The sequence below is a fragment of the Antechinus flavipes genome, chromosome 2 (genome assembly GCF_016432865.1).
Source record: "Antechinus flavipes isolate AdamAnt ecotype Samford, QLD, Australia chromosome 2, AdamAnt_v2, whole genome shotgun sequence".
Classification (NCBI taxonomy): domain Eukaryota; kingdom Metazoa; phylum Chordata; class Mammalia; order Dasyuromorphia; family Dasyuridae; genus Antechinus; species Antechinus flavipes.
This window is the reverse complement of record NC_067399.1, coordinates 207602207-207708805: the sequence shown is the minus strand read 5'-3', so window position 1 is coordinate 207708805 and position 106599 is coordinate 207602207. Positions and strand designations below refer to the sequence as shown.

Here is a 106599-nt window from a genome sequence, read left to right as displayed (position 1 = left end):
CCTTGAGAAGACAGGGAGGTCATAATCACATGTTCTAAATCAAAAGAAAGGGGGAAATGTTAGAATTCTTACAAGGTGCTAAGTCAGTGGAATTGATAGAGACAATAATTATCTAATTTAGCATGGTACTTAACAGTTCTCCAGTTCACTAATGTACTTAGTACTTATTAGAGTTCATACCTTTCACACCTTTAAGAGAGCATGTATAAGCTAGGAGCCTCAACCAGGATTGGGTCCAGGAGATTCACAAGTCAGAGAGACAAGCCCACTCTCAGAGGCAGAGATAGATTCATTCCATTTTCCATCTTTGTGCTGGCTGGAGGTTGAAGCTGGCAGACAAAGAACTAGCGGCAGGAGCTCTTAGAACCAAGGAGAGAGATAGGCCTCTAAGAAAGCTAATCCGGCCCCAGGAAGGAGACAATAAAGGATTTGGACTTTAACTCCTGGCTGCATTTGAGGTGATTATAACTTTGAACTGAAACTAAGGCTGCCTCCAGAAGCCCCCCAAGAAACCTGCTCCCAGAGAACATTATAATTTAGAGAAGAACATTACAGGAATTGCCTGAATCACTTCAGTGTTGAAAAGAGCCAAGTCCATCAGAGTTGATCATCATGTAGTCTTTGTTGTTGTGTACTCATTTCACTCTACTTACTTCACTTAGTATCAGTTCATCTAAGTCTCTCTAGACCTTTCTAAAATTATCTTGTTCACAATTTTTTAGAGAACAATAATATTCTATTACATTCATATACCATAACTTATTCAGCTGTTCTCCAAATGGTGGGGGACTAGTTTACAATTCCTTGCCATCACAAAAAGGGTTACATTTTTGCACATGTGGATCCTTTTAGGATTCAAAATATGTAACTATATATTTCTACTTCAAGAAAGTATATGTAATAATACAAGAAATTATAATCATGAGTGTCTATCTTTGCTTCCTTGTAGGTTATTCTTTTGTTCTCTGAATGTACTTTTTAATCTTTTTTCCTCCCTCCCAAGAAGGTTACAGTTAAGCATACACACACACACACACACACACACACACACACATATACATATTTGCAACTCTCTACAGGCCTACACACATATACATATATTTATATACACACATATTCGCATACACTATATGTAAACATATATCTAAAACAATAATGATATGGCTGACGTATAATGTAGATTTCTTTCTTGATTGAATCTTTGACTTTGTACAAGATCAATAATTACTAGTCCTAATATTTTCTAATAAATTCTACTCCTAATTTTTGTTGTAATCTTTTTGTACATCTCTTATTTTCTATCCTTATTAACTCTTCTACTTTAATTCTGTTCCTTAACTTGCCTTGCTATTATTTAATCACCCCTCATCCATGGATCCCTTCCTTATACTCCACCCCTAACCCTTTCTCTCTTTCTTTATCCCAGTCCCATTAATCTATACACCTTTTACCACTACCATATATCTGTATATTCTTCTTGCCTCACCTTATCCAATTCCCTTCCCCTTTATTTCTCTATGGTATATGTGTAGTGTTGTTATTTAACCTGATGTGAGTCGGTTTTCAGAACTACTAACCCTCCTCTTCCCTCTAACGTTTTTCTATCAGTTCTTCCTCTGCATCTCATTTGTATAACATAATTGCTATTTATTTTAGCAATCTATGTTTTGTTAGACAGTTTTGTTTTATAAACTCAGATCATACTCAACTCTGCCCCAATTTTTCTTTTGAGCTAAACAATTACTGATATGAATTTTAAATATAGATCTTATTTATGTTCTTTAAATACAAGTTCTTTAGTATTCCATGCAAGTACTTTTTTATTCAAGAGGTAAGCTCAGTAGATTTGAGAACAATGCAAGGTATCTCAAGGCATTTGTGAAAATGGAAAGAAAGTAGAGTGGGTAGGACTGAGATGTTCCAGAGATGAGTGAAAAAAAATTCTTTTTTTATATGAATGCTTTTATTTTTTAGGAATGATTTTTTTTTCCCCCTTGAGGCAATTGGGATTAAATGATTTGCCCAGAGTCACACAGCTAGAAAGTGTTAAGTGTCTGAGTCCAGATTTGAACTCAGGTCCTCCTGTCTTCAGTACTGGTGCTCTATTCATTGGGCCACCTAACTGCCCCTGAATCCTTTTATTTCTTAACCTAGAACCATTATATTACTGCTTACTCTTTATCATCTTCCCTCATCTTTGCTTTGAAGTTTCCAAGTATCAAAATGCATGTTGAATTGGGTAGGGAGTTGTGAAGTTGACCATAGTCATTACTTCCTTTTCCTCAGCAATCAAGTTTTATTCATGAGTTGTCATCATTGTGGTCTGTTCATTATGGGCACTGCAAGGAAAAGTGCTTCATAAAATTCTAGGATTTTTTTGCTTTTGTTTTTGTTTTTCTGAGAGGCAGGAAAATGAACAGAGCACTGAGCCTGGAGTCAAGAAGACCATCAAGATTCATTTTAGTTTAAAGTTCAGAGGTGCAGCCAAGATGGTGAAGGGAAACCAATAAGTTGCTTGCACTCTCTTCAGCTTCCCTCAGAAACAACACAAAAGCAAATCTCTGAACAGATTCTGGAACTACAAAACCTATAAATAGATGGAATGAAACAATTTTCCAGCTCAAGATGAAAGGACTTCAGGAAAGCTCAGTCTCACTTGGATAAAAGGTGAGTACAGTCCAGGGCATACAGTATTTCTGAGCAAGAGGGTCTCAGCCACAACACAGATCAGCAACAGAAACCCCTCAGCCCTGACTCAGCAAGACAGCAGTAAAATAAAGTAATAGGGCAGCTTTCATTCCCAATTTAGAAGGCAAATTGCCAGACTACGAAACTAGACAACAAGTGAGACTGGGTTGGACTACCCCCCAGTGGTATGAGCAAGTCATCAAACACAAGAGAAAGTTTCTGAGCTCAAAGTCAAAACTCAAAGTATATTGAAAACTGCACAAGAAGCTTGGGACAGTGCCCCATGATTTTAAAAACCATGAAATAGAAAGAGAGAAAGACAGAGAGACAGAGACAAAGACAGAAACAGAGAAAGAAAGGAAAGAAGTAAGAGAAAGAAAGAAAAAAAGAAAATGAGCAAGAAACAAAAAAAGAATCTTAGCCACAGAGAGCTACTATGGAAATATCAAAACACCAACTCAGAAGAGGACAAAATGCCTACATGGAAAATTTCAAAGGAGGAAATGAATTGTTCTCAAATCCAATGAACCTTCTTGGAAGAGTTCATAAAGGATTTTAAAAGTCAAATAAGAAAGGCAGAAAAAATTGGGAAAAGAAATGAATAGTATGCAAGAGAGAGTCAATAGTCTGGAAAAAGGAAAGACAAAAATTGATTGAAGAAAACAATATATTTAAAATAGAATTAGCCAAATGGAAAAGAAAGTTCAAAAGCTATCTGGAAAAAAATTGTACATTAAAAACTAGAATTGGACAAATGGAAATTAATGACTCTGTGAGACTTCAAGATTCAGTCAAACAAATGAAAAAGAATGAAAAATAAAACAGAAGAAAATGTAAAATACCTCATTGGGAAAACAACTGACCTATAAAATAGATATAAGAGAGAAAATTTAGGAATTATTGAACTACCTGAAAGCTATGATTGAAAAAAAAAATGGATGTAATGTTTGGGCTAGCTTTCTGAATGTCCTCCAGAAGGGCCTTGGTCTCAGCATTTTAGACATCATGAGAATAGACAAGAATAAAGTCCAAAGTCTTTATTGTATCTTACACAGTCTATGTCTGTCATAGTCTGATCCAATTTTAGTCTAACCCAGTTTCATCCAGCAGTCTGACAGTCTGACAATCTCAACCAGTTGCCCCCCCCCCAGTCTGACTTTGTCTCCAGTTTAAATATCCTATTATAATTACATCATTACAGTATACTGAATATGTGTGAACTAGAGAACCATTATCTCATCAATTCCACTGAGTTAACACCTTGTTTCAAGTATACTTCTCCAGCAATCTGGAATTATGCCCAAAAAATTATCAAATTGTGCATACCCTTTGATCCAGCAGTGTTTCTATTGGGCTTATATCCCAAAGAAATACTAAAGAAGGGAAAGGGACCTGTATGTGCCAAAATGTTTGTAGCAGCCCTATTTGTAGTGGCTAGAAACTGGAAAATGAATGGATGCCCATCAATTGGAGAATGGCTGGGTAAATTGTGGTATATGAATGTTATGGAATATTATTGTTCTGTAAGAAATGACCAGCAGGATGAATACAGAGAGGACTGGCGAGACTTACATGAACTGATGCTAAGTGAAATGAGCAGAACCAGGAGATCATTATACACTTCGACAACGATATTGTATGAGGACATATTTTGATGGAAGTGGATTTCTTTGACAAAGAGACCTAACTGAGTTTCAATTGATAAATGACGGACAAAAGCAGCTACACCCAAAGAACGAACACTGGGAAACGAATGTGAACTATCTGCATTTTTGTTTTTCTTCCCGGGTTATTTATACCTTCTGAATCCAATTCTCCCTATGCAACAAGAGAACTGTTCGGTTCTGCAAACATATATTGTATCTAAGATATACTGCAACATATCCAACATATAAAGGACTGCTTGCCATCTAGGGGAGGGGGTGGAGGGAGGGAGGGGAAAAAAAATCGGAAAAGAAACGAGTGCAAGGGATAATGTTGTCAATATAAAGTAATCATTAAATAAAAAAAAAAAATCACACAAAAAAAAAAAAACAAAAAACAAACAAACAAACAAACAAAAAAATCAAGTATACTTCTCCAGAATTCTGGCTCTCTACAACCTGGACAGTATCTTTCGAAACAAAAAATCATCAAAGAAAACTGCCTCAATATTCCTGAACCAGAGGGCAACATAGTCATTGAAAGAATCCATTGAAAGAAATACTCAAGGAAAACTACAAGAAATATTGTAGCTAAATTTTCAAATTATAAGGAGAAAATCAACGATCAGACCTGTTGTCTTTCAAAAAAGACAGTTGCCAGAAAGAAACTATCAGAATTACTTAGGATTTAGCAGCTTCTGCAGCAAAGGACTAGAGATCCTAGAAAATCATATTCCAGAGGACAAAGAGCTTGGATTACAACCAAGAATCAACTATCCAGCAAGATTGAGCAAATCTTACAGGGGAAGAGATGGATCATCAATGAAGTAAAAGATTTTCAATCATTTTTGATGAAACAAACAAAACAGAACAAAACAGAAAATTTGACCTTCAAATACAAGGCTCAAGAGAAGCATGAAAAAGTAAACAGAAAAGGGAAAAAATATTTAAAGTTTAAAGGGATGTAAATTATTGACATCTCTACAAGGGAAAGTGATATTTATAACTCTTGAGAACTAAATTAGGGCAGATAAAAGGGGAATGCATAGCCAGAAGGTGTGAGTATAAGTTGATTTGAAAGTGATGATTTTTTTTTAAAAGGCATTCAGGGGTAGGAAAAGGATTGTACCAGAAGAAAAGAAAAGGGTAGGTAAAATAGGGCAAATCAGATCATATGAAGAGGCTCAAAAGACCTATTACAATTGAAGGAAAGAAGGGAGATGAATAAGTATTGTCTGAAGCTTAATCTCATTAGATCTGGCTCAAAGAGAGAATAACATGCACCCTCAGTTGGTTACAGAAATTTATTCTCTACAGAGAGTGTAGAGAAACAGGAGGAGAAAGAGGAAAGAAAAGAGAGAGGCTGGATAGAATAGGAGAAAGAGGTAAGAGATGGGAGAAGAGGTGGAAGAAAGGATGGTAGATTGAGGGAAGAAATGATCAGAACCAAAACACTGGTTAGGAAGTACAGAGTATAAAGACAGAAAAAAAGTAGAAATGAGAGAAAATAGGATGGAGGGAAATATACAGTTGTGAATGCAAATAAACCAAATCCTCCCATAAAACAGCAGAAAGCAGAATGGATTAAAAATCAGGATTCTATATTATATTGTTTACAAGAAACACATTCGAAATAGAGAAATACATACAAAATAAAGGTAAAAGATTGGAGCAAAATTTATTATGCTTTAGCTGAAGTTAAAAAAAAAAAAGCAGGGATAGCAATACTAATCTTACACAAACAAAAGCCAAAATATACCTAGTTAAAATAGATAAAGAAGGAAATTACATCTTGCTAAAAAAAAAAAAACATACTATAGACAATGAAATAATATCCATATTAAACATATATGCACCAAATAGCATAGCATCCAAATTCTTAAAAAAGTTAACTCAGTTGCAAGAAGACAGTAAAATTATACTAGTGGGGGATCTAAACCTCCCCCTCTCAGAATTAGATAAATTTAACCATAAAATAAACAAGAAAGAAATTAAGGAGGTGAAAAGAATCTTAGAAATAGGGTAGAATAATAGATCTCTGGGGGAAAAAACGAACAAAGATAGAAAAGAATATACCTTTTTCTCAGCACCGACAAAAAAAAAATTGACTATGTATGAGGGCATAATAACCTCACAATCAATGTAGAAAGGCAGAAATAGTAAATACAGCCTTTTTAGATCACGATGTAATAAGAATACATTCAATAAAGGACCATGGAAAGATAGACTAAAAATGCATTGGAAATTAGAAAATCTAATCCTAAAGAATAATGGATCAATTTAAAAAAAATCATAGAAAAAATAATTTTATCCAAGAGAATGATAATAATAAAATAACATACCAAAACTTATGAGATGCAGTCAAGGCAGTTCTTATGGGAAATTTTGTATCTCTAAATTCTTACATGAATAAAATAGAGAAAGAGGAGATTGGTGAATTGGACATGCAACTAAAACTAACCCTAACAATTAATTCCAGAACTATATGAACTACTTGGGAAAATAGGGGAAAAGGAGTCCTATCAAATTCTTTTAATGACATAAATATGGTGGTGATACCTAAACTAGGTAGGGCCAAAACAGAGAAAGAAAATTACAGACTAATATCCCAAATAAATATTGATCTAAAAATCTTAAATAAAATATTAGCAAAGAATCACAACAATTTATCACCAGGATAAAATACTATGACTAAGTGAGATTTATACCAGGAATGCCAGACTGGTTCAATATCAGGAAAACTATCAGCATAATTTACCATATCAATAATAAAACAAACAGAAGTCATATGATTATCTCAATAGATAGAGAAAAAGTTTCTGACAAAATACAGCACCTATTTCCTATTAAAACACTAGAAAACAAAGCAATAAATGGAGTTTGTCTTAAAATGAAAAGCAACATCTATCTAAAATCACCAGCAAGTATTATATGTAATGGGGATAAGCTACAGGTTTTCCCAATAATATGCCCATTATCACCACTATTATTCAATATTGTATTAGAAATGTCATCTTTAGTGATGAAAAAGAAATTAAAGGAATTAGAGTAGGCAATGAGGAAATAAAACTATCACCCTTTGAAAATGATATTATGAAGGGCAGCTAAGTGGCACAGTGAATAACTGCCTTAAGTGAGGCAGCCCTGAAGTCAGGAGGACCTGAGTTCAAATCTGGTCTCACATATTTAACACTTCCTAGCTGTGTGACTGGGCAAGTCACTTAACCCCAATTGACTCAACAACAAAAAAGAAAGAAAGAAAGAAAATGATATGATGATACACTTAGGGAATCCTAGAGACTCAACTGAAAAATTACTTGAACCAACAATAGGATATAAAATAAACTCACATAGATCATCAGCACTTCTATATGTTATCAATAAAACCCTGCAGCAAGAGATAGAAAGAAAATTTCTCTTAAAATATCTATAAACAATATAAAATAATTGGAAGTGTGTCTGCCAAGAAAAAAACCAGGGAACTATATGAAAATAACAAAAAGCATTTTTCACAGAAATAAAGTCAGATCTAAATAATTGGAAAAATACCAATTCTTTATTGACAGGCTGAGCTAACATAATAAAAATGGCAGCTCTACCTAAATTACCCTACTTATTCAGTGCCAAACCAATCAAAATGCCAAAAATAAATTTTATGAAGCTAAAAAAAATTCATCTTCAAAAGCAAAAGGTCAAGAATATTAAGGGAATTAATGGGAAAATGCAAATAATGGTAGCCTAGTCATATCATATTTAAAACTATGTTATGAAGTTTCAAGTCATCAAAAGCATTTGGCACTAGCTAAGAAATAGAGGGGTGGATTGGTGGAATAGGTTAGGTATACAAGACACAATAGTCAATGATTACAGTAATCTACTATTTGACAAACCAGAAGACTCCAGCTTCTGGGATAAAAACTCACTATTCAACAAAATTGCTGGGCAAACTGGAAAATAATATGGTAGAAAGTAGGCATAGATCAACATCTCACACTCTATATGAAGGTAAGTGTGAAATAGGTATGTGATTTAGACATAATGGATGAAACAAATTAGTAGAGCAAGACATAGTTTACCTATCAGATTTTTGGAGAAGAGAGGAATTTATGACCAAAAAAGAAATAAAAAACATTATATAATGCAAAATGAACAATTTTAATTACACTAAATTAAAATGGTTTTGCAAAAACAAAACCAATGCAACCAAAATTACAAGGGAAGCAAAAAGTTGGGAAACAATTTTTACAGCCAGTGTTTCTGATAAAGGGCTCAAATATATAGAGAACCAAGTGAAACTGTGTATATCCTTTGATCCAGCAGTGTCTCTACTGGATTTATATCCCAAAGAGATCATAAAAGAGGGAAAAGGACATACATGTCTGCAGCATGGGGCAGCTAGATGATACAGTGGATAGAATACCTGCCCTGTATTTAGGAGGACCTGAGTTTAAAGCTGACACTCAACACTTCCTAACTCTGTAATATGGGCAAGTCACTTAACCCCAATTGCCTCAAAACAAAACAAAAATATTTGTAACAGCTTTTTGTAATGTCAAAAGAAATTGAGGAAGACCTCAAACATGTGTGGATCCCTGTGGCAAAATAAGAGGTCATGAACAAGAATTTTTCCCAGCAACTTTCTGGACAGAATCCGGCACAGATTGGGGTAGTTGGTGCTAGAATCTCACTTCTAGGTGCCAAGTCTCAGGGAATGCCGACTATGGCCCTGATTCCCACTCCATCCCCACTTCCCAAGCTGGGTTGGAGAGGTGCTAGGGCAAGGTATGTGGGTCCCCACTGCTGTTGCTGCTTTCTGTTTTTCTACAGCTGGGGCAGAATTTTAGTTTCCCTACAGTTCTTGAGCATTCTATTTTCTTAATCTGATCTGAGATGAGAAACTCTAACCGAGGAACATGGCCTATAATGATCCTATTAGCAATCCCCACAACTGAGATACACTCAGAACTCCGGAGAGGAGGGAGCATGCTGAGTGATCAGCATTGTGGAGAGGGTCTCAATATCTTCTGGGGTGCTTTATCTTTTCAGCATCTACCTTAGCCTTTATGTGAACCATATTTTCTTTTCCCAATGGAGCAAAAGGGAACTCCAGACAAGATAGGAATCAGAGAAGTTGCTATTTGCCTCCCCCTTACCCCACTCTTTTAATTTCTGAGTATTCTCCCAACTTTTCTTCACTCCTAATGAAAAAATTAATCTTGTCACTTGCTTCTAAAACCTATTTAAACTTTTTATAAGATTTAATTTTTATTTTTTCCTGAAAATAAATTGCACAGGATATTTTCTTCAAACTTACTAAGATGTTTCAGAATACAGTAAATTCCTGGAATTATCTCCAATGTTTCAGGAATTTTTCCTGCAATCTTAAAATGATCAATTGTCAGACTCCTTAATTATTATTCATAAAACCCTGAGAATCTTCTAAGATGTTATTTTGTGGTCCTATAATTTTAATTAGCTAATTTTACTTCTGTAGCGCCCAGTTTGGTCAGAACTGGAGTGCACAGGAAAAAAATTAGATTTTTTTCTGTTTTTTAAGTGGATCAAGGATGTTAAGAAATCTTTCCCAGTGTTTTAACAACAGCATAGAAGTTTTTTTCTTGCTGGCCGCATTTTAAATCTTTCCAGGTAACAGAATCTAGCTCACAGAATAAACATGATACAGACATTCTGCACAGAGATGCAGACACACTCAAAAATGACATGGAAGAGGACTGTCCCATTCTCTGTCACAAGTGATAAAATTTCTACTCCTATAACACCTCACCTCCTGCAGTGTCCAAGGAAGGATGAAAAGATGGCAAAGTTTTCTTAGACAGAAGGGAACTATGCCAAGAATTGCAATAATTCCCAAGATTAGGTTTCCCCAGTCAAGGAAAGTTTGTTGAGCATAGAGCTTCTGACAATTTGACAAGCCTTTCTAGGTGCTTAGGGTGTCCCAGCTGTAGGATAGAGGGAGAAAAGAATGGGGGACTTATCTTGACAAGGAGGGGTTAAAGCCAGGTGAGATCAGACTCTCCCCATAGAGACTACCAAATGTTGGAATTAAGGGGGATCTCAAAAAGATTGGGGTTCCAGAACAGCATCACAAAGTATCTCAAAAGATTTGTAGGCTCAGATCCATTTCTAAGTCAAGGGGCAAATTTATTATAATTATAATGCCAATTAAAGCTGGCTGAGTTCCAAAAAAGTTAGCAAAGAACCAAGGCAAGAAGATAAATTTATAGGGAAAAATTAGAAAGAACAGATACATCATGTCACTGACATGCTAATTTCATGGCTTAAAGGTGGAATTGAGGAGTGGTCTGGTTCTGACTTTGTGCACAAGTACAATACCACAATTCTCTGGGCAGAGCTCACTGGGAGTGAGGAAGGAGGGAACCTTCCAGAGATGTGTGTTGGGTCACTAGGTCAAAAGGCAGACATCCAATTTTTGTTTTGCACCTGTGTCAACTTTAAGTTCCTCATTATTTTTGTTCATTAATCTCAGAAACTCTTATCACTGATCAATAGTTGTTATCTGACAACTAGGAATATTTATAGCCATAGCATCCTAATCATAGAAAGTAAACTGGGCCAGGATAGCCTAGGGAAAGAAATATATTTCCAACTACATCACTCCTAAAGCCAGGTAGCCTTAGAATTATTGCTACATCTTCCCTAGAAGCTGCACTACATCAAGCTCCACCTCTTCCTCCTGAAGAGCTATTCCATATGATTATGTGTTTTTGTGTGTATATATACACATATATATTTATATTATACATACATTTATCACATACATCATTTTTTACAATGCAATAATATTCCTTTACATTAATGTGCCACAATTTTTTTCAGCCATTCCCCAATTGATGGGCATCTACTTTGTTTTCAATTCTTAGGTATCATAAAAAAGTTTTTCTGTAAGTATTTTGGAGTATATAGGAACTTTTTTCTAATCAACGGCTTCTTTGGATATAAGCCTACTAATGACACCTCTGCTTCAAAGGATATGGATATGTTAGCCACGTTATTTGCATCCTATTTGTTTTTCAAAAGGGTTGTACCATTTCACACCAATAATGTATTGCTGCATCTATCTTCCTACAACCCTTCCAATTGACTGTTGTCATTTTTGATCATTTTTGCCAATTCACAGGATGTGAGGTAAAACTTCAGGGTTGTTTTGATATGTATCCTTGTTATCAGTGACTTGGAGCTTTTTCCATGTGGTGGTAAATACTTTGCAGTTCTTTTGAGAACTATTTGTTCATATCCTTTGACTATCTATTGGGGAATGACTATTAGTTATACATACATACATACATATATATGTATATTCATATATATATATAAATTATTCATATAGCTAGAATACTGACTCCTTATCAGAGAAATTTCACAGGAAGTGTTTGTTTGTTTTATTTGACCACTTCCTTTCTTAAACTATATGCATAAATGTTATTTGTCTAGGAGCTTTTCAGTTTCAAATAATTAAAATTTTCTATTTTATCTTTTATAACTGCAACAAGCTCTTATTTGATTAATAACACATCTCAGACAAAGCTATGAGAAGTATGTAAGGTGTTTCTCTTCTAATTTTTTTATGGTATGATCTTTAATATTAAGATCCTATATCTATTTAGAATGTATTGTGGAATGTGATATAAGGTGTTGTAATAGGCCTAACTTCTACCATACTGCTCTCCAATTTTCCCAGCAGTTTTTATTAAATAGGGAGCTTTTTTCTTCTAATTTATGTTTTCCACTTTATCAAACATTGTGTTACTGAACTATATTTTATGAATCTCCCCTAATTAGTGTGTTCCATTGATCTATCTCTATTTTTTAAACCAATTACTGCTGCTTATATGATATAGGATGAGTGCTAGAAGTCATGTTCTCTCTTTGTCTTATTTCTTTTCATTGTCTTTGATATTCTAGATCTTTTATTTTTGTTATTATTTTATCAAGCTCAGTAAAGTATCCTCTTAAATAATTTGATTGTTACAATATTAAAAGTACAAATTAATTTTGGTAATATTGTCATTTTTATCATATTGACATAGTTTAGCCATCAACGTTGAATATTCCTCCAGCTGTTTCAGTTGTTCTTTAATTCTTTAAGGAGCTCTTTGGAATCAAATATATAGAAGTCTTTTGGGGAGGTTGATCCCCAGATATTTTGTGCATTTTGCAGTTATTTGATGTTTTCCCAAGTAAACCATCATATCATCAGCAAATAGAGATAGTTTTATCTCCTCTTTATATATCTTTATTCCTTTAATTCCTTTTTTTTTTTTTACTATTGCTAGCATTTTCAGAATTATATCAAATAAAATTGGAGAGGATGGAACATCCTAGCTTCTAATTTTAGTAATTAGTAGTCCAAAAGAAAGATTAGAGTATAGCTGAGTATGATATGACTCTAAAAAGCAAAAACATTTAGGAAAAGGTAAAAAATAGTAATTAAACTGTACAAATGAGGTGCAATAGCAAGAACTAACACAGAAAAACTACATGGGGGAAGAGGACTGGTAGTTCTGGAAACATACTCATATCAGGAATGGGTTGTAGAGGGAATAATACATACACATACACACACACACACACACACACACACACACACACACACACACACAAAGAAGGAAATAGTACCCTCTATAAATCTATAAAAAAATAAGGGGGGAGGGAATAAGATAAGGTGGAGTGTAGAAGAGTGTTGTAGATCAGCTGGAATGGAAGAAGGTATATAGATTAGGGGGAAAGGGATAAATCGGGAAGGAAAGAGTGGGAGAAGATAAGTGAGGAATCCATAGGAGGGGTGTGTTCAGGGTTAAATAATAGCTAAGCAATTTAACAGGTAGAAGTAAAGTAAAAGAGTTAGCAGGGATAAGAAATAATACGCTTTGTAAGCCAAAAGTTTAATGTCAAGGGGCTTGTAGTTTGAACTATCCTGTCAGAAAGGGAAACCTAATCTTAGAATATTATATTACTCAACTTATACCCAATTTCTAGTTCTAGAAAAAAAAAAAAGGAACTTATCTATTAAGACTGGAAAGAGGAACTAAATCTTTTGTCAGTCTTCCACCTCTTTTCTCCAGCTGCCAAAAAGGAGAACTTAGCCTTTAAAAAGAGTCATATAATCTCATAATTATTTTATTCCTACAAAGATATATATCTTCTCTAAATTATTTGCTCTGCACAATTATGTGATGATCAGCTATGATAGAATTAGCTCTTCTCAGAATACATTGATCTAAGACAATTCCAACAGATTTGGGGATGGAAAATGCCATTTGCAATCAGAGAGAGAACTGTGGAAACTGGATGTGGATAGAAGCATACTATTTTCACCATTTTTTGATTCACTTTTTCTTTGTCTTGTTTTTTCCTTTTTATTCCGTTTTTCTTTTACAACATAACTACTATGGAAATATATTTAAAATGATTGTATGTATATAACTTAATGATTGTACATGTATAATCTGTATCAGACTGCTTGCTGTCTTAGAAGTGAGATAAAGCAGGGAGGAGAAAAGAATTTGGAGCTCAAAATCTTACAAAAATGAAAAATGAGAGCTATCTTTGCATGTAATTTGGAAAAATGAGATACTATCAAATAGAAAAGAGTATTAATTTAAAAGCAAACAAATAAATTATTAGCTATGAAATGATAGTCTTGTCCATCTAGCCACTAAATTTATAGGTAACCTAGGCTTAAGAGAATATCTATGTTAGTTTGTCATAGTTATTAATTTAATGATGTAATTCTTAATTTTGTGGTCAAAACTAGTCTTTAATACCAGGTAATAGGAAATAACTTGATTTTATTTACTAGAAAGTGGCCAATCTGCTTATGTTTAAGAAAGGTACCATTACTAGAGAAGAGAATAGCACTGGATGAGAGCTGGAAAAGAAAAATTGAGAAATCGGGTCTTTTAGATAAAATAGAGATGCTGAATGGGTAGAGGGCAAGAGTTCACCAAGTTGGGCTTCAGTTTGAGAGAATACAGATAACTGGGGAAAGTTTGATGATCTACCTAACCATGCTTTTTGATAACCTGATCATCTAATTTAATGTCAGAAAATCTAATTTTATTAAAAATTAGAAAATCTAAGTTATCACTTTTGTTTTCTGAATGAAGTTACTTGAGATCCTTTTTGAAAAATTTAAATTTCTAGGTCTACTCTTCAATGGTTGACATTCAGCTATTTGTGGTATCATTGGCAAGGATTATGCCTGACTATCTAGAAACCAAAGTTTGCATTGCACTACTTGAACATGCCTGGGTCATAATTGCTACATGGGTGGGAAAGGGTTTGTTTGTTAGGAATTTGTGACCCCATTTTAATGGTTTCTATAGATTGTCCAAAAAAAAAAAGAAAAGAAAAGAAAAGAAATTTTAGTCAAAGAAGGGTCTGTGCTAGAAAAATTTTAATGACTATGAATAGTACTTTAAGTAGTCTTCAAATATAAGAAAAAGACAAGTAGTTTCCTGAGGCATTTTGTGACAATCCATTTGTGATCCTCAACAAATGTAAAAAGCACAACTGCAAATCAGTAGAATGGGATTTCCATCCTGTTTGCATTTTGAGCATGCATTATTTGTTTTCGTTGCCTGTAAGGCCTGGTTCTTTGATCTGATATTGTGAAATTGTACTGGTTCATATCCATAGAAGGAATTTCATCTTCTCTTCCACTGCAGGAGATAGCAGAATATTTCCTTCCTAAAGAAGGAAAGTTTAATCCCACAGTTGACTAAAAATAAATCAAAGTACTCAGTATTAACTGATTTAAAAGGTATCCTTTTCAAAAACAACAGATAAAACATGACTTGTTCTATCTAATTTGTGACTACACTAATTTCCCAAATTGGAATTTGTCATTAAAGAATCATTTATGGGGCAGCTAGATAGCACAGTAGATAGAGCATTGGCCCTGAAGTCAGGAAGACCTGAGTTCAAATCTGACCTCAGACACTTAATACTTCCTAGCTGTGTGACTCTGGGCAAATCACTTAACCCCAATTGCCTCAGCAAAAAAAGAATCAGTTACTCAGAAAGTACTTATGAAGTACCTCCTGTTTGTCATGCATTGTGTTAGAGAAAAGCTTAACAGTTCTTGCTATTAAGAGCTTATATCCTGATAGCAGAGTTAACAAAAATACATTAATATAACAAAAATAAATACAAGGAAACCTAATAGAAGAAGGCACTAGCAATTCAGGCAATCAGATAAGAAAATTAGTCAATTACTAAGTGCCTATTATGTACAAAAAGAGGCAAAAGACAATCCTAGCCCTTTAGGAACTCACAAACTTATAGGAGAGACAATAAATAGGCAAATATATTCAAAAGATACATATGAAAAACAGGAATTAATTTAAAGAGGGAAGACACAAAGTTAAGGAAGGCTTCCTATAGAAGATGGGATTTTAGTTAGGATTTGAAGGAAGCCAAGGAAACCAGGAGGTAGAGATGAAAGACAGACAGAAAAAATACCCTGGGCCCCCAAAAATCAGAGTGTTTTGAGAAACAGCAAGGAGGTCAATTTAATTGGATGGAAGAGTACTTGTAGAGGAATAAGGTATAAGAAGACTGGAGAGAGAGGAAGGAGGAGGCTAGGTTATAAAAGATTCTGAATACCAGAGTATTTTTGCTTTTGATCCTGGAGGTAACAGAGGGCCACTGAAGTGAATTGAATAAGGGATGACATGATTGGACCTGGATTTTATGAAAATCATTTTGGTGACTGAATGGATGATAGATTAAAGTGGGAAGAGCATTGAAGAAGACAGATCCTTGTAGCAGGTTATTGTAACAGTTCAATAGTGAGGTGATGAAGGCCTGTGCCTGAAGGCAGCAATATAAAAGGAGAGAAGGAAGTATATGAGAGATGTTGCTAAAGAGAAATTAGTGCATTTGTGATGAAAAGACCAAAACTACATAGAAAATTTGATTTTCAAATCCAGGATTCAGGGGAAGTATAAGGATGTAATCAGGAAAGGGTAATCATAGGGGACTTAAAAAGGTTTATCTGTTTATATTCCTACATGAGAAGATGAGACTTGTAACTCATAAGAATTTTCTCATTATTATGGCTGTTAGAAGATAGATAGATAAATGACAGATAGATATAGATCTATAACAAAGGGCACAGTATGAGTTGGATATGAAGCGATAATACCTAAGAAAATAAAATTAAGGCATGAGAGAGGAATACTGTTAAAAAGGGAAAGGGAGAGATAGGATGTTGTAAATTATTTGCCCTAAAAGAGGCAAGAAAAAGTTTATATAATAAATGAAAAGATGGGGAAGAGAGGAGGAGTAAGTAAACCTTACTCTTATCAGAATTGGCTCAAAGAGGAAATAACACATACATCCAATATGGGAAATGCATCTTACCCTACAGGAAAGTAGAAGGGGAAGGGTATACAAGAAAGTGCGGAAAGTGATAGAACAGAGGTGATTGGGAGAGGGGTGGACAGAAGCAAACATTTTTGAGGAGGAACAGGGTTAAAGGAAAGAAAGAATAGAATAAATCGGAGATAGGAGGAAATATAGTTAGCAATAGTAATAATGACAAGAATTTTGAGCAGGATGCTCTCAGAAAAACCTGGAAAGTCATTCATGAATTCAAGCAAAGTGAAATGTACTAGGTACAAAGTAATTGTAATGTTGTGGGATGATCACCTGTGAATGAGAAAGAAGTGATAGCGTTTGAATACAAATTGCAGCATGCTCTTTTTTAATTTTATTTTTCTTGAGGGTTTTTTTTTTGGAGGGATGTCTATGTTTTCTTTCTCAACATGACTTTCACAGAAATGTTTTACATAATTTCATATGTCTTCTTAATAGGGGGTAGGGTGGGGAGAAAGGAAGAGAATCTGTAACTCAAAGTTTTAAGAACAAATGTAAAAATTATTTTACATGTAACTGGGGAAAAATATCAAATGACTAAACAGGAACTGGCAGGTCTTGGGAATAAACTGGATATAGGGGGTAAGAAGAGTCAAAGATGACATGTAGGTTATGAGCCTGAGCAACTGGGATGATGGTATTACCCTTAACAGTAATAGGGAAGTTAGGAGTAGAGAAAGATTTAGGGGATAAATAATGAATTCAGTTTTAGATACGTTAAATTTAAGTTGCCTCCTTAATATCCAGTTTGAGATGACAGAAAGGCATTTGGATAAGTCCTCTGTTTTTATGGACTGCAATAGGGGATGGAGAGTGCTTTTGTCTGACTCTCCTTCTTGCTCCTGCATTTATTGGAGCAATTGGCTTTTACAAAAGAACAGTATAGATATTGTGAGCAGCATCTGAGCTGGAGTTGGAAAAGAAAAAGCTTGATTTCTGGGACAGAAAGGAGAGAAAAGGAAGAGTAAGTTAACAAGAGAAAGAGAGAGAGACCTCATTTAAATCTGATTCCTTTTTGTTATGGTTTATTATTGTTTAGTCATTTTGACTCTTCATTACCCCATCTTGGGTTTTCTTGGCAAATTTAATAGAATGGTTTGGCCTTTCCTTCTCATTTTACAAATGAGAAAATCAGTGTAAACAGGATTCAGTGACTTGCTCAAGATCACACAGCTAGTAAGTGCTTGAGACCAGATTTGAATTCAGAAAGATGAGTCTCTCTGATTCCAGGCCCAGAACTCTCTCTATTGCTCTACCTAGCTGGTCTCGATTCCCCTAATTCTTGACAAATAATATTCTCTAAAGCTTTACCTTCATTGAGGACTATTGATTTTGAGGTTAACCAGTGACTAATGAAAATGTTTTATACTATAGTCCTTCAGAAACTTTGAGGACTTTTAATGGACCCTCCATAATATAAAGAAAGATGAAGCAAGAGATGTATTATATTAAATGCTATCTGGAACAGTAGTACATTCCAGCAGCCCTAAGAGATGAGATAAATTTCAATGACTTTTAATAGATGATAGAACCAAACAAGCTCTCAGAACTTGAATATAGCAGTAGAGTGCTACATGTAGACAATTTTCTAGGTTTTTACTAGAAAGAACTAAATCAAATTCACAGAGAAATTTACTGCCTATGGGAAGGCAGTATAGTGTAGTATAATAGACAAAATGATCGAATTGTAATCAATAGAGATCAGGGTTTGAATCCTATCCATATCATTTACTAGCTGGGTGGCTACAGCCAAGCCACTTAATCTCTCTTTCCCTCAGTTTCCTCATTTATAAAATGATGATAATGATAGCTGTAGTATTTACCTAGCAGAGTTGTAGGGAAGATCAAAAGAAGTAATGTGGATAAAGTATTTACAAGTCTTATAGGTATTATAAAATTCCAACTATTATTATGAATATGAATCTCTGATAAAATTCAACTATATCATGTTGCATGCATATCAATAACAATAACATTTATATAACAATTTAAGGATTGCAAAAAACATCATCCATATTATTTCATTTGATTCTCCCAACATTTCTGTGAAACAGGTGTCATTATAATCATCAGTTGATGCATAGAAAGGTTAAATTATTTGTTTATGGTCAAATAGCCAGGATTCATACTCTATTCTACCTGACTCCAAGTCCAGCATTCTATTCATTATGTTACAGTGCCTCCTATGTATGTCTGGTATAAATACTGTGGTCATATTGGCCCATTTTCATAGAGGATCTGATATCAATCATTATTATGATGACCTTTTTTATTCTTTTGCTTTCCTTAGCCCTGATCAGACATTAATATCTTCTCTAATAGCAAGCATTTATATAACTCTTTAATGTATGTCAAATGGCTTATAGATATTAATTCATTTTATTCTCATAACAATTAGGTGCTATTATTCTGCTAATGTCATTATTACTCCCATACTGTAGATGAGGAAACTGAGGTCAAACAGAGATTAAGTGTCTTGCCTAGAAGGTCACAAAATTAGTGAGAGTCTCAGGTTGGATTTGAACTCAGAACTTCCTGATTTCAGGTGCAACACTCTATTCACCGAGTCAATAAATGCCCTATTCTCTAAGTCTCCCTATCTGATTACTATCTGATCACTATCTAATTACATAGTATCACAAAATTAGATTCAGAAAAAAAAATTCTAAATATCATCCAATTGAATCCCTTGTTTTATGGATAAAGAAAATGAAGCTGAGAAAGATTAAGTGCTTTGCTCAAGTTATTGTGGCAGAGGCAGACACAAAACAGATCTGATTTCCAGGCGAATGTTCTTTGTGCTGTACCATGGATGAACAGATGGACTCATGGGATAGGTCTCTCTGTTTTCATTGCCAGTTTTTAAATTAAATTATTCTTCCATCTCTTATATTTTTTCAAGGTTACTATCCTTGACCAAAACTCTCTCACCCATTGTATTTTGATGGCCTTTTAACCGACCTCTTCCCTTCCTTTGTCCCCCTCAAATTTATCTCTCACACAGTTGCCAGATTAATCTTTCTAATACATAACTTGGATCATGCTACTTCCCTACTCAGAAATCTTTGATGGTTCTTTTCTCTCTGCTAGATACAATCTAAATTTGGGTCTAGACAGATTTGTAGCTGAAACCTCAGGAATTCACTCAGGAATTTACTGAAACCCCAGGAATGGCCCTCCCAAAGCATACTCCAACAGGGCCTAGCTTTATCTAGAAACTTTGGCAGCATTGTTTGGTGAAAAGTTCTGGGGGGTGGGGGGGAGGGTGTAGAGGGCCACAGACAGAGCTGGGGGAGCTCTGGGTGAGGTATAAGCCCAGAGGGAATCTGCTGACAATGTCTGGTTCGGCTCCCCATCTTCCCTAAGGGCTCTAGGCCTTCCTGAGAAGTCAGGAGGTAGTGACAATGTGTTGTGATTAAAGCAGAGTGATAGCAGGTGGAAGAATGATACCAGGCCACAAACTTCGTATAATAGCAAATTGTTCATGTGGTCCCATATGTGCAGTATATACTTAGCGCATGCCCAGTGTTGTTTTGATTATATAAGGGTATGAGGGTACATAAGGGGGAAAGAACTGGGAATAAACAGACTCCATATTTTTACCATCCTCAGGAGTCTCACCTTATCACTCTTCCACTATGACAGTATATTTTAACCAGCCTGGTGTGGGGGCTCTAGAAAGCAGGCTACAACAGGGGAGCTTAGTTTTCTCTTCTATAAAAAGTTAATAAAATTCTCTCATGGGGCTATTTTTTTGAAAAAACACTTTTAAAATCTTAAATGCTATATACATTTAAGCTCCTGGCACATCCTTCCCTCATGAACCAACCTTGGGTTCCAGTTAACTTGAAAATTAAGTCTTCCCAAAGTAAATCCTGTCTTTCTCACTCTCTGTCTTTGCTTACACCAGACATTTCAAAATCAATGCTTGCCAGGGCAAGCAGCCAGCAAACTCTGGAGTGGGGCCCAAAACAGATTAAAATGCAATTGGGAAGTGTTTAACAAAATGAATAAAAATGGAGTACAGTATAATGTTAATTTGAGGTTTTCTAAGTCACTATGTTACAGAGAATTGTTTTTGTTTGAATTTTATACTATTGTGCGAGACACAAAAGACCCCTACCCAAAAATGACTACTCAGAGTTCACTCAAAGTAGAAAGCAGAAAAGGTTTATTTTAACACTCATGAGTGTGAGCAATCCTGCCTAGAGAACAAAGGGAAAGTGAAAATTCTCCCAGCAGGAGGGCTAAAGAGTTAGTACAGACATACCATTTTATAGGTTTTGTTGCTATACATTGCATGATAAATTAGAAAGCATTAAGAAGCGTGTGGTCTCCTAATGGAATATCGCTTTCAAAAAAATGGGAATGGAATATTTCAGTTTCCCTGAAATTACCTGCCTTGTTGGAAACCTTAAATCAACAGATAACTGAGCTTACAGTGTTTAAACTAATAGGTTAAACAATGTCAGACATTGATGAATACCACCAATTTAGCTTAAGTAAATGTGTCTGCAACTGGCCCCAAATTTAAGTAAATAGAGGATTACACATAGGTCATAAAGAAATACAGAAATAATGAAAATAAAAATAAAGAAAAAGCAATTACACATCCCTGTAAGTTCTTCATCTCATCTTTCCATTCCACACACACTATGTAAGTCAATAGTGCTACATACATTCTCTCTAACATAATGCCTGATCTCATATTATCACCTTACATATAAACCCAATTCAGAAGTCAACTATATAATCCATAAATCTTCTCCGATTCCAGCCTTCTTTCTACCAGTTAGTAATGTTCTCTCCTTCCTTTGATGTCTCAAAGTAGTTTGTTTATAGCTCTAAAGGTTCTTATCATACTCTACTTATATTCATATATATGAATGTCATCTTCCCTACTAGACCTACTAACCCAAAAATTAATTATTGAATTGGTGTTGCCTCCGATAAACTGAGACCTGGAAAAGACCTTAGCTTTAAAAAGCCATGGTCTCCCATTGAATCTGGAGACAATAGCCCACCGTACTGATTTATGTCTTGCCATTTGACTCTACTAACTCTGAAAGAGAAAATGAGGCTGATGATTTTGTATAGCTTTGCTTCACTTAAATCCAATTCACTTACAAGTTAAGATATTATCCTCCTGTTGGCCTCTTCAAGAACAAACGATGAACAATAATCTGTGAGAAGTACCTGCTTCCCTCCCCAACCCCATCTGCCAGTTCCAGTTGACAGTGCTATTTCTTCTTCCTCCTCCTCCTCTTCTCCCTCTGTCCACATGGGGAGTCATCCTTACATGTAACTGCTCAGTCCAAAGAAATATAAATTACACTTTGCAAGGTTATCTTAGAATTTGGAATATAGATTTTTTCTCTTCCCCACTTATTTATTCTACTTATTTTCCCCCCAAAACTGGGACAATTAACTTTTGTCTCATGTAGTTTTCATTTTTAATTTCTTGAAAATTTTCTCTGAATAGCCAGGTTTTGATAAAGCTCACTGGGATTCAAATGGAGCTACTTGACCATGCCTTTAAACCTAAATTACTTTGGCTTTTGCTGATTGGATAATAATAAGTCAACTCTTCATGTCCTCCTATGCCTACTTTCCAATAACCTATCAAACATTGATATCTTTGCATATTTGAAGGAGTGAAGTAAAACATAGATATAGATATAGATCAGTTAATTTTTCTGTATTATAGATATCAAACTTATCACAGAAATTTAATACAAAGTATTTTTTCTCATTCAGCTACTTCCTCTCATCTTATATGCATTAATTTTTGTTTAAACAAAAATTTTTCAGTTTCATGTAATCAAAATTGTCTATTCAACCTTTGCAATGTTCTCTATCTTTGCTTAAGAATACAACTCTTATCTTTAGTTGTGAGAAGTTTATGATCTGCTTTGCTCCAAATATTTAATTTAAATTTAATTAATTAGATAGATAAATATTGAATTCAAACATCCATGTAGAATACAGTGTAAAACATGGCATAAGATGTTGATCTAAGTCTAGTTTCTGTGTAGCTATTTATGGTTTGTGTTACACAAAGGTTTGTCTTTTAAAAGTGTATGTTAAATTTAGCAACGAACTAATAAAATTGTCATTTGTTTTTAAGTCCTGTGCTGTTTGGCTTTCTTCTACATATTTTTTTCTTTACTCATGCTCTTTTTCTTCTGTCTTTTTTTTTTTTTTTTGGCATCACTATTACTTCCCATTAACTCATCCGACACACACCCCACCCCGAGAGGAGTTCTCTCTTTTGATAAATAAATATAGCTAACAAAAATAACTGAATATATTGGCCAAGTATCAGAATTAGTTTCTAATAAGTGTTTACATCATTATTCTATCACTATTCTAATGCTTTTGTGCAAATTTTATAATCTGATTATTATGAAAATATTGTCTATAACATCCTTCTGGCTAGATCAGGGGTATTTTCACTTCAATGTTATATTTCTCTGTCCTTTAGTCCTCACATAGATGATTACAGCATTTCTACCTGTAAGTTTGCATATTTCTATCCAAAGAATGTCTCCTTGATATAAAATCCTACTTCCTTATCTTTCCTATTTAAAAAAAAATTTCAATGAACAAAAAGCTATTTTCTCTCCCTTTCACGTTTCTTACTCATTTGTTGTTGTTGTTCTTTGCTAGTATATGGGATTCTGTCTAGAAGGAGTATCAAGGCCACCTCGACCCTTGATGCACAATGTTTTCTGCTACATTGCACTAACACCCTGCACTCCCAATGCAAGGAGCATTGATCATTGTGGGAATGAGTGTGAGCCAAGAGTCACAATCAGTTGTTCAAGAGCAGGGTTGCCTGGACAGGGCCTCTCGCCTGTGAGCGAGCTGCTGAATTGTTGGATCAGCTCTCCTCCCATTGATAGATAACATGCATACACCATACCCACAAACTGCTTCTCTGAATGGTGATTGGGGATTATCTACTGTTCTTGCAAAAATGTATATCAACAAGGCTGTACAGCATAATAAACTGGAGCTCTTTTCACATGCTGAGTCTCCTGCCTCATTTATCTGGCCTCTGAGATCAAAGGGCTCATAAAAGATGGCCTGTAACTACTGGCCCCTGTGAACGGAGACAGAGGAGAATCTGGAAGGGTGCCAGAGCGACCACTTCATGGTCAAGCAAAGCTATGTGGTTAAGACAATCTATACGAGCACTCCAGAGGGAGAGCCCTCCAAACTGTGCTGTTTCCGGACCAGGCAGAGTGTGGTGGAGAGCAGTTAAGTAACCTAATGTGGCAGAAAATAGGAAAAGAACAAAGTCTGAAATCAGAACCAGAAAAGGAGGTCAGGAAATTTACAGTTGGAGCATAGACAGGTCCATCTCTTAGCAATAGATGTCCTTCTTCTGAGCCTGAGCAGGATGATAATGCATGGCCTGCCCTCCACCACCTTCAGCCCCACCTTATTTTGGTGTCTATCCAGACTTACAGCCTTTCAAAGGCTCTCCTAATGTAAAAAAGGAAACAAGAACTGAGGAAAAGCAGAATCAGAAATATAAAACAAAGACTGCAGTGACACTTCACATGCAAGAAGCAAAAGTTAATCAGTTATATTCTTTATCTTTACTTCAAAAAGTTTGCAGCTGGCTAGAGATCAAGGAAAAGACAAAGAGGGGTAGGAAGAATTATATCCTGTTATAGAGGAGGATGACCCTTTTAACCCAGAGAAGAGAAGATGCAGAAATGAACCACTTCCCTTTAAAGTTCTAACTCAGCTTAAGGACTCAGTTCTTTAATATGGGCCCATAGCACCTTTTGACTTGAAACAAGGTCATGGGAAATTTTGTCCCCCAATAATTGAAAAGCATTCTCATAGGCAGTGTTGACTCCAGGCCAGGCAGTGTTCTGGATGACAGAATTTTTAGAACAGACTTGGTTGATTGCCACCCAGGTTGCTCCAGGAACAAACATGAAATTATATTTTGAGCAACTTGGTAGCACTAGGGCCCTGAAACTATCCTGGGAAATGAAGCTCAAGTAGGGACAGAAATAAATCAGGAATAGAACTTTAGATGCCAAGGAACAATCATAGTAATAAAACTCAAGAGCAATGATTATTACCACCTATCCCCTCATGCTGTTTGTGAAGTGCCCATTCAACAGTATCAAAGAGGAAAACAATTAAAAATCCAATTCTCAAAGACCTGTAGGGTTGGGGACTAACCCCAGAGGTGATAGGCCAAATGATATATGGCAAATGCATGCTACACATATGGGAAAAACATGCATTCATATTACAGTTGACACTTATTCCAGCTTTGTATCTGCATCCTGTAAATGAGGAGAAGCTGCTTCATATGAAATCACTTATTTCACTGTCTTGCCTCTATGGGTATCCCACACACCAGTAAAACTGATAGTGGACTCTCATATACCTTAAACATATTAAAACAATTCTTACAGGAATTCTCCCTACATCATATTTCTGGGATTTCTTACAACCCAGAGGATAGGCCATTATAGAAAGGACTAATCAAACTTTCAAAAGATTTATCAAAAAATAAAAACAGGGAGATGGAGATAGGGTCACTCAGAAAGATCTAGATAAAGCAGTGTACACAATAAATTACTTAAAATTTGATTCAAATGATTTAAGTATGGTTATGAAACACTCTCTGGTGAACGTAGACAGAGAATCACTCAGGCATAACACCCCATCTTCATTAAGAAGGCCCTTTAAGAAGGAGACTATGGTAATGAAAAAGGGTCCTGAAGGATGGGAGGGACCTATAGGGTTCTAATGTGGGGGCCAGAATATGCTTGTATCTCCACAGGAGAAAACCTTCAGCAGTGGATTCCCACCAGATATCTCAAAGTTGTCCACAGAATTGAAGAGGAAAAGAAGGGAGAAGAGGGGAGAGTCCCAAAGGAGGAGAAGACGTGCCCCCAAGACCACTAGCAAGATGTTTTCTAAATATGTGGGCTTGCATTACACACAATCAGGATTGGTAACAGAGGCCAAAAGGTGGGCGGGACCCACCATGGCCTAGGATTGTCTCATGGTGGGGATGGAGTATCATATGACACAAATGCGGGATATACAGGGAATGCCCTTCATTGCAACATCCTCATCTGCAGGAAGGTTGCAGCAGCTTGTCTATACAGTGGATCATCAGCTTGGCCCCTTAGAAAGCACAAGGCTCCATGGGACACATTCTTGTCGCTCAGGAATTAGGCCGGTAGTTTGACACATGGAAAAACACCTTGAGACCTAGTTCTTGGACAAATGGCATCAGAATTGGATACCAGTTTTATACCAAAGCCTGTCTTGGAGGGAAATATGCATTTATGTGGGGAGACTCTGTAACTGTTACCAAAGAAACATTAGGTTTTTACAATGTTACTTGTTAGAATTAGATACTGGAAATTGAAAATCAGACTGTTTTTGTGATCATTAAAACTCATGTATCAATGCTTCCTGTCAAGTGAGAAACAGACCTTAATCCCATTAGAAAAAAGAGAATTATCATTGAAAGTAGAGTTATTGAAACTCCAGGCTCAGTTACAATGTGAATCCAGATAAAACTGCTGAAAAAAATCAAACATTGGTTTGATAATGCCTTTTCATGATAGTTAAAATTAGACTCATGGATTGCCCTGTGTGTTATGTTCTTACTGCTTTGTTGTTGCCCTGTATATTAGAATGCTTTTATAGATCTTTATCCACCATTCTTTCAGAAATTGCAGTTCAAGAAAAGCCTTTTAATCTAAAAAAGGGGTAATTGCAAGAATATGGGATTCTGCCTAGAGGGTGCCACAACAGTTCTTCAATCAGTTGTTTCAGTCATGTCTGACCCCATTTGGGGTTTTCTTGGCAAAAAATACTAGAATGGGTTGCCATTTTCTTCTCCAGTTCATTTTACAGATGAGTAAACTGAACCAAAATGAGTTTTCCTGATTCCAGACCCAGTATTTTCTCCACCATGCCCTTCCTTACCCATTTTTGGAAGAAAAAAATAAAGCAAAATCCTAACAAATTTATGTAGATAAGCAAAATAAACTCTCACATTGACTGTGCAAAAAATAAACACATCATTCTTCTTTACCTTATCTGCTTTTCCTTACCCATTATTGAAAGAAAGAAAAAAGCAAAACCTGCATAGCTAATTTATGTAGATAAGGAAAAAAAAAAAACCTCCCACAATGAGTATGTGCAAAAAACACATTTTATTCTGCATGCTGAATCTATCATCTCTATCTAAAAGAGGTGAACATGTTTAATTATTGGTCCTCTGGAATTGTGATTAGTCTTGTATTAAGATGAGTTCTTAAGTTTTTCAAAGGTATTTGTCTTTATAAAGTACACTTGTTTCTGAGTCCCATTATATTATCTTAGTGATATCTGCAAAAATGTTTTTAATCCCTTGTGTTAAATTCCCAGTTCATTTTGTTTATTATTCATATACTGTACATTGGTATAAAGACACCTTAATAATATTGTTTTGGATTCTTTTCTCAGAATAATGAGACATTTCTTATATCTGTATTGTCTTCTACATTATCCCAACTCTACTCTTTTTTTTAATAGCCTTTTATTTTTCCACATGTATGCAAACATAGTTTTTACTATTCACCTTTGCAAAATGTTATGTTCCAAATTTTTCTCTCTTACTCCACATCTCAGAACAAGCCATCTAATAATATGTGCAATTCTTCTAAACATATTTCCATATTCATCATGCTGTGCAAGAAAAATCAGATCAAAAGGGGAAAAAAAATCTTTTTACCATGATGCTTATCTAGTAACTTTAGGGCAATTGCTTAATCATCCCAGCCCTATTGTGAAATGATTTCTAAGATCCCAGGAGCTCTAAATCTTCTGGTCAGTTAATCTGACCATAGGACTTGAAACTATAATTATTTTATGGTTTTATTTAAACTGTTTTTATTCTTCCTTTCCAATATTTTATCTAAATGTCTTAGATTTTTGTTAATAATTCTAAAGGAAATAATTTAAAGTATTTCATATTTCCTAGTTTTAAAAAATCTGCAAAATACAGGTTAGGGTGGGGTGTGGTAAAAGTGCTTGGTGAAAAAGAACCCTTCCTGATTTTTTCACTAATCTCCCTATTCTGTTACAAGACCTATGAAAAGTAGATGAGAGTTTTGTTTCTCAAGAGTTAGGAAACTTAAATTAGAGAAAGGAAACTTAAATAAGAAAAAAGTGAAATTAAAACCTAAGAAATGAAATCTAAAAGTTAGGGACAAGGGGAAAGAAAAATTTATGGCAGAAAGCTATAAATAAGAATAAAAAACATGTTATAAGATGTAATCAGGAGTGAAAACTCATAATCATGTGAAGGGAAGATGTAATTAGGAACAGAGAATCACATGGGGGAATTAGGCTTTCCAAATAGACTCTAACCTTTGTAGTACTCAACCAGTGGGGAATAAGGGGAGAAAATGAACTATGTCCAAATAAGGTGACCACCAAGAGGAGATGCAATTATGGGTGGGGAATCAAATGTGGGAATTAGATACTTTGGATAGACTATAACTTCTACAGTATCCAGTCAATGGAGAATCGGGGAAGGGACTTCTTTTTGGGTGACAAGGTATAAAAAAGTCATGTATATTGATTCTAAATATGCCTATTCTATAGGACATCCATTGCTGCAGTTGCAAAATTAAATAGACTTTTAACTTCACCCCTCTTGAATTCAATAGAATTATTTCTCACAGACCTGAAGATACTTCAAATAAGTTAGCATAAGGCTTAGCTTGACCCCCCCCCCAAATTAAGGATTTACTGCTCACTAGTTCATGCAGGCAACATACATGTTCTTAAACTACTAATGTTTTTTGAAGTAAGGGACTACAAAAGAAGGTCATAGGACAGATTAAATTATTGTGGTATGTGGAAGTATTCATTAAGAGAGATTTTATGGACAAAATAAACCAGTACATTATTAAACAGATCACTTTGTTGTGAATATTTTGTTCAAAAATATTTCACATTATAAAAGAATGTCCTATTTTGGTGCAATAGAAAAGACTTGAAGTCAGAGGACATATTTTTAAAAAATCCTAGTTCTGTGAATAATTCCGTTGTGAACTTGAGCAAAACACTCATTCTCTTTGGATTTCAGTTTTCTCATCTATAAAATAAGGGATCTCCAGGGCCCATCCCACCTCCAAATCTATGATTCTATAAGCTCCTATGGTTTATATAAATCAGTATAAAAATTCAACATATACAGTTTTTTTGGTTTATTTAAAATTTTTTCTTTAAGGTAACTGGGGTTAAGTGTTTTATCCATGGTCATACAGATATTGTTAAGTGTCTGAAGCCAAATTTGAACTCAGGTCTAGCTGACTAAAGGGCTTATTCTCTATCCACTGTGCCATTTAGCTGCCCTTTTTCAAACTTTTTTTTGATTTTCATTTTCAAATTCTTTCCCTCCCTCATCCATTTGAGAAGGCAAGCAATATGATACCCATTAAATACATAAAGTCATGCAAAACATTTCTATATTAGCTATGTTTCAAAAAAAAAAAAAGCAAGAAAAGTAAAGTGAAAAAATATGCTTTAATCTGTATCCAGAGTTCATCAAGTCTCTCTCTTGAGATAGCATTTTTCATCATGAGTACTTTGGAGTTGTCATGGATCATTGTATTGATCAAAATAGCTAAGTGTTTCACAGTTCATTATAATTACTATATGGCTGTATTGTGTACAGTGATCTCCTAGTTATACTCACTTAATTTTGCATCAGTTCACTTGTCACATGACAAGTAGTACAATTTTCACTTCCTAACAAGATGACATAAAAGGATATGCGGATGGTGAAATAAATAAGTGGAGATGGTCTATCTAAAAATAAAGGATGCAAAAACTCAGGAGTGGTCATGTTGGGAGAGAAAGGGACCTAGGTATGATTTATATATAGGCAAGTGAATGAAATACTGTGCACAGTTAGAACAGGAAGGCAAAGATGGGGATCCAAAGAAAGAAGTAAGAATAAGGATGTGCCATATATTTAAATTAATAGAGAAAGGACTGTGGATTAAGCAATGAAAATATCTGATGGAAACAGTAATATGAAGTGAGTCCAAAGGGATCTTTAAATTCTGGTAATAGACTTTTCTTGAAAGTGCTTTCCTTTTCTCTCTCAATAGTCAAAACTTTATCACAAGGATGGGAATTGTTGTCAAGCAAATTCTGGATTCCCTTTTTTTTTTTTTTTTTTGTATTAAATGCTACAAACAGGGAAGTCAGAAATGTTTGTTGTAAAAGAGTAGAGAAGAATACTTCAAGAGAAATCATTCATATGATTTTGAAGAAAAGGACATAAACCCATAATCTTTTCCCCAAGTCTCTGGATTTGCATGGGCAGACTAAGCTCTGATTTGCTTTTGTCTTGTTCTAATCAAATGCTAATTGGTTCAGATGACCAATGACTCAGAACATAACCTGTTTTCATTACCCCTATTATCGCATCTTTGGTTTTTTCTGGGTTCTAATGAATGCTATTTAATATAGCAATAAACAGCAGAATCAAATATTGAATTTGAACAAGCTTAAGTGAATTAGTGCTTTAGAGCTTCAATATGGAGCCATCCTAGGTTAAAATGGCTAATTATCTCAATAACCTCAATCAAGCCATGGTCTTCAAAATGTTTCTCTCTGAGGATCCTTCTACAGGGTAAATGACAGGGTAAAAGTGAAGTCATTTACTATTTATTCCATCCACTGCTACTCAATGGTAAAAAAATTTTTAAAAAAATAACGTCATTGGCCAGCAGAAGACTAAATGGTGATGGACAGACAATAGATTGTCATGATAAAAATCTGTGACAAAAAAGAATCTGAGGCCCAAATTTCCATTGCTGGATGAATTTATTAGCAAGACCAGCAATTGTCGATAAAGGGGACATAAGGCTCCTTAGCAGTCAGGGATCCCTTTGACAGAACAACTCTTTTTTATGCTTGATGATGCAAACTAAAACAGGATTATGATTGGTCACACAATGATGTGTGATCCTTTTAGATGAAGGGTGGGTTTATCTTGACCCAGAAAGGGAATTTTCATAACTCAGGGTAACAGAGAAAAAGCACATGGAGTTCACTAACATCCTCTGGAAAAATTTTATGGTGGGCAAATATCCTATGATCAGATTGATTCGCATTCTCCCATGGTCAGCAAAAGCTCACAGATTTTTACTTCTCTTGAAGTATTCTGCTCTACTCTTTTACAACAAACATTTCTGACTTCCCTGTTTGTATTTGTTCTCTTTAGCCTATAGGAACAGGGAAATTAAACTCTTAAAAACTACCACTAAGGCTTTATACAGTTAAGTCAAATCTGGCCCATAAGTATTGATACACTGATTAGATATAATTCTCAATCAATAATTAATGAATAATTAAAAATAAAGTGGGTAATAAATTTTCAATTTCAAAAGATCAATAAATAAATAGTAAATCAAACAAATCTGAAGATTTACTGGTTTCTGAGGTATAAAGGCTTATAATGAAAATTTAGCAATTGGTATTCTGAATCAATTCAAGTTTACTTCAGCACCCTTTCAGGGTTATCCTGACTTAAATAGCTGATTTAAAGATATGCTTCATTCCCTGCTCCCTAAGTAACATTTGTGTTGCCTCGAATATGATTTATTGTTTATACTTCTTTCTCCAGCCTGTAGAGGTATCTTTCACTTTACATTTTGGTGATTACAAGTGAAGATCCAGGATGATAAATTCTTATTAGTACATTTAGTAAGGAGTTCTGGACTTAGAGTCAGTAAGACCTAAGTTCAAATTCTCCCTTACTTACTTCTAGCTGTGTAACCTTCGGCCAGTCACTTCATCTCCCTCAGCCTCTGTCTCCCCATCTCTAAAATGAGTATAAGAATGTTACCTACCCTCTAGAGAATCAACTAAAAAACTATTAGAAATAATCCACAACTTTGGCAAAGTTGCAGGATACAAAATAAATCCACAAAAATCATCAGCATCTTTATATATTACTAACAAAATCCAACAGAAAGAGATACAAAGAGAAATTCCATTTAAAATAACTGTTGACACTATAAAGTATTTGGAAATCCATCTGCCATGAGCAAAACTATAAAATGCTTTCTATACAAATAAAATCAAATCTAAGCAATTGGAAAATTATCAAGTGCTCTTGGATAGATTGAGTGAATATAATAAAGATGACAATACTCCCTAAACTAATCTATTTATTTAGTGCTATACCAATCAAACTCCCAAGAAACTATTTTACTGACCTAGAAAAAATAACAACAAAATTTATCTGGAAGAACAAAAGGTCAAGAATTTCAAAGGAATTAATGAAGAGAAAAGCAAATGAAGGTGGCCTAGCTGTACCTGATCTAAAACTATATTATAAAGCAGCGGTCATCAAAACCATTTGGTACTGGCTAAGAAATAGAGAAGTTGATCAGTGGAACAGTTTAGGTTCAAAGAACAAAATAGTCAATTACTATAGCAATATAGTATTTGACAAATCTAAAGACCCCAGCTTTGGGGATAAGAATTTACTATTTGACAAAAACTGCTGGGAAAATTGGAAACTAGTATGGCAGAAAGTAGGCATAGACCCACACCAAGGACTGTATGCCAAGATAAGGTCAAAATGAGTTCATGATCTAGACATCAAGAATGATATTATAAACAAATTAGAAGAACACAGGATAGTTTCCCTCTCAGACCTGTGGAGAAGGAAGAAACTAGTAACCAAAGAAGAACTAGAAACCATTATTGATCACAAAATAGATCATTTTTATTATATTAAATTAAAAAGGTTTTATATAAATAAAACTAATGAGACAATATTAGAAAGGAAGCAATAAACTGGGAAAACATTTTTACAGTCAAAAGTTCTGATAAAGGTCTCATTTCTAAAATATATAGAGAATTGACTCAAATTTATAAGAAGTCAAGCCATTCTCTAATTGATAAATGGTCAAAGGATATGAACAGACAATTTTCAGATGAAGAAACTGAAACTACTTATAGACATATGGAAATATGCTCCAAATCACTATTGATTGGAGAAATGCAAATTAAGACAACTCTGAGATACCACTACACATATCTCAGACTGGCTAAGATGATAGGAAAAGATAATGACAAATGTTGGAGGGGTTGTGGGAAAACTGGGACACTGATATATTGTTTTATTTTTGTTTGTTTGTTTTTTATTTACAAGTTATATGCATGGGTAATTTTATAGCATTGACAATTGCCAAACCTTTTGTTCTAATTTTTCCCCTTCTTCCCCCCATCCCCTCCCCCAGATGGCAGGTGGACCAATACATGTTAAATATATTAAAGTATAAATTAAATACAATATAAGTATATATGTCCAAACAGTTATTTTGCTATACAAAAAGAATCAGAGCTTGAAATCGTGTACTATTAGCCTGTGAAGGAAATCCAAAATGCAGGCAGGCAAAAATATAGTGATTGGGAATTCTATGTAATGGTTCATAGTCATCTCCCAGAGTTTTTTCGCTGGGTGTAGCTGGTTCAATTCATTACTGTGCCATTGGAACTAATTTGGTTCATTTCATTGCTGGAGATGGCCACGTCCATCGGAATTGATCATCATATATTATTGTTGTTGAAGTATATAATGATCTTCTGGTCCTGCTCATTTCATTCAGCATCAGTTTATGTAAGTTTCTCCAGGCCTTTCTGAAATCATCCTGCTGGTCATTTCTTACCAAACAATAATATTCCATAATATTCATATACCACAATTTATTTAGCCATTCTCCAATTGATGGGGATCCACTTAATTTCCAGTTTCTGGCCATTACAAAGAGGGCTGCCACAAACATTGGTGCACATACAGGTCCCTTTCCCTTCTTTAAGATCTCTTTGGGATATAAGCCCAGTAGAAACACTGCTGGATCAAAGGGTATGCACAGTTTGATAACTTTTTGAGCATAGTTCCAAATTGCTCTCCAGAATGGTTGGATGTATTCACAATTCCACCAACAATGTATTAGTGTCCCTGTTTTCCCACATCCCCTCCAACATTCTGCATTATCTTTCCCTGTCATTCTAGCCAATCTGACAGGTAACACTATGTACAAACTTTCATCTGATATATAATGCAAAATATTTCCATAAAAATAATGTGAGAAAAAAAAACCCCAGATTTCCTACATTTCTTACCAAAAAAAAACAAGAAAAATGAAGAAAAAACAAAAAAGGTATGTTTCAGTTCTTTCTCTGCATATTTCATGTAGATATATAAATAGCACATATTTAAAATCATGAGCCAGCATTATATGTAATGGAAATAAAGTAGAATTCTATCCAATAAAACCAGGAATAAAGCAAGAATTTCCACTATCAACTCTGTTATTTGATATGTTGCTAGCATATCAATAGTGTTAGCAATAATAAAGACAAGGAAAATAATTGGGAAAAACTTATATTGAAATGGTGCAAAATGAAGTGAGAAGAAACTGGAAAACAACTATGCTCTAATAAATTATAAAAATGAACAATTTTGAAAGACTTCAGCACATCTCATCAACACAATAATTAATTTCTCTTGTCTTATGTTTTCCTCTCTTAATCTTTTCAACTGGCAGCCATAAGCAATTCTTGTTCATAACTGAGTATTTATGGCAACTTTGCCTTTATTATTAGAAAATGTTTGTTTGAAATAATTCAAAAAATATCTTTCCAGGAAATTCTAGTGATCATAAAAAAAACTGTCCTTTTTTTAATAGCATTTTCCTTCTTGAAATATTTCCCTTCTAACAAGAATAACATGAAAAAAGGATATATTATGAATATTTTATAGAGTCATGTCTATTGATACATTTGTCATCTTGTCTTGTAGGATCTTTACTGCCCCAAAGTAATATTTTAAATGGGCTTTAAAAATTACCAGGTGTCATTGCTGCCTCAAAAGTGGGTCTATTCAACATAAGAACCAAGGATTAGAACATCTCATGGACACCCTAAAAAGACAGTGTTGGAGAAGTATCTAGTCCTCAATGGCTCTCAGAAAGCAAGTAACTACATATCACTGAAATTTGAGACAATGTCCTGCTACTTAACAGACTCTTAGGTTTGGGACTAACCTCCACTAGGCTAGGGGCCTAGGAACACATTCCTTATTATAAAGATCCAGGCATAATATATGTTCTCATTGAGGCTTTAAATGAAGGTCTAGACAATTAGCACAAGTCAAGGATACTGAAGTTCTGGCTTTATGGACAGCTCTAGTTTACCCTGTAAGGATTTTGTGAATTGCAGCAGCTGAAAAAATCCATTACAAGTGGCCTAACATTTGATGTGGTAACTAAATTTTCTATATTTTAGGTTGATTTTGGACAACAGATACACTAGGCTCATACGTGACATTTTTTTTTTAACTTAATGAAACTAGTCAGAGATTGTGTTACACATAGTATGAAATTATATATTTTAAAACTTATATTTTAATAATATTAGTAAATCAGCTATCTATTAAATATTATGTAGGCATGGAAGTTAATCTTATCTTTTCCATGCTTATTAGTAGGAACTTTTATAAAGGAAAGTTATATCCAGTGCAGTTTTCACTAGGTAGCACCAGTGTTCAAGCAGGAGGATTCTGGCAATAGGCCACAATGCCAAAGTAAAAGAAGAGTAGAATTCTCAGTAGTTTGCATCATATAGACCAGAGGGTCTTAAATTTTTTTGTTTCATGAACCTTTTTGAAAGTCTGGTGAAGCCTTTTCAGAATACTGTTTTTAAATGTATAAAAGGCATGGAATTAACAAGAAAAGTAATAATATTGAAATACATGTATCACAATATTTAAAAAATGAAATTCATTGGCCCCAGGTTAAGAACCCTTGTTTTATTGACATTTGTTATATGTTTGTTGGCTTAAATGTAAGTGAACTCTCAGAAGCCTATTGACTTGACTATTTAACTTTGTTGGGACCATGAAAAATAATCTTACATGTGGATTTTTCTGGAGCAGATCATAAATCAAAGAGAACCATTAGTATATGAGTCATTCTGAATAGATCAACTTTATTTATATAGTAGAGAGTTAACTGTGTAGTGTTGGAAATATGTATGTAATGTTTAAATTTTTTTTCTTTTATTGATTTTTTTTTACATTACAATTTTTCTAGATTACTCTTACCCATTGAGATCTCTCTCATTAAAAAAGTAAAACAAACAAAACTATTAGTACAGTGATTGGATATGAAAGTGCATGCAATATTCTACACTTATAGGGTCCCCCATCTCTCTATTTTAAAATAATTTTTTAAAAAATCAATTGTGTCTCCCTTAGAAAAATACAATTCCTTTTAATAAATATGCATAATCAATTAAAACAAATTTCCTCATTGGCTAAAAGCAAAATGTATCTATAGATTATCTATTTATGTCTCATTCTGTACCCTAAAATCAAAGTCTCTCTATAGGAGAAATCTAACACATTTCGTCATTGGTCCTCTCTGGAATCATGGACTATCATTTTACTGGCCACAATTCTTGTAGCTTTCAAAACTGTTTTTATAGTAATTTTCTTGATGTCTAAATTGCTCTTTTGGTTCCACTCATTTCACTGTTCATCAGTTTTATAAAAGTCCTCAAAATTGTTCATTTTTGTAATCATGAAGTTCTATTACAAGTCAGTTCATACAAGTGATTATGTCCTTGAAATCATCTATTTCCCATTTCTTATAGCACAATAGTTATTCATATATCATAATTTATTCAGCCATTTTTCAATTGATAAGTATCCCTTTAGTATCCAGATGTTGGGTTTTTTTGACCACACAAAAAGAGCTATTATAAATATTTTCGTACAGATAAGACCTTTTCTTCTCTTATCTCCTTCAGGAATAGACTTGTCAGTAGTATTGCTAGTTCAAATGGTATGCATTGTTTGGTAACTATTTTGGATATGATTTCATATTATTTCCCTGAAAGAGTTTATCTACTACAAGTACATAAAGGAGCTTGTTTTCTCAGAGGCCTTCCAATATTTATTATTTCCCATTTTTGCTATTTGACATTCTGATGGGTATGAGGCAGAATCTTAGCATTGTTTTAATTTTCATTTCATTATTGATGATTTGAATGATTTTTCATTTTTAAAGATAGTCTTGGATTCTGCCTTAGAACTGCTAATTTATATCCTCAAGCTATTTATCAACTGGAAATTGCTCAATCAACTAACTAGCATTAATTAACCTATTATGTGTCAAGTATTATGTGAAGTATTAGGGATACAAAGAAAGTGTTAGGGATACAAAGACTGCACTTGAGGAAATCAAAGGCTAATGGGGAGGGCTCATTATCCTATAAATTTGAATCAATTCCTTATACATTTTAGAAAAAAAGACTTTTATCAGAGAAAACTTTTTGCAGTGAATTGATTCTTAGCTTTATCATATTTGGGCAAAAAGTTTTTGATCTTAATTTTACATGAGAAATACATTTTATCTTCTTTGATTCTTTTTATCCTTTATTTCGTCATGAACTTTTCTTCTGTCCACAAATGATAGGTAATTTTTAATCACCTGAAATATATCATATATTTCCTTGCTTTCTTAATAAGTAAAGGTTATTATTACCGTGAAAATCCACTTCATTTACCCAAACTGATTACTCAGAGGCATCTTCAGATACAAACAGGATGCATTTATTTGGTCCTTGCAAGGAGAGGCCCAAGCACACCTGAGCAGACAGAGAGCCTCTCAGCTCCCATCTCCCAGTATTGTGCCTGGCCCAAATGGTGAATTTGGTTAAATAGCAAAAGACCCAAGCCTTTTTATCGACCGATGGTTAGCAATGTTGTCTACTTCCTGTGGGTCACGTCACTTTCTGAAACTTAGACCTATTCTGACCTTTTCTACACTACAGACCTCTGAGAATCACATGATAGGTGTGCAGGCCTGTGGTTTGACCTAATCCATCTCAGATTCTTTTTGAGAAATCCTTACTTGGCTCCATTCAACTTTCTGCTTAAAAATATACAATGCTTCTCTACTGACTGTAGATAAAATCCAAATTCCTCTCACTGGCATTTAAAACCCTTCCCAATTTGGCTCAAGACAGCCTTTCCAGGTTTAACTCACAGTCACACATTTATGAGTACCCCAGTCAAATTGATCTATTTAAAATACATGGAACATAGCATTTCATCTCTCTCCCCTTTGCAGAGGTATCTCCTGGTATCTGGTCAACATTTCAGAGGCCTGTTCTAGAAATCTGAGTCTTCTAGAAACTGGCCTTCAAAGTTCTACTGCATCATTTTCTAAATATTTTTGGTGAGGTTTCATGCCAGAAATAGTAATTTGAAGAAAAAGTTACTCTATTTAGCTTTTCTTAGAATTATTTATTTTTATTCATCTTAAATGAATAGGTGTTGTAAAGAGAGTGCTTGGCTTGGTGTCAGGAACACAAGTTCAAAATCCACTCTCCGAGTGTCAATATAAAGTAATTATTAAATAAAAATTAAAAAAAAATCCACTCTCAGACATGGTTATTTACTCTCTATTTGCTTCAGTTTTCTCACCTGTAAAATGTTCCCTTTGTGTCCTCAATTCTTAATCCAGTACCTGGTACATAGTAGGTACTTAATAAAAATTTATTGAAAGACTCCATCTTCTGAACCCTTATTATATGGTAATGATTTTTCTCCTCTTCCTTTCTTCTTCAATATTTCTCGCTCCACCCATTTCTGCTTTTTTCCTAATACCATCAAGACAAAACAACCACCTCAAGGGATTCTCTCTGTATTGTTGACCTTTATGACCATAGGTAGATAGTAGGGTTTTGAGAAGACATTTTGTATCCATCAAGTAAATAATTCATCCCCACATAGTTCCTTCCAAAATGAGCAAATGTTATGTTCCTTTAAATATTTCTCGACTACCAAATTTCTGCTTCAAAATGTTTATTCTGTTGTAGTTTTTTCATCAGAAATGCTTGGAAATCTGAATTTTCTAAAGACATTTTTCCCCTTATGGAGGATTAAATTTGATTTTGTTATTTAGTTTATATTCTTTGTTGTAAGTCTTTTATCTCTTGCCCTTTAAAATATCTTATTTCACGATCTCTTTTTCTTTCCCAAAGAGATGATAAAATTGTGTGTGTGTGTGTGTGAAGGACTCATCTGTGCAAGACATTTGCAGTAGCCCCTTTTGTGGTGGCAAAATATTGGAAATTGAGGGGATGCCCATTAATTAGGGAATGGAGGAATAAGTTATGGTATATGAATGTAATGGAATATTACTGTGCAATAAGAAATGATGAACAGAAGATTTCATAAAAACCTGGGGAAGACTTGTATGAATTATGCAAAGTGAAATAAATGGAAGGAAAACATTGTACATGGTATTGATCATTGCAATGACTGATTCAGCTCTCCTCAGCAATGCAATGATCCAAGGCAAGTACAAAAGACTCACAGAGGAAAATACTATCAATAATCAAATAAAAAATTAATGGATTCAATGAAGCTCAAACCATATTTTTTCACATTATTCTTTTTCATTTTCCCCCTTTTTATCTTCTTCCTCTTTCACAACTATGACTAATACAGAAATACGTTTTATATGATAGCACATGTATAAACTATATCAAATTGCCTACCAGGAAGGGAAAGAGAAAAATCTGGAACTCAAAATCATGCAAAAATGAATGCTGATCTCTTCAACAATGAATTGATTTAAAACAATTCCAATTGTTCAGTGATGAAGACAGACATCTACATCCAAAGAGAGGACTGTGGGAGCTGAGTGTAAACCACAACATAATATTCTCACTCTTTCTGCTGTTGTTCACTTGCATTTTGTTTTCTTTCCCAAGTTTTTTTTCCCCTTCTTGATCCGATTTTTCTTGTGTAGCAAGATAATTGCATATATATATATGATTTGTTTTATATTTTAACATATTTATTTTAACATATTTTAACATATTTAACATGTATTGAACTATCTGCCATCTAGGGGAGGTGGGGGGGTAAAGGGAATAATTTGGAACAGAAGGCTTTGCAAAGGTCAATGTTGAAAAATTACCCATGCATATGTTTTAATAAAACTTATTTAATAAAAAATGTGCTTTAATAAAAAATAAATGCCAAAATTTTTTTTGACATATAACTGGTGGAAAATAATATTAAAAATAAGCTTACCAGTAAAAAAAAGATCTTTTTCTTTATATTGGCATCTATCAAGTCTTTTTGAACTAGAGTATGATTCTTTGGCATTTGAATTCTTTCTTTTGACTGCTTGTAACAATTTTTTCCTTTAGTACATAAATTCTGGATTTTGGCTATGAAATAGATCTGGGAGTTTTTGTTTCTTCCATTTAAATGATCTTTCTATTTTCACTTTGTTCTCTGATTCTAAGAGATTTGAGCAGTTTTCTCATGTTTTCTTGAAATTTTGTATCCAAGGTTTGTTGGATTGTTTGGGCATAACTTTTAGATAAGTCTTGTGATTCTTAGATTCTCTCTCCTTGATCTTGTTTTCTGGGTCAATAGTTTTTAATATCATATTCCTTATATTTTTATCTGCTTTTTCAATCTTTTGACTTTTTAGAAAGTCTTATTTCAATAATTATTTTTGTTTTTATTTTCTTCATTTTAATTTTCAGGGCATTCAATTTTTGAGTAAGATTTCTCACGATCTGCCTTAAGGTATCAATTCTCCTAGCTGTTTTTTCTCCCTTTTTACCATTCCATTTTTTCTATTCCAATTTTTGACTCTTGTTTTATTTCTTGAAAGAACTCTTACATTTCTTATAGCTAGGAAGGGTATTTTTTATTAAGCATATCTTTGACTTGTTACTCTTTTGGAGTTACTCTGCTCTTCAGAATTACCCCCTATGTATCTCTCATTCCACAATAATTCTTCAGAGCTTTTGGTTTTTCCTTTGGTTTGCTCACATCAGCAACTAAAATATCTGGGTTAAGGGCTTGTATTGGGCTTAAATTTTGCTCCTGTATTCCTGATGGTATGAGGGGTTCTTTCTTAGAATTGTTTAGTCTTGGCTCCTGCTAGAGATCAGATTTATATTACCTAAATGCTGCTTGGAGCCTTTCTTCTGCTTTGGCTAAGGGTTACTGGATTTTCCTCCTACAGAGCCCATTTTCTCCTACAGTCTCAGAATTCTTGGGAGATGGAAGGAATCTTTCTAAATGACTTCTCATTGTTACACTAAGATCTTCCTGGGGTCTTTCTCCCTCTTTTGCTGAAGGTCTTCAGATCACTCCCTCAACTGCTTCTGTCCAGGGCTGCTTTGGTTTCTGCAAGATTCTGGAAAACTTTTCAATGATTCTGGACTGAGTAGAAAAATTCATCACTGTTTCTCTTATAAAATCAGACCAAAAAATGGTCACATTTTTAGAACTTTGCTTGGGCATTTTTGGGGATCTGGGTTCTTCTGTACTATCTAAAATTTTTCAATTGTCCTCTTATTTTATTTAACACCAGTATTGTTAACCTCCCTTCTCCATCTCTGTAGGATTAATCTAGGTTCAGAATTCACATTCGACAGGCAGTCTTAAAAAGTAGAAGTTTATTACTGCTCAGAACCTTGATTTAAACAACATATAAGAAAAGAAGAAACTTATAGAATAAAAGTAATGTACAATTAATAAACACAGTGATCAAGACAATATAAGAAACATACAATATACGCATCACCACTGAGGAAGTACGGACATCTAAATTCTAATAGCTGAAAGAATCTGGGTCACAGCTATCCAAGGTCTCAAGTGGAAAGCTTTGTTAGGCAAGTGGTACCAAACTTCCTGAGTTCTCAAAATCCCTTTCCATTAAGGGGTTTTTTTATAGGCTGAGAACAAAGAAGGCACAAAGCTAAATATTTTCATTTGATATGTGTCTCTTGAAACCGAACAGCTCCCCTCAGGTACAAGGATGTTCTATCATAAGAGTTCCACCAAAGAGAACATTGGTTTATTCCTTTAGGAGGATTGTTTGCTTTGAGAATAGGCCAGGTTTCTGGGGTAAACACAGGCCTATAACAAAGGATTTTCATTAATTAAGGCACTAGGAAGATGGCCAATCTTTCTAATGTTTCCTGACATCTATTAGATAATTGGGGGCACATTCCAAAATTCTCAAATTTACATAAAGGCATGCCCAAGACTCACTAGCATTCCTACTAAGATTCCCTATAACTCAATTAAAAAACAAAAAACCAAAGAAACACTTAAAAAAATAATCAAAATAAATCCACATAAGCGTTCTTGTTCAAAAGTCCATTTATTTATTTTTGTACTGCGAGTTCTTTATCTCTCTGCCAAGAGAGATTCTTAAACATAGGTCCATAGGAAACATCACTGGACACTGCTTTTATCACAGTTCATGAGTATTTCACAATTGTTTTTCTTTTCAACACTATTGTCAAAGTATAAATGCCAATGTATAAAATGTTATCTTGTTTTTCACTTCACTCAATGCTGTTTTTCTATGATTCATTTCTGTCATTTCTTATGATAAAAGTAATATTCTATTTGTATACTACAATGTGGTCGGTCATTTCCTGATTGATGGGCACTCTTTTAAATTCTAATACTTTGCTTTATATTTTTTCCCTTTTACTCTTCCCTTCAAGACCAGGAAGTTTGTTTTGCTTTTATTTTCTGTTATTATCTACCTTCTTAAATTCTGCCCCTCCACTCTCACTCCCTAATATTTACTATATAGATTTGAAGTAGTTTTATAGCAAACTGTTTGTGTAGATGACCTCATTTGTCTGGTACAGATTAAGAATCAGTTTCATCTGGTGCTCAGGTCTCATCTTACATTCTCCTCCTTCCTTCATACTTATGTATTTTACCTCTCACATTCATCAGTTAAATAATGAAGCTCCACTATCCTTTCTACATCAGAGTATTTCTTTTATCCTCCTCCTTTTCAAATACAACAGAACTACCCCACACCTACAGCTCTGTTTTTTTTTTTATTTAAGTCCCTCAAAACCTTTTGAAGACATTTAAGGTTCTAAAGAAATAGTTGTTTCTTTTTCTTCTGCTGCAACATCGCTTAGTCTTCTCTTACTCAGATTTATTTTTAGATTTCTTTTGATTCTCCTGCTTGCACTTCCATGTTTCTACTCAGTGCTGATCTTTTCACCAATAATGCTTGACAATTCTCTAACCATTTGAACTTTTCAATAAAATTATTCCGTATTTTTCCATTTGTAGGATTACTTTTTAGAGAGTAAATTATGCTGGGCGATGTTTTAAATCCTAATCTTTGGCTTCTGAAATATTGTATTGTATTGTATATATCTTATTTTCCTCCATTTTCAAATTTTGTTCTGGTATTTCTTGTCTTGGGATTCACTGATTTGTTTAGGCTATTCTAATTGTCAGGTAACTTATATAATAAGACAAATTTCTGTTTTAAGATGTTTATTTTCCCAATTCTTTCAATTTTTTTTAATCTCTTGCTTCATTTTTTAAAAAAGGCATTCCTATAGCCTTTGTGGAAAATCTCATTTTTCCTTTGATGTGTGTGTGTGTGTGTGTGTGTGTATCAAAGGAAAAAAAAATGTTATCTGTGGGCTCTGTGCCAGAACCAGGCCTTGCCTCTCACTGCACTTTTGGGTGTGGTGGTCAATCTAGCTTGATCTCAATTTGGATCACTTGGGCTCTTAAATTGAGCTCTAATTCTCATTCAGTGTATGTTAAGTATTCCTATATTTTTGAGCTTCAGAGTGCTGGATCTCCAAGGCTCACTGTGGTAGTTAGTGGCAAAATGCTAGGAAACCTCAAGATCCTGGGGTCTCCCTGTCTGAGTTCTGCTGCTCTTATTATGCTAATGGCTTTCCAGACTCTTGCTGTGGATTTCCATTCTCTGTATGGTTTTCTCAGGATGGTATTCCAGTCTTGCTGGCTCTAGACAAGGAGTCTTGCAGACTACAAGTATTTCTGGCTCATCTCTGGCCATGTCAGGAGGCTGCTAGCTTCTCTGCCTGCGCTGGTGCTGGTTTGCTAAAGGCCACCTTTCCCATTGCCTGTGGGCAACTGGATGATTTTACTGCAGTTCTAGAATAGTTGTCACTTATTGTTTCTCTTTGGATTTCATGATCATTATTTTGCCTGGCAATGATTTTTAGATTTTTATTGGTGTATATGGGGGGACTAATATCTGCCTCCATTCTAGTGGCTATTTTGGCTTAAAGTCTTCTTCACTTTGTGTAAGTTTATACAAATTTTGTCATGTTTTCTCTGACCTTTTTATATTTGTCTTTCCTAAGGACCTATTGTGTTCATTTTTTCCCCAACTATAAAAACTGCTACCATGACTCGTTTGGCATACATAGGTTCTTTCTTTCCTTGATTTCTTTCAGATATATGCCTAGAAAAAGTTGTTAGATCAAGGATATCTAGAGTTCAGTCACATTTTTCACATAAATTCCAGATTGTTTTCCAGAATGGTTGAGCCAAATTACAGCTTACCCAAAAGCATATTACTATGCCTATCTTTTCACAACTCCACTCCTCAACACTTAGTATGTTGACCTTTTACCATTTTTGCCAATTTGATGAATGATATTTCTCAGAGTTGTTTTAGTTTGCAATTCTTTTTGAAACATAGTTATCAATGACTTACATTGCTTCTTTTGAAAGGTGCTTGCTTATATCCTTTGATCATTTGTCTAAGCATATATTTGTGTCAATTTCTTATAAACTTATCAGGACTATTTGAGTCTAGAATTTTCCCTTCCAGTGTATAGTTTTTCTTCTTATTTTAGCTCAATTAATTTTGTGTAGCTTTCAAATTTTTATATAAATTATCTATTTTATCTTTTGTAATCTTCTCTACTTCTTTCAGGTTATGATTTCTTCCTCTTCTACTCTAAATATTTTAGGTATGACTTGAGTCACTTAGAGCATATGTGGTATAAGATGCCAATCCAAATTCACTTTCCAACAAACTATTTTCTAGATTTTCAATCAGTTTTTATTAGCTTATCAATTACTCATCTGTAAATCCAAGCTGAATAAAGTATAACTAACTCTAAAATTTTTACATGCTTGTTTCTTTTTCAATCTGCTGATAGCTGAAGGTTTAGTGAGTTCAAAGAAATTGCATTTTCTTTTTTTGACCCATTTGTCCATCAGCTGAGATAGGAATGGGTTATATAATCAAGTTGGTGTCATCCAAGTGTTGTGACCTTGAAGAAATCCAATTTGTTTCTTGTTATTGGATGACCAACAATGTGAAAATTTTAGGTTAACTGTTGCCTTCTGTTTCACTAGGTAAAAATCCGTGTAGGATAATAAATCAGGACCTAATATGTATCAACAAAATGCTTATGTTGGGTAAGTTTGTCTTTGTTCCTAATTAAAGATGGAAGATAAAACTAGAAAAGATTATAGATAAATCCATTAATAATCCTTTTAATGTCCATGGATTTTCCCTGAGAATTAAGATTTTAAAAGATAGACAATGGTAGAACATTTCAGTTTGTGTGAAGCTTATAGGCTCTTAGTGCCAGTGTCATAAAGTCAGAATTGAAAAGGATCTATAAGAGTTTACTACAGTTCAGCAAATCAGGTATTCAATAGATTATCCCTTTTACTTTACTCAAGCATTTTATGGTAACTGATAATTGAAATTACTTTTTTTTTTCCTGGCTCAGAATTTTCACAATTTGCCAAAGCTAAGACAACTTGATTTATTTGAGACTTCACATGAACCTGGTAAGAAAAATGACAGCTGAAAATGAGTATCTGTGTTTACACTAGGCTGGCAAAAGCAGATATGATCTTGACCCTTGAGTAGCAACCCAATTATAGGAAACATCTGTGATCTCTTTTGTTCATCTCATAGCTTTCTACATATCAGAAATGAACCAGTTTGGCCTATTTCTAAGTTACACTGAATACAGAGAACAGGTGTCTCTTGTTTTATCAGAAAATCCCTTTTTGTTATTATACCATGGATAATTTATCTAGGTCTTCAGAAAGAGCAGGGCTCAAAGAGCAGGGAAAGATGAGACAGAGTTATTTGCAACATCCAAGGCCTCCAGTATTCTTCCTGACAGATGTCCCAAGGATGAACAAAGTAGATATTACACAAAAAATTCATTTATTCCTTATTTCATAATGAGTTGTCTTGATGTTGGAGTCAACTTGCCCTGAAACACTTTTTGATGTTTTCAGTTGACAGATGTCCTGAAATAGCTGATGCCACTGGTGTTTCTCTGGAGACATAATGTGCATCTGTGCTTGACAAGAATGCTAGAGCAACTAGAAGCACTGCTACAGCTCACCACACTTGGGTTAAATGCGTGAAATCTTGCAGATGTTGAGATCCAAATCTTTTAAGTGCTAGAGGGACAACTGTATGAAATGAAGATGAGAGAATAAGGCCAGGTCCAGACAAAATTGTGAAGTAGGCAGTTTTCACTATCTTTCCCCAAATGCAGAGGACTGGACTTGAAGGGAAGAACTGGGTTCATATCCTACCTCTTACTTTTACGGAGCTTTTCTTAAGCCTTAATTTCCTTACCTAAAAAGTAGGAAAAGTATACTTATTTTTGTTTTGTTTTGTTTTGTTTTTTGCTGAGGCAACTGAGGTTAAGTGATTTGCGCAGCATCACATAGCTAGGAGGTGTTAAATGTCTGAGACCAGATTTGAATTCAGGTCCTCCTAATTTCAGGGTGCTCTATCCACTGAACCACCTAGTTGCCCTGAAAAATATACTTGTAACACCAGTCTTTTTAACTTGGAGTCTGTTAAAAATTTTTGACAGTTGTATCCAGGATTAGTGTATTAGGATTGTGTAGCGATGTGGGGATTGTAAAATTATAATTTATTACCAGTAAATGTTTGATTTGCATACCTATTTTATATATCAATATCCCTGGAGTCAGGTAAAAATTTTCTCAGATGAAAAGAGGTCCCGAGTGGAAAAAATTCAAAAAGTCTTGTTCTATTAGAAGAGACAACAGTAATTATGTACACCAAGGGGTCCTCAAACTTTTTAAATAGGGGGCCAGTTCACTGTCCCTCAGACTGTTGGAGGGCTAGACTATAGTAAAAACATTTAAGAAGCTTTGCCATAGATTATAAGCAGAGAGCCTTATTTTGTTTTTCTGTTTCCCCAGTCTTAGCATACTACCTAGAACATTGTAAGCACTTAATAAAGATTTGCAGATTGGCTGATAGAACCAAATATTATACATAATGACTAAAATCAATGAAAAGGGAAAAATCTCATTAAAAAGAAGTTGAATGCTGAGAAATTGAAAAAAATCAGTGATGATTTTGCAGAACAGATTCTAAGGTCCTGTGTTTGTGTTTGTTTGTGCCTAGCACAGATCTCGTTAAGTTAAATGCTTAATAAATGTTTATTGATTTAATTTAAAAGAGATGATAGGTTTAAGAATTAGGCTGTTCTGTCTCCTTAATGGTCTTAAGCTGTCTCCTTAAAATATGCCAGATTTTATACCATTATTTTACTGTGTTGGTTGTATGTTAAATAGTGAATGTCATGTAGATATTGATTACTTTAGCAACTTACTGGAGAATTGTTTTTAGCATTTCCATTATATTTGGATCTATTTTATAAACTTGCAATTCATAAGCCAAAAAAGCATGAAAAGGAATAAAACATCTTCATTCATCAATAAAGGCAGCATAAATGTAATATACTTTCTAATTGACTTGTTCAAAAATTATCAAAGCAGCAATGTTCCTTTTTATACCCCAGGAAATTTTTTTGATTTGTCTTTCTTCCTCCTTAGTCACACAGTTATTTCCTTGTATTTATGTTTTATTATTTTTATCTTATATTCAACAGAATTCACCTATAAACAGTCATGGGACATTGCTATACCATGGCTTTTTTACAGTTAATCAGTAAACTATTTGCAAGTGGTTATTATTGCTTGGAGCAGCTGTACCCTCTCAGTGCCTTCCTTTTCTCTAGCCTTACTGTTTTCCTACTGGTTAGTCAAGGCTTGGATGTGGCTGTCTCATTTAGATTGGCTCTTCCTAGATCTTTCAGGCCAAATAGCCATCAAATTCCATGATGAAACAGATAATATAATTTACTATATAATTTAGTTAGCCATTCATTGCCATGATCCAGCCCTATCCCCTAAAAAATGTTCTACCCTCTAGATCGATCCAAAGTCCCTCCCCCACATAAAAGTAAACATGACATGTCTGCCAAATAATTGGCCAGCATAGATTTCCCTGCTTTACTCCTCATTTGATTCTGATGATTTGAGAACAACACCTGACAAATTGTGCTTATTGCCTTGGATTGATGACTTATTTTAAATCAACTAACTGTAAACAATAGGATGTTATTTTATCTACACATTTTAAGGTACAGTACCGAGCACTAGGTCTGAAACTAGGAAGACCCAAGTTGAAATGGCCTCCATCACAGATTAACTGTGTGTTCATAAGCAAGTCAATCTTTTGCTTGCCTCAATTTCTTCATCTGTAATATGGGGATAATAATAGCACCTATTTCCCAGGGTTGTTGTGAGGATCAAATGATAATATATGGAAAGCACTAAGCATTGTGTCTGATATACAGTCGGTGCTATACAAATATTAGAAATTGCCATTAGGTGATTGTGCTATGATTGCATATAAAAACTGTTTACAAAAGTTTTTTGCTTCTCATATTTTTGTGCCTATACAATCACAACAAGATGACCAAGAGGTCTCAAAAAGCACTTCAGTCTGGTTATACTTCATCTTCTTCAGTAGGTTGCCAAATAGGAATCAGGTGGCCTGTTTGCCTTAAAAGCAGAGGTCTATTTCCAGCCTACCTTGTTTGTCAAGTATTGTTATTCTGTTTTGTCATTTGATTCCTAGACCAATCTAAAGTAATAACTTGGAAACCTAGGGAGTTTTCTCTTTTGTTGTGTGTTCCTGTTAGGTGGTTTTGATCCAGAACCACAGCTCATTACTTATGAGCAGATTGTAAATGGTTTCCCTACAAGGGAAATATAAAAGATGTCCCTGTTTTTTGTTCACAGGCAATAGCTCCCAGGATGTCACATAGGATTAAAACATAATGATAGCCTTTAGTTGTAAAAAGAAGGTATAAAATACTTTTTCTCTCTCAATGAAAACAAGTCTGTTGAGTTCAGAGATGGTGGGTGTATATCACAAATTATAATAAATTCCAGATGTTCTCTGGAATTATTTATTAAGCACTCACTATGCACCAGGTGCTGTGCTAACAGCTAGGGATTTAAATGCAAGTAGGAAGATTAGTCCCTGCTCTCAAGGAGCTTATGTTCTAACTGGAAAGACAGCACATAAAAATATGAAAAGAGCTGCAGACTATAGGGTGAGACAAAGGTACCCTGTGTAGGGACATAGTAGATAAAGTCCAGGGTGCAATTCTAAATCCTCTAAAATGAGCTATAGGGTATTCTTTGGGGAAGTTAAAGCTTTTCACAATCTTTCCAGCAATATTGTACATCATTTCTTTCCCTTTATTCGCACTATAATTATTATTTTATCTAGCTCCATAAAGTACCCCTTTAATAGTTTCACTGATACAGCATCAACTAAATCCATAATTTGGGTATCATATTTTATTTTGGCATTTTTATTTTATTGGCAATTCAATGTTAGTTTTTTGACACTGATATTTTCTTCTTTTTAGGTTTTCATGACAATATTCTCTTAAAATTCTTCTTCCACCTATCTGATTCCTTTTCAATCTCCTTTGCTGAATCTTAATCCTGCTAATGCTCACCAATAATGAGTGTTCCCATGATTCTTTCCTAGGCCCTCTTCTCTTTCTAGTCTTTCACTTCATAATCTCATCCGCTCCCATGAATTCAATTATTTCTATGCAGAAGATTCTCAGATCTCCCTTGAACTCCTTTCCACAATCTTACATTTCAAACTGCCTACTGGGCATCTCAAACTGGACAACCTACAGGCATATTAAACCCAACATGCCCTAAATGGAATTATCTCCCCTTACTCTACATGCTTTCACCTCTTCCTAATTTCTCTATTATGATTGAGGGTATAACCATCCTCCCAGTCATCCAGTTTGACTTCTCACTCTCATCCCTCCTACTCCATCATATCCAGCGAGTTCCTGAATCTTGTTATTTCTGCCATGGCAACATCTCTTATATACTTTTTCTTCTCAACTTTGAGATTGCCATCTCTAGTCCTGGCCCTTATCACCTCATATCTGCAATACTGCAACAGGCTGATGATTAGTGTCCCTATTTCAAGTCTTTTCTCACTCAAGTCTATTCTATATTTAGCTATCAAAGTAATCTTCCTAAAGCACAAATCTGATAAGACTATGTCACCTTTTAACCAATAAAATCATGTGGTGTCCCATTACCTCCAAGATATAATAATCACATTGTGTTCTGATACGCAATGCTGGTCTAAATGTGACATTTACAAACAATGATCAATGATTCTTTCAATTAGTTTTATGTGCAACAAAAAAAATTCAGAAAACATGTCTTTGAAGTGACTGAGGTGTACTTTAAACCAAACACTATCATCATTTCTATTATTAGGAGCATTCTTTGAGAAGAAACTTCTGAAAAACTTCCAGCAGTTGGATTTGGCAGAGAATTGTATGAGCAATAATGGATAGTTAGCTTTTATGGGGATATTAGTCAATCTCAAGAAATTGGCTTTTTTTTTTTTTTTTACTTCAGAAGAAGTGCTTTTTTACCCACAGTTGGTTAGAAAATTTGATCATTTATTATACAAGCTATTATAATAGTAAGAAATCAGCTTGGTTATCTGACAATTTGATGGTGATAATGATGTTAAATCAATGTGTCAATGTTGTTAAATGTAATAATTTAAATTAGTAACTGTTTTAAAAGTCTAAACACACAACTGCTTAAGTAAGTTAAGTACTAGGGCACCTAGGTGGAGCAGTGGATAGGGCATCAACCCTGAAATCAGGACCGAGTTCAAATGCAGTCTCAGACACTTAACATTTCCTGGCTGTGTGACCCTAGGCAAGTCGCTTACAAAAAAAGTTAATTACTAAAATACTGCTAAGTATGTGTATGATCTCTATAGTCACCTCTAACGTTTATAGAAAATGAAAAATTCATTTTTTCCCCTTTCTACTTTGAGCTCTGGAATGCTCACTCCCCATTTAAGCATCTCATATTTACTGGTTGAAGCTAAATCAAATATGAAGTCAGTCAACAGAGACCAGGTAGTAGTCATGAAACAGAAGCAGTGCAGCTATTATTTCTATCTATTATCTTTTTTTATCAGAAGACAAACTCCATGTTTTTTTTTTTTTGTCTTTATGATTCCAGCAACTAGCAATGAATTATATGTATTAAGTGCATAACAATGTTAGTCGTATTAATGTGAATTGGCTCATCTGACTTCTTTGTATTAGCTTCAATATTTAGCACAATGTGCACATGTGTTAAGACACTTAAAAATATCTAATGCATAAATTACACTGAAATGAAAAGAAAAAAAGAGTTCAATAACTGCTTAAAATCAGAGTAAATGCACCTAATATTCTTAAACTCAGTTTAACTCAAATAATGCAAAATATTAAAAAACAATTTCTCTTATTATGGACAGATCAGTATTCTTTATGCCTCAGTAGAAAATTGACAGCTGCTCATAGCTCAACCAGAATACGGTCAATCAGAAGCATGAAATCAAGTTTTCTATCAAGAAGCTGCTATTTTTAAAAAATCACCAATCATAGGCTTTAGTCATTGGAATAGGGGAAAAAAAAAAAAGATATCCATGTTTGCATTCCATAGGAGTCAAAAACATAGTACCCAAATCATTTTAACCTCCTCAACTCACAAAAAAAATGTAATGAATCTAAAAGGAAAATATTCTAGTTCAAAAATCTAGCCTTATCTCTCTATGTAGTCTGGGGAAACCAACCAACTATTCACTGAACACCAAACTGTCCACCTCCCATTCCCATGGTAGCTCAAATTAAAGGATATGGGGTCAGTATAGGTTAAAAATTTTAGCTGGTCATTATGTTGAGGTAGTCACTGCAAATAAAAAATTCTGGGCTCAACATTCTTTATTCAGCAATGGGGCACAGATAATACACATATAGTTGTTGCTCAATTAAATGCCTGCTGATCACATCTGAAGAGAAATTTTCATCAAACTCAAACTAAATGACAAGTATTTATCCTTTCAAACTTCATGTCTAAATACCTACATTTGGCACTATAGCAATATCAAGATTGTTACTTATATGCTATTTACTAGCAAAACTTGTTTTTCCCGTGGGATAGTCTGGAAAATATGCTTTTTGAAAACAAATGCATAAAAGACTATCATCTCTCAAAGCAGATGGGCAGCATGAATGAAACACCAGCAAATAGAGCCAGTTTTACTTTCACATCCCACGGGCAACTTTGAATAACCATCCTCAACTAGTGTAAACAGTAATTAAAGCACCTTTGGTGGGGCACTTGTATGGGTGGCTACCACTGAAAGGCTGTAGAAGAAATAGGTTTTACACAGATTCAAGGTAAGCATCTGAACACCATTACTCTCACACAAGTAGAGATTGTATGCAGGGCATGAAAGAGGAAACCACATGGAAAACATACCTTTTACCACCTCTCAAGATATGGAAGTTCTTCTGGTCTCTATGAAGACATTCACAGGCACATTTGGTTGGTCACTGGTGGTAAGCTCTTCCTGTAGTGAAAGCCTTTTAATAGGCACAGCCATAGGTGTGGTACAGCATAAGACAGGAGAGAAGGAAAGCTACCTTATGATATTTTTGTCTCATTTTTTGAGGGCAAATAGACAATTTTGATTAGATTTTTTTCTACAAACCCAACTGTCTACATTAACACTATAAATGTTGACTATATTGACTTCTCACCAAATAAATTATTAGGATGTGGCTACATATTTCCCCTAAACAGTACAATTCCATGGAGTTCTCTTCCTTTGGATACTGGTAGACTAGACCTAATTCTGCAGCAAATAAGGATCTTTTATAGCACTTCAAAACAGTTTCTTCATTCCTACTTGTTCCAAGCTTCTAATTCATATTCCCCCAATGACAGGGAGAGGTTTGATACTTTGATGAAGATTGAATGGTCTTCACAAACATTTTGAATTCAATGAAAATATTTTGTGGATGGATGTTAAAGTGTTGAGGTCATGCATGCATCCTTAAGAGCAGCACCAAGTGAAACATCCAAATTATAACTACTGGAAAATTCCTGGCAAATGGGGAAGTTCAACTTCATTTACTTGTTAAATCCCTTTTTTAAAACAGTGGTTGTAGAGGTCATATAAAGTTGACTGCATTTAAGAGAACATCTGGGTATTACTGACAATGCTTTATACAAAGCAGCACTAGCTATACTGTAAATTCCACATAATATACACATGGAAAACATTCAAAATAAATAAAATGTCCTATGTCATTTTAAAAAATATTGCCACCATTACTATTTCACTATTCCTGACAAAATAGGACAATAAAGTATAATTCTGCCCTCAGGAGATGTAATATAGTATAACAATCTCAATTCTCTCTTGTTTTTGTGATATCATACACTGTAGAAATAAAATATGCAAATTTGCAAATATGATATAGCCAATACAATTGTGTTCATAAAATATAGAACAGTGAACTAGAAAAAGGGTCATAAATTATATAAGTTATATAATTATGGCTGTTTCCACCACTAATTTCTTACTGGAATGATCAGAATAGAAACCTGTCCATTGCACATTGACAAATCATTTGTTAAAAAGTGAACCAAAAGTGTAATGAAGAGAAGCATGATTCATTTAAAACTGCAGAAAAATTAGTGAAAATACTTGTGAGCTAAATTTAAACAACAACAATAAAAACCATGATAAAAATCTAGTCATGACATTTTAAAATCTTGGTCAGTAAAACATGTATAGAAAACTTCAAGTAAAAGGAAAACTTGATTTTGCTTTAACACAATAACTTCCAAAAGCTAGTGTGGCCCCAAAGAAAATAGAACTGACTTTGGAAAAGCTGTAAAAGAGATCTTTACTTTTATAATGGTAATTTCTTCTCATTCCTGAAATTCTTACCATTATTCAGGAAACAGATTCATAATCTCAAATGAAGAAAACATCTTTATACCAAGAAAATGAAATGTTGCCACTCTGTGAAGTGATTCCTCATAAAGCTAACACAAGATCATATTGCAATCAATTTCAAAAAATGAAAGAGAAGCAAAATCTGAATTTAGAGGAACACACTGTCAATAAAGCAAATCCATTTAAGCTGCAAATTCAGGAGAATTTCATTAGCTTAAATGCATTTTATGAAAATATAGCTTTATAAGCTTCATGAAATGGAGATTAGACCATCAATTCTTAATATTTAGAATGAATGATCAAATGTTGACATTTCTGGACAGCTAAAGAGAACAGAGGTCAAAAAGTTGATACCCTTAATAAGAATAAATAAGATCAAATGGCAGTGTCTTATGGTCTGGGTTGCCCTCTACTGTTAGTTCCATATTTGCTTGGTATATTTGTAAAACCAGTCCTGAATCCTTGAGTTGTTCCCATTCCTGGTGCTCCAAATCCTTGACTGAACATATTGCTATATGGTGTGGATCCATGATTCAAACCCAAACCATAAGGCCTGGTTTGTGTATTTAGAAGAATAACTGGGGTCATATTTTTCCCTGGTGTATTAAAAGAAAATTCTGGAGGTGCAGTACTGGGTTTAGCTGGAGTTGATGTGAGAGGGTTCAATTCATCACCCTTTAAAGTTGGCATTGGAATTATATGATGATCTGGAAGGTTTAGCATATTGGTTGCAACAGGTCCTGATATTAAAGCAGGCCTCATCCAATCATCTTTGAAAATCTGAACAGTCAAAGTTGATACCAAAGTGTAGAGCCGGTTGGTCACATGTGCAAGAACCATTTGCTCATTTGCATCTCTTCGAATTCGAACATGGACTGATCCAGCCTAAAAGAGAGCAAGCACACAAGAAAGAGTCTGCATAAGAGAAACTAAGATGTTGGTGAGAAAGAAAGACTTCAATTATGGTTTGGTTGTGACATTTATTAAGCAAAAGGGAAGGCATAATTCCTTAACACATCATAAACTCATTACTGAGAAAAAAAATTCATAAAACTATTTTTGCATGGTAAACAAAAGTACAGACAGTAACCAGAAGAGGGCATATAAGTTTCTGAATAAACTCTAGTTTTCTAGAAGAGAAAAATGGTAATAATAAATCAAATGGCACACAAATTAACCTTAGTTTCCCTGTCAGTTCAGTTATTAAGGCACCTAAAATCAAAAAGGGGTTTGGGATGGCTTTCCGATATTAACTGTAGAGTTATACAGAACAAAATAGTATCAGAAATTCTTTAGTTAAAGATGTAGTCAATATTTGAGATATAATGGCAGGCTTGACTCTTTTTATGTAGTTTATACCATAACTGCCTTTGATTTCTTTCTCACTTTCCCAAACCCACTAACGACTAAGTCTTATCAACTTTTTATGAAGTATTCTAAATTCGTCCCTTCTAAAATTCCCATAAAAATTTGCTTCTATTTTCCTTAATTTAATAGTATTTTAATTTCTCCAAAAATTTGCTTCTATTTCATCTATCATATTTTAATTCAATCATGCAGTTACTTTTGTGCATCATACCAAAATAAGACTGTGAGTTCTTTAAGAGAAAGAATTCATCTTTATATTTTACATGGTATCCTCCAAATACAAGGCATTTAATAAGTTAAAAAGTGTTTTCACTACCATAATCTGGCTTTTCATCATCAAGTGACCAACACATTTCTACAAAGGCCACTTTTCTTCCCCACTTCAGTTCATCCTGCATACAATTAATAGAGAAATATTCCCTCAAACACTGTTATTTCTTTTTAAGAACTACAATGACTTAACTGAGATTTTTAAGACTCTTCATAAGCTAATGAGGTTAACCAATTTTTTTATTCTCTAAAAGGAACAATTTATTCTAGTCAGTCCACAGTTCTTGTTTGTTCTCAATATATGTTACTTTGGTCTCATTCTTTATGGTCTTTCTCAGAATGCTTTACTGTCTAATGGTATTTTATTCATCTTTCATGGTCCACTTCTTCCTTAAAGCCAAGGTATGGAAAAGTCAATAATGATCTCTCTCATTTCTAATTTTTCTTGCATTTACTGACTATACTATAAAGCCTACACTGTTCTTTTTGTGTGTGTACTGAAAAATTAAGAACATTAAGACAGTACAAAATGTTGTTAAAATATAATTTTGTCTTCTTTAATATTTCATGTATCTTATTTCTTCAACTATATTATAAGCCAATAAAGTTCAAAGGGACATTCTAACTGGGTCACTTATTTAGTCCAATCTCTAAATGAAGCAACCCCCAAAATATTTATTTTCCACTTAAACTCACTACTTCCCAAAGACAGCCTATTGCATTTTTAGGTTTCATTGCTCCTTATATTGAATTGAAATATAATTAAATCTCATTATTGATCCTATTTTTGCTCTCTTCACCAAATGGACTAAACCTAATACTTTCAGTAACAAACCTTAAAATATTCAAAGTAAGCATGTAACCCTAAATTTTTTCCTCTTCTTTTTTTTTTTTCTGAGGCAATTGAGATTAAGTGACTTGCCCAGGATCACACAGGAAGGAAGTACTGTGTTTAAGACCAGATTTGAACTCAGGTCCTTCTGATTTCAGGGCTAATGCTCTATCCACTGCACCACCTAGCTGCTCCAAAATTTTCTCTTCTTTAGAATTATTATCCCTATCATTCTTTCAAACAATTCTTTTAAAAATAAGGCTATCTGGGAGGGTAATATTTTATAGAGTAAAAATTCAGAATTCTTGAGAACAAATGATGACTGTATTATCTTGTTACATAGAAATGTTCTCAGAGAGTATTGAAGAGTAAAAAGCTGAGGACCCATATAATATATGGCTTCAGGCAGTTACACTTTTGGTTTTTTATATTTGGTTTTTATAGTTTCTGTGCCTCTTTTTTTGTCATTGGGCCGATAATAGTGCTTCTTACTGTACTAAGTGTACCTATATGTGGCAACTACTTTCCTTGGCTTTTGCAGTTTTTAATCTGCTGGAGATTTAAAAACTAGAAAACAAAGGTTATTGAAACTACATGCAAACCTCATTCTCACTTGATTTTGAATCCTCTTCAATTTGGTTTCTGACTTTCAAATGGAATTGCTCTCTCCAAAGTTACCAATGATCTCTTAATCACCAAATCGCATGGCTTTAAAAAAAAAATTTCCATCCTTCTCGATTACTTACAAAGCTTCTGTCAAAGCCTTCTTTTTTACTCCTTCCTGTATAACCACTCCTTTATCTCCTTTGCTGGGTCTTCTTACAGCTCAAGTGTCCCCCAAGTCTCTATCCTGGGCACTCTTCTCTTCTCCTTATATACTATTTCACTTGTTGCTATCATCATTCTTGTGGTTTTAATTATCATTTTTATGCATATAATTCTTAGATCTACTTTTCTAGTCTTAACTTCTATCTTGAGCTCTTATCCCATATTATAAACTGTTTTTTGGACATCTTGAACTGAATGTCCCATAGGTATCTCAAAATAAACATGTACAAAACAGAACACATTATCTTTCTTGTATTCCTCTATCCTTCACTGAATACCTAGGTACTTTGAAGGGTACTGCTACCCTCCGAGACTCAGACTTGTAATTTCAGGGTCATTGCTGACTCCCCTCTTTCACATTCATCCTGTATAATCTGTTGCTAAGTCTTATTGTTTTTACCTCTATAACATTTTTCATATATGTCCCAAGCTCTCCACCCACCCAATTGCGGACCTGTGTGGCACCATGCCATTACCTTATTTACAGCTCAATTATCACATAGCTTTCTGACTGATCTCCTTACCATAAGTATATTCCTACTCCAATCCATTCTCCATCAAGTTAGCCAAGTAATTTTCCTAAAGTACAGATTTGATCAAAACTCACCACCTTTTAACCTCACTTGTTAAAACCTAATTCTTTCCTACTAGCTCAAGAATCAAATGTAAAATTCTTTATTGACTTAAAAAAATCCTTCACCAACTGGTCTCTTCCTAACTTTCCCTTCTTTCCACTTTTTACACTTTATTTCCATCCACGTAGTTCATCATTCTTTCTGTTCTTTATACATAACACTCCATCTTACATATGTATGCCTTTTCATTGACTGTCCTCCATACCTCTATGTCTAGTCTGCCTCCTTTATTTACATTGTATAAAACTTATATATATATATATATATATTGTTTGCATGTTGTCTCTCCCATGGAGAAATCATGTACTTTGCCTTTTTTGTACTCCCAGACCTTAACAGAGTATCTGGCAAATAAACTTTGGTGACTAATGAGAATAAACAAATAGCTTCTTAGTGACAGTTCTCAGATCTCTCATATAAAAATAGTATATAAACTTTAGCAAAAAGGCTTAGTAACACTCATTCTGACTGTCCAAAGGGCCTCCCTACCCTTGCTTTTTTGGCTTAATTTATGGTTATTCTTGTCTATGTCCTGGGAAGATGAGGAATCACTATATTTTTCTAGTATACATAAAGGGCATAATAGGGGCTTAATTGTTGTTTAGCTGAGTACTGTGTTAGCTCTAATAGAAGTAACCTTTATAAATGAATTACACTGCAGTATTATATTTAGAAGTTCTCAAAATTCTGTTATGTGACTAATCAGCCAATTCAGGGATTTTATTTATTTTTACCTGGTTAATTCAGTATCAAGAAACAATTGCAAGATTCCTAGCAATGGAATTAAGACATCTCCCAATACTACCCTCTAAAAAACTTTAAAATAACGCCTCAAATTGAATTCTAGAGTGGCAGAAACAACAAAAGATCAGATTGAGACATTCTTCTAACTCAAGACAACTTAGGAGGTTGGAAGGAAAAATCTGGGACTTGGGAGTAGAGGGTGGCTTGAAGCCCTTGTATATGAAAGAGCAGAGGTGGAACAAATGGTGGTGACAGAGTCAGTAGCAGGTGCAGGAACTCTCACGTCAAAGATAGAAAGGGGACCCAGCAACTGGTCAGAAAGAGATTACAGAGGACTAATGTGCTAACAATGGACCATACTGTTAGGCAAATCCATTGCTATATTCACTTCTGGGATCATGGTTGAAGGGAAGAGGTGTATTTTTGGTCAAGAGAAAGCAGCAGCTCTGTGGAATAATAATGTTTTAGATCACAAAGGATCAGGGACCCTGAGTGTTGGAATCCTTACAAAGTGTTAAGTCATTAGAGTTGATAGAGACAATAATTTATCTAATTTAGCATGGTTCAGTATGATTGATCTGATCCTACAAGGAGATGTTATGGGCCAGAACTTGAAACAAGGTACTAAGTAGAACTGATAGAAACAATGCTTGTGTTCACACCTTTAGAGAGCTCATATAAGCAAGAAGGTCTTAGGGCCAGAGAGCACTCTGGGAGGAAACCCATAATCCCACTCTTGCATCCCACAATCCCATTCTCAGAGAAGGAGCATAAACAGAGCTTCAGTGAGCCAGTCAAGTCAGTTCAGGGGAAGCCCTCTCTCGGGGGTGCAACCAGATTCATTCATCTCACACCACTGTGGTGACTGGGCTCCTGCACTTCCCCCACTGAGACCAAGGCTGGTCTGAAAGGCTCTCCAAAAAGCTGCCCAGCCTCAGGCAAGGAGACAAGAGATTCATTCCATTTTCGATCTTTGTGCTGGCTGGAGGCTGATGGACAAACCTTTGGATTTGGCAACATTTGGAGGGAGCTCTTGGAACTAAGCAGAGAGATAGGCCTCTAAGAAAGCTACCTGGGCCCAAGGAAGGAGAAAATAAACATTTGCATTTTATCAGCTGGCTGCGTTTGGAGTAATTATTACTTTCAACTGAAACTAAAGCTGCCTCCAGAAAACCTCCCCAAGAAACCTGCTCCCAGAGAGAACCATTATGTTTTAAAGAAGAAGAACATCACACCTGAGGAAGAGTTACTTCCAATCTCAAGGATTCAAAGACCATGAGAACAGTACATTTCTATTCCCAAGGGACCAGGGTCCCTGAAAAACAGAATCTATTGCAATCACAAGAGACCAGAAGTCCTTCTAAGATAAGACCAGAGTGCAGACCAAGAGAGCAATGGCTACACTTTTCCCAAAATCATACCATCTTGGAAATACCAACTTCCAAAAGCCTGGAATTAGCTCTTAAGACAGAAATGCAAAATAGTGAGAAGACTTTAAAAATAAAGTTCAAAATTAAGAACTAGAATAGAGAAAAATGAGCTAACACAACAACAACAACAAAAAAGATCATAAACCATTGCTATGGGGATAAAGAAGACCAAAAAAAAAACTCAGAAGACAACAAAGTCAAACAACTACAAGCAAGGTCTTAAAGGAAGGAAAAAAGTGAACTGGAAACAAGCTTAACAAAAATTCCTGAAAAAAGTTTAAAAAGTGATTTACAAAATCAAATGAGAGTAGTAGAGAAAAAATTAGGTAATGCAATCAAAGCAAAGGAAGAAAATAACCACTTAAAAAACAGAAATGACTTAATGGTAAAAGAGGTATAAAAATTCACTGAAGAAACAAACTCCTTAAAAAGCAGAATTGGCCAAATGGAGAAAGAGATACAAAAGCTGAGTGAAGGAAATAATTCCTTAAAAATTGGAACAAGTGAAAGCTAACAACTTCATGAGGTATTACAAAATAACAAAACAAAATAAAATGAATGAAAAAATAGAAGAAAATGTGATAATATCTATTCAGAAAAACATCTGATCAAGAAAATAGCTTGTTGTGGGATGCAACTAAAGCAGTGCTTAGGGGAAAATGTATATCTCTAAACACATACATTATTTAAAAAGAGCCAGGAGATTATAGCAATAGATCATAAAGATCATACACTATGACCAGTGAGATTTATAACAAAAATGTAGGAGGGTTCGGTGTTAGGAAAATTATCAATCTTATGGACTCTATCAATTACAAAAACAACAAAAAAATCTGATATGATTATATCAACAGATGTAGAAAAAAAGAGTTTGATAAAATATAACACCTATTCTTATTAAAAAACACCAAGAAACAAAGGAATTAATGAAGCATTTGTTAAAATAAGCAATATCTAATGTCAAGAGTAAGCATTGTCTATAATGGCGATGAACTTTCCAATAAGAAAAAGAGTAAAACAATGATGTCCACTATTATTCAATATTGTACTCAAAATTCTAGCTATAGCAATAAGAGAAGAAAAAGCAATTGAAAGAATAAAAATAGGTAATGAGAAACTCCATCTAAAATAACTACAGACAATATAAAATACTTGGGACTCTCCTTGTTAAGACAAACCAAAAGACTATATGAACATAATTACAAAACATTTTTCATACAAATAAAAACAGATCTAAACAATTCAAAAAATATTATTTGCTCATAAATAGGCTAACTCAATATAAGAAAAATGATAATTCTACTTCATTTATTTACTCAATGTGATTTCAATCAACCTTCCAAACAATTATTTTATAGAACTAGAAAAATAATAAAAAAATTCATGTTGAAGAACAAAGTCAAGAATATCAAGAGAATCAATGAAAAATAAAATGTGAGATGGAGATCCCTCGTACAGTACCAGGTTCAAACTATATTATAAAATGATAATCATCAAAACAATCTTGCAATGGTTGAGAAACAGAGTAGTAGAATAATAGATTAGGTACATTTACATTAGGTTCATTTACTATTATATATTATATATCTAATCTGGTTTTTGAGAAACCCAAAGATTCAAGTACCATTTGATAACAATTGCTGGGAAAACTAGAAGGCAATTTTGAAAAAAACTAGAATCAGAGCAGCACCTCACACTATCTCACACAAAACAAGGCCAAAAAAGGTACACTATTTAGGAATAAAGGGTGACTACCACAACTAACTTAGGGAAGCATAGAAAAATGTGCCTATCAGATTTATGGATAAGAAATGAGTTTATGCCCAAAATAAAGATACAGAAGATCACTGGAAGTAAGACAGGTATTGATTACATAAAAGTTAAAAAAAAAATTGCACAAACAAAACTAATGCAGCCAAAATTAGAAGGGAAACAGAAAAATAGGGGAAGAAATTTACCCTCAGTTTCTCTGATTAAGGCCTCTTCTCTTAAATATATATAGGGAAGTAATTGAAATTTATTAAAAAAAAAAAAAAAAAAAGGAATCATTTCCCATTTGACAAATGGTCAAAAGATGTGAATAGCCAACTTTCAGAACAATAAATCAAAATTCTCAAGAGTCATAAAAATATTCTAAATCATTATTGATTAAAGAAATAAAAATTAAAACAACTCTGAGGTGTCCTCTCACACCCATTATGAAACTGATTAACCTAACAGAAAAATGACAGAAAAAGAAAATGGCATATTTTGGAGGGAATGTGAAAAAAACAGTAATATTAATGTTGGTAGAGTTGTAAACTAGTCCAACCATTCTGGAGAACAATTTGGAACTATGCCCATAAGGCTATAAAATTGTGATCCTTTGACTAAATAATACCACAATTAGATCTGTATCCCAAGAGATCAAAGAAAATGGGAAAGGATCTAATCATATACAAATATTTATAATAGCTCTTTTTGTAGAAACAAAGAATTGAAAATTAAAGGGATGTCTATTAATTAGGGAATGGCTAACCAAGTTGCAGTATATAATTTTGATGGAATACGATTGTGCTATAAGAAATGAAGAGCAAGATAATTTCAGAAAAACCTGAGAACACATATATGAACTTATGCAAAGTGAAGTTAGTGGAATTGGGAGAACTCTTAGTAATATTATAAGGAAGAACAACTGGGAAAGACTTAGCTATTCAGTTCAAGTAATGATCTAATACAATTCCAAAGGAGGCTTGATGAAAAATGATACCTTCAGAGAGAGAAGTATTCATTTTTTTACTTTATTGATTTTTTCTCGGGTTTTTTGTTTATTTTCTTTTGCAACATGGCAAAAATGGAAATATAATTTGTATGACTTTATATGTATAACTGATATCAAATTGCTTATATTTTCAAAAGGGGGAGAGAACTTGAAACTCAAAATTTTTTAAAGTGAATATTGAAATGTTTTACAAATAACTGGGAAATATTAATTATTAAAATGGAAAAAAAAAAAACAAACAGCCATGATTCATGTACTGAGGTGGGGAATAAGATTATTGAGAAAGAAAAGAAAAAAATCTCTCAATACTCAAAGTTTATCAAATGACTACTTTGTAACGGTTCCAATAAAATTCAGTAACAATTTTCAATATCACTGTATGAAACAGATATCAAAGAAATGTTTTAAAATGTTCTTTTAACTATATCTTCATTTATTAAAAATAATACACAGTAGAAAACCTACCAATGAACCAAATCCCAGTGTCCAAAAGTGCTCATTTCTGACTTCTAAGACTCCATCTAATGTAGAAACCTAAAGATAAAAGTTATTGACAAAATTCACATTTTCATGTTTGATGCACTTGAATTTCTTCCAAATATTGTTTTCTAATACCTAAATTTTATTACATCTTATGTCTATACAAACTGACATTAATGAATTTACTATAATTAGTGAGTTTTTATAAGTGACAGCAGTGAATGAGGAGTAAGCTTAAGTCAGGAAAATCTGATTTCAAGTCTCTAACACATACTATATGAAGCTGAGGAAGTCATTTAATATCTCAGTGCGGCTAAGACTATAGTTTGTGGAGAAAATATCCTTTCGCACTGATAAAAGTACTTTCCAATATCAATAAAATCACAGGTATAGTCTCTATCCCTAGAAAACGTGTAAAATTAGATAACAATGAGGTAGAAATACAAAACTCAAGATTCTGAAGTAGTGAAGTCCTTTCCACATTAACTAGAGCTTTGGGATTGATTAAAACATTAATCAATCCTAATTAATCCATACTTAAAACATTAGGTATAGAAAAATTGTAGATGCTACACACACAATAAGCACAGTGATCATCAAGGCCTAGGTAATGGTACAGAGGATGTCTGTGACAGAGACAAGTGAAAAGGCATTTGAAACAAGTAATGTCACTTTAACTCCTTCAATACCTGTCTTTGGTAAATTCATTGACTGATATTAATAATTCCTCTGATTTATCTGTCTTTTTTTATCATGTTATTACTCTCATCTAACCTATATTACTGAAATAATTATAAACTTTTAGGAAAATGGAAATATAAACTTTAGGTCAATCCTACCTGGAGTCTAACAGAATGCTTATTATTCATACCTATTCTTTAAGCACAATTCCACAATATTGGTGATTTTACTAAGTAACTCATCTAAATATCAGCTATAATTACCTCTCTGATAAGTTTATCCAATTGTCCAATAACATGAGGTGGTGTAGTCTAGGAGAAGAAAATAACAATAAATTATGATCAATATATGACAGAAGACTAATTGAATCAATGACTCAGAAACAATAAAAATTTGATTATATAACATACCCTACTTTACAGTGTTATCTCCGAGGATGCAACAAGAAATATCAAATTTGTGGACATGACAGGAAAGTGAAGCTAAAATATTCTAGAGTAAATAAATTCCTGAGGTTATCAGCCTATACTCAAATCAATTCATTTGTTGGGGCCCCTCTGCCTAAAAACCTAAATGTTTGGTTAGAATTACTGTGAAAGTGTTTACAGAAAACTTTCTCTGCTTCTGAAAATATCATGTGTAATTGGGGAAACTGGTGAAGGATAAAGGTGAATTTTGAGGTTGTCCTAGAGTCTTAGACATAATCCTATCTGACCAGACTGACCATTACCTGATCATGAGAGTTATATCAGTAAACAGAAATTCAAATATAAAGTCTAAAGCAAAAGAAATTTGTGGATTTTTGGTTTAGTAAGACTAAAAGATTCAATGTCAGTTGCTAGATTATGAAAATATAAACTGTATACAAAAATAAATAAAAATGAGAAGCTGTACTTCTTTTTCATTTAACATGTTCATTAAAGGCAAATAATCTCACTAACTTGGCTTTGTTGTATATTAAAAATACAGGACTAACATTCTCCCCATATTATCAATCAGTTATGAGTTTTCATTGGATCCAGATAACACGTTTTAGGAGAAATCACTTCATTTTAGTGCCTAAACAAATCTAGATATCAAGTTATAATAGGTTCTCTAGTAACTTAAAAGTGTGTGATTATGTAGTTTGCCCGTTAGGTGAAAAAAAAAAAAATTAGGAAAAAAGGATAATACCAAGTAGCCAAGTTGAGAGAAGAAATAGTCTGAGAAAACTTTCCTTACCTGGAGTAATACCTTCCCACTATACACACTCATTGGATACATAGTACCAACTGTCATCAGAGCAATAGCTATGGCTGAAGCAGTGTCTACTGCAAAATAATTACTGAAATGAGAAAATAATAAAAAGTAAATGAAGGTTCCTTAAACCACTTTTTACTTCAAGCTACTTATAATTAATTCTCAAAATGCTAAAATGTTAAAAATGTTGAAACTGGTTAAAACAGGAATGGAAAAGACTCAAAGTATTCCCAGTTTTTCCAAGACAAAATTTCTCCCTACAGTCAAGTCTTTAAATAAACCACTGACATATAATCAGGAATATATTGCACATAATAACAAGAATATATGATGATCAAATATGAAAGATTTGGTTCTTCTCAGTGGTTCAGTGATCCAAAGTAATCCCAACAGACTTTGTACAGAAAATGTCAACTGCAAGCAGCAAAAAGAAAATATGGAGATTGAATGTAAATCAACACATGCTATATTCACTTTTTTTCCTGCTTTTTTTTCCTCTCCCATGGTTTTTCCCTTTTGCTCTGATTTTTCTCTCTCAACATGATTTATAAAGCAATGTGTATTAAAAACAAACTAAATGGAAGAAAAAAAGATAAATGTAAAAAATGTTTTACACGTAACTGTAAAACATTAAAATTAAATTAAATAAAAAAATTTAAATGATTAAAAAAATAAACTACTCACATAACATACATATAGACATGTATGTAGACAAATAAAGTTTTTTTTTAAATAACTTCTGTTGCACTAGGTAAAACTAGCCTTAACTGCAAGATATTTCATTACAAGGAAATTACCACATCAAACAAGAGATGCTGTGAAAACTCAAGTTATACCAACAATATTAATTATTAGTTAATTTCTTTGCCAAATATATCTATTTCAATTTTTACTTCTTGGAAGCAAAACTAATTTATTTTATATAAACAAAGAGAATTTAATGGTTCATTCAATTTGCTACAGAAATACTAATTTTCTGATAGGTATTTGTGAAAATTTAGAACTCTCTGCCAAGGGAAGAGGGTGGGTTCTCTACTATTTTATTTATAGAGACTTTCCTGCTAGAGTACAAGATTCCATCAATAGTTTGATTTGTTGAAAAGTTCCCTTATGAAATGAATCAAAGCTCTAAAATCATAGGCTCCTCATTTATAGTCCTTTTCCAAGTGCTTTTCAATATATGAAGTATTTTTCTTGTAAGTGATACACTATTCTCTATTTTTTTTTTTAGCAATAAAGATATTATTCTAATAGCAATAGTAAGCCAAGTGAACATAGAAGCAATGTGGGTATTAATAATATAAAGCAAATAGTTGGGTGTTTCATTTCCTTAATTCTTTTAAATTAATTTGTTTTGCTTTTCTGGTGATAGACAACAGATTATCTTTCAGTATTTTTACCAATCATAAAAATCTTAAGACATTAAAACGAAAGGAATCTTCATGTTATCAATTCCCATTTACTATTTTAAACATGGGGCAGCTGAGGCCTATAGAGGTTAAACAACTTGACTAAGTCAAAACAGCATGTTAGTGATTCAGATGAACTAAAATCCAGGTTTCTGGATTTCTCATGCAGGGATTCCTATAACATTGTTATAGGTCAGATCCACAAATTGATTAGTCCTTACTACTAATAGGAGGAAGAAAAAGACTTACTTTATTTCAATTAACATATATGTAATACAAAGAGCAAAAGCTCCAGCAAGATCGATCAAGACAAAAGGATTCATTCGAGGAAGGAATATACTGCTAAGGCCTGGAATTATTCCACACAAACTAGAAAGAAAAACAAAACAATGAAGGATTCATAAATACTATTTCTGTTGCAAATTTATCTAAAAAATGAACTGCATTTTAATAACATAATTTATCTCATTTTCACAGAAGGAAAACTTTGGGGAAAAGCTTAATAATTGACAAAAGTTTATTGGAATTTCTTTTTGTATTTTATCTGAGGAACTTATGCTAATTCAACAAATTTAACAAACATGCCAACAAATAGTTAGAATGAGAAGCCAGCTTCTATGTTGATATGCTTATAGAATAAGCCCTTTAATTTACAGAGTATTACTGTTTAATTAAATTATAACTAAACTTCATTCAAGCTTACCTTCTACTAAGATCGGCAACATGTTCCTGAAGCCAACTAGTAGTAGCAGCTAAATGAAATAAAAATTTTATTATTAGCATGATATCTAGGGAAACCAATTCAACAACCTTCCTGATTCTTTAATTTTTTTGATAAGTTTAGTGAATACCAGGCCATGTTATATGCAGAAGTACTTCTGACAGTATTCCTTGGAGAGTTCTCTCTTTTGCCATGTGTCACTACAAGAAACTTCCTCTGGTATAATTGTTCATGCTATCTTCTTTGCTCACATTATTTGTTTTCATGGTGTACTCGCAGACAATCAGCTCTTGAGGGCAGAGAATATTTTTTATTTTTGTCTTTGTAACCTCCAAAACTCAGCACACAGAGGATTTTGCACAATAGAGGCTTAATACTTGAATTGAACAAAATTGTAGGCCATTAAGACAAAAGTTTGAGAGAAAAGTCTCTTTTGTTCCAATACATCATAGCTGGTTGGCTTCAAAGAACTAACGAAAGTATACAGTACAGTGTTCTTAAAGCTTCTTTAAAAAGGGATTATGTAACTGAATCTGATTTGTATACCTATTTTATACATTTGTATACCCAGAGTCACATAAAAATTTCTTGGGGTGAAAAGAGACCCCAAAAGGAAAAAGTTTAAGAAGCCCTGTTCTTTATAAATCCTTTTCAGTGATATTTTCTAGATTATCTCATTCATATTTCCACATATCTCACTAATATGCTCATCTTAAATTTTATCCTTTATTTTCTGGGCCACTAGTCCCCAAATTCTATATCACAAAGAAATATGATATAAAGGTGTTTCAGCTTAAATGAGAATTTCAAATAGCTGTTTTCTCCAAGTTATCCTAATATACAAAGTTTTAAGACCTACTATGGAGATGCTTAATGTTTTTGTATTTCACAGACCCTTATGGTAATCTGGTGAAACCTATGAGGGAGAAGAGGGGAAAATTGGAACATAAGGTTTTGCAAGGGTTAATGTCAAAAAATTATCCATGTATATGTTTTGAAAATAAAAAGCTTTAATAAAATAAAAAAGGAAAAAAATCTATGAAAAAAGAAATCAGAACCATGTTTTTAAATGCATAAAATAAAATACATAGGATTACAAAGGAAACCCAACATATTGCAATTTAGTTACCAAAAAAAAGTTAACAGATTTTAGACTAAGAATGCTTGCCCTAGCAAGATTATGTGATAATCTTCTTTATGATATACTTAGCTCTTCTCAGAAATGTGGTGACCCAAGCCAATTCCACATCCAGAAGGAGAACTAGAGAGTGAGTGCAGATCAAAGCATACTAAATTTTTTGTCTTTTTCTTTCTCATGTTTTTCCCTGTTTTTGTTCTGATTTTTCTCTTACAATAAGCCAAACACGGAAATGTTCAAAATGACTCTACACATATAACCAAAAAAAATTAAAATTAAAAAGAATGACTATCCTACTATAAGTCTCTCCTTGAAGATCTCAGGTTTCCAGTCATGCCACTACTAGCTCTACCTAACCATCTACTTCACTTCCTACTCCTGCCTCTCTATCCATGCATTGGCTATGGGTCCTTTCTTGGGCTGAATGGTCCCAAAATGTTGATGTTCCCTAATTAAACCTTATTAACTGGACCACCAAATTAACAGACAGTCTGAATCAAGAAAAGTTCTACTTGCAAAATATTTTGAAAGAGAGTTTTATTATTTTTCAAATAAACATACTTACAAAGTGTTGCCCAACAGATGTCTTCTTGGACTTGTTTTAATTGTATTAAAATTATTTGTAATTAACCTAATCATTTCACTTAAAAAGAAACTTTGTAATACTCCCAAATTATTCTTTTTTTAATAAAGCTTTTTATTTTCAAAACATATGCATAGATAATTTTCAATAGTCACCCTTGTAAAACCTTGTCTTCCAAACGTTTTTCTTTCTCCCTTCTCTTCACCCTCTCCCCTAGATGGCAAGTAATCCACTATGTTAAACATGTGCAATTCTTCTATACATATTTCCACAATTATCAAGCTGCACAAGAAAATCAGGTCAAAAGCAGGAAAAAAAATGAGAAAGAAAACAAAATGCAAAAAAAAAAATATGATTCTTAATGAGGTCAAACATTCCCCTTTTAAGAGAGTTTATTTATTATGTTGTTGAGCAAAACCTTTTTTTTCCTTTATAGATAGAATTAATTTATTCCATAACTGAATTACTAATATCTGAATTAATGAATTTTTTTGGATTTTGAGCTTTAAAATTTCTACAAAAAAAGTTAAGAATCATTGCTTTTTGCCTTTCTTCCCTTCAGAACTCATTTTTATATTTTAAATGTGTAATTAATACATTAAGTAATGAAGCTATCAGAAAGAAAAAAAAATCTTTGGCTTGAAGTTGTCATTTCACCTGTGTAGGGAGCTCACAGTAAGGAAATTTCCTCTACCAATTCAGTTTGCCTTATGTTCTGAAACTTAAATTCTTAGAAAGCTTTTCTGAGAGATTAAAAGACTTGCCAAGGGTCATACAGCTAGTCTGTATCAAAGCTTGGACTTGAATCTAAGCCTTGACTTTGAGACAGATCTTCTATTATGTCACATTTTCAATTCTTTTTTTTTAATTAAAGGCTTTCATTTTCTATTTTCTAAACATACCATTTTACAAGGGAGATTGAGATATCAATCAAGGCAAGAAGAGCTTTTTTTTTTTTAAACTGGAATTTCTTATGAAATGAAAAACATACCTTCAGAGACGTAAGCAAAAGGTTTATTCCTAACAGAAAGCATTGTAAACAAGTTGAATGTGAGAGCCACAAAAGTACCAACTAATAATCGTCCCCTAAAGGAAAAAAAAAATAAAATTCACATTTATTTTTCTTTAACAATAAATGTCATTTCACATGACATATATAAACTACTTTTACCCTTAAGAAGGAGAAACAAAAAGACTGAGAGACAATATACTTTATTTGCTTGCTATCTATCAATGAGTCAAGAGTCAAAACCAGAATCTGATCTTGGAGCCCTCCCAGGGGTCCTAGCTAGTAGACCATATATTTCTGTTTACTCTAAGTACTAATAAAAATAATAACTGACATTTATAAAGCACTTAAAGATGTGCAAAGTGCTCACTTGAGCCTCATAACAATTCTATAATAAAGAAATTACAAGTTATTATTATAATAGCTATTTTGTTGTTTAGTGATTTCAGTCATGTCCAATTCTTCCTGATCCCCTCTGGAGTTTTTTGGGCAAAGATTCTAGAATGGTTTACCGTTTCCTTTTATAGCTTATTTTATAGACGAGGAAACTGGGACAATCAGGATTAAAGTGAACTGTCCAGGGCCATACAGCTATTAAGTATCTAAGGATGGATCTGAATTCATGACTATAGGTTTGATGCACGATCTACTGTTACCTACCTGCCCATAATTCCTATTTTACAGATGAATAAATTGAGACTCAAAAATTAAGAGATTTGCCTTTGGCTGCACAATTAATAATTTTAAGGAGAAAATCTGAATACCAGTTGAAGTATTTAATCTACTATCACACAGTCTCTCAAGTTATATTTTAAAAAGAATATCTGCATTAATGGTATGTTATAAAGATATATTTATAAAGTCAAATTGTATAAATATTCCCCCTCTAAATATATAGAACAAGAAATACTTTGATTAGGTTAGAGTAGGCATGGAAAATCTTCACAGTGTAGTTTACAATAATAATTTTAAATGTTTTATATATACACATTTATATTAATGGATTGTGTATTTTTATATATATATTTGTGTTCACACATATATACACATACACATAATTTAACAAAGAAAAAAATGGAAATATGACACCTAGAGTGCTATCCTGGGAAGTCTAATCTAGGATTGCTTGCAAACTTCTCAGGGCAGTGATTGCAAAAGTAAACAAAGCTAAGGAAGAGAACACTGGAGCAACCCAATGAGTAAAGTTACTTTAGGGATCTTGTCTTTGAAGCACTTTGAAAAACTGTACTGATAAACTTCAACAGGAAAAAAAAAAACAACAACTGGAATTGTTTTTTAAAATTTATTTAATCAATATCGAAATGAAAAATAAATAAATGAAAAATGACATTAAATTAAAGTCTTACGTATGTATCTCAGGCTGCTCCAAAAAACGTTCCACACTAAAGAAAGAAATGACATAAGATTCTGTTAAATAAATTCTATAAATTATTACAAGAAAAAAATTGTTTGATCTACCTAAATCTAATGAAACACAATTCTCATAATAAAAGTTAACTTTTGAATATTAGTAACTACAATGGAGAACAGGGTTCAAACAGAGCAAGTAATGAATCCAGAGATTCACTTGCTCCTAAAGGCCTCTACCAAAGACTTCTAAATAACTAATAAATGAATTTGGCCTAAGCTTAGTAAACTTGATTATCCGACTTATAGACTATGCCATATACCAAAGACTTGTGATTTTATAACTGTGGGTTATTTTTCTCCAAATAATGAACACCACTGCTCTGATTAAGCAGAAGTTTTTCTGAGAGTTGCTGTAACCAATCTGATGAAGGGCTTCTCCAAAATTAGGCTGTTCCCAAATAGCATACATACAGTCCATCACTGGACTTAAACTGAAAGATTTTCCATTCATTAAAAAATTTTGAGGGGCAACTAGATGGTACAATGGATAGAGAACTGATCCTGGAGTCAGAAGGACCTGAGTTCAAGTCCAGTCTCAGAGACTTGACACTTAGTAGTTGTGTGACTCTGGATTAATCACAACCCCAATTGCCTCACCAAAACAAAATAACTTTGAAAGTATATAGTCTACTGGCTTGATATGTGATAGTCCATGATCATCTCTAAGATACAATGAGATATCAGTGTAGGTTTTAGTGGAGGAGCATGAAAACTTATACTTTTTTTTTTTTAATGACTTAAAAAACTACAGAAAAAATAATCTCAGTTGAAACATATTTCTGCTACTACTAAAGTAATAAAGGATTTGAGATACCACACTGAGTATTAATCAAACTTTTCTATTTGGCATTTAAAATCTTGCAAAAATTAATTTTATCTTGCTTTTCCAGGGCCCATGTTACTCCCCTTCACTAATCAAGAGTTAAATTCAAAATCTAAGTTAAAATTTCACTTTCTGTATTTTATCCATTTTCCTTTAATGATAATGCCTTCCCTCTAAGAATACCAATTTGTGCTGTCTATATCTTGTTTATACATGATTGTTTGCATGTCTCCTCCATTAGACGGTGAGCTCCTTTAAGACAGATGGTTTTTGCCTTTTTTCCTGCATGGCATATCATACGCTTGTAGATGATTTAACTTAATAAATCATAAAAAAAATTAATGCTTTTGAGGACCAAAACCAACAATTTGATGATCTAAACATTCAGATCAACTGTACAACCCAACCATTAAATAAATACCTATTATTCACACTTGGTTGGATGGCAATCCCCAAAGCTACCTCTATCACCAAAAAGTTTATTAATTAATGGTTCAGTGTAATACAGCAGGAGGTTTCCAGTGAAACACTATGGAGATCTGGCTTGGCTTTGTGCTGTTTAATATCTTTATCAATGACTTGGATAAAAATATAGATATTAAACTATTTGGCAGCTGAGGTCTACTGCAGTTCTGAAATGCAGATATTCATATATCTGAAATGATATATGAAAGGAATGGATCATGTTAGGTATTGAGAATATAGAAATGAAAAACAATATAGTTTCCACATTCAAGGAGTTTAAAATCTAATTAAGTATAATTTGAAATAGAATGTGATGGGGACAAAGGAGAAATACCAAACATTCTCAGGAAAAAGGGGAAGATCATTTTCTTCTAAGGATGCAAGAGAAGGTTCATGTAGGAAATGGCATATAAGATAGGTCTTGAAGAAAGAGAAAAATTTCAATAGATATTGAAAGGAGGCATATTTTCGATAAAGTTTGAGCTAATTTCTTTTTTTTATTAAAATATTTACTATATTTCTTTTTTTTTTAAATAACTTTTTATTGACAGAACCCATGTCAAGGTAATTTTTTACAATATTATCCCTTGCATTCACTTCTGTTCTGATTTTTCCCCTCCCTCTCTCCACCCCCTCTGCCAGATAGCAAGCAGTCCTATACATGTTAAATATTGAGCTAATTTCTTAAGGAAGAAAATGAAAAGGAGTGAGAGAACAGTTAACAATAGGCCGATCTGGCCCTTTATCTCCTGCCTTGGTGCCATTGTAGTGGCTGCCATGGAATTTTATTCCCTCCTCAACCCTACCTCACAAAATCCTTAAATTCCTTCAAATCTCTGATCCCAGTACCAACTTCCAAATGTTAGTATCTTTCCTCTGTATTTTATATTTGATTACCTTACATTTAATTTGCATTCATTCTATCCATGAGTTATCTGTCCGTAATTAAATGTTAGCTCCTTGAGAAAAGGACTGGTTCATTTTCTTTATGGCTAACACATAATAATTACTTAACAAATGGTTTAGGGATAAATTTATTTGCAAGCCTTAAAGCACTACCTAAACGTAAGATATTGTTATTACAGATTAGGGTCAGATGGTAAAGAGCTTTAAGCACTAAACTAAGGAATATGAATTTAATTCCTAAAGGCAATGAAGATCCATTCTGAAGGTTTTTGAGTAAGGGAGTGATATAATCAATTCAAGGCTGTGGGTGATGAAGATGTGACTTGTAGTAATATTAATGTGAATGGAGAGGAAGATATCTCTAAGAGATGTGTAGGTAGACAAGCCTAGGAACTGAATGGATATAATAACAAAATAAAAAGGATATGCTGAGTGTGATGCACTATGAGCACAATCTGATTGAGATGCCCAGCAGTGAGTTATATACGTAGAAGTCTAACTCAAGCAAGAGACTTGTATTGAAAACAGAGATTTGACACTTATATGAATAGAGGTGAGCATTTAAGTGATAGAAATGAAAGAGATTATCTGTAGAGAAAAGAATAGAAAGAGAAGAATATCAAGGAAAGATTATTAGGGATCTTTGTAATTAAGTAGGGAGAAGAAAATAATGAACCAGTGAATGAAACTGATGAGTAGTCTTAACACTTATGAGAACTAAAAGATGTGTGTGCATATGTATGTACACACACACACACGGGTGTGTATGTGTATTCACAAAGAATAACAACATAAAGCATCATTGAGGCTCTAACTTTTTGATAGCTAGATTCTCAGAATTTCTATTATCACCTGTCTACATTCTGGGAGAACCAGGTCATAACCTTTGCTAATGAGTCTGATATAACAAAGTCATTATTAATGACTGTCTTATGGCAGAAGAAAAAAAATCAAGAAAAATTAACCTTTTAGGTACTGGAATTATTGTTACTTACTAAGATTAAATATTTTCAAATGGGAAATGTATTTGTTCAAATACTCAGAAATACATTCTAAGTCTTAAATTCAAAATATCCTCCAAAAATCCAATGTGTCTGGCAATTTAATCTAACAATATAGCTAGCTTTAAATGCTATCCATTTCCTAGATTGTAAAGGAAGATTAGTTTTTCAAATTTTAGCCTCTTAGCTGGTCTTAATATCTCTTAAGTCTCTCTTCCTGAGTTGGGTTGGGAATATCACTTTATCTCTGAGAGCTTCAGTTTCCTCATAAATTAAAAAAAAAAAAAAAAGAAAAGAGAATAGCTAAATGGTTCCTGAGAGTCCTTTGAGCTCTAAACTTATGATCTTTTTCTAAATCTCCCTTACAATGCTACAAAGCAATATTTGAATTGCATAAGCCTAATCATTCACTCCCCTACTCAAAACCTTTAGTAGTTTTGTAAAAAATAAACTACTTTTCTTGGAATCTGAGACTCTCTATGATCTAACTCCAACCTGTTTTTTGAAGTTTTCAACACTGTTTCTGCCAAATTGAATAAAGCACTCCCTATTTTTGCCTTTCTCCCACCATCTCTCATGGAAGTGATGCTCTTATGAGTAAACAATGTATCACTATATCTGATAACTCAACAGTGCCATGACTATAAATATGAATAGCTATTAAGTAACTATTGTTCCTACTCCAACGGAGTGGCATAAGCAGAATTATACCACAAAAGGGTATTAGAAATCAGAATTAAGCTTTCATAGAATATACTCTTACCTTTCTTTTAATATAAAGAGAGCTCCCAATTGTGCGAGAACTGTGGAAGCAAATACTGCCAGAACTTCTAATCTTTCAAACCTAAAATCAAAAAATTAGGCTGATCACTTTCATTTTAAATGTCAAAATACAATTCTACATTCAGTGTGTCTAAAATAGCCTGTTTCTACAGAAATTAGAATCAATGAAAAATACAAGAAAAAAAGCATTTTCATTAGCGCAAATATTTATCTTATCTTTGGGTTTTGCACATAATTAACATATAAAATTAATTAAAATATTTACCCTCTTTTATTTTAAAACTTCATTTTTAGTATTTATACATCCAAGGCTAATCCCTTCATTTTACAAGTAAAGAAATAGTAGTTAAATTGAGCTGTCCAGAGTAACACAGCTCATGAGTGTAAAAAGCAGCATTTGAACCCAGGTTTCTAGATCCCAGGCTTGTATTTAAGCCTAAACAAATAAAATTAAATTAAATATTGGAATATGCTTTGAAATAAATCTGCTATTTTCTCTAAGTTGGCATTTTTTAAAACTAGAAACTGAAACTTCTGTAAAGTAAAAGAAATCAGTGGTACAGAACATCAGGCAGCTTTTAGAACCATTATAAAGGTAATCCAATATTTAACAACAGTAATCAGACTTCTTCCAATACTGTGGCCCTCTCTATATGTTTTCTTCCTTTTCCTCTTTAAAATCTTGCTTTAAAGCTGAGGAGATAAGCATTCTAAAGTTGAGCTATTTGACAATGGCAGCACTTTTGTAAGACTAATGATATCTAATTCTTTTGAGGAATAATGGTAGGCTTTCTTTATGCTGCAAAATTAAGAGATTTAACAATCATATTTCCATAAAAAAAGAAAATGACAACTACTGGGATGCAAAAAAATAAGTACTATAATGCACTGCTGGAAGAGCTATAAACTAGTTCAAACATTCTAGTGAACGATTTAGAACTATTTATTTATTGAACTAAATATAAAATAGAAAAAAGATAGAAAATGGAAAATAAAAAACAAAACATTGTCATGTGCCCAGCAAAACATCAGAGAAGATTCAAAATTTACAACATAAATTTCCATTTCAAGAAAGCATATATAATAATAGAAGAAATTATATTCATGAGTGTCCATCTTGTAATTATTCCTTTATTTTCTGCTGCGCACTTTTATTCTTTTGTCCCCTTTTCATTTCCTCCACCCAAAGTAGGTCACAGTTGAGCAGATATACTTACATATACATATGTATGTATGCATGCATTTATATACATTCACACCTACTCCCCAAATTTATCTATATACACACATAGTCCTACATGCATCTATACCCACACACATACATAAACATTTGCATTTACTCATATGTAGATTTATGTAACATTTATGTAGTCATGCATCTAAAACAACAAATATAATATGGCTGACATATAATATAAATTTCTCTTGACTCAATATTTAAGTGTGACTTTGTTTAAAATCAATGATTACTAGCCCTATTTTTTTCTTTTAATAAATTCTAAAAAATTCTACTCCTGATCTTTGTAGTGTTTCAAAGTTTTCTATCCCTGGCTAGCACTTCTACTTTAATTCTGCTCTTTAACTTGCCTTGCTATTAGTTAACCTCCTCCCACTTTTTCCTTCCATCCTTTATCCCATTCCCATTAATCTACACATCTTATCCTATGCTATCCTTTCCCTCTCCTTTATTCCCTTGCCCATTAATCTTTACACTTTGTTCCATTGCCATAAATCTACACATCCTTTTATATTCCACCTTATCCTACTCCTTTCCCCCTTATATTTTTATAAATTTTGGACAGTGCTATATCCTTTGTGGTATATAGATTTTGTCTCACTTACATGAACTGATGCTAAGTGAAATGAGCAGAACCAGGAGATCATTATATACCTCAACAATGATACTGTTTGAGGATGTGTTCTGATGGAAGTGGATCTCTTCAATAAAGAGAGCTAATTCAGTTTCAATTGATCAAGGATGGACAGAAGCAGCTACACCCAAAGAAAGAACACTGGGAAATGAATATAAACTGCTTGCATTTTTGTTTTTCTTCCCGGATTATTTATATCTTCTGAATTCAATTCTCCCTGTGCAACAAGAAAATTGTTCGGTTCTGCACACATATATTGTATCCAGGATATACTGTAACCTATTCAACATGTAAAGGATTGCCTGCCATTTGGGGGAGGGGGTGGAGGGAGGGAGAGGAAAAATCGGAACAGAATTGAATGCTGTAAAAAAATTATCCTGGCATGAGTTCTATCAATAAAAAGTTATTAAAAAAAAAAAAAGAATATATCTCCTTTTCTACTTGGTTAACATTTTTTTTTCATAATATTCTTGTTTTTCTTGGATAGATTTTATTATTATTTTTTTTTTTTAGTTTTTCCTCAGTCTCTCTTATTGGATTTTTAAGTTCTTCTATAATTTCTCTTTGAGGAGGTAGCCATTTAAGATTTTTTTTTTTTTACTTCATTATCCTCCTCTGAAGATGAATTCCTGTCTTCCCTATTTTCATAGTAAGTTTCTATGGTTGAGTTCTTTCTTCTTTGCAAGTTAAATTTTTTTTTTTTTTTTATGAGAATTACTAGTGGGAGCACTTCTAATCAATGGGTAGAGGATGGTGCTTCTAGCTTCACTTTAACTCTCCCTTCTGAATTGGAATCCCAAACCAAAAGCTCCACCCTCCTACAAGTGCCCCAGCCAGCAGCATTTCTGGCCCATTGCTTCTGCACTCATGTGGTATGCTGGTTCCTTCTTGCCCAGGGCCCCACCTCAGTAGCACAGCTGGGCCTGGTTGTGGGACTCAGATACCTATGCTGTCCTGAAGTGAAAGTTTTTGTGGTTTGGGCTGACGAGCCAGCCAAACCCAGCTACCCTCTAAGGGCTCCAGCCTGCTGTTTCTGCAGATCTAGTCTGAAGCTATTTGTACTTCACACTGGGAATCCCCAGCTAGGGTCTTTCTTTGGATCTTCTTTGGTTATCCCATGATATATTCCCCTCATCTTTGTTTTTAACCCATCTATGTTTGCTCAGGGTACAAATTTGTTTTGTTTCTGGGGGAATCTGGAAAGCTTGAAATTTTGCTGGCCTACTTTGTCATTTTTTCTAGAATCTTCCAATAGAACTATTTCAAGAGGGCTATAAAACTATGTATACTTTCTAACTCTGCATTACTGCTGAAACTTCTATTCACCAAAGAGACTAAGGAAAAAGGAAAAGGACCCAAATGAATAAAAATATTTACAGCAGCTCTTTTTGTCACGACAAAGAATTGAAAAGAGGGGGTATCCATCAACTAGAGAATAGCTGAACAAGTTATGATATGTGAATATGATGGAGTAATACTGTGCTATTAGAAATGTTGAAAGGATGGTTTCAGAAAAACCTGGGAATACTTATACAAACTAATGAAAAATAAAGTGAGCAGAATCAAGAGAACAGTGTAGAAAATAATAGCAATATTTTGAAGATAGTTATTGAAAAGATAATGATAAATGTTGGAAGGGATGTGGGAAAACTGGGACACGAATACCTTGTTGGAGGAGTTGTGAACTGATCCAACTGTGCATACCCTTTGATCCAAGAGTATCTCTACTGAGTCTTTGTCCCAAGATCATAAAAAAGGGAAAAGGATCTACATGTGCAAAAATGTTTACAAAAGCCCTTTTGAAATGGCAAGAAACTGGAAACTGAGTGGATGCCCATCATTTGGAAAATGTTCTATAAGAAATGATGAGCAGGCTGATTTGAGAAAAGCCTAGAAAGAGTTACATGAAGTAATGCTAAGTGAAGTGAAAAGAATCAAGAGAACATTATACAAAGCAACAAGATTATGTGATAATCAACTGTGAATGACCTGGCTCTTTTCAACACTGAGATGATTCAAAGCAATTCCAACAGACTTGTGATGGAAAGAGCCATTTGCATCCAGAGAGATAACTATGGGCACTGAATGTGGATCAAAGCATAGTATATTCATCTTTTTGTTGTTGTTTGCTAGTTTTTTCCTTTATCATGGATTTTTTTTCCCTTTTGATATGATTTTTCACGCACAACATGTTTATGTATAGAAGAATTGCACAGGTTTAACCTATATTGGATTGCTTACTGTCTAAAGGAGGGGAGAGGAGGGCAGGGAGGGAGAAAATTTTGTAGAACAAGGTTTTGCAAAGGTGAATGTTGAAAATTATTTTTGCATGTATTTGGAAAAATAAAAAGTTATTTAAAAATACAATTCTGACGAGTATTAAAAAAAAAAAAGTCAACTGTGATACTCTGATCAATATAATGATCCATAACAGTTCAAAAGACTCATAATGAAAAATGCTATTCATCTCCAGGCAGAAAATTGATAAACCCAAAATATAGAATGAAACATCTATTTTTCTCTTTTTCTTAATCCTCCTCCCCTTCCCCCACAGGACACAGTTAATGTAAAAATATTTTGTATGATTTCATATATATAATGAGTAATGTATTTCTTGCCTTTCAATGGATGGGGAAGAAGGTTGATAGATGGAGAGAATTTGGTATTGAAAATAAAAAGAAAATTAAAAAAACAAAAACAAAAATATTTTTGGAATGGGATTGATATGAGCAATTCACACCTTACAATCACATAATATTATAAGTAAAAAGGACCCTTAAAGGCTATCTGGTTTACTTCACCCAGTATAGATCTCTTTTCTAAAACATTCTTGTCAAATGATTCTTCAATCTCTGGTTAAGTACTTGCCCTGGGGCAGCTGTCTGGCTGCATTAGATAGAGCACAAACCCTGGAATCAGGAGGATCTGAGTTCAAATCAGACCTCAGACACTCAATACAAGCTATGTGACCCTGGGCAAGTCACATAACCCCAATTATCTCCAAAAAAAAAAAATTGTATACACACACACATACACACACACTGGAAAGGTTTTATATTTCATTGTGTTAAATTTCATCTTAAACGAATTTCAGCCACGTGTTCCAATCTATCAAGATAACTTTTAATCTCAATCCTTTCATCTATTACCAGATACATATCTTAACTTCGAGTCACTTGAAAAATATGTGCAGTTCATATCTTCATTCAAATTATTGATGAAAATGTAAAACAGAATAAAGTCGTAAGGCAAAAACAAAATATTTCCATTCAGGTAGACCATGAAATCTAAAGTCAATAGGCTTTGAATGGTCTGTTGAATTAATTAAGAACTCACATTAAGTGTAATATTATTTCCTTCATGTTTCATCACCTTATCTTCAAAGATAGAATGAGATCCTTGAACTTTTTTTTTTTTAACTAAAATCAACATATATTATGTCCTATCAAAAAGGAGGAAAATTAATTAGGCATGATTTCTCCTTAACCAAACTCAAATTTTCTATTAGTGACTGTGGCACTCTTTTAAAAAGTCACAATACAAACTAGTATGGCAGAAACTAGGTACTGACCCACACTTAACACTATATAACAAGATATGGTCAAAATGGGCTCATGATATAGGTATAAAGAATGACATTATAAATACATTAAAAGAACAAAGGATAGTTTATCTCTCATACCTGTGAAGGAGTAAAGAATTTGTGATTAAAGAAGAACTAGAGATCATTATTGATCACAAAATAGGTAATTTTAATTATATTAAGTTAAAAAGTTTTTGTACAAACAAAACTAATAGAGACAATATTAGAAGAGAAGCAATAAACTGGGAAAACATTTTTACAATCAAAGGTTCTGATAAAGGCCTCATTTCTAAAATATATAGTGAACTGACTCAAATTTATAAGAAATCAAGCCATTCTCCAATTGATAAATGGTAAAAGGATATGAACAGACAATTTTCAGATGAAGAAACTGAAACTATTTCTAGTCATATGAAATGATGCTCCAAATCACTATTAATCAGAGAAATACAAATAAAGACAACTCTGAGATATCACTACACACCTCTCAGATTGGCTAAGATGACAGGTAAAGATAATGACAAATGTTGGAGAGGATATGGGAAAACTGGGACACCGATACATTGTTAATGGAACTGTGAATGAATCCAACCATTCTGGAGATAATTTGGAACTATGCTCAAAAAGTTATCAAACTGTGCATACCCTTTGACCCAGTAGTATTTCTATTGGGCTTATATCCCAAAGAGATCTTAAAGGAGGGAAAGGGACCCACATGTACAAAAATGTTTGTGGCAGCCCTTTTCATAGTGGCAAGAAACTGGGAACTATTCAGATGCCCATCAATTGGAGATAGCTGAATAAATTATGGTATAGAAATGTTATGGAACACTATTGTTCTGTAAATAACCAATAGGATGATTTCAGAGAGGCCTGGAGAGACTTACATGAACTGATACTAAGTAAAATAAGCAGAACCAGGAGATCATCATTCACAGCAACAACAAAACAATATGGTGATCCCAATCAGACTCCCAAAAAACTACTTTGATGAATTAGAAAAAATAACAACAAAGTTCATATGGAAAAACAAAAGGTCAAGAATTTCAAGGGAATTAATGAAAAAAAAATCAAATGAAGGTGGCCTAGCTGTACCAGATCCAAAATTATATTATAAAGCAGCAGTTACTAAAACCATCTGGTATTGGCTAAGAAATAGACTAGTTGATCAATGGAATAGGTTAGGTTCAAAGGACAAAACAGCCAATAACTTTAATAATATAGTGTTTGACAAACCCAAAGACACCAGTTTTGGGGATAAGAATGCATTATTTGAAAAAAATTGCTGGGAAAATTGGAAATCAGTATGGCAGAAACTAGGCATTGACCCACACTTAACACCGTACACCAAGATAAGGTCAAAATGGGTTCATGATCTAGGCATAAAGAATGAGATGATAAATAAATTGGAAGAGCATAGGATAGTTTACCTCTCAGACCTGTGGAAGAGGGAGGAATTTATGACCAAAGAAGAACTAGAGATCACTATTGACCACAACATAGAAAATTTTGATTATATCAAATTGAAAAGTTTTTGTACAAACAAAACAAATGCAAACAAGATTAGAAGGGAAACAATAAACTGGGAAAACATTTTTACAATCAAAGGTTCTGATAAAGGCCTCATTTCCAAAATATATAGAGAATTGACTCTAATCTATAAGAAATCAAACCATTCTCCAATTGATAAATGGTCAAAGGATATGAACAGACAATTCTCAGACGAAGAAATTGAAACTATTTATAGACATATGAAAATATGCTCCAAATAATTATTAATCAGAGAAATGCAAATTAAGACAACTCTGAGACACCACTACACACCTGTCAGATTGGCTAGAATGACAGGGAAAGATAATGGGGAATGTTGGAGGGGATGTGGGAAAACAGGGACCCTGATACATTGTTGGTGGAATTGTGAACACATCCAGCCATTCTGGAGAGCAATTTGGAACTATGCTAAAAAGTTATCAAACTGTGCATACCTTTTGACCCAGTAGTATTTCTATTGGGCTTATATCCCAAAGAGATCTTAAAGGAGGGAAAGGGACCCACATGTACAAAAATGTTTGTGGCAGCCCTTTTCATAGTGGCAAGAAACTGGGAACTATTCAGATGCCCATCAATTGGAGATAGCTGAATAAATTATGGTATAGAAATGTTATGGAACACTATTGTTCTGTAAATAACCAATAGGATGATTTCAGAGAGGCCTGGAGAGACTTACATGAACTGATACTAAGTAAAATAAGCAGAACCAGGAGATCATCATTCACAGCAACAACAAAACAATATGGTGATCCCAATCAGACTCCCAAAAAACTACTTTGATGAATTAGAAAAAATAACAACAAAGTTCATATGGAAAAACAAAAGGTCAAGAATTTCAAGGGAATTAATGAAAAAAAAATCAAATGAAGGTGGCCTAGCTGTACCAGATCCAAAATTATATTATAAAGCAGCAGTTACTAAAACCATCTGGTATTGGCTAAGAAATAGACTAGTTGATCAATGGAATAGGTTAGGTTCAAAGGACAAAACAGCCAATAACTTTAATAATATAGTATTTGACAAACCCAAAGACACCAGTTTTGGGGATAAGAATGCATTATTTGAAAAAAATTGCTGGGAAAATTGGAAATCAATATGGCAGAAACTAGGCATTGACCCACACTTAACACCGTACACCAAGATAAGGTCAAAATGGGTTCATGATCTAGGCATAAAGAATGAGATGATAAATAAATTGGAAGAGCATAGGATAGTTTACCTCTCAGACCTGTGGAAGAGGGAGGAATTTATGACCAAAGAAGAACTAGAGATCACTATTGACCACAACATAGAAAATTTTGATTATATCAAATTGAAAAGTTTTTGTACAAACAAAACAAATGCAAACAAGATTAGAAGGGAAACAATAAACTGGGAAAACATTTTTACAATCAAAGGTTCTGATAAAGGCCTCATTTCCAAAATATATAGAGAATTGACTCTAATCTATAAGAAATCAAACCATTCTCCAATTGATAAATGGTCAAAGGATATGAACAGACAATTCTCAGACGAAGAAATTGAAACTATTTATAGACATATGAAAATATGCTCCAAATAATTATTAATCAGAGAAATGCAAATTAAGACAACTCTGAGATACCACTACACACCTGTCAGATTGGCTAGAATGACAGGGAAAGATAATGGGGAATGTTGGAGGGGATGTGGGAAAACAGGGACCCTGATACATTGTTGGTGGAATTGTGAACACATCCAGCCATTCTGGAGAGCAATTTGGAACTATGCTAAAAAGTTATCAAACTGTGCATACCCTTTGATCCAGCAATGTTTCTACTGGGCTTATACCCCAAAGAGATACTAAAGAAAGGAAAGGGACCTGTATATGCCAAAATGTTTGTGGCAGCCCTGTTTGTAGTGGCTAGAAGCTGGAAAATGAATGGATGCCCATCAATTGGAGAATGGTTGAGTAAATTGTGGTATATGAATGTTATGGAATATTATTGTTCTGTAAGGAATGACCAGCAGGATGAATACAGAGAGGACTGGCGAGACTTACATGAACTGATGCTGAATGAAATGAGCACAACCAGGAGATCATTATATACCTCAACAACGATACTGTTTGAGGATGTATTCTGATGGAAGTGGACCTCTTCGATAAAGAGAGCCTTAATTGATCAAAGATGGACAGAAGCAGCTACACCCAGAGAAAGAACACTGGGAAATGAATATAAACTGCTTGCATTTTTGTTTTTCTTCCCGGGTTATTTATACCTTCTGAATTCAATTCTCCCTGTGCAAGAGAACTGTTCGGTTCTGCACACATATATTGTATTTAGGATATACTGCAACCCATTCAACATGTAAAGGACTGCTTGCCATCTGGGGGAAGGGGTGGAGGGAGGGAGGGGAAAAATCGGAACAGAAGTGAATGCAAGGGATAATGCTGTAAAAAAATTACCCTGGCATGCGTTCTATCATTAAAAAGTTATTAAAAAATTAAAAAAAATAAAAATAAAAATAAAGATGGAAGCCATGTAAAAAAAAAAAAAAACAAGATGGTGATCAATTCTGACGGACATGGCTCTCTTCAGCAATGAGATGATTCAAACCAGTTCCAATTGTCCAGTAATGAAAAGAGGCATCTACACCAGAGAGAGGACTATGGGAACTGAGTATGGACCACAACATAGCATTTTCACTCTTTCTGTTATTGTTTGCTTGCATTTTTGTTTTCCTTCTCGGGTTTTTTTTCTTTCTAGATCTGAGTTTTCTTGTGCAGCAAGATAACTGTATAGATATGTATACATATATTGGATTTAATATATATTTTAACCTATTTAACATGTATTGAACTACCTGCCATCTAGCAGAGAGGATGGGGGGAAGAAGGGGAAAAGTAAGAACAGAAGGTTTTGCAAGGGTCAGTGTTGAAAATTACCCATGCATATGTAAATAAAATGTTATAATAAAAAATAAAAAAGTCACAATACATATAATAATGTGTTTTTACAACCGTGCAGAGCATCAATAACTTATCATTAGTTGATCTGTAGTTTCTAAAATCATGTCTTTATCACACTCAGAATCATATTTTTTTACATTCTTCATAATCTATTTTCTCCTCCTTTGGAAAATCTGTACAGCCTTGATCTTCCAGTACCTCTATTATTCTTATGGTTTCTCAAAAATTACCAAGTGTTTCTAAAATCCTCCTCAAATTTTTTTTCATACTGTAAGATATAATTTCAGTTAGATCTGACTATCTGAACTCACTTAAAAGAAGTTAGGTATTTTCTTAATCCTCTTGTATGTCATGAATTTTATTTATTTCTTAATCATGATTATTCTTTCCTTACAAGTCTTTAATGGGAAATGCAGAAACTCAGTAAGTATTGAGTAGTTCATTTTGGCCTTAATGGGACAATGGGCAAAATGTTGCAGTGAAAACAATATTGAATTTGATGTCAGAGAACTTGGGCTTCTTATCTCAGTTTTTCCAGTTATAATTTGTTTCACCTTAGACAAATCATAATATTTTGGGTCCTCATTTACTTGCATCTACTAGATAGATGAATTCTATAAGCCTTTCCAACTCTAAATCTATAATCCATGCTCTAGAGGCATCAAATCTAGGTACCATTACAGATGGCAATACCTTTGAGTTTTAACTGAGCCAAAGCTATTCTAATTCCATCAGGAAATATCAGAATTCTGTCCAGATCTTCCCTTTTCTTGGCATTTGCAACACAATCCTCCCATAGTACCTGGTACATAGTAGGTACTATATAAATGTTGAATTCCCCTTTGGTTAGAATAAGCACTAAGAAGTACAAGTCCTTCTGATGACCTTTCTGTACCTTCAGAAAAGCTAAAATCATGCAGAAAAAAAGAATATTTTGCCAATGTTTTATTTTTGGCAGAATTAAACTTCTAGCAGATGTCCAGATGCTTGAAATTCTGCATCACTATCACAACTTCTGAGTCAGCTCTTTAATTAGTACAATTCCTTATCTACATTTACCATCTAGTTGGGCAGGCCAACAGTATGTTTCTATAACAATATTGCTTCTGTTGCTCTTTTATAAAATCACTGCTCCAATGTTCTCTACCATGTTGCTATTCAGTTTTGTAGATTTCAATACAGATATCTTCATGTCAAGACATTACTAGTTTACTGTATTTCTATTAAATACCTGCTCTGAATAAAGTATTTATTTGCCAACACCCAAGCTATTGTTTCATGTTTGTTTACTTCAAGCTCACTTTGTTAAAGCAGAAACTTATGAGTACAGCTAGTAGATAAAATTCAATTTCTGTATGAATCCACTATTATTATAATCGCTATTCCAAGAATCTTGCCATACTATATTATATTAACTCCCAAAGATACATTTACCACACCATTTGGAAAACTTCTTACTTGAAGGTCCATCATAGTTTCCATTGCTAAAAAAGGCAATACCTTTTGTCCAACAGCAACAGTGAGTCAATAAGCACTTATTACCCTTATTAAGCTTTACTTGCCGTATGCCAGACATTATGCTAAGCACTGAAAATATAATATAAGAAAGACAAGAGAGTTTCTACCCTTGAGAAGTTCATAATCTAATGAGGGGAGATAACATTCAAACAACTAGGTTCAAACAAAATTTATCTAGGATAAATAGGAAATAAAAGAAGGAAATAGAAATAAGAGAGATCGGGAAAGGCTTTATTGGGAAAGTTGTGTTTTTAGCATGGACTTGAAGAAACATAGAGGTACAGATGAAGAAGGAGGAGGACATTGCAGGCATGAGAGTCAGTGAAAATGCCAAAATAAGCTGACAGATGAAGTACCTTAATTGAGGTACAAGCAAAGAGGCCAGGATGAAGATATAGATTTCATTCTTTTCATGTAATTTACTTTATATAATTTCATGTTCATAGAAAAATCATTCTATTATCTTCATCTTAAAATACTTATTTTCAAGGAATTATTTAGCCAGCTTTTAAAACTACCTATTATATTTGTTTATTTGATGACATACACAGAGAAAGAAAATATTCAAACTTACCCAAATGAATAGACTGGGCTTGGTTTTCTCACCATTACCCAGTAGCTTATCAGACATGTCACTAAACTGAAGTGAAAAATGAAAATACATTTAATTAGAAGTTAGCTATTTCAAGCTAAATATGTACATTTACAAAACAAATAACTCACCTTTCAGAATTAATAAGTTTCTGTAGGATATCTGTAATTGCCCAAAGTAAATTAATAAGTACTGCTAATAGGATTATAAACTATTTTATATTGAAATGTGTGCTCAGATCTTTGTTGGATGAGCACTGAATAAAAAGAATTGACAAGTTATAGAGAAACTAACATGATTTTCACAAGATAATATTTTAGTCATTTAAATGAAACTCATATTTAAATCTTTAACTCCATTTTTAAAATTAAACCAAATTTTACCTCATAAGTGCCATTCATATTATTAAGACATGGAAAAATAACATAGAACAATATCTTTTACTCATAAGCTGAATAAAGAAAACAATTCTTAAAAGTTAGCACATGTGGGACTAGCTAGGCAGTGAAGTGCACAGAAAATCGGCCCTAAAGTCAGGAGGACCTGAATTCAAATCTAGCCTCAAATACTTAACACTTCCTAGCTGTGTAACCCTGGGTAAGTCACTTAATCCCAATTGCCTCAGCAAAATAAATAAATGAATGAATAAATAAATAAGTTAGCATAAGTGTTCTTATTCATATTAGCATTGTGTGTAGAGAATACATTGCATACATAATTTGTTTCATCCAGAGAATAACAGGATTCCATAAACAAACAAACCCAGGGCCATCTACTTTACTCTGTATGTATCGCTGTCCTTTAAATGTGTTTCTTGTAAACAATATATTGCAGAATTCTGGCTTTTAATCCAGTCTGTTATCCACTTATGCTTTATGGGAGTTCACCCCATTCACATTTACGGTTAAAACTACTAATTCTGTATTTCCTGACATCTCATTGACCTTTTTCTTTCTCTTTCCCTTTCTCCCCAGTATTTTACTTATGAGCACCACTTGCCTCAAGCGGCCCTCCCCCTTTAGAGTCTCACCCATTTTCTTACCCTTTCTCCTAGTATTTCTGTTTTCCCTTCTATTTTTGTTTTCTTTCTTCTGACTTCCAACTGCCTGATTCTTATACTTCAACCAAATTCTTGGCAAAAATTTTCTTTGAGTGATTGGGTTTGACAGAGTAGAGGAGGAAAGAAAATGTCTCATCTCAATAGAGAGTGAGTTTATGTCCCAGAAAGTCAATAAACATTTAGTAAGCACCTGTCATGTGTCAGGCACCGTGGACTAACTATTGGGGATACAAAAAAAGGTAAAAAACAATTTCTGCTCTCATGGAGTTCACAATCTAAAGGAAAAGTCAATATGCCGAGGTAAAAACAAGATTCATACAGAATAAACTAGAACTGATCAATAGAGGCAAGGCACTATACTTAAGATGGATCAGGAAAAGTTTCCTGTAGAAAGGTGAGATTTTTTAGCTGAGACTTGAAGGAAGCGCAGCGGTAAAAATAAGGAGAAAATTTCAGAACTGAAGAATAGATAGCCAGTGAAAATGTCCAGAGTTGGAGATGGGAGTATTTTGTTGGAGGAATGGCCAATAGGCCAATGTCACTAATCTGAGTAAGATGTAAGAAATGTAAAAGGGGCCAGGGGAGGTAATGAAAGACTATGTTCAAAAAGAGGATTTTTATTTATTATTGTGAATCAACAAAGCCCATTGAAAGTAGCATCCCCCAAAAAGACTGTCGCTTGCCATGGAATTTGCAACTAGATCTTGGGAGGAGAAAAACAATGTTTTATTCTGGTATAATGGAGATTTTTGTAATAAGTTCCTATGGAAAACATGTAGGAATTCATCAATCACCTTGTGATATCAGACACTGAAGAAACATAAAGGACTTGGAATTTGAGGAACAGCAAAAAAATACTGCCTCTTCAACATTTTTATTCAACATCAAAATAATCAGAATCCCTCAGTCAATCAGAAATGAGTATAAATCAACTACCATGTTGGGCCAAAAAAAGACTGCTAAATAAAAATATGGAACAAATATTTTCAAAGAGATATTTTAAAAGGTTTGGAAAAACATACTAGTTCCTCTAATGATGCTTTGAATGAATAGTATGTACTTTGGCCAAAATTTGTTTTTGATTGAGAACTACTTTATCTATTCTAATTAGCTTTTTTTAGCAAAAAGAATTTAACAATCTGACTCTTCCTATCCCCATTTGAGATTTTCTTTGTAAAGATACTGGAGTGGTTTATTATTCCTTCTGCTCATCTGACAAATGAGGAACTGAAATAGACAAGATTAATGACTCACCTAGGGTCACAATGCTAGTTAAATGTCTGAGACTGTATTTAAACTCTGGAAGTTGGTTTTTTTTTGTTTTTTGCCGAGGCAACTGGAGTTAAGTGACTTGCCCAGGGTCACACAGCTAGAAAATGTTAAGTGTCTGAGATCAAATTTGAACTCAGTTCTTCCTGACTTCAGGACTGGTGCTCTATCACTGCACCACACAGCCGCCCCTGGAAGTAAGTTTTCCTGATTCTCAGGCCAGTGTTCTATCCACTCCATCACCAGCCTGTTTAAATTACTATTGACTTTCCTACAATATATGTTGATGTTTTGACTATTTTTGATGAATTCTTAATGGCTTTCTTGAGTTCTGGTTAGGTGAATTATAAACTACATATTCATTACTAATGGATGCATTTTTAAATTGGATACATTTTTCATACCTTCAAGGACAGTGTGAATAATTTATTTAGAGTGCTATGTACTTGTATTTAGCATAAGTACAACAGTCCTATTTTTTTACCTTGCAGTACCGATATTTTCTTATTTCTATAAAAGCTTTGTTTTTGTCTTGCTTTATGGCAACATAATATTCCACTGAATTGGCGTGCCAAAGTCAATGTAACTATTTTCTCAATGTTGGGATTTGTGGTTTATTTCTATTTTCTTCACTAGCAAAAAGAACATATCTATCTCTTTATAAAAATTGGTCTCTTTTCTTTTCTTTTCAATTAAATTATTAGTAACAAATTACTGACAAAATCAAAGGGGGATGAAGAAAACATTTTTTAGATTTTTTTTTTTTGATGAGGCTATTTTTGTATCAAATATCTCTGATAAAGATATGACAGTCAAAATAAAGAGAATTAACACAAATGTATAAGACCAATTCACACGCACAAAAAGAGCACAAGTTTCTTATAATTACTTCAAGAAATGCTTCAAATTACTAATAAAAAATGCAAATAAAGCAACTTGTCAGCAAGTTGTCAAAACTGATAAAAAATAGAAATAATCAGTGCTGGTGATCAAAGGTTGGCAGGGAATCAGGAATGCAAACACAATATTAGTGAAGTTATGAATTAGTTCTATCATTCTAGAAAGTAATTTGGAACTATGCAAAAAAGAAATGACTAATTTAGCTATCCTTTTGACCCAAAGATCCCACTGCTAGATAAATACATAAAGTCAAATATCCAAAGGAAAGACCTTTCCTAAACATATATAAAATAATATCAATTTTTGTTCTTTCCAACAAAGAATGAGAAATAAAGTATGTATCTAGTAATTGGGAAATGATTAAGCAAATTGTGATATGTAGATACAATATTATGGATTTTTGCTGACCCATAAAAACAAATATGAAGAATTTATAGCAACATGGAAAGATTTAACTGACAAGTGAAATCAGTAGAACCAGGAAAATAAATACTCTAAATTCAAAGAATTATTTAAACAATGAAACCAAGTGAAAACAAGCCTAGCCCTGAAGAAATGTTGAGAAAAAGTATCTCTCTTCCTCCTATGGGACTGCAGGGCAGGAAGGAGTGTATATTTCTTGTGTAATAATGCATATACTATGAGGCAGACAATTGCATTACTTTTGATTTTTTTTCTTTTGCTAGAAGAACAAATGGCTGGCTTTCTGGATAGCAGAGGGAGGGAGAGAGAGAGAGAGATCTTAAAAATTAATGTAGGTGATGATAGCAATATCTCAAATGTATGATTTATATTTCTATGATTAAGGGTAAATAACATCTCTTACTCTAAAATAGCTCTGGTTGTAACATAGTAGCTGAACTAGCTTGCAAAGGGAAATGGGCAATAGCAGCTTCTCAGAGCTTACTCCCCACCCTTGCTGAGTTCCACAGATTTCTTTGATAACAAAATCTAAGTATTATTTAATTAATCGATTTACTACTTATTGCTATAATTATTTCAATTATTTATTAGTTTTCAGTAAAAACGAATATTTTCCTAAATGTTTGTTTACTAGTTGTGATTCCTCTTTTACAAATGACCCATTTAAAGTTACTATTCCTTTAGATCACCATAATTAAAGTGACTCTTGGTTTAATGAGTTGCTTTATATTGCCATTCCATTTTTCCCCCCAAGGATATTGCTACATTTTTAGGGCACTATAGCTACTCTTTCTTGTCACTTAAGCATTACTTAGATTTTAATTTTCAGATAATTTAATAAGCGTTCAGACCAAGTTTGGATGTATCTATCTCTCCTATTAAACTACAAAGTTCCTAAGAATAGGGATCTTTTAAAATTTGTTTTTATATTCTCTCTACACACATCTCATGCCCCAACATGCACCTAACATTGTGCTTTGCTATTGGTAAATATCTGACAAATATTTACAGAATCTGTTGAAATTAAAAATAAGTTTCCTCTTTCAGAAATACATTCTTAAGCAAAGGTTTATAAAGGAATCTTGAAAAATTCCTTTGCAAGTTAAAACTTTTATTTCTTTCCTATTTAACTTTCATAACAAAGATTATTTTACCCAGAAGACTTTCTTTTTAATAATATTTTTTGATGATTTTTGGTTTTAAGTCATCTAATTTCTCCTTCAAGAGATTTTTTTTGTACCAAAGCGGGGGAAAAATGTTTTTAACAAAATTGCTGTAACCAACATGCTTAAAAAACTTGACCTCGTTAGCATTCCCTACCCACAATCCCCTAACTCTGCAAAGAATGGAAGGAGGTAACTTCATATAAGTTGTTTTTTTGGGCCAAGTGTGGTCATTATAATTTCATAGCAATCAATCAGTTTTGGGTTGTTGTTCTTTCCATTTACATAGTTGTGATCATTTTGTATTTTTTCATTAGTTGTGTCTACTTCACTTTACCTTAGTTATATGTCTTTTCATGATCCTCTGTATTTATTATATTTATTTCTTATAGCACACAATAATAGTCTATCACATTCATGCACTACAATTTGTTAAGTCATTCTTCAAGTAATAAGGACTTACTCTTTCCCTTCTTTCCCCCCACCCCTAATTCTTTATTAATGGAAAAAGTGCTGCTATAAATATTTTGGAGTAAAATATCATGAACCTCTTTGGGGGCATATGCCTAGCAGCAGAATCTGTAGGTGATTATACTTCAAAACCCACTTTCCTTTTCTAAAAAGGAAAAATCTCTTCAGTCTTTTAATGAAAAGTAATTCTATAAGAGTAAGAATATGATTTTTAAAAACCTACCTGAAAAGATCAAAGATTGTCAGATATGTATAGGCAGTTAAAGCTGTAATAAAAAGGTAGGGAGGGGAGAGAAGAAATGTTATTGGAACAATTGTTAAGAATTAACTGGGTTGGGAATATTAGGTAGACAAACTATCACAATTTCCCTTATTGAGGTCATCATCCTCCAGCAATCTATACTTATTTCTAGCAATTGTCTAATTAGTTGGATTAAGGTAGATAGCAAAAAAGAATTAGTTTCTATTCATACGTTTAAGCTGAAACTAATTAAGTTAACTCAGTAATTAATAAAGATTCATTTTATTCTGTTCTAGGTGACTCAGCTTTGTCTTTTTTTGTGGATACTGGTCCTTTAAATCAGCATATAACATTAATAATAATAATAGATGCTTTTTTACAAAATTTCACAAAGATCTTCTAACTTGAGAAAATACATCTAAATATTAACATAAATAAAGAAATTAATCACATTTTCAAAACATTCTTTGCTTTAAAAAGGAGAGATTTATCAAGTTTCCTTTAACTACTACATTCCTAAAATATATTTAAAATATTATTTAATTCACAAAAATTAAATTTATATACATTTCTGGAATACACCAAGAATATAAAATAAGGCATATTTTATTTAAAATGAGAAAACTAAGTGTAATTAATAAAACTGTCTATAAATAAAAACTGTAACATACCTATGCTGTTAGTGGAACTGCACCACATAAGTAGGAATCCAGTACACAGTAAATTTATAGCACCAAAAAGTAAGATCTTCCAGGACTGTGAATGAAAAAGTTGTGTTTATTTGCAAAAAAAAAAAATAAAAACCTTTTGATCGAAAGGACTGCAGTACTTTACCAGAAATATAAAAAAATCTATAGTAGTATCTTCTTTTTGTTTGTGATATTACTAAAATGATGAATTCTTGTGCTAGCTATTTTAAATACAACTATTTCTACAATATGCAACAGAAATATTACTCCCTTATGGTTAAGATGTTTTTAGAAAAAAAAATATCTTGAATTTATTTTAAAAATTATTAAAACAAAAACTAATAAATATCTTCATGTACAGAGCAAAACAGAAAAAAGGATTGTATGTATAACTATGGATCTCTATTATGTACAATTTGCTTTTCTCAAAAAAAAAAAAATTTGAATCAAACCTCGAAATCACTAATAAAAGAAAGGCAAACCAAATTATCCCAGGGATTTCATTTCACGCATTGCAAATTAGCAAAGATAACAATACAAGGAAATAGTCTATACTAGAAGTATTGTAGGAAGATGAGCACCCCAAGAGCATTAATGGTGGTGCTACGAGTCAGTAAACCATTTCAGGAAGCAGATATATAAACAGAATGACTGAAATGTCCATATCTACTGATCTACACATTCCATTTTAGTAGAAAGTTTAAATTCTAAGGTCAGTAATAAAAAAAAGAAATTCTTTACATACACCGAAATATTTATAGCCATATTCTTTTGTGACAGCAAAGAAAAAGAAACAAAGGAGATGCCTACAAACTGGGAAATGGCAAAAGAAACTGTGGTACAAAAATGTAATGGGAGAGTGTGCCATAAGAAACAATGAATATGATAAATACAGAGAAGTATAGAAATATTTGCCAGATCTGGTATAGAGTGAAACAAGTAAAGGTAAAAAACAAACAAACAAACAAAAAACAGATATAATGACCACAGCAATGTAAATGGAAGGAACCAAAAAATAATCAAAAATAAAATCACAAAGAACAAAGTATGGACCCAAAGAAGAAATCTGAGAAGATACCTTGGACTATCTTTCCAGAGCTGACAAATTCACAAACATGGAACATGGCTGAATATACTTTAAAAACAAAACAAAAACAAAAACAAAAACAAAAACAAAAACAAAAAACCCACAATTTATTTCTTGATTTTATTGAATCTTTTTCCTCTTTTTTTTTTCCCCTCTTTAATGTCATATAGGATGGCTCTATAGGAAGGGGTTGGGGGAATAATAGGAGAAATTCTGGAATTGTTAAAAAAAAAAAAAAAGACATTTAAAGAATTTTAAATATAAAAATAAATTCATCATGAACTTTCAAAGCTGTCTTTTTGTCTTATTGTTAATGTGAAACCCTGTTTCCACAGTCACAGAGGGATAGACCAATTCCTGAGATCATCTTGATTATATCTTAAGACATACCTGTTACTTGGTTAAAGTTGTTCTTCACTATGCCCCTCCCCATCTCCTCTCTAATTCCTTTCTTTTTTCCTAGACCCTGCCCTTCCTTCTCTCTCACTCCTGTAACTTTAAGTTCATAATACCCAAAACCACAATGCTTAATCACATATGATCTAGCCTGTGATAAAGGCTTCACATAATAACTGGCATCTTTTCATAGCTGTGATAAAAGTCTTAAAGTGAATTCTTCATTTATTGAACCATTCTCTCAAAATTACATCTTCAATTCTTTCTGGCTTATGTTCTCTTCTGTACCTTATTTTTAAAAAAATGGTCCACAAAAAAACAATGTACACGGGAACAATAAGATTATGGGATGATCAATTGTGAAGGATTTGGCTCTTTTCAACAATGAGGTGATTTAAGGCAATTCCACTAGACTCATGATGAACAGAGCCATCCACATCCAGAGAGAGAACTATGGAGACTGAATGTGGAGAAAAACAGTATTTGAACCTTTTTGTTGTCATTGTTTGTTTGCTTGCTTGGGCTTTTTTTTTTTTTCTTTCTCCTATCTTTTTCCTCTTTTGATCTGATTTTTCTTATGCAACATGATGAATATGGAAATATGTTTAGAAGAATTTCATATATTTAACATATTGAATTACTTGCTGTCCAGGGAAGGTGGATAAGGAGGAAGTAAGGAGAAAAATTTGGCATATAGGATTTGCAAGGGTGAATGTTGAAAACTGCCTTTGCATGTATTTGGAAAAATAAAAAACTATTAAAAGAATTTTTTTTTAAATGGTTCAAAAAAAGGTGCTCCAAATCACTATTGATCAGAGAAATGCAAATTAAGACAACTCTGAAATACCACTACACACCTCTCAGATTGGCTAAGAGACAGGAAAAGACTATGATGAATGTTGGAGGGGATGTGGGAAAACTGGGACACTGATACATTGTTGGTGGAACCGTGAATATCCAACCATTCTGAAGAGTAATTTGGAACTATGTTCAAAAAGTTATCAAACTGTGCATACCCTTTGACCCAGTAGTATTTCTATTGGGCTTATATCCCAAAGAGATCTTAAAGGAGGGAAAGGGACCCACATGTGAAAAAATGTTTGTGGCAGCCCTTTTCATAGTGGCAAGAAACTGGGAACTGAATTGGAGAATAGCTGAATAAATTATGGTATAGAAATGTTATGGAACATTATTGTTCTGTAAATGATCAATGGGATATTTCAGAGAGGCCTGGAGAGACTTACATGAACTGATACTAAGTAAAATGAGCAGAACCAGGAGATCATCATACACAGCAACAACAAAACAATATGGTGACCAACTCTAATGGACATGGCTCTCTTCAGCAATGAGATGATTCAAACCAGTTCCAATTGTCCAGTAATGAAAAGAGCCATCTACACCCAGAGAGAAGACTATGGGAACTGAGTGTGGACCACAACATAACATTTTCACTCTTTCTGTTATTTTTTGCTTGCTTTTCCTTTTCAGGTTTTTTTTTTTTTTTCCCTAGATTTGAGTTTTCTTATGCAGCAAGATAACTGTATAGATATGTATACATATATTAGATTTAAACATATTTAACATGTATTGGACTATCTGCCATCTAAAGGAGAGGGTGGGGGGAAGAAGGGGAAAATTTGGAACAGAAGGTTTTGCAAGGGTCAATGTTGAAAAAAAATTACCGATGCATATGTTTTGTAAATAAAAAGATATAACAATAATTTTTTTAAAAATTTAATGGTTCAAAGACCCTTTTTCTTTTGGCTACCATATCCCTAATTCCTTCTCCCTTCCCCTCTACTATCCAATGTAAAAGGAAAAAAACAATAGCAAAAACTCTAAAGCTCTTACATATAAATGAATGAATGAATATATACACACATATATATGTTTGTGTTTTCCTGTATTTCTTACTCTACATTTTGAGTCTATCAGTTCTCTCTTAAGAGGTGGGTGGCATGCTTTATCATCAGTCCTTGGGAATCATGCTTGATTAATAAAATAAATAGAATTCTTAACTCTTTTTCAAAGTTTTTTTTCTTATGAGTTGTTATTATATGAATTGTTCATTTAGTTCTGCTTAATTCATATGAGTCTTCTCAAATTTTTATGAAACTGTCTTTTCTATTTCTTATGATGCAATAATATTCCATTTAATTCACATATCCCCAATTTCCCTCATTCGTTCTTTAAACTATCTTATCTCTACTTTTTGTCTTTTTTCTTCTCATTTTTTAATGTATATATATTTATACAGTTATCTTGATGCACAAGAAAAATCAGATCTAGAAAGAAAAAAAAAACCTGAGAAGGAAAACAAAAATTCAAGCAAACAATAAGAGAAAGAGTGAAAATGCTATGCTGTCATCCACACTCATTTCCCATAGTTCTCTCTGGGTGTAGATAGCTTTCTTCATTCCTGAACAACTGGAACTGATTTGAATCATTTCATTGTTGAAGAGAGCCATGTCCATCAGAATTGATCATCGTATTGTCTTGTTGTTGCTGTGTACAATGACCTCCTGGTTCTGTTCATTTCACTTAGCATCACTTAGGTCTCTCCAGGCCTCTCTGAAATTATCCTGTTGGTCATTTCTTACAGAACAATTATATTCCATAACATTTACATATCACAATTTGTTCAGCCGTTCTCCAACTGATGAGCCTCCATTCAGTTTCCAGTTTCTTGCCACTACAAAAAAGGCTCCTACAAACATTTTTGCACATGTGGGTTCCTTTCCTTCTTTAAGATCTCTTTGGGATAATAAGCCCAATAGAAAGACTACTGGGTCAAAGGGTATACACAGTTTGATAACTTTTTGAACATAGTTCCAAATTGCTCTCCAGAATGACTTGGATCCGTCTACAGTTCCACCAATAATGTATCAGTGTCCCAGTTTTCCCACATCCCCTCCAACATTTGTCATTATCTTTTCCTGTCATCTTAGTCAATCTGAGAGGTGTATAGTGGTATTTCAGAGTTATCTTAATTTGCATTTCTCTGATCAACAGTGATTTGGAGCACCTTTTCATATGACTAGAAATAGTTTCAATTTCTTCATCTGAAAGTTGTCTGTTCATATTCTTTGACCATTTATCAATTGGAGAATGGCTTGATTTCTTATAAATTTGAGTCTTTTTTGTTGTTGTTGTTGGACTTTACAGGTGAGGAAACTGAGTGACTTGCCCAGGGTCACAGAGTTAAGTGTGAGAGGTAGGATTAGAACTCAAGCCCATGGGTCTATCTAATCCCTTTAATTACACCTTAGATCACACTTCCTCTTCCTTTTCATAGGTACTTCTTCCAAAAGTCTCTAAATTCAATAAACATTTATTAAGAGCCTACTTTAAGAAAGTATTTTCTATTCTTCATGGAAGTACTCTTCCAGTTATGTTAATAAACCAATAAGCATTAATTAAGCACTTACTAGGGCTAAGTACTGGGAATACAAACACAACTAGAAAGGCAGGTAGTCCTTTATGTTCTAAATGGAACATGCAAAAGAAATCTGAAATAGGGGGGATGGAATTGTGTAGCACTAAAAAATAATAGTAAAACAAATCCAGAGTCATACAGGCTGGAAAGGAAAGAAGACATGGGAAGTCTGGTTATTTTTCCTATGAAATCAAGAAGCGACAGGTATAAAAAGGACTGAGGTGTACTTAGTAAGGGTCCTCATTAAACTCATTCAACATTATTCTTTAATAGGTCAAGCTATATTTCTCTGGCAATGAAGGATTTTGTAGCCCAGAAATAGAATCAGGGTGAGGATTAATATGCCTTAAATAGCAAAATGGGTAAGAATCACAGTATCTTTAAGGACAATATAAAACTGATCTAGGCTGGGCAGGGTTAATAATTTATTCTTTTCAAAATGAACAGTTGTGAAATGAGCATTTTTTCTTCCATATGAGTATTTTAGATTTCCCCATGTGTCCTACAGTGCAAATTATTTGTTATAATAGCTTTCTGTTCTTATATCACCAACTAAGCTTCACATTTGCAATTTTAAAATCAGGGTACTGAATATATAGAATATATTGACTATAAAGAATACAGAATTGAAATCATTCTAAAATGTTAGGAGGCACTCATACTATGCCATAATAATGTTAACAGTATCACAAAGCTTTTGTGTGTTTACCTATATTTCGTTGAAGTCACATTTATTGTTTTAAATAAAATGATAGTAAGAGAAACAATATAGATAAAAATTCTAAGGTAGGTCACCAAAAAATGCTATTCACAACTTTAGCTTTTAAATACTCTTTGCTCAACTATCTCTTTTGTCCTAATTTACTGCTTGACTTATAAATGAAATGATATAGCCCCAGACTATGTCAGTTAAAGAAAAATAATTATTATGGGGAAAACACAATTTTTCTTCTAATAATTTAAAAATCAAATCAATAATCTTTATTTAAAGCATTTTTCTCAAATTATAATTATACTTATATTATTAAAAATTGACTTACCCTTCGATCTGCAGCTACCAATTTAAATTCCTGTGATAACTTGCCCACGAAAGATCTTTGTGATTTTCGAAAGAGATGTATTGTCCCCTGTAAAAAGAAACAATGTAATTTAAATATAGATGTAGAGGGCTGAAACTATTGAGTCGATGCACTGAGGTCAGTACTGCTGAGCACTTGAGGCTAACTACAGATTGGACAATACTCTAGGGACATATGCTTGGAAAATGGTCCTTCCCACTATCCTGTGCTGACTCAATAATTGGTGTATACCGAGGATTGTAGGAGGGACTAGGGGGTAGAGTAAGACTAGCCAGAGTCACACTTTGGCAGTAGAGGAGGGAGAAGGCAGTCACGGAGATTCTGCTTCCATCTTGTTCAATCTTGCGTCTAAAGACCAAGAATAAAGACTAAGGACTTTTGCTTATCCTGACTCCGGCTGATTCTGGGGTCCTGGATGCTAGCACTGTGGTCCCATATATAAGTGTAACATTTTACCAAGAGTTTTGTTTCACAATTTAGAATCACTGTGAAGTGGTAGAATGCTAATCAATCCACTAATTTTGCATCCCTGTTATAAGATAGCAGTGTTCTAAAACAACCATGAGAGCAAGAGAAACAGAGATAACCAACTGCCTTTTATAAAATCTCTATTTGGTATCCTGATGCTGTCAACCTATTACCTCTAACTTCCATAATTTCAAACTATTTTTACTAAACTCTATGATTAAAGAATTTTAAAATAAAAACTATCAAACTGATAGCTTTTTGATATACGAAAAGCCAGAAACTTTCGGTGTAATAAAAAAAGTCAAACGATCAATGCGAAGTATTTCAATATGTATATCATTTAGTTTTCCTAGGAATTATACATAGAAAGTAAAGAGCACATAAGTGCTAAACTCAAGTTTATTTTATTTTTATTTATCATATTAGTCATGTTTGTGAAAGAATACAGACTCAAAGGAACAAAAAAAAAAAACATGAAAAAAATCATTAGTGAAAAACGTTATGCTTCATCCTTCATTTAGACTCCATCAGTAGTTGGTTTTTGTTTTTTGTTTTTCTTAAGTTGGATAACATTTTTCATTATGAGTCCTTTGGAATTGTATTGTTGAGAAGAGCTATGTCATTCACAACTGACCAATGTACAATACTGTTGTTCCTGTGAAAAATGTTCTCCTTGTTTCTGTACACTTCATTTTGCAACAGTTCATATATATCTTTCCATGTTTTTCTGAAATCAGCCAGCTCATTTTTTCTTATGGCACAGTAAGTAATATTCCATTACAATCATACCACATCTTGTTCAACCACTCCCAGTTGATCGGCATCCCCTCAATTTTCAATTCTTTGGAAAATTGTTTACCTTCTTTGTCTCAGTTTCATCTGTAAAATGAACTGGAGAACCATTCCAGTAACTTTGTCAAGAAAACCCAACTTGAAAATAGGACAACCACAGGCACAGTGGAGCTAGCACAAAGTGAGAACAGAAGCCTTGTCTCTCCTCACTGAACCACAAACCTTCAGTTCAAGACAGAGCAACTGAGTACTCCAACAAAGATTTTTCCCATCAGTGTCCCATCTTCCTTAAAATGACAGAAGACTAGGACATTCTTTCATTTCATCATTCAATCAATAAACATTTATTAGCAACCCTGTTATTCACAGCAAATGAACCATATACTTGAGATTCAAAAGCAAAAACAAACAGTCCCTGACCTCAGAGAGCTTATGTTTTATTGGGAAAAACACAGAAAAATTAATACAAACTAGAAACAAAGAGGAGAAGGAACATTTACTGGGAGGATCAAGATAGGTTAAATCGGGATTTGAAGGAAGTTTGGAATTTTCCAACGTGTGGGTGAGAAGGGAGTACATTGCAGGATTCTAGGTACAGCTCCTATATACAAAGTCCCATAGACAGGAGATGGAAGGCTGTATCCAGTGACACAACCAGAAGGGAAATTAGTGTACTTTATAGTGTGAGAAGAGCATGGGAAAGGTGGAGCCAGATTTTGAATCACATTAAGAATCAAACAAAAAAATTATATTTTATACTATGCCTGATACATGGTAGGTGCTTAATAAGTGCTTGTTGAGGACTGATACTAGGGTATCTTGAGCAGGGGAACAATGTAGTTAGGCATATGTTTTAGGAATATCAATTTAGCAGCTGTAATAGAAGATGTATTACAGATGGAGGCAGATGGAGGACAGACTTCACGTGCTTAAAAGACTTTCAGCCCATTTGGGAAAACTGGCAACCTGCATCCATGAACTCTTAGTCAATCAGTTCCAGCAGGAGCACAAAGGACATTTTCCATCTTCAAAGGTCCTGGCAAATGTTAGTCAACAGCCTTCTTCCAAAGACACATGCTCTTCCCCCCTTCCCCGTCACTAGGGGTCAGGGATTAAGGGTCACACCTGGCCAGTCCCCCATCTAAAGAGAGAGTTGCTTCTCCCTCCCACCTTGTCTCCAGCAGCAAAGGTTAAGATGGCTAAATCCAGAAGGAAAGGAGAGATTGGCTCCTACAAAAGCAGAAGTCCAATATATCCCAAAGAGATCATAAAGGAGGGAAAGGGACTCACATGTGCAAAGATATTTGTGGCATGTAATGGCTAGAAATTGGAAACTGAATGGATGCCCATCAATTGGAGAATGGCTGAATAAATTATGGTTTATAAATGTTAAGGAATATTATTGTTCTGTAAGAAACGACCAACAGAATGATTTCAGAGAGGCCTGGAAAGACTTACATGAACTGGTGCTGAGTGAGTGGAACCAAGAGAACATTATGCATATTAACAACAAGATTATACAATGATCAATTCTGATGGATGTGGCTCTTTCCAACAATGAGATGATTCAGGCCAGTTCCAATGATTTTGTGATGAAGAGAGCCATCTACACCAGAGAGAGGCCTGTGGGAACTGAACGTGGATCACAGCATAGTATTTTCACTTTATGTTGTTGTTTGCTTGCATTTTGTTTTCTTTCTCATTTTTCCTTTTTGATCTGATTTTTCTTGTGCAGTAAGATAATTGTATAAGTATATATATTTATACATAGATTGGATATAATATTTTAACATGTTTAACATATATTGGATTACTTGTCAACTAAGGGAGAAGGTCGGGGGAAGAAGTTTAGAACACAAGGTTTTGCAAGGGCTAATGTTGAAAAATTATCAATGCATGTTTTGAAAATAAAAAGCTTTAATTAAAAAAAAAAAAGAAAACCCAACTTGAGGTCACGAAAAGTCAGACACAATTGAAAAGGCTAAACAACAAATATTTGTGTATGCTGTCTCCTTCATTATATATAATATGGCACACACACGCATCTATCTATACACAAATATAAAGATTTGTGCACTGTCTCCCCTAGAGAAAGTGGGCTTGAGGACAGGGACTCTTTGTTTTTTGCCTTTCTTTGTAACTGAGCTGCTCTAAATATTTTTATACAGATAGATTTTTTCTCTTTTCTTGGATGTCTTTGGGAAATAGAAAGCAGTGACTTGATTGGATCAGAGAGCATTAAATTTAAGTTTAAAGTTCTAACCTGGCTACTAAAAGTGGTCATTTAACTGATATACTGCAATTAAGGAGTTGCCTGAATCATTCATGGTGCAGAGGCCAGGAATTGTGATTTAAAAAAAAAAAAAAAAGATATTCTGACAAAGCTTCAAATAGCTTCTTAAAGACACACACACACACACACACACACACACAAAACACACAACCTCCTCATTCACCCCAACTCTCTAATTCATGGAAACAGGAAGATACTCTCCTCAGTTCAATAATTCAATTCAATTTCACAAACATTTACAGAATACTTATTATATGCTAGGTACTATGCTAGATTCACAAGGGTTATAAAGGACAAAACCAAACAGTTCCTGTCCCTAAGTTTTACTGGGCAAAACAAGCATGCAAAAAGAAGTCAGCCATTCAATCAACTAGCATTTACTGAGTATCTATTATGCATCAGATATGGTGTTAAATTCTAGAGGTACAAAGCAGGGGGAGGAAAAAATAAGCATATGTTGTGCTTCTTCAAGGGAGCTAGTTTCCAAGGCAAATATCCTTCATTTTGGCTTTCAATTCTCTGAGAGAGTATCTAGAAACTTTTCAGCATCATACAGATTTAGGGCTGAAAGGAACCTGGAGGCCATTTTTAGCCCCTTTATTCACAAATGACAAAAAGGAAGCACAAAAAATGACTTGTCTAGTCACAACCAGTGACTGATGCCAAATTTGAACTCAGTTCTTCTTTATTCCCAGTTCACTGCCCTGAATTTCTTCAAGACTCATCTCAAATCCTACTTTCTGCAAGAAGTCTTTACTGGTTTACCTCAACACCTCACCCCAAATGCCTTTCCTCTGATTATCTCCAATTTACTATCTATACAAATTGGCAAAATAGGTAGCTAAGTAAGGAAGCATCGTCAGCCCCAGAATCAGGAAGATTCATCTTGCTGAGTTCAAATCTGGACTCAGATACCTAGTGGCTGTGTGATCGGAGCCAAATCATTCACCCCATTTGCCTCAGTTTCCTCAATCTATAAAATAGCTGGAGAAGGAAATGGCAAACTATTGCAGTATTTTTGCCAAGAAAAGCCCAAATGGAGTCACAGAGAGTAGAACAAGACTGGAAGCTACTGAAATATTGGTTAAAAAACAAAAGCCAAAACCAAAGTCCCTGCTCTTGGAAGTCTTTCCTCTAATTACTTTCAATTTTCTGTGTATGTATGTTTATCCATTTCTCTATCTGCAGAAACAAACAGTTCTTCTTATCAAGCTCATCTTCTAATGGTGAAGACAATACCCAAATACACACACACACACACACACACACACACAACATAGGAATAAACAGGCAGTAAAAAGCAGGGCTTTTAAAAACTTTTACCACTGGGGTATTTTTTTCCAAGGAGAATTTTTTACCCACCTCCCTGTAGGGATAAGTATAGAGAGCAAACATATTGATAATAAATCATGGAGACCTCAGTAGCAACCCACAATTTAAGAAATTTTGATATAGGATACAAAGTGCCAAGCTTATAATCAGGAGAACTCATCTTCCTGAATTCAAATCCCACCTCACACACTTCATTGCTGTGTGACCCTGGGAAAGTAACTTAAGCCTCTTTGGCTCAATTTCCTCATTTGTAAAATGAATTGGAGAAGGAAACTGCAAAACATTCCAGTATCTTTGTCAAGAAAAATCGACATGGGGTCATGAAGAGTAGGACACACCTGAGAAGGCTGAACAACAAACATTTGTATATGTTGTCTCCTCCGTTATATATATAAGGCAAACACAAGCACATATCTATACACAAACAAATATTTGTTCACTGTCTTCCCCATAGAAGGTGAACTCCCATGGCAGGAATTGTTTTTTGCCTTTCTGGGTAACAGGCATTTCACTGTTCCTAACTTATAGTAGGCACATTATAAATGATTGCTGACTCTTCTTGTCTAGTTATCTCTGGCAATTTGCTGGAAAAGGGATGATAAAACCTTAAATTGTTTTGATTGGCATCTCTGTGATGTGGAACATTTAAAGCCTGGAAGTAGCAGAAGCTCGTCTAATTCTTATTTTGAGAACTCTTTGTTACAGCCCTGGGACTGATCTTGCCCTGAGGGATGGCTCTTAGTTTAGTTATTTTTACATTTAAGAAAAAAGCGGGGGCAGCTAGGTGGCAGTGGTTAGAGCAGGAGTCAGGAGGACCCGAGTTCAAATTTGACATCAGACACTTAACACTTCCTAGCTGTGTGACCTGGGCAAGTCACTTACCCACAAGTGCCTCAGCAAAAAAAAAGAAAAAGAAAAAGAAAAAAGCATCTCAGGCACCTGTGGACAGACTAGAGCAATCGGCAGCCAGAGGGCGCGGGACATGGACTCCTATCCCGAAAGCAAACCACAGCTGCTCCGGAGCCAGTGTAGTAGGCAAGAGCAACTGAACCCCAAGGTCGCGAATTGCTCCGACGACCCTGGGGGAGGGGAGGGGGGAGTTGGCGGTCCAGAGAGATGGGAAGAGAAAGCTGAGAGCGGGCGCGAGGTGGTCGTGGGGGAGAATCTTTCAGGAAGCAGCTGCGGCCTCTCTTCCGGAGGGACAGAGGACTGAACACAGCAGAAACGCCCCCAGCCCCATCTCGCACGAGACAATGGCCGCTCTGAGACAGGGCCATAGACCCCGCACCCCGGCCAGGGCCCGCGGCCCACTCACCATGATAAGGGGCCGCGCAGCTCCCGCCGCCGGAAGTCGTTCTGCCACTGGCCGGCTGCTCCCCGCCTCCCCTGAGCGGAAGGGGCGGGACAAACGTAGGCCATTGGCCGAGATAGAGGAATCCGGAAATGAGGAGTGGATACTTCTAGGAGAGAGCTATGAGAATAAGGGTGTCATAGTAGTTACGTTGTTTGTGAATCTGTTAAGCATAAGAGTTGTGGTTTTCTTCTGAGGGGCTAAATATGCCCACAAACTGATGGAGAGGCACGAACCACGTGCTCGTAGCTTGAAAGTGAAGCTCAGAAGAGTTAATTGTCTGAAGTGGCAGAGATTATTAAGCAGCAAACTCGGGATTCTAATTTATAATAAGACTTGTCCTTGGAGTGATTGTATATATGTGTCTTATGGCCAAAAGTTTTTGAGGGTATTTTTGGGAAGGGGGCGGTGATGTATCTTATAGTAGATTTATTTAAAAGTTTTTTGGGGGCATTTGTGTTACGGTAGGTTTGTCTGAAAGTTTTTGGGAGAGTCTTTTTGGTCTTATGGTAGACTTGTTTGAAGGTTTTGGGAAGAGTGTATACCTCTGATTTCTATTGGTGCCAGTAGTTCCCAGATGAAGAAATCCTCTCCATTGTAGGTATACCTGCTTTGCAATTTATAATTTCGGGTTGATGTGGTCCTAAGTAGCTAGATGGGTGTAATCAATTACTCTGTCGAATCTTACTCAGATTAACC

The 106599-nt window shown here is 34.0% G+C and overlaps 2 protein-coding genes across 2 annotated transcripts; one reads left to right on the top strand and one right to left on the bottom strand.

Annotated features, from left to right (window-relative positions):
- The first annotated feature begins 25827 nt into the window (after window positions 1-25827).
- On the top strand, window positions 25828-50531 carry NLRC4 (NLR family CARD domain containing 4). Its single transcript, XM_051973589.1, is given in 5 exon segments — window positions 25828-25973; window positions 30009-30140; window positions 44900-45021; window positions 45623-45647; window positions 50282-50531. Coding segments are annotated over 5 exon segments (675 nt in total).
- A 3263-nt stretch (window positions 50532-53794) lies between these two features.
- Window positions 53795-105959, bottom strand: SLC30A6 (solute carrier family 30 member 6). Its single transcript, XM_051976126.1, has 14 exons — window positions 105865-105959; window positions 99626-99712; window positions 93646-93730; window positions 92957-92999; window positions 87430-87495; window positions 75384-75464; window positions 71362-71397; window positions 69977-70071; window positions 67247-67295; window positions 66793-66912; window positions 65117-65219; window positions 64159-64206; window positions 63200-63268; window positions 53795-54751 (listed from the first exon to the last, which is right to left on the bottom strand). Exons 1-14 carry the CDS (start codon window positions 105865-105867, stop codon window positions 54257-54259), a joined length of 1380 nt encoding a protein of 459 aa, XP_051832086.1. The 5' UTR covers window positions 105868-105959; the 3' UTR covers window positions 53795-54256.
- Window positions 105960-106599: the final 640 nt, after the last annotated feature.

Coding starts and splice junctions, on each gene's coding strand:
- SLC30A6 (XM_051976126.1), bottom strand. Junction 70,072..71,361: donor GAGCAGCCTGAGATACATAC/GTAAGACTTTAA, acceptor TTTTTCCTTTAG/GGGACGATTATTAGTTGGTA. Junction 64,207..65,116: donor GTGGGAAGGTATTACTCCAG/GTAAGGAAAGTT, acceptor TTCTTCTCCTAG/ACTACACCACCTCATGTTAT.